The 144,179-nt window shown below is 42.9% G+C and overlaps 2 protein-coding genes across 3 annotated transcripts; both read left to right on the top strand.

The window, feature by feature from the left end:
• The first annotated feature begins 58,716 nt into the window (after window positions 1-58,716).
• LOC147606285 (putative WD repeat-containing protein C2A9.03) lies at window positions 58,717-99,381 on the top strand. Of its 2 annotated transcripts, none has more exons than XM_086792977.1 (10): window positions 58,717-58,853; window positions 58,980-59,132; window positions 59,301-59,468; window positions 59,550-59,636; window positions 67,215-67,352; window positions 67,447-67,563; window positions 67,665-67,756; window positions 67,840-67,945; window positions 68,098-68,184; window positions 98,406-99,381. In XM_086792977.1, the coding sequence occupies exons 2-10, from the start codon at window positions 58,995-58,997 to the stop codon at window positions 98,817-98,819; spliced, it is 1,347 nt and encodes a 448-aa protein (XP_086649103.1). In that variant the 5' UTR covers window positions 58,717-58,853; window positions 58,980-58,994; the 3' UTR covers window positions 98,820-99,381. The 2 variants fall into 2 exon arrangements, with proteins under 2 accessions (XP_086649103.1, XP_086649102.1); XM_086792976.1 differs by having other exon boundaries at window positions 58,721-58,886.
• An 8,921-nt stretch (window positions 99,382-108,302) lies between these two features.
• On the top strand, window positions 108,303-110,962 carry LOC147606284 (protein NRT1/ PTR FAMILY 8.2-like). Its single transcript, XM_086792657.1, has 4 exons — window positions 108,303-108,785; window positions 108,942-109,159; window positions 109,269-109,768; window positions 109,842-110,962. The coding sequence occupies exons 1-4, from the start codon at window positions 108,623-108,625 to the stop codon at window positions 110,665-110,667; spliced, it is 1,707 nt and encodes a 568-aa protein (XP_086648783.1). The 5' UTR covers window positions 108,303-108,622; the 3' UTR covers window positions 110,668-110,962.
• The last annotated feature ends 33,217 nt before the right edge of the window (window positions 110,963-144,179 follow it).

The raw sequence follows: 144,179 nt of genomic DNA, 5'->3' as shown, positions 1-144,179 counted from the left end.
AGTAGCGGGTCGTCGGGCTAGTACCAGGTAATCATGCATTTTGTGGTCTCTAACCCCCCCTCCGGAAGTAAGGCAATAATTGATCATCAGTCAACCTCTCCCATAGTTTGCACCTTGAATTTAAGTGCTTAAGACGAGACGCATAGCCTCTCATCGACTCAACTTCCTTTTGTTTGATATTATGTAACTGTGCCACAGGGCTTCATCTGTCACCACTTCGGGCAAAGCTGGGCACAAAAACATTCTTGAGTCTTATGAAGTTAACCTTATCCTCGAGCTTGAGGGTTCGGAACCACTGATGAGCTTTTCCTTTCAGGGTCAGTGAGAGAAGACATGAATCATTGTCACATCACTGATAGGTCCGCAGGTTTCACGTGGATTCAAAAATCTCTACATGTTGGATAGGATCTCCGTCCCCCAAAGAATTTTTGGATGAGTTTGGAAATGATATGTGGCTTCATCTAGGAGGGTCGAGATTCTAGAGCAGTGCCAAGTTCTCTGACTATTCCTTGGCCCATCTCCACTGCCATATTTAGTAGCTCTACCCTTGTGGCTGAATTAAGTTCCATGGTTGGATCCATCCTTGGCCTTTGAGGAATTTCTCCCCCCCTTCCTAGACCTCATCCCCTTCTTGTATTGGCTCTTCTAGGTATTTATGGTCCATGGGATGGTCCTGCTGTCTCTGGAGTCCTCATTTATGGGTTCCAAGTTTGGAAATGCTCTCTCACCTCTTCCCACATAACTAATTCTGGTTCCTTACCCCGTGATTGGAGTGGTTTTAAACTTCCCGTTTCCTTTTGCTCAGCTCTCACCCTTTGAGTATCGAGCTCTTGTTTCCTTAAGCTCAACTCTCGTAGCTCTCGTTCCACCTTGCTTCGTTTGAGATCTAACTCTACTTCCTCCAAGGTGGGGCAGAATATTTGACCCATCTTGGCCGCACATTCCATGTCCCATCTCATTCGGGGAGTGTGGAAAAAAAGAATTCGTTTTTGCTTTTGCAAGCCAATAACAAAGGGCTTAATTAGTCTAAAATTAGATTTTTAAGCTTAAATCTTACTTCTTAATTAATATATTAGTGATTAACTTTACATTTGCATCATTACATATGCATTTTAACTTGCATTTGCATTAGTTTTGGGTAAGATAAGATTTTCATTTTTTGGCTTCACAACGAGAGAGCTTAATCAGCCCAACATTGAGGTTTAGGGATTAAAACTAATTAATTAAATAATATACTATCAAACAGCTTTGCATTTTCAGCATATTAGATACATTAAAACTTGAATTTCATGCATTTTTTAAGAGATTGATGCATTTGCTAATTACTCTACAAAGTGATATTAGTGAGCTTAATCCATTCATAACTCAAATATTAGTCCTCCAATCTAAAATATGAGCTTAGATTTGGAATCAAGACACCAAAATTGGATTAAAACAAGTCTTAAAACATTGTTTTAATACAAGTTTTGAGAAAATTAACAAGGTGATTAAGAGATAATTAAGGTTAAATTAAATTTTAAGCATGTAAGGTGTGCTTCATTGCTTCTAATATTTATTTGCATCATTATAGATGCATTTTAACCTGCATTTGTATTAGTTTTGGGCAAGATAAGATTTTTATTTTTTGGCTTCACAACCATTTACAAAGAGCTTAATCAACCCAAATTTAAGGTTTAGGGATTAAAACTAACTAATTAAACCATATACTATCAAATAGCTTTGCATTTTCAACATATTAGATGCATTAAAACTTGAATTTCATGCATTTTTAAGGGATTAATGTATTTGTGAGCTTAATCCATTCATAACTCAAATATTAGGCCTCCAATCCAAAATATGAGCTTAGATTTGAAATCAGGATGCCAAAATTGGATTAAAATAAGTCTCAAACTATTATTTTAATACACTTTAAGTATTGAGAAAATCAACAAGGTGATTAAGAGGTAATTAAGGTTAAATTTTAAGCATGTTTGAGGCTTGGGGTAGATGAATAAGGTGTGCTTCATTACTTCTAATATTTATTTGCATAATTATAGATGCATTTTAACCTACATTTGTATTAGTTTTGGGCAAGATAAGATTTTCGTTTACATAGAGCTTAATTAGCCCAAAATTGAGATTTAGGGATTAAAACTAACTAATTAGACCATATACTATCAAATGGCTTTGCATTTTCAGTATATTAGATGCATTAAAACTTGAATTTTATGTATTTTTGAAGGAATTAATGCATTTGCTAATTACTCTACAAAGAGAGATTAATGAACTTAATGCATTCATAACTCAAATATTAGGTCTCCAATCCGAAATCTAATCTTATATTTGGAATAAGAATGCTAAAATTGGTTTAAAACAAGTCTCAAAACATTGTTTTAACGCATTTTAATTTTTGAAAAAATTAATAGGATGATTAAGAGATAATTAAGACTAAATTGATTTTTAAGTGCATGAGGCTTGGGATAGATGAATAAGGTGTGCTTAATTTCTTCTAATATCAATGCCGTTCATCTTGCTTCAAGTGGATAGGCTTTTGGGTGTTTTGTAGGTATTTGGCTTCTTTGTTATGCATACATGGAGTAGAAGGTGCTAGAAAGTGAACTGTAAAGGCGCATATCTCATCCCATCGAAAATCAATTTAGGTATTTGGAAACATATTTGGAATCAGCTCGATATTTTCCACAATGCCCTAAGTCCATTTGAGATATTTTAAACTTTCTAAAATTCACTTAATTTTATGCTATGGCTAAAATTTCTTGTGTTAAGTGATGTTGTTGGCTTGATTTTGGGCTACTTTTAGGGATAACTGGAGGGACCAATCGCATCCTTTATAAGACATACATTCAGGGATGACTGGAGGGACCAATCGCATCCTTTATAAGACATACATTCAAAAACCACTTAGGTATAAGTACCAAAGGTCATATTCTTTGGGGAGAACACATTTAGTTTGAGGGTATGCAAAACCCCTCAAACACCGCAATTCTCTTGCAAAGGGCATAAGCTTTTGGCTGTCTCACTCTTTGGGTGAGCAAGTGGTGCTATCTGGGTGTGTGTGGGTCTTTACCATAAGCAAAAAAAAGCATTAAGAGAACTTTAACCAAAGCATATTCGCAAGCATAGAGGTATAGTAAGCATTGGTATATTCTCTTAAGCCCTTCACTTATGCGCACACAATTTAGCAACATACTCTTTTGGGTAACCGTTGCATAGTCTCAAGATTCCACGTTCACATTTAGTACTGAAATACTGTCAAATTTTCTAACTTTTATCCAAGATTGCATAAGCTAGGTTGGATTGGAACCTTGCAAGGGAGGGAAACATTTGCTCTGGAGCTAGAAGATAGAGGATCACATTAGGAAGCTCCTTCACATGTTAGGATCAAGCTCTTGGAATGAAAAGAACCCTCTAAGTAAGCTTCAAACTTTAATCCATGCTTTATTTTATCCAACTCAACATTTCTAAGCTTACTTAAGGGTAGAATCATCAACTCAAATAATGAAGGAATCATTTAAATAAGGAAAAGCGCTTAAGAATAGGTCAAATAATTGTAGTTCAATGAACTATAATACTAGTAGAGGATGCAATTTTGCATAGTATTTCTAGATTTGGATTCCTTGCTTTATGTTTTGACTACTTGAACAACCCAATCGGAGTTTGGAGTCAAACGTTACGGTTCGATCAAGTTGACAATGTTTGAACTGTAAGGTCAAAAAGCTGGAGCTCCTTGAATTGTAATAACTTGTGGCAGAGGATCCAGTTTTGCAAAGTCTTTCCAGATTTGGATTCCTTGTTTTTAGTAGATAACTTTTGACTACTTGAACACCCTAATCAGAGTTCGAAGTCAGAAGTTACAGACTGATCAAGTTGACTCTGTTTGAGTGGGTGTGATTCTAAAGGGCGTTAAGAGCTTCCAAGATTGGCTCTCACAGTTACACCAGGCATCCAAACTCAGTTCTGACTTTTGCCTGGTGTTACTAACCCTAAGGAATATGGCCCTACCAAGTTTACTACCAAAAATAGAAATCTATCATTTTGGGCTTCCTAGGCCAACTGGGTAGCATAGAGCTGCTATAAATAGTAAGAGGGAATCCCAATTAGGCATTTAGGGTGCTAAGAACTCATTCCTAACCAAGAAGCAGAAACTTCCAAAAAAGGAATGTAGTAGGAACGATTCAATCCTTTTCTTGACATACCTGGTGTGCCCCCTTGGAAAACTTTGAGCACACCAATATCACGAGAATGGGCAAGAGTCCTAGACAACACGATAGTGTTGAAAAGACACTACATGGCTTCCTTGAGCAAGCATGTGTATATGGATGAAGCCCATAGGGTCTTTAATATAGAACCTTGTGAAGGATCTCATGATGTAAACCCCTTGAATCCCATAGTTTTTAGGCTTGGAAATCCAAGTTTGGGATTCTATTTTTACAAAGATGTCTAGGAAAATAGGTATCTTCCTTTGTGAAGAACTTGAAATTGAGCAAGTCATGGTAGAGCTTATAGCCAAAGCATGCGAATTCTCAGTTGTACCTGATTCTATACCAACGAAATCAGGATTTGGTGAATCATTACTAGGTACTAGTAAAGGAAAAGAAGTGCAAGAGGCACAATTCCAAGGCACCTAGGGTATAGGTGCAACTAGTGCATTTCTAAAGTTTACATATACTCGAGGACACATCAACCTTGAGTATGCATCTGCCCCACCAGTTAGTGAGATGGTAAGAGAAGAGGGGATTCACATCGAGGGAGAGAAGGGACATGTTCCATATTCTTATGTTCACACAACAGTACCTCCTTTCTCATACGATGAGTTTACATTTGACCCTACCTTTGCAACTAGCACAGGACTACCTACCACTTTTGGACGAATCCATATGGCTCAACCTATTGGGAGTGGGATTGTAGACCCATTATACGCTACCCCAAGAGTCCACACTACTCAAACGTAGATGTACCGGTTCCTAGGGGCACTACAACTCCTCCAAGCAGGGACGCTATCAACAGATGATGCTATAAGGATGGTTGAAGCTATTGCTAGGGAAGTAGCAGGCATTAGAGAACCTGCTGCCAAACTTCACTTGCACACTCCTTTACCTCAAGAACGTGAGTGAGATAGGACAACATCTAAGGTTTGGAGTGTGTCAAAGGCAATGATCAAGTTTAGTGGCAGCACGGGTGATGCTCATGGTCATATTGAAACTTTCGAGCAGGTATGTGAAGCATTGAGTGTAAAAGGCGATTCTAAAAAGATCAAAGCATTTGGCTTCACACTTGAACAAGGTGCAGCTAAATGGGTTTGTACCCTGGAACCAAAAGGCAAGGCAACATATGAGGACTTGAGACAATCTTTCCTTATAGCCTATGCAAAAATTGGAGCCAAATGGAGTTCCATTAATCAATTAAACACTCTGAAACAAAAAGATAGTGAATCTGTAAGAGAATACATCAACCAAGCAAAATACTTGTATAATCATTGTGAGCCTAAGGAGAGGCCCAGTCAGACACAATTTATCTCTCTAGAAGGTTTATAGAGTGAGAAGCTTCATGTTGGAATTAGGGTTGCAGGAATGCACACACAACTTCAAGAAGATGAGGAAGCTTGAGCACAACACAGTAGTGTATTATGAGTGCCAAAAATAAAAGATAACAAGCCCTAGAAGATAATAGGCGTATATACAATGCACGGGGGAAAAAACCTCCTAGTGAGGGAAAAAGTGCCCTGGCGGTCCTAAGTGTGTTCACACACATCACTACTATAATATGGTAACAAATCCCCCCTGGAGTGATGCGGTGAACAAGAGCTAGCACTCATGTATAGGGAAGTGTCTAGCTATGTGGACGAATCCACAAAAGGGAGTAAGCCCAAAGCTTTGCGAAAAGCTTCGAACTTCTCACGAGGCAGAGCCTTTGTGAAAAGGTCTGCAAGGTTATCCTGTGTTGGCACATAAGCCAAACTGATCTCTCCTGCAGAGAGTCTCTCCCTGACATAATGGTAGTGCACCTCAATGTGCTTCGTACGAGCATGGAACACTGGGTTCCGCGCAACTGCCAATGCGCTCTGACTGTCAGTGAAGATGGTGGTGGCAGATGGCTGCCCAACACCCAAATCAGCCATAAGGCGTCTGAGCCACACACACTCAACCGTAGCTGTGAAAGCTGCCCTGTACTCAGCTTCACAACTAGAAGTGGCCACAGTAGGCTGCTTCTTGCTCAACCATGATATGCATGAGCTTCCAAGCATGAAGCAAAAACCACTCGTGGACACGCGTGTGTCATAACAACCAGCCCAGTCAGAATCTGAAAAAGCATGTAAATCTGGCGGCAATGATCCCCCCTTGGGATAAAACAACCCAAGATGCCGAGTACCACTCAAATAGCGAAAGATACGCTTCACTGCCTGCCAATGCTTAATGCCTAGTCTATGCATAAATCTGCTCACCTGTGAGACTGCAAACTGAATGTCTGGCCTCGTAATGCATACATAAATGAGGCAACCAACAGCTGTCTGATAGAGTGTGACATCAAAGTGATCTCCAGCATCATGAAGACTCAACTTCAAACCTGTCTCCATTGGAGTAGCAATAGGCTTGCAGTCTTCAAGGCCAAATCTCCGCAACAATGTTTCAATATACTTTGTCTGACACAAAGCAATACCTCCATCACACTGCTTAAATTGTATCCCCAAATAATGATGCAAATGCCCCAAATCTGACATCTCAAAAGAGGCATTCAAATCAGCCTTAAAATCAGCAATATGACTCTCATTTGGTCCTGTGAGCAGCATGTCATCGACATAGAGAGCAATGATTAGATGTACACCATCCACACGTTTAACATACAAAGTGCTTTCTGTTGGACTATTCTGAAACCCATGTGCAGTCAAATATGTATGTATTTTTTCATACCAAGCTCGTGGAGCTTGCTTTAAACCATATAAAGCCCTTTTTAACCTGCACACTTTGTTTTCCTGCCCTCTTTGAACAAAACCACGAGGCTGCGATACATACACCTCCTCATGCAAATCTCCATTTAAGAACGCAGTCTTTATGTCCAGCTGATGTACATTCCAACCATTATGAGCTGCTAATGCACAGATGCTACGAACAGTGGTCATACGACATGTGGGAGCAAAAGTCTCATCAAAATCAATGCCCTTCTCTTGAGCATAACCTTTTGCAACAAGCCTAGCCTTATGGCGATCCACTGTGCCATCAGGCTTACGCTTCAATTTGTAAACCCACTTAGTGCCAATGGCCTTCTTGCCAGGGGGCAAGTCACATAAAGACCATGTACCATTCTTCATAATAGCATCGTATTCTGCTTGCATAGCAGCCATCCAATTTTCTGAACTTTGTGCCTCATCAAATGAAACAGGCTCACTTTCATCGCACATACTAGAAACAGCCAATGCATAACAATCTGACGCATAAGAGGCACCATGAGAGCCAGAACGAGTGCGACTAGACAAAGGGGCATCCAACTTGCTGTCACGCAAAGTCTGCACCAGCCATCTAGGCATATTCCTAGAGCCCTCAATCTCTTGTCTCTCATCCTCAAGTGCATCATGCACATCTGCATCAGATATAGGCTGATCTGTGCCATCATTTAAAACCTGCATAGGCTGAAAAACTGCCTCATGAGGTATTGCACTTGACTGTGCACCACTGAAAAGAGGCAACAATGTATCATAGACATCACGTGAGCTGATATCTGTCTCCTTAGTACATGAAACCAAGGGCTGAACTGCATCTTCCACAAATACAACATCACGGCTAACCAAAATGCGCTTTGTCTGTGGATGATACAAACGATAGCCTTTGCTCTCAGCACTATATCCAACAAAAATACATTTGACAGCTTTGTCATCCAATTTTCTGCGATGTTGCACAGGCACTAATGCATATGCCAGGCAACCAAAAACACGTAAATGGCCAACAGATGGCTTGCGGCTATGCCAAGCCTCATATGGAGTGACAACCTGTAATGCTTTGGTGGGACACCTGTTTAGTACATAAGTGGCACACATGACAGCCTCAAGCCAAAAACCATGTGGTAGACTTTGACTCTTAACCATACATCTTGCCATTTCCATGAGAGACCTGTTTTTTCTCTCAGCCACACCATTTTGATGTGGTGTATACGGCACTGTACATTGGTGTTTTATCCCACGCTCAGCCAGAAATGCATTAAATTCCGAAGACATATACTCCCCCCCTCGATCTGAACGGAGAGTGCCCATCTTACTTTCTGACACATTTTCAGCCATAACCAAAAACTGTTTGAAGCACAAAAACACTTCGGACTTTGCCTTCAAAGGATATACCCATGCATGCTTGGTAAAATCATCAATGAAAGTCACGAAGTAAAGGTAGTTTCCAAATGATGGAGTTTGCATGGGACCACAAACATCACTGTGAACAAGCTGCAATCTGCGTTCAGCTCTCACTGATCCATCTTTGGGAAAGGAAGCACGCTGCATTTTACCCAATATGCAGCCCTCACAAACATGCTTGACAGGTGCCTCAAGCTTAGGCAAAGAAGACACCATTTCAGATTTCTGCAGGCGCAGCAAACTTGCAAAATTCAGATGACCAAAACGTGCATGCCACAGATTTGCATTTGAAATAGCCTGCGTATCCATAATAGCACATGCTGAATCCTCTACACATTTGCCATCCATATTGAGCTTATACAGCCCTCGACATAGTGAGCCAGATGCTACAATGATGTCACCACAAGAGAGATCATGAACAGTACATCTGTCATCCACAAATTTTACAACCAAACCTGTTTTGGCAAATGCGGAGACTGAGAGCAGATTCTTTTTGATCCCTAGCACATACAATGCATCAAAAAGTGTAAAGGTGTTGCAATTTGCAACATTCAGCACAATCTGTCCAACTCCTTTAACGGGATAAGAGGAGTTATTGGCACAAGTGACAGTATTCCCTGTGGGAGCAGACTCAAGGAAAGTGAATAAACTGCGCTGCGAGGTGATATGCTTAGTGGCACCACTGTCAAAGTACCATACATCTGAATCTACTGCAGACATACATGTGTCATGCAAAGATGGGTCATAACTGCACTGCGCATTGAATGCCCATTCTGTATCTAGCACAACATTAGCAGATTCATTGTTAGAAGGAGAGGCATCTGCAACCGCCATACTAGCCTCTTTCTTCTTAGCCTCTTTCGCAGCCAGCTTAGGACACGCTTTGATGACATGATCATTTCCCTTACAGTACTTGCAAAATGTCTTCTGTTTGTCACCCTTCTTCTCATCTTTGTCTTCCTTCTTTGGTTGCGCAGCATTTGCAGATTTCTGCTTACTAGAAGAAAAGCCAGCTTTACCTTTCCCGCTTCTCTGACTAGCAACGAAAGCTTGATCTGCGACACGCATAATATTCCTGTTTTGCCTTGACTGGTCTTCTTGCAGCAAAACAGAAACTAACTCCTCAAATGATAAGGCATTGGGATTGCCTTTCATCATCAAGCGAAGAGTGGAAGCAAAACCCTGATAAGAATCTGGTAGACCATTCAAAACAGTCTGCACAAGTGAACTGTCTGACAGGATTTCATCTGCAGAAATGAGCTGCTCTTTGAAATCCTTGATCTTTGTCAAAAAGCTATCCATAGAATCACCTTCGTTCATATGCTCACTCTCCAACTGTTTTCGGAGATAAGCAACACGAGCCTCATTTCTTGCCTGATACAATGTGGCAAGTACATCCCAAGCATCCTTAGAAGTCCTGCAGGAGCGAATATGTGGGATAATGGTACGTTTGACAGACAGCGCAATCAAGGCATGAGCCTGCGCATCTCTACCATCCCAACGAATCTGCTCTGCTGAAAGTGGTGGTTCTCGAACAGCTGCTACAGCACTTGTGCCTGCACCATCATCAACAGTACCTGTTTCTGATGTGTTTGCAGCATTCCCAGCCACAATAGGACGTGCATCAATACCCTGCACAATGTTCCATAACCCCTTTGCTACCAATACATGTCGCATCATATATGCCCACAATGGATAGTTGGTGCCATCCAACTTATCCTCAGCAGCCAACATGCGGAATACATCATTGTTGTCAGCCATGGCCAATGACTGTACTACTAGATGTAAATGCTGTCTGTAAGAGGTAAACCTGTATAAAATCGACCTGTGCTATGTAGCACAGCCCAAAACAGACGAATGGGCACCTGTCCCGCAGATTTTAATCTTGACAGAAAATCTGCACAGTAGGACGATTTTGCCTGCGCAGTACTTGGAATGCAAAAACAGAGGGCGAAATGACTTCAGATCAAAATTCTGAAACGACCAAGCCCTACGGGCTTTCCCACGACATATACTAACCTGCAGACGCTCGTGAAACCTCGTCGCAATCGGAGGAGATGAAGCGGCAGGTGCCGGTGATGCTGCCCGGGAGGAGGAAGCCTACTCTGATACCAATTGTTGGAATTAGGGTTGCAGGAATGCACACACAACTTCAAGAAGATGAGGAAGCTTGAGCACAACACAGTAGTGTATTATGAGTGCCAAAAATGAAAGATAACAAGCCCTAGAAGATAATAGGCGTATATACAATGCACGGGGGAAAAAACCTCCTAGTGAGGGAAAAAGTGCCCCGGCGGTCCTAAGTGTGTTCACACACATCACTACTATAATATGGTAACACTTCACGATACCCTCTCTATGCACGAAGACATAGGACGTTCAATGAATGTACCTTAGATGCCATTGATTATGATGATAATCTAATGGGACCTCCAAAGGAGATTAATGGTTTTGAAACATCATTAAAAACTCCTTCTAAAAGTGGATCTCAAAAATTTGATAAAAAGAAGGAGGATACAAAGTTTGTGGGATGACTAATGAAGCAGCTCAAGGATGAGTTTAAACTAGTTTCAAAAGAGACGGGCAATCCCCATCTCTATCTGTGTAGGGATATGGTTTGGTGTGCATACTGTAAAACAAATCATATGACTACGAAATTCCCGCATTTCAAACCAAGACCTAACCTATGGTGTGGATATTGTGCTTGCTCACATGAATAACCACGACACTAACAGGCGTTACCGACTCAATCCCACTTTAAGGATGAATCAAGGAGTTGGAGCTCCTGATTTACCAGCTCCACAAAGACCATTGGCATTACTTGCACCACAAGTGCACTCCCATAGTCCACTATAGGTAGGAGGAGGTACAAACCCTTTACCACCTCCAGTCTTGCCACCACAACTAGTCCCTCCAATGCAATAAATGGTGGTAGAGCCTGAAAGTGACATGGAGAACATTACCATGGAACACATCTATGATTATCCTGTTGAAATTCTAGAAAATAAGGAATACCTAGTAATGCCTCTTGACTATACCATGGTAAACTCTAAGGAGTATACCACCTTGTTAAATATGATTGTGGCCAACAAAAGCAAGGACATAAACTCCTTGACTCGAAAAGCCCCCACACTCTCTTGCTACACTTGGGGAGGTCCAAATTTAAAAGCTAAATGCCCTAACAGAGGATATAATGATGTTCCTATGGTTGTTACTCCTACTCCTTTGGAAAGGTGGTGTCCACGGTGTGGAGTAGATCACCTACTAAAAGATTACCCTTATAAAATACAAGAGTCTGTTGGTACTAGTAATCCTTCAAGGCAAACCACATGATTGAATATAATTTGTATGCTCCAAAATTGAGACACTAAACAATTTATTCTGTCCTGTCCACACTGTGACTATGTGGGCTCGAGCCCAAAAGGCTAAAACCAGGGATATTGAAGCTTCAACCTCCAAGAGTGCCAAAGAAAAAGAAATCTATGATGGTCGAAAATGGAAAGGACAAAGTAAAAATTATGGATGGAACAAGTTCATCATCTAGTGAGTCTCTTCCTCTGATTTCAGAGGATGAGGACCTACAGTTTGTGAAAAAAACAGTAGAGAATAGCTTTGAGGCTCACCTCTCAAAGGCTTTCTAAGAATATTGAGCAGTACCCAAATCCTGTGAAGGAAAAGGAACAAATTTCTGAAGGTATTGAGTTGGGTCAAAAGACTCAACAAGATCTAGAACGTGTTTATGGACTGATTAACGCTCAACTGATTCTGCCACCTCCACTATCAGTCATTCCTGAGTCAGGAAGTGAAGTCTTGCACAAGGAGGAGGAGGACATTGATAGTTCTTGACTTTGAGGAGTTAAACCTCTTTGAATTGCCTGATGAAGATAAGGCCAAGGAAATGCTGGTGGGAAAGACACAAGGACAAGTTAAAAATTTGATAAAACCTATTCAAGATCAGCCAGAGTCTCATAATTTTTGTCTTAGAAATAGATCTCCTCTAAGATCTAGGGTTCCCTCTATCATCAATTCCACTAAACCTCTCAAAGGGATAGTAAAAGGATCCATTCCCATGCTTCCTAATTACCTAGATAGTGATTTAAACTCTGAGGATGAGTGTGGAAAAGAAAGAGGATTCCCTCCTGTAACAACGAGATCTATGAGATTCCCAAGGCTTGCTCTAGAAAAGTGAGAAACACAAAGTAGCCTAGGACATTGAATATGTTGCAATCCCTCTTATCTACACCTATCATGATGACATTGGGAAAAAATTTTACAAGACAATCCTACCTTGTGGGAATCTATAAAACAATGGGGGTTAAAAACCAAACGCCCAATTGAGTCCTTGGACATGGAGTATGAGGGAGAATTTGATATCGATAGGGATGATAATCCCGACACAACCAGAGTATTCCTAAGGTACCCCATCAACAAACTCAAGAAATATCAGTACTATGAATGGCAGGATAGTAATGGAACCATTCCTATTTTCTATAAAGAAATTTGAGTATCTGCCATCCTTGATGGTGGAGCTGGTGTTAGTATCACGACTAAAGCTTGTTGGATGCGATGGGGTGAACCTCCTTTAGAACCTATAGGTGTATCGGTCAAGATGGCTGATGGCTCTATTAGCAGGCCCCTTGGTAAGATTAGTCACATGACTATGGATACTTTACGGTATGTGCTTTTCTCATACATTCGTATAATCATGGATTTCTAGTATCCTACTAATTACAACATAATATTGGGAAAGCCATTTATGAGGCAATTACAAATGATAAATGATTGGGATACGAACCATATTTACCTCTGGAAGAATGAACAAATCATTAGAGTAGATTTGGTGAGTCATAAAGCCCATCTAGTGAGTCGAACTCCTTTGGAGCTCGATTCAGATACCACATCTCATATAGAAAATTCTACCGAAAGAAGTGTTTGTATGGTGTGCAGGCATAAGGTTGCAACCTTAGAAAGTAGGGTCTTTTGTTGAAAAGAAAAAGCTCCTTGAGGGAATAGACATTAGTATAAGAAAAGTTGAAGCGGAAGTTTTGAACAACAGAAAGAGATTGTGTCTATTCTAGACCTCACTTACTGTGAAAATTGGATGCAATTAATGGCTATGATAGACATAGTTCCAAACTCGATAGGAACAAAATTCATGAATGCTAATAAGGAGATATCTCTTTACATGTTGAATGCTTCTTTGCAAAGTGGGGATCCTACTGCTTTCTACCTTGGGAGACAAGTTTTGATGAAGAAATGTATTTGCAAAGCCAAGAAGAAACTTAGAAAAATACGAAAAAGGCCAATCACTATAAACCCTATACCCCATCCTGAGCTAGAAAATGGAAAAAATTTCCTTCAGTATGTTGGGGCAATGGCATCATTTGATGAGTTTACTGAAACCTTGGATGACGACCTTAACCATGTCATTTCAATTCATAAAATGGAGGCAGAAGCTCTAGTCTCAAAGATAGCCTTGAGTTTGAGGACCAAAATTCACAAAAATTGTCAAGGTCTGCTAGTAGAAAGAAAAGGAATAAGCTTCTCAAGAAAGCTAAAAAAGAAACAAAATGAAAGGCTTAAGAACACGAACAATGGGAAGAAGATGCTTCCAAAATTCTGGTTATTTTAAGAATTATAAATTGGATGAACGCTTTATACAATGTGAAGAAGCTAGGCAAACAAAGGGTGAGGGTTCTGAATCCTCGTTTGAAGGACTCGCTCTAAAGATAAGAAAGTGGACATCGTAGACCTTGGTGAGAATTCCAAACCAGTCTACATTGCCCCCCACTGACTTGATTGAACAAGAAGAGAAGGATCTCATTGATCTTCTTAAGGAATTCAAGGATGTTTTTGCTTGGAAATTCTCACATATGAAAGGGGTTCCCCCTAAAGTCTGCAAGCATACTATTCCAATCATGGATGATGCGTGACCCCAGTGCAACAAAGATCTCGTCTTATGAATCCGAATTATGCCAAATTGGTTGGAGAGGAGATTGATAAATTGATCAATGCAAGTTTATGAGGAAATTTTAGGAATTACAAATTGGATGAACGCTTCGTACAATGTGAAGAATCTAGGCGAACAAAGGGTGAGGGTTCTGAATCCTCATTTGAAGGCCTCACTCTGAAGTGAAGAAAGTGGACATCGCAGACCTTGGTGAGGATTCCAAACCAATCTACATTGCCACACGGACTTGACTGAACAAGAAGAGAAGGATCTCATTAATCTTCTCTTAAGGAATTCAAGGATGTTTTTGCTTGGAAATACTTAGATATGAAAGGGGTTCCCCTGAAGTCTACAAGCATACTATTCCAATCATGGATGACGCATGACCAGTGCAACAAAGATCTCGTCCTATGAATCCTAATTATGCCAAATTGGTTAGAGAGGAGATGGATAAATTGATCACTGTGGGTTTTATTTATGAGATAGAACACACTGAGTGGGTTTCACCTATTGTGGTTGTACCTAAAAAGAATGGAAAACTGATAGGAAAAAGGTCAATGCTGCAATGGTTAAGGATCATTATCCTTTACCATTTACTGAACAAGTCTTAGAACGAGTGGCGGGAAAAGAAGTCTATAGCTTCTTGGATGGTTTCTCGAGTGCAAATAGATCCTGCCGATCAGCATAAGACAACATTTATCACCCAATGGAAAACTTATGCCTATAAAGGCATGCCTTTTGGTTTGACCAATGCTCTGGCAACTTTCTTAAGACTTATGTGTACGGCTTTTAAGGACTACCTAGAGGAATTTATCGAAATCTTCATGGATGACCTTGGGGTGCACTCATATTGGAAGGGGCATTTGAATTATTTACGTAAAGTTTTCCTCAGGTGCAGACTTTATAGAATCTCTCTCTTTATAGATCTCTCTCAACCCTAAAAAGTGGCAGTTTATGGTCAAACATGGCATAATCCTAGGACATATTGTGTCCAAGAGAGGGAACTCCACTGACCTCAGCAAGGTCAAAGTAAATCTAGAATTACCTCCTTCTTCAAATGCCAAGGGAGTATAAAGGTTTATGGGTCATGTTGGCTATTACATGTATGCTGATATAGCTCAACCATTATACAAACTATTGATAAAATTTTTTTGGACCAAAGAATGCCAAGAACCCTATGAGAAATTGAAAAAGGCACTAGCTTTAGCCCCAATTCTTTGCACTCCTTATTGGGATGTGATTTTTCATGTCCACATTGATGCCTCCACCTATGCAATAGGACGTCTACTTGCCCAACCAGGTGAACACAAAATGGATTTCCCTATAAGCTTTGCAAGTAGACAATTAACCGAGGTGGTTGAATAGAACTATACGACCATAGAAAGGGGAGGCTTAGGCATTGTTTATGTTGTCAATAAGTTTAGAGACTATTTGTTGGCAAACAAATTTGTGTTCTTTGTAGACCATCAAGCCCTTATCTATTTGGTTAAACAAACCTTGTACCATAGGAAGGATCACTAGGTGGCTATTGATCTTCATGGAATTTGACTTCTCTATCACTATGAGGAAAGGATCATCACATGTGCTTCTAGATCATCTATCAAGATTAACCAATGGTTAACCTTCGATAGGCATTGATAAATGACTTGCTCAATGTTTGTCTATTTCAAATAGACATAGTTCCTAAATGGAGCTTTGACATTATGCACTTTTTAACGAATGGAATACTTATAAACCCTGAATTGTCTAAAGAACATGCACGACGATTAATTAATTTTGCGGCACCGTATCAGTGAATTGCAAGGCCAAAGTTCTTTGGAGATGCGTGCCTGAGTCGGGGACTATGTAGCTGTCCTTGAAGAAGCTCAACAGACTAGGCAGTGGACATTTTGCCATGGAAACCTCTACACAAAAAGTGCTTCAATCAGGCCTGTGGCAGCCGATACTCTTTGGTGAAGCCTCAAAATTTGTCAAGAGAAATGAAGAATGCCATAGATTCTCTATAACTCATAACAAGGATCGTATGCCCTTGTCTGTAGTCTACTCTCCCTACAAGTCCTCCAAAAGTCGAGGATGGACTTTGTTGGACCTACCAGTCATGAAATTATCTTGAGCAAGGTACATTATAGTGGCAACATGCTATTTTTCGAAATAGGTAGAGGCCCGTGCCACTGTGAAAGCTAACGCTCGAAGTACTTCCAAATTCTTATACAAAAATATCATAACTCAATATGGCTATCCACTAGAACTTGTAAGTGATAGAGGAACTCATTTCATCAATGAGGTGATCAGTTTTCTCTTGGCTGAGTTCATGGTGGTTCATAGAAAATCTTTGCCATACTATCCTCGAGCCAATGGGCAAGTAGAAAGTACTAACAAGACTTTATGCACCATATTGACCAAAATAGTAAATGAATGAAGAAATGGTTGGGAACAAAAGCTTCCTGCTGCTCTTTGGGCCTATAGAATGGCCTATAATATTGCTACTGGAATGACTCCCTTTCATGTGGTGTATGAGTTGGAGGCGGTTATGCCTATGGAATACATTGTGCCCTCTTTACGAGGGGCAATTTCAGAAAAACTTGAGGGAAATGAGATATCCAAGAGGTTTTTCCAATTAGAACGCCTTGACGAGACTAGACTTTGTGTAGCCTATGGATTATATGTTGAAAATCTTTGAAGAAAGAAATGGTTTGACAACCACTTGAGTAAAAAAGACTTCAAGGAAGGTGACTTAGTATTGATGTACGCGGTCAAATGAAAACTCAAGATGCTGGGCATGGGTCAAATGAAAACTCAAGATGCTGGGCATGGGTCCATTTAGAATTTTTGAACTCACTAATTTCGGCTCGGCTAGATTAGAAACCTTCCATGGCGTACCTTTTAACTCCTATGTAAATGGGAACAAGTTGCATAGGTTTTATGGACCACTTATGGAAACCATGCTTACAGCCATCCATGAAGCTAAACTAAGCAAACATGAGGAGAAAGAGAAACAAATCTTGCTCTGTGGAAGCTAGGGCTAATGCTGAGAAAAGAAAACAATAATCTAACAGGCTATTTATTCAAAACTGCACTGTGGCTAGCCACACCTAGGAAAATGATAATTATATCTCACCAAGATGGGTATACCTAGGATTCTGTGCCATGAACACACTGTATCATTCATTATGTTTACTTGACATAGGAGTTGATTTAAGCCTCGTGTCTTATGAAACCTGAGCTAGAATGGGTAAATCAACACTTCAAGATTTAGGCCTAGCATTGAGTTTGTTTAATGGTTATGTCTCCAAGTGCCTCCGCTTGTTAAATGTGTCTTATTATATAAACAATGATCTTGTGGAAGGTATTTTTCATGTCATGAATGCAGGGGAAATGAAAGAGGAATACTATGTAGAAATTGGATGGCCATATATGTCTTGGACATTCAATGGAAAGCTCATACATTTGTGGCTCACCTACCCTCAAGCAATCAGACTGTTTATTTGTCGAATGAGGTGCCGGATGCCAAAATTTAACATACACATGCACCCATTGAATGGGCAAGGTTTTCACATAACTACTCTTCAGATGAGGAAAAGCAACACTTGAACTTGACTGGGAAGACTTATTTCTTAAGGAAAGGAAAAATGGCCTACCCATAGCAAATATTCCTAAGTTTCAACCTTGGTGTCCTCACCTACTACTCAAAAATACAAATGGGTTGCCAAAAAAGACGTGAAATGTCTAGCCTTGGCACTCACCAAGAACTCCTTTTGGGTACCCAAGTCTAAAATCCATAAGCTCTCTACAAATGATGAGTGGAGTCCACATGTCAAACCATCTCCGTCTATAGAAGGAAGAGAAAATCCACCCCTGTACAGCAAAAAGACTTTATTGGCCAATCTACGACCACTAAGTTTGCAAAGTGGATCCAAATAGGGAACCTGTGCCCTATTACTTTGAAAGCATCGGCTATGGATTTGTAGATAGTGGAAGCACACAAGGTCAAGGATGGGTCTACGGAAGCAAGTTCCAGAGCCATCAATAGTAAAACCACTATTCAAAGATGGGAGCCAATAGGTAAGCTTTGTGCAAATATATGGAATAAAGAGGAAAATCTGTACCCAGAAAATCAGAAAGACAAGGGTAACTAGTAGTAGATCAAGGGTTATCAGCTGATGGCCTAAAGAAAATTGATGATCTTATCCGCAACATACCCTCTAGTTCCATGCCTCTTTTCGGTATAGACAATAGCACTTAGCCTCCTATTGACTTATATTCAAAGTTTTGTGGCAAACTAATGCATACCAAAGCATTCTCAGTCAGACAGATTAAGGCTCAGCAACAGTCAACAATTATAGGTTGGCCAAGACAAGGGGTATCATTAGATAACTATGACTGCAAACTCAGCAACTTCGTTTTGATTACTGATGGTCTACTTACATCCACGAGGCTTCAAACTAGTAAAAATTGTTGGTTTTAAATCACGTAAAATTGTACCAAATTAGAGTGAGCGATCGGTAAAATTTGAGCTTCCACCGACATTGAGAACAATCACATTCAGGAGAACAATACGTCGATACTTGATTTGTCCCATGATCCTAAGGAATCTCTACTTCTATCAAATTACTTTGTGGTGCTTTATCCTTTTCTCCTTGTTGCGTAGGTGGTGCAGGGAACTGAGGTAACTACTCACTAGGTCCCCTACTGATTCCACCCTTGCTAATTCCAACCCTGCGAATTCTAGCCCTGCTGATTCTAATTAGGTGATTGTTGCCAATTCTGTTGTTGTGGCCAACTCTGTTGCTAACCCCAATTTCCTCCCCATGATGGTCTGAAATTTTACCATCCGCCAAATCTTGGTCGACTTCCTTGATTGAAATTTCCTCTGAATGGTGGTCTTTCGGAGTTGAATGGTGGTCTCCAGTTTGAATATGGATGCTACTGCCTTTGCCATCCTTGGTTGTTAAATGATCTATGTTGTCCTGAAGCTTCTAGAAAAACTCCATTGGCTTGCGCCATGTTCTGCTGAATCTTCTGCTATATCCTTTCAAGGATTACTCTCCTAAAATTTGGATTATACCAACAGTCTTTTGTCTTAAGGCCATCCTTATCATAGATGTCACTGTGAGTTGTCTTACTGCTTGACTCCTTCTTGACTCCCAGTTCCTTCAATTTCTTTTCTACCATCTTTTCAACCAAACTATCCTTCACCTTCTTCGTAGAATTCTTACTAGATTTCTTTTTGTGTTTCTTCTTTCTGTTCCCATCTTCATCTAAACCTGAATTAGTGTGAATCATCCTCACTATCCAATTCTGAATCCTCTTCCAAATCCGAACTGTCTGAATCTGTGTCTAACTCCTCCTCTGAATCCTCATCACTGCTATCATCTTTTGACTTCTTCTTCTTCCCGTTTGACTTTTTCTTCTTCATATCCCTGGAGCTCTTCCGTGCTGAACTTGGATTTGATAATCCAAATCTCTTTTCTTCCCTTGTGGCAGTGTCCACTAATGCATCCAGATCGGCTACAATATCCACACCTGCTCTACTGCATTCCATAGCTCTTTGCACAACCCATTCATGAAATATCCCGCAAGCATCTCATCCGTAGGTCTCTCCGCATTCGTGAGCCTATTCAGATACTGATTAAACTTTTGTGCATAATCTTGCACAAACATCCTCTTTTGCTTAATGTCTCTAAGCTTGGAAAGCACTTCATTCCGAGTCTTCTCCTTCCGAAACCAATTCAAAAATCCATTCATCAATGCATTGTAATCCGCAAAATGTCCTGCATTAAAATTGTTGAACCACTGCATGGCTTTGCCCTCCCAATGTTGCCTCAAACTGACGCATCTTAGCTTGCGCATCATATACTCTGTCAAATCCTCTAGCTTGCCATCTTGTCTCAAATTGAGCTACGTGGCAATCAGGGTCTTCTTTAGACTTTCCCGAAAAGGTCCCGAACTTGACGCGTAAATCCGCTCTAGCCACCGCCATGTTTTGAAGCATATTTGGGGATAACTGCCCTGCCTGTGTCGATGCTTTGCTGAATGATGATGATGCTGACCTCGGAGGTGCTTCCAACACTGCTCTTCTCCCTACTATTAAAGGATCAAACTGCAATATCCTCCTGGCCAATAATGCCTGCTGTAATACTGTTGCACCTATGAATTACGGAATTATTTGTCTATTTTCCTCTAACACATCTCTTTCTGATGGTTCACCACCGTACTCCTCCGTTTCGTCAAATTCTTCTGTATCCAGCTCTGATTCTTCCTCGGAACTATCACTTTGCATCCCAATTTCTTCACCTCCTTCCTACAATACATGATTCTGGTCATCCTCCTCCTACTGTGTACTTTTCCGCCTTGCTACTGATCTTGTAAAATAAGGATGAGATGGTCTTCCCAAATCCTCCAGGTCGAAACTGAACAGCCGTCGGAATCATACAACTTCTGAAAGAATTCCAAACGTCATCCCAAACAACTGATTTGTAGCCATAGATTTTGAGGTTCCTTTGACAAGCGAAGTAGTGCAGTGGGTTTTTCAAAAGATGTCTTGACAAAATGCACCTACATTTGTAATGGCCATTCTTCATGGAGACATTAGTCTACAAAGCCCTAGTGATCTTTTCTATGCTGCCCTATTGCATCCTATAGTAATCAATTTTCGGGTGTGGGTTAAGGTGCTTCTCAATTCTCAAGATTTTTATGAGGAAGGGGAACTTATGGAAGTGGGTCTACTAGAGGACTTAACCTTTGAAGCCCAAACATCTGTAGACTACATAGACCAAAGCCTTACTTGGATGAAACTTTTTCGACCTTATGACTCTAGGGACTTCTCCTTATATTTAAGGGCTAGGCAAAGCAATCTTTATCACCCCTTGGACATATGGAAGCTATTTAGAATCATTACATTGCATTTGGAAAGCCTAAAATAGGAAAATAATTTATAATCCCTCCATTGATGACACTGAAATCATTCAATGGGAAGCTGATTTTAAATAACACTTCAATGGCAAGCCACGTAACCCAAAGGAAGAAGACGAGCCGGGCAAAGCTTTAGACAAATTGACATGTGCTTAGATTTTTTTTAGCCTTTGCTAAGGCTGCTTTTCTTGTGGAGTGAGAGAGTATTTTTTGAAAATCATGAGGGTTTAGCTCTCTCTACGACCATTAACTTGATCAAAAAATTGTAAATATTGAGCTCCTTCTACCATTGATGGAAAAAGTCTACATGGGAGTCTATGGCCTGAAGGAGATATAAGTATTCTCTCTTTTTGATCGTTTAGGCCCCAAGCTACCACCTCCTAGTTATGCAGATATCACCTTCAAATTCTGGTGTATGTTGCATTTCTACAATTCTTAACATATCAAAGCAAATTTTTGCCATCTACTATGGCATATCTCATGCAAGTTCTACTTGGTAGGATTTCCATGTTTGCAAGGAAGTGCATCCAGTTCTTAGAGTCTTCCTACTCTGGACGTGAGGAAAACTTGGTAGGATTTCCATGTTTGCAAGGAAGTGCATCCAGTTCTTAGAGTCTTCCTATTCTGGACGTGAGGAAAACTCTAGCTCTCACATTCCTTGTCTAGTGTTTTATGATAGGTGAGGTAAACTCTAAGCTCTCACATTCCTTGTCTAGTGTTTTACGATAGATGAGGCACATGTTTAGTTCAGTGGTGTTATTTGTGCTTATTGAGTCTTCAACAATGGGATGTGTTTTCCATGATTGTAGGTTTACCTTGAGGGTTTCATTCCTTTTTCAAATGTAGATGTGGTCTGTGTCCTAATCATGAATCATTTTGGTTTCTCCCACACAGGAAGGGTCTACCAAGGATGCAATCATAGAAATTGGGCTATTGAGAAAAGTTCATCTTTCACCACAAAAGAGTGGCAAAAACTTAGGCCAAAGATCTTGATTTTGAGATCTTGTAAATGCTCCATGGGTTTCACTATCACTCCATTAGCAAGCTTGACTATTAGGTTGGTAGTGAAGGTTGCCCCCACTTCTCCCAACACAGCTTGGTAATGATGTGGACTCCAGCCACTCCATCTAGGATGGTTGTTACTTGACTATCCATGTATTTTACACAAAGGATGATATTAATGTCATCACTCTCAAAGTAGCTTTCTCAAAGTAGCTTATTCATCAGTACTTTCAAAAAAGCTTGGTGAACTGCATCTTCCCTAATAGGTTCATCATTATCTGACTCATTCTTGAAGTGATTGTTCTTCCATGCTTGCTTTGTCTTCTGTCCATCCAATCCTTTAGGTCCTTTTGTTCTTCTATGCTTGATTTGTCTTCTGTGCATCCAATTACAATTGATGGATTTTGCACTCTAACCGGGCCATGTCAATGCTCCAAATGCAAAGTATAGCAAGGGAGTCCTAAGCTAAGGTTCTTCCCTGACAATGTCACCAAATATGCTCACTAATTCGAGAACACTTGAGCCTTGTAGGTGATAGAAAGAAGAAGAGAAAGGATGCAAGGGTCTTACCGGCTTGCACCTCTAGCCACTCTTAGTAGAGTAACCCTCTCTTGTGGAGAGCTAGGGTCCTCAACCTTGTCTCCCTTATTAATAAAGGGATTACGTGTGTTATCATTAGTCAAAATGTCTTATATACAAGACTTGTATGTATAATTCCCGGCCCCTGGTGCCCAAGTAATGTTTGGGGGCCCAAAAGCTAGTCTAGGCTAATTTCCTAGTATACACTACTAAAATTGCACAAGTTGTAAGCTCAATTTTGACTATCTTTCACCATTACATAAGTTGTAAGCTTGGATATTTATAAAAATCATTTATATGAAGCGCATTGCGCATGGTACAGAAAATATGGCTCAAAAATGTTATCGGGCTTTCAGAGAGTAATGTTAGTTTAGCCAATGTGGTTAACATATTCCCTACATCCTTAGGTGTTGTTTGCATCCTGTATATGACCAATTATTTCATCCAACATGCTAACAGACAACTAATACATCGCTTTGCTAGCTCTCTCATGCCATGATTTCAAATCCTACACCTGTTTGAGGAGTGACTTTTTCTTCCAAAAGCTCTGACTCCTTCTCATCACTTGAAATAAACTCCTAGTATCCTTTTTCCATGAGGAAGTTTCTCATCCTAAACTTCCGTGCTTGGAATTTGTTCTTATCTAGCTTCTCACACTCACAATCTGGGATAGACTATTAGACATGATTACTTGCATAATAACTTATGAAGTAGTACTTGTAAAAACTTTTACACTTACAATAAACGTGTAATCTTCAACATAATCACCTTCTTTGATGCTGTATACCTGTTATATTATAACTGTATATGGAATAGTCACACAAATATACATCAATTAACAACCTACATATCTCATATTCTCTGCATAAACTATCTGCAAACAACTAAATTTCTACTATAACTTTGCACCAAATATGAAATTGGGCATATATAGTCAAAATCAACACTTTCACAAAGTGCCTATGTGGAAACTTGTAGAGCTAAAAAGGGATCTATGGTTGGAAGAGGCATCGCAATCAGGATTTCATCAACACCGTTGGATTCCCAAGTGAACTACGCGTGAACTGTGGGTAAACTTGGGGGTAAACTAGGGGTGAACTAGGGGTGAACTCGAGAGGTGAACTAGGGGTGAACTAAAGGAGACCTTTTCCGACAGCAAGAAAGCGAAGTAAGGAAACATTTTTTGGTAAGAAAGTGAACTAGGGACCAAAATATCAAAGATTTAAATTTAAAAACACTCTCCACAACCTGCTGGAAAGTATAGCATAGTGGTTAGATGTTGAAAGCTTGAGCGGATGGTTCCAAGTTTGAATCTTCTTTTGCATAGAGCTCAACCCCTCCAAAAATTTTTAAGTCCCAAGAATCCCCATGGTATACCGTGAAGTTCACCCCTAGTTCACTTGGCCTACGGAAATCCGACGGTTTAGATTAAGCGAGATCGCAAAGCCTTAGATCCCTCGTGATACATGATGTGTCATTTCGTCTCATGACCACAAGCCAGAGGTCGAATGTTGCACGTGTAGGCGCTACATCTGGGAGGGCCGCCTGCATAAATCGGCTACAACGATATGCGAGTAGTGTATGCGGAAAACTAGGCAGCTGAGTATCCGCGCGTTTGTAAGGAGGGCGGTGCTCTCAGAGGCTGCCAGGCAGCAGCCGCGTTAGAGCATACATGCGGTGTTCAATCGGCGTTTTTGGGCATACATACGGTGTTCTTGCTATTCAATCGGCGTTTTTGGGTGTCATAAGCGGCTCTCCCGGTTTCTCTCCTGGCCATAGACAGGCGGATCAGCTAGAAGCGGCAATTAGATAATCCGGCGTTGTGACGGGTGGCAAGGGGCCTAGAAGATGCAGATCAAGGGCTTCGCGGACGATTTCCGGCATAGGCGGCACTGATGAGAATTTCTAAGCAACGCATGCGGGCTAATACGGCATCTCCAATAGCAAAGAGATCAACGTTGCTGGGCACGGCGCAGTAGAGGCGGTGTTAGGCGGTTCCATTGGGCGGTAAAGGGTCTCCGGGTAAGATCAAAGCAAAAGAAGAGAGAGTATGGAGAAACGCAAGATCGGTCACAATCTAGTGCACATCCCGCAAGCACACCTCCAAGCAAGACCGGTCTCCACTCTTATTGGAGTCCGGAAAAATCCTAGCCAAAACCTACTAGCAAGAAAATCAGAGCCGCAAGATTTCACACCCCACCATCCACATTAATTCAAGGAATATATCCCCTCCACTTTCCCAAGAGATTGATAGTTTGAGAGTGAGGGGCGTGCCAGAGATTGATAGTTTGAGTGGTCGCTCCCAAGAGATTGATAGTTTGACTGTGTGCACCAAGTCAATGTAATGTCACTATAACAATATGCCAAATTTTCATCTTTGGAATACATTGTGACCTCATGTAAATGTGTGACAATATATAATAGTGCTCATTATACTTAGTATTCTCATTTAATAGCGTAAGGTATGTTAAGTACCATCATTACAATTCTTATATTTTAAATAGTGTCGTTCAAAAAAGGGACTAGGCAAAAATATCATCAATCCATGGCAAAAAGGGACCACACAAAAAATGACACAATAAAAAAATTAAAACATGATCCACCAACACATTACTTTCTTTCGAGTAGAAGCACCAATCCATAGCCTCATCCACATATGGCAAGTCGACGATATACTAGATAAAAAATAATGTAACGATGCAAACAGCATGAGGTTCACATCATCGTCTCCTCACTATCAAGGCATGCCAAACTAAATTGTCTCAAAAAACCAAATGAAAGTACTAAACCAAAGCATGTCATTATGACTTATTAGCCCTATCATCAATGTTGTGCAAATGCTACCTCTCAGTTCTCAACAACATCATAGTCAAAGAGACTAGATTGTCGCTCCATGAAAGAAGCCATGTCGTGGGCATAAAACTGTAACCACCATGATTATTAATTGAATGACACTTTCCAAATAACACAAACAAGAGATCCACAACCTCTTGCTAGTATGAGTATAACACAACAACAACTCAGAAAAGAGGGAAAAGTAGTAACTCACTAGTCAAGCGACACCGACGTGTTGATCAAACCCTCATCATCATCAAGATCAAGCACGCTACGATGAGTGGAGGGATCCTCATCCAAATAAGCACCATCCACCACTCCCTTAAGGTGGGAGTTACATATCTCCTTCTCAGCCTCCACTACCAACAAGCAAGGGCGTCTAGAGTGCAATGCCGCCCTCAAACACAGCCACGTTCCTACCAACTCCAAGATAGAACCATGTGTTAGACAAAATAATTCCATAAACATGAGCATAAATGATGCACTCTTCTCCCACAGGCCCACGTCAAGATCCACCTCCCCCCTCGTGTTTGGAGTGAGAGGAAGCTGGCAAATGTGTGATCAAGTAGTTTGTCAAGCTGTATCTTGAGAGAAGATGCCACACCTTTTACTGCATTCAAATAGTGAGGTCTAATCTCTACTTGTCTCTATATAGCAAGGATATGAAAGGCACAAACCTATGACAAAACAATAGTTTTGAAGTGGACTTGCATAAAGCATAGCATAAGTGTAACAGGAAGACGCACCCTCACACGAACTGAAAGGGGCCCACTATATCCAATCGTATATGTGGTCTTTGCAATCCACCTAATAAGCCATGGTGAGAGCCATCATGAATGTTTTTGGAAGCGAACAAAGTAGTTTGAAATCTCCTCCTAGTTGGGTACAAGGAAAAAAGCATGTATAATCTCAATAAAGAAAAAGAAAATTAAACATACCTGCACACCACCTCCAACCTAGTGCGAGTAGCAATGTGCTCAACCAAGCCAACCTGGAGAGGGGAATATAGAACTAAGGTCCACCCGGCATCATCCATGATGGCAGAGGCGATGGACAATGAGATGGTGACATGATCATCATGAATGAGATTCCAAGAGGCAATACTAGAACCACCCACACAAGCACTCGTAGGAAGGTCTACCACACAAAAGTCAACACTCCATTCCACAACCTTCCCATTACGTCATTTGCTTGCATACTTGAGGTTAGAGGAATACTCCCGTAGCTCCTTGAATCCTTCCCCAAGCTTGCTTGACATTATTTCTCTCCCCAAAGCAATGTAATCATACACCCAAACACACACATGGTCTCACAATGGTGGTCCCTTCTTGCATTGGCTCATGGATGCAAAGGGAGACCAAGCAAAGGTGATTGTCTATATCTTGGAGGTCTCCAATGTAGTCACAAAATCATCTAATCACACAAGTCAAAATCAACCCACATGCGAACAAAAAGTTCAACGAACAAAAATAGTAGAGATGTGACATGGGCACATACCCAAATCATTGATTTGCTGATTCTTTGGCCTGCCTACGGCGCGGAGGGATCAGGTTTTCCAATGGCCACTGCATGCTCGTCAGTTAGCTTCTTTTGTTCTTGCTCCAATTTTTTTCTTTTCTCCTCATTAAGCACCATGGTCACTTCTGTCTTTCCCACTCTGAAAGTACTATGGTGCCTTTTGCCGCATTTCCCTCACAAAAAATAAAGCATGTGTACACAAACATCTATATATGCAAAAAAAGGAAAAGAACTTCAAATCTCACCCTATGCACTTTTCGATGATAAGTACTTGTAACACTCTTTTTTATTGCACTGACTTCCACATCACTCTCAGCTTTATCTAGGCCTGGTGGTTTGCATGCATAATCGAAATTGCCTTCCTGTTAACCACATATTGGTTAACGCATTCTTACGACAAGTATGTCTGCACACTTATGTAATGGGCGCCCACATTATATTGTAAATCCTGTCATTTGATGAGGGAAACACCCTAAAGATGCTCCCACAGGTATTGAGCTTCAAAGGACAGATAAGAGGATCTTGGTCAGTTGACCAAACTATAGAGAAAAGCCTTGTAACTATGTTTTGGGTGCCCTGAGTCACTTAACGAGCGGCCTAGTGGGAAAAGGCTTGGAACTATAAAAGCCAATTTCTCCCATTTGTGCAATAGAAGTGGAGTGTTCTCTCTCACTATCTCTTGTAACTCTAATCTAGCATGTGGTGTGCTTAGGGTTAGGATTTGGGAGTGATTAATGCTAATCACTTGTTGTCTCTTGCTTCCCTCTTTGCTTCCTCTTGCTTGAGTGATTAGACTATCATCGCGATCATCTTTCGTAGAGATCCCACATGATCTTTGTGAGAGAGGTTGCATCACCCATTGGATTAGAGCAACCGCCTTTTAAGGTGACAACGAGTGTCAGAGGACGATGGCAACGATGGAGCTCTTAAGCCTTACTCGAGCTCGACGGATAGGCAACTTCCCCAAGACATGTTAGGGTAGGGTTTCCTTAACATCTTTGGTGCCGCTGTCGAGGAGCGCCAATCCGCTACTTGTCAAAGCCATCTTTGATTCGAATTTGACGGAGTCTCCATAGCCTAGTGCTAGAGGTAAGCTCTTTGGTATGTAGTTTTTTATTTTTTGATATGTTTTTATGTTTTGTATGGTTGTTTTTTATATTTTCGTTGTGATACATGCATAGCTTTGTGTTTAGAGTAGGATTACTACTAGTTTGAGTGAAAAAACTTGAGATTTAGGTGATTAGAGAGCCTAATCAAGATGGTTTTTACTTAAACCTAGACTATTTTTCTTAATTTTTAGCTTAATCTTATTTATTTTGCTTAATTACTTAGCACAGGTAGGTTAGCATTGTTAAATAGAATCCTAATCCATAAAAAAATCTTAAAAAAATTACTCTCTCTTAATTTTTACTAATTATCACTAATCTATTGATTAGTGCAATTAGTGAACTTAAAGAGAATAAAAAAAATAAAAAACTTGAGCCTAATTGCTTGTAATTAGACTAATTGGAGTGGCATTAATGTTCTAAAGACTTGGATTGACCTAAATCCATGTTTCGTCCACTCCCATTAGGCCTTAATTAGCAAGAATTAGCACTAATTAGGTCTCATGTGTAATTTTTTCTCTTTTGAGTGGGTTAATTAGAGAAATTAACTAGGGGTGATCACATCATTGGATTAGCCTAAACATTGCTAATCCACCTATCAAATCCCTATCCCTAAACTCCTCATCATTTGGGCGTAATTAGAGGGCAAAGAAGAGGATTAAAAGGTGATTAATAGTGAGATTAAGAAGATTAATTAGTAGTTAAGTTAGAGTGCCTCTAAATTAGTCGGAATCCACTAATTTAGAGGTGACCTCTAACTTTAGCCTTTTCCCACCTACCTTGCATTAAATTTGAAATTCAAATTCAAATTTTAAACTTGCCACCCACGGCCATAAGACCACGAGTGTACGCTTCTAAGCGTACAGCCATACGAACTTGATTTGTTTTAAAAAATTACCACGGTTGTACTTCCTAAGCCACGGTTGTACTTCCTAAGCCACGGTCGTACCAACCAAGTGTACGGCCGTACCTTCCTCGAAATGTTTTTAATTAAAATTTGCTACAACCATACCTTCCTTAGCCATGGTTGTACCGACCTTCGCCCACGGTCGTACCAATCTAAGTGTATGGACGTGCCTTCCAAAAAAAAATTTATAAATTGCCACGACCATACCTTCCTTAGTTACACAACTGTACCAACCTTAACCGTAGCCGTACCAACCTAAGCATACGGTCGTACCAATCTAAGTGTATGGATGTATCTTTTCCGAGAAAAAGTTAAAAAAATTTACCACAGTCGTACCAACCTTAGCCATGGGTATACCAACTTAAGCGTACGGTCATACCTTCCTCGGAATTTTTTTTAAATAAAAAAACCAAAATATTTAAAGTTTTCAAATTTTTAGTGGAGCTTATGGTCTACCTCCCTGACTCACTAGGGTTGTTTTTACACACATAAAATGCCTCAAAAGACCATTTTTAACCTTAAGGGTGCGTGCTATAAGACTACACGATCACATGTTGGTCAAGGACCCCTCCACCTTTGATTAGGCTTGTAAATGGGCGATCTTTCTCGATGACAACATGCGAGAAAGCTATTCCATGCAATTGGCCATCACGTGCTAATGACCACCCAAAGCTCATTTGTAACATTACCTTCCTCTCCTCTCGAGCCCCAAGCCTTACTGGTGGCACCACCCCAAACTAACTACTCACAAATATCACCACACGACCTTCTCCCGTGCCCATCTTTCCATTCCAACCGTTGCATCTCCAAGAAAACCCCATTGCTCATGGAAAGATTCAAAATAGGTCCATTGCTAAACCTCGAGAGCCCCTATGCTTCACCACCCCTACCACATCATCTCCGTTTGCTGGTGCCTCCCGTGGAACCTCACCTAATTGTGCGCACTATAGGTACACCCCCAGGGAAAGCACCTCTTCTATGTTTCCTCTTCCCACGGACCCTATAGAGTGGATGAATTCTCTCAAAAGGAACGCCTGCTACTAGTGACACCACAATATCATAGCTGTGGAATTGAGCATTCCTGGACTCTCCCAGAGTTAGGATATGATCGCCTTTGCCTTTGAAAATCTCATCAACTTCGCTACAATCCAAGAAAGCAGAGTGAGACTCGCTCGTCACTTTGAGGATCTATACTTTCCTGATCCAGTAGAGCGACGTCAGCATATGTGGTTCTCTGGAGGGCAAAGTATTAATGTCAATACAGACAAAATATCTTGCTGGCCATGATCTTGATAAGGCTAGGAGTTATTCATTATGTACAACTCTATAATCATTCACCCTGGAATTTTAAAATTTCTTTCCGTATTTTTAGACTTCTTAGCCGCTTTATTCCTAGGAGAAGAATTACAGCACCATTATCAGTGTGATAAATCTGTTAAAAATTTTTGCATGCATCTCAAGTGAGGTCGGCCAAGTCCATTTGTGGATATATAAGCACCCTAGATCCATTGTAAAAATTCATCTAATTCATTGCTGTTGTGTTGGTTCGAATACTCTCTCTCTCTCTCTCTCTCTCTCTCTCTCTCTCTCTCTCTCTCTCTCTCTCTCTCTCTCTCTCTCTCTCTCTCTCTCTCTCTCTAGCGTTTGTGTACCCTCTCTCTCCCTTTCTCTGCCAACGTTTTCTCTCATCCTCTCTCCCTTAGCGTTTTCTCACTAACGCAATATTGCTTCCGCATTGTCAACTTTGACATGGTATCAGAGCCAAGGCGGCACGTCAACGCCTAGGGGACCGGAGCGCGAGGAGAAGGCAGATCTCGGCTGTGTTTTTCAACCGGCAGGAGAGCGATTGATTTGCTGCATTTTCATCGCGAGAAGCACCCTTGGACCAGCGTTTTTGCTATAAGAGGGGGGCTGATCAGATCTAGCAGCGTTTTCATCGTTGCAAAGAACCCCTTCAAATCTGCGTTTTTCAGCCAGAGGAGTGCTGCTGATTTTCAGCGTGAAGTTGGACGAGATTTGGGCTGCGTTTTTTTTTTTGGAGAGATGGATCGGATTGACGAAGGAGATGGGTCTCCCGTGTTCGAGCAAGGACGACAAACTGAATGGCGACAATTATGCGCATTGGAACTTGGTCATGAGGCTATGGTTTAGCAGAAAAGGCTTATGGGACATTGTTGATGGCTCGGAGGAACGTCCCCGAAGGGATAGCAATCGGTTCACACGTCTTCAGAAGGAGGAGTTTCTCAAATCTCTTGTGGATTGGGATGCTCACAATGCGAAGGCAATGTCAGCGATTGCAGAATCTCTCACCAAGGGAATTTTCCCTGCCATACAGACTTTGAATTCTGCCAAGGAAATGTGGTCAAAGCTTGAAGGAATGTTTGATCGAGACTCAACAATGCGAGCAGTAACCCTTCTCGGCCAGTTGTTTTCCATCAAGTTTGAAGCCCGGACCTCTATGCAATCATTTCTAATGAAGGCAAAGGTTATCCATGATCAGGCTATGAATAGTGCGTTAACTAGTACCCAGTTAGCTGCCTTGGTTCTTATGAAGTTGCCTGAGGAGTACGAGATGATCTCTCGAGGGCATTACGCTTACAAGTCACGAAGGAAAAGCTGGAATTTGATGATCTCAGCTCTTTTCTCATTGAGGAGGAAGCAATGCTCATTTCCCAAGGCAAGATTCGAGTTCCAAAAAGGATGTAGAATCGGCACATGCTGCATCGGAATCCAATAAGAAGTCTAGGAGCCGTTGTTATAAGTGCGAAAAGCGAGGGCATTTGGCTTGGGATTGCAAATCCAAAGCTAAAGCTCAAGGCTCAACGTGAATGACAAAGGCAAAGGCAAAGCTGACGAGGATGACAGTGACAGTGATACTACCAGGGATGATACGGCTTCTGCCAGTGTGGCGAGGACTACACTGGCACATGCTCCAGCATTCTAGCTTGGTAGATGGATGCTACCATGTGCTTCAGCCAGAGAGAGGCATGTAAGTGGCAGAGAGGGGCAGTCTGTGCTCTCGTTTTGACGACTTGGACCCATGTGTGTCGGAGTTCAATTTTTGGGAGTTTGGATCCGTGTGTCGGAATTCAAAGCACTAGGCATCTAGCAAGGAACCAAAGTGGCATATAAAACACTATGGATGTGCTGCAATCATTCATTGTTGTTTTCGGGATTATGGATAGGGTGTGTACCAATGTTCATTATCTTGTGGAGTGTTTTGGAGTGATGTGTTCACAGTTCATGAATGGGGATTCTTGGACGTAGTGTGGTCTATAGTTCAATGTTCTTTGAGGCAGTTGGTGCTCAAGATGGCATTTTTGGTGGTGACAAGCTGGTGGTTGCAAATCCGAGGTGTACCTACTAGTGGTTGGCCACTGCTGGGGTGTCCATGGTAGCTTCTTCATCGACTTGGTATTCCTACTTATAACCACTATGAGCTGCAGAGAGGGTGTTAAAATTTTTTGCATACATCTCAAGTGAGGTCGGCCAAGTCCATTTGTGGATATATAAGCACCCTAGCTCCATTGTAAAAATTCATCTAATTCATTGCTGTTGTGTTGGTTCTCTCTCTCTCTCTCTCTCTCTCTCTCTCTCTCTCTCTCTCCCTCTCTCTCTCTCTCTCTCTCTCTCTCTCTCTCTCTCTCTCTCTCTCTCGCTCTAGCGTTTGTGTACCCTCTCTCTCCCTTTCTCTGCCAGCGTTTTCTCTCATCCTCTCTCCCTCAGCGTTTTCTCACTAACGCAATACTACTTCTACATTGTCAACTTTGACAATCGTGTATATCATAGCATGTCTCCATCGCAGTATCGCCTTTTTATGCGTACACGATTGAGGCGGTGACTTTTGGAGCCAAGACGCTCTATGTATATATCAAAAACTTTTGGTAATAAATGATGTTTTGCAAAAGATTCCAAATTGTTTTTGTGGTTGTGAATATTGGTTAATAAAATTATCAGAGTGAATCTTGTTTTCAAGAATTATAATGGAATATTTATTTGTTTAAGAAATAATCTCAAAAATTAAATAGTCATAAATCTGATGACAAAGCTAAATTGACAAAAATATCGTTTTGTTAGAATCCTGAGGCGCGCGGCCCGTGCTAGGCAGCTAGATCCTCTTACCAATGATGAAGAGTTAGATCCAGACGTTCGTAAAGCCCTGCACCGATCCCAAGCTGGTCCCTTCAAGGGTGAAGGGGAACAGTTAGGAGAAGTAGTGGAAAAATGGATCGAGGCAATGGAAGAGTATTTTGATGTAACCGGTTATAACGAGAGGAGCAAGATGGCTCTCGCCAAATTGAAAATTGTGGAAACGGCCAGGGTCACATGGAGGAACCATTGCGAGACAAATCATCTCAACCGAAATACCCAGAACTGGTCAGATCTTAAAGCTTACCTCAAGAAGAGGTTCTGTCCTCTGGGCTACCTGGAAACCAAAATAAATGAGTAAGTACGTGGAATTGAAGCAAGATAGCCGGACGATTAAAGAATACCATCAGACATTTGCCCTTCTCCTTAAATATTCTCCACTTTTGGATGAAGAGCAGCTAATGGCCAGATTCATTCAAGGGATGAATGAGCCATTGGACACCTTAGTGAAAAATGCCAAACCAGTCTCAATGGCAGAAGCTGTCAAGATGGCAAAGGGCTTTGCCAAAGCATTTGTTGTTAAGGTCCCGCGCCGAAGCCTGCACCCTCAAACTTTAAAAGGTTCCAAACCCCGGGAAGTGCTTCAAACTTTCCACCCCCAAAGAGGCAGCAAGGCCCTAATCAGAATCAAGATGCTAGGAGATTCAGAAGTGAAGGAAGACCCTTCCCTCAGAACACATTCTCTGGAGCCCCACCTCTTTCAAGGATTTAGAGGGATGAGCTTAGAAGTGAGAACAGGTTTTTTGGGTGTCAAGGTTTTGGTCACCAGCTTAAATACTGCCCGACTCCTACCATGTCAAGAGGACAGGGAAGTCAAGGACCCAGAGTGCAGAGACCAGCCCCTTCATAGTATCAGTCAACTGGCTCGCCAAAATCAGGGCAATCCCAGGAGGACTCCAGCTCAACCATCTACATCTGTAGAGTAGTCTCAGAACTCCCTCCCAGAACTGGGGTAACCAAAGAGAAAGAGTTCCGCCCCAATCTGCAGCAACCAGAGCAGTTACGATAGCAGAAGTAGTGGAAGAGGAAAGAGGTCAGATTTATGCTGCAATTGAAAACCAAGGGCCGAATTGTCAATTATTTGTCATCCATACTCTAGCTGAGTATAAGGGTAAGCCATTCAAGCTTCTGATTGATTTAGGCAGTACTCATTCATTTATTTCCCCAGGATGCTTACGTAAGCTAGTCGTAGAACAGAAATCAAGCAAACCTATGCAAGTTGAAGTGGGAAGATTCTTTTCACTCACCATGAGACAGATTGTATTCAGTTTAATCTAGATGGGAATGTAACTGACTGCCAGTTTAGAGTTTTACCTTTGGGAGTTTTTGACGAAATCCTTGGAATGGATTGGCTCCACAAAAATCAAGCTGACATTCACTGTCACAATGGAACCATTTCCTTCCGTGACCTTCACGGGAACAAAGTTCAAGGAACTGGAATTTCTGGATCCCTAGATCTGCAATTAGTAAAAGCTTCTAGGTTACTGAAAGGACTTAGAAAGACACAGCTCATTTATGTTGTCAAAATGAATCCAGTAGACACAAAGTTAAAGGCTAAAGAACCAAAATGGTTAAGTGAGAATGATGATTTATTCCCAGCAGAGCTAACTGAGATGCCTCCGATTCGGGAAGTAGATCAGATAGAATTGACCCCCAGAGCTTAGCCAGTAGCCAAGCGCACATACAAAATGCCAGTCCCTGAAGCCATTGAACTCAAGGAACAGCTTAGGCAGCTGTTAGAACAAGGGTTTGTAAGACCCAGTGTTTCACCTTGGGGAGCGCCAGTTCTCTTTCACAAAAAGAGGGATGGAACGTTAAGACTCTGTGTGGATTACAGAGGTCTCAATCACTGACAGTTAAGAATAAGTATCCTATCCCCAAAATTGATGAGCTTTTGGACAGGCTAAATGGAGCCCAGATCTTCACAAAGATAAATCTCAAATCAGGGTATTACCAGATCGGGATTAATGATCAAGATATCCCTAAGACAGCCTTCAATACTCGCTATGGGCACTATGAATTTACTGTCATGCCATTTGGATTGACAAATGCCCTAGCTACATTCAATCGCCTAATGCAGGACATTCTCAGAGAATACTTGGATGATTTTGTTCTTGTTTTCTTTGATGATATTTTGATTTACTCAAAGAATGCAGCTGACCATGAAGCTCACGTCCGTAAAGTTCTTGAGATTCTAAGGAAGCACCGACTCTTTGCAAAAAAGAGAAAATGCACTTTCTCTGTCGACCATGTTAAATACTTGGGCTTTCTGGTATCCAAAGATGGAATTTCTCTAGATTCCGCAAAAGTCCATGCAGTCATAGATTAGCCTGAACCAAAGATAGTGAAACAAGTCAAGGGATTCTTGGGATTAACTGGTTGGTATAGAATTTTTATACCTAAGTATGCTCTCATAGCTTCCCCCTGACTAATCTGAAAAGATACAGGGGAGAAGAGAGCTTGAGCTCTTGCAAACACACACACACTCACAAAACCCTAAAAGAGAACACACGAGGTGAGAGGCTAAAAATCTTCTTCTTCACACAACACTCAACACACCATATACAAAGATAAGAGTACACACATATGAAAAGGTACTCAACCAAATACATACTAGGGTTCTCTATAGTATGAACCCAACTAAATGAGCTAGCGCTATAACTATGCCAGTCTCTAGAATGGTTGTCACACAGCCTGTCATCCCACTGGCCGCATATCACCCATGATCTCACCAACCATGCCAGTGGTGTAAGTGTGGGGCCTATCCCCCAGGTGGGTCATCAGTGTCCACCGCCTCACTAGATGAGCTCGATATCTTAATAGTCCTCCTCAAGCTCAACTCCATCTCATGTACACCAAGCAAAGCCCTGAATCTGTGGAGCTTCTCTGTACCCAAAATGGTAGTGGACCTCTATATGCTTCGTGTGAGCATGAAAAACTGAGTTCCTTGCCAACTGTATACTGCTAATGTTGTCACAAAAAATGACAGCTTGTCTATCCACCCACTGATAGACCCAAATCTGCAAAGTAGCTTTTTCAACCAAGCTACCTCACATGCTGCCATAGCAGCACCTCTGTACTCGGCCTCTATACTGGATAGAGCAACCGTAGGCTACTTCTTGTTGCTCCAAGTCATAGCAGCACTCCCCCAAAGAAAACATGAAGCCACTAGTAGATCTTCTATTGAGATACTACAAGCCCAATCAGTATCTGTGTACTCATGTACACATATCTCAATCCCAGTTTCATAAAATAGTCCACAATGCAAAGTAGACCTCACATACCTCAGTATGCGTCTCAATGCATCCAAATGCGGCTTCCGAGGAACCTGCATAAACTGACTCACCAACCCAACAGCATAGCTCAAATCTAGCCTGGTGATCGTCATGTAGATCAAGCTTCCTATTATGCGCCTATACATAGTAGGATCCTCCAAAATCTCTCCTGAATCTGCACTCAACCTCTGCACAGGATTCTTCACTCTCCCAGATCTTTACAGCTTTGCATTCATGGCTTCCATAGCTTTCTTTTTACACCAGGTGTTCTCATAGTAGCTGGTATCCCAAGATCCTCATCAAGGCTCATCTCTGAGCCACTAGACTCTCCATCAACATGAGAATGCCCTACAGAAATGTCAGGCATACTAAGGGGCTCAATCACTTTCTCTTTACCTTTATGTGATGTACTAATCACATTTGTAGGACTGGTATTATGATGCAGCCTGCCACTCCATGGTCTATCAACTAAACCACTAGATGAGGACTCTCCTGGTCCACTCAAAGATTGTGATTGCTGACTTGCATTCTCTGCAACCACATTTCCACTCACATCAGTCCCAACAGCTTCTTTTTCAGCAGCATACCAGCTGCTCATCTCATCAAAAACAACATCGTTGTTGCACGCTAATCCCATCTGCACTGATGACATATCCAAGATAGCGGATTTCCACTACTCCAAATTCGCTCTTCTTTGCATTGATAAAGAGCTCACTATCTCGCAATAGTTGCAAGACCTTTTCAAGTTTCAACATCCCACTCATGCTACTCTACAGTGGCAAAAACGATGAGTAGATCGTGCTCCCAGTTTTCAAGACAGTATTAACTACCTGTTATAATATTATATGCACAACCATGGCACATTCACATTGGGTTCCAAACCAAGCTCATGTCACATCTATGCAGGATCATGGCATGCTATTTTGGCTCACTCCACATATGAATTTTGCGGGAAAGTGGGATCACATGAGCGATCAAAGAGCTATGGAATCACATGAGTGACCAAAGAATTGTTCATGTGGTTGTATCCCACCATCTCAACACTCGAGTATTTCTATGTGCACCGCACATTGCAAGGTTATCTTAGTGACTAGGAAAGGTCCTAAGCCTCTGATTTTAAGTTTATTTTTGTGGTTTTTAGTGCTGTAGAGGAGGACCATATCACCCTCACTCATTTCTTTGTCTTTGAGTTGGCTGTCAAACCACTTTTTATGCAAGGCAAAAGCCCTAGAAATTACCCTTGAGTTTCTCTTGTACTGCAATTCTTAAGTTGGGTATGAAGAACTCCATATGCACAACCGCTTTAGTACCATAGGTTAAAACTGAAGGTCGTTGCATTTGTGGTTGTCTTATAGGATGTACGATACGCCCAAAGGGCTACATGCAACTTCTATTCCCAATCATTTTGTCTAGCCTCTACTCTTTTGGTTAGGATGGCACAAAGGACTTTATTGGTGCTTTCAGGCCATTGGCTTGCGGCGGATAGTAGGGGGAGGATTTCCTGTGGGCGACTAGGTATTCTTGTGTAACAAGAATTGTACCACTTGATTGATGAAGTCTGTGCTGTTGTCACTCCCTAGCTTAAGAGGGCACCCAAAAGCAAGTGACCACTGATTCATAAAGGAATTTAGCTATGGATCTCGCACATCAGCCTTGCGGGTAGCCCTATGCATGGACTATAGGGCACTCGATAATCTCACAATTAAAAACAAGGTGAGCGACTCAATGGTGCTAAGTTCTTTTCAAAGATAGATCTCAAAAGTGGCTATCGTTAGGTTTGAATCTTTACAATTGACATTCCAAAAACGGCCTTTAGGATTGATTGCGGCACTACGCGTTTGTGGTGATGCCATTCGGACGCATCAATGCACTGGTGACGTTTAACAAGATGATGTCTCGGGTCTTTGTGGAGCTCGTAAGAAAGCGTGTTTTCAGCAAACTAAAATGCTATTATGGCCCACTCACACTCAAACCACACTAAGGGCCATTCATACCAAAAAACAACAAAAGAAATAGCACAAATCAATGAAAGAAAAGGCCCAACGTGAAGCAAAAGAATGGCAAGCAAAACTTTAGGGCAAACACATTGTGGTCAACATGACCCAAGTAGTGGAACTCAAAGACGAGGATTGGGAAGTGAAACCGGCTCGATTGTGGTTAGGAATGACCACCCCGATGAGTTTCATCCAAAAAGTGACTCTTGTTGATACAGGTGCTAATCAAAATCTAATGTCCTATGACACATGGCTCGCCTCAAAAGGCCACCATTAATGAACACCCTAGCCCCATGGTCAAATAGTTGCTTCACAATCGGTTCAATGTCTAGGCAAAATCACAACTTTGTTCCACATTGGCAATAACCCCTTAGAAGGGAAATTTTATGTGATGCCTGCACGAACCATGAGTGAAGAAATTCTTCTAGGGCATGGATGGATAGGACACAATTGGTTTCAAATTGATTGGGATGCAAGGACGGCCACCCTGCCAACTGGCCTCCAACCAAGTTATAGTCTTAATGACATCAAATGAAGAATCCTTGTCCTCCAATCACCCGCCCCAAATTGATCACTCTGCTCCACTAACCACCATCACTCTGCTCTATGACCTACATAGAACCATGCTACTCAAAAAGAGGCCTCTCCCCATAGCGCATACCCAATTGCCTCACGAAACCTCATCAACAGTACACTCTCAGCTACCCAAACCCACATCAAAGAAGCCACCACCGCTACTACCCCGACTAATAAGACTAACCCACTAACCCAAGTACAACTTTGACTCGAGGCACACAATGCAAGAACCCTCACACCTGGGTGCCCAAAAATCTCCTTGCAAAGCCTTATTATATTATGAAGGTGCTATAACTATGTGGAGTCCCCAAAGATCCAGTTCCCAAACTCATGTCCCAAAAAAACCAGCTTCTCATACCTCCCGACGGTCCCTAATTCGACAACCACAAGTCCACTAGGTACAGGAGAACCTCCGACAAAAACTTTCCACAAGGCCGACCATCATCGCCAAAAACCTCGGCCTCGCCCTGTGGCTACTTACATGTGGATCCCTAAGCCTCTCCTCCAAGCTCAACACTTCTATGAAGGCAATTGACAAATTTGGATCCTACAACAACTAAGGTACACCATCCCTACTACTTCTATGATTCCAGAACCATAAAAATTTCAATGGAAGCCCAAGATAGCCTCCATCTCTACCACCACCACTACTGTGCGAGACAAGGGGAAAGCAAAACTTTGGGAGTACGCCTTGCCCATCCAACCCCAGTCCACTGTCCCTAACAGTGACATACCTTTGAATTTGGCTACTCCACCACCCTGTACCATCTCAATGCACCCCCACTCAACCCCTTCCTTCTCCAACCACAGCTGCTCCCTCCATCGGAAGCATGGAGGCTTCCGATGGAGCTACCAACCTCACCAAAACCTAGTTGAAGCTGCCTTCTCACTCTAGCAAACTAGGCAAGGAGTCAGTACAAAACCCATAATGGGGTGCTAGCTACATAGCCTTAGGGTACAAAACTTGTTTACAGGGTGCCCAAAAAAAAAGAGAAAAGAGAAGTTATGAAGACACGGCCATACCCTCACAGACACTACCATACCCTCACAAAGCCACGGTGGCCGTACCTTCTTTCTCTATTAAGACAATGTCGTTCTCTTGTCAAAAATCTAAGACACACCCGTACTCTCACCAAGCCACGGCCGTTCCCTTGTCAATGGCTTATGCTCTCAAGCCACGCCCGTTCACTCCCTCAAGCCACGCCCGTTCACTCCCTTAAGCCACGGTCGTACCTTCCTCCCTGTGCTTACCACGGCCATATCATCCTCAAGACCACGATTGTACCTTCCTCCCTGTGCTTAGCCACAACCGTACCTTCCTCAAGCCACGGCCATACCTTCCTTCTTGTACTTAGCCACGGCTGTACCTTCCTCAAGCCACGACCGTACCTTCCTCAAGCCACGACCATACCTTTCCTAGAAATCGATAATAAAAGGGCCAACCACTTCCATTTCGCTCACTTTTTTCTCTATCCCCTAGCCAAACTATTGCACTTTTTTCTCTCGAGCCTTTACCCTTGCCTACTAGCCTTCTACTCTCAATGGCATGGCTGCCCCTGCACACTCCGACTCATCCTATGTGGTTCTCCCTCATACACCCCTTAAGAAGAAGCACCTTGCTGGTGGCCATTTCGAGGAGTACGGAAAGCACCCGACCTAGCTATCCCACCTAGGCGAGAACCTCATGCACCAAGTCAGTGGCCATACCATACACAACCTCATGAAGAACAACCACAAGGTGGAGCACAAGCTCCTGTACTAAATAGAACCTTGCTACAGGGCGATCACCTTTATAGTGGTCCACCTCGAGCAGATAGGGCTTGGTGGTCTGCCCACTTTGGAACCCTAGGGCTCAGACCTCCTCAACTGATTATACTTCACCAAGACATATGATGCTAATGAGGCTACAGGACAAGTACTCTACAACGAGGGCCCTGAGACATTCCACCTTAGTCTGGACCTTGTTCTTGAGGCACTTCATCTCCTGTACATGGAACAACCATATGTTCGATTGGCCAACATCATCGGCCATGTTCGCGGTACCTACGAGGGGTCCACCACTAAGGATGGGGTGGAGTGGTAGAACGTATCCCAGTAGGAGCTCGTCATGCTAGCTCGTGCCCTCTCCTTCCTCCTCACCACCTGGCTGGACCAATCACTTCAATCGGTGCCACTTGTCCACCCTCACCCACATCCATTAAGGGGTATAGGTGAACTGGGCAAAATATCTACATAAAGAACTCCATGCGGTTTGCGCAAACCCACAGGGAAAACTCGTGGCAACCTCTCTTCTCATGAAGGTCTTATACCCCCGCCGAGTTCAACTCGAGGGTGCCACCTCTATCCCCACACCCATGCTAGCACCCCACCCCTCTCCAAGTCTTCACCCCCCAAATGCTATCACCCTGACCCCCAGCCACCACAGGAGCAAGCCACTGTTGGGAGAGACAAGGAGGCCCAGGAAACTGAAGCCCACAGAAGAGCCCAAGAAGAGGAGGAGCTACGGCACACCGCCCAGTTTTTTGTGCAGAATCTTAGTTGAAACCCACCCTCCTCATGTCTCCTCTCCTCCCCCTCCCTTCTCGAAAGCAGGAACCTCCTCCCCCGCTTCCTCCAAGTGGAATACAATAAGTGGAATACAATGGACACCCTAACGCATGCCACTTCCGCTCCCAAGAAACCTACTCCGAAGGTATTCGCTCCACCCATGACGCGGGCCTAGATTTTTCGCAAGGGTTTTCCAGCCTCGCTAGGGAGCTGATAGGCTCAATGACAGGTTATATGCACCACTAACAGGAGCAAGTCACATCCACACAATAACAGATACTGATTGCTAAAACCAACCAGTGAGGAGACCCAGAAGATGCTCCATGAGGCCACACTGGCTACACCTCTAGCAATTCTGATGTAGCCTACTGCATGCATTGTCACACCATCGTGTTGCACTATGTGCACTTGTCCCCCATCTAACCTCACTTCACTCACACACACTCACTAGCATGTATTAGAAAGAGATTATCAAGAGGATTAGCAAGAGCCACACTCAATTTCACAATGGGAGAGTTCTTTGTATTATGAGAGATTTTCACTTATATACATGGTCATAAGTGTTCACACTCACTTAAATTATGGCGGGCCAAGCAGTTTAGGCTCATAAGAGGCCTAATGCTATTACAATGACTACTCTCATAATATATCCATGAAGTACATCACTTGGGACTTCATCCTAAGTTTTTACCACACACTCTTAAAGCGGAAATCACCATAAGTATTCTGTCGGACCATTGCAAGCGCCCATCCAAGTTGTAGATTTGGACATTGTTGCTTCATTTCTTGAATGTATGACCTTTTGGTGTATCTACCTTAACTCCTCGATGTAAGATAATAGCAGTAGCTCTTGTTAACCCTAGAAATGGGTTAACATTCTCCCCTTCTTGATGTCGATCGCATCCTCGTGATCGCGTTGAAGACCTTTGTGTGGGGAGAATTGACAAGCTTTGATGATGGCTTTTGATATTGAGTGACATTCAATGGTCTTTATTCCTCCGGAAGAAATGAGAAAGGCTAGTTATTAAATGAGAAGGCTAGTGATTAGTATAGGCATTTCTAATTGTGGTGTGGATTTTTATTTAGTGATTGTATTTTTATATATTTGTGAGTTTTCTTTTGTGGGTATATTTTTTGCTCACTTTGTTTTAACAATCATAAGTAAAGTTACATGTTATTTGTGTTAGTTGGAAAACTAACAGATGTTAATAATGGGTCACAAGAAAAGGATGCGGAGGAACATAGACAAAATCATCAGAACAAGATTGTGATTCTCAGACTTTCCTCGTCTGATTTATTGAAGCAACATTCATCACTTGAAGAATTTGGCCTTCGATGGTGTCCCTTTTTGGTATGATTCTTGTCAATTGTTGTTGAGTAGGATCTGTTCCTAGTGTTGGAATCAGGGTTAGGGTTGCAACAATGCACACACACACAAGATAGAGAAGCTTGAGAGCACACAAACTCACTAGATTAGAATGAACAAATGTGTGCCAGATACAAAAGATAAGTACACACCCCAAAATGAGTAGATAAGAGGGTGTACATACACACGGGGGAAAAAACCTCCTAGTGAGGAAAAAAGTGGCCCGGCAGTCCTAAGTGTGTTCACACACATCACGACCATATAATGTTACAAATTGTTGGAATTAGGGTTATTGTTGCAAACAATGCACACACACACAAGATAGAGAAGCTTGAGAGCACACGAACTCACTAGATTAGAATGAACAAATGTGTGCTAGATACAAAAGAGCACACACCCCAAAATGAGTAGATAAGTGGGTGTACATATGCACAGGGGGAAAAACCTCCTAGTGAGGGAAAAAGTGCCCAGTGGTCCTAAGTGTGTTCACACACATCACTACCATATAATGCTACAAATCCCCCCTGGAGTGATGATGTGAACATGTACAGGGTATGGCTGATCAATCCTGAAAAGGCAATAAGCCCAAAGCTTTACGAAAAGCTTCAAACTTTTCACGAGGAAGAGCCTTCGTGAATAAATCTACCATGTTGTCGTGTGTAGGCACATAAACCAAGCTGATCTCTACTGCAAAGAGTCTTTCCCTGACATAGTGGTAATGCACCTCAATGTGCTTAGTGCGAGCATGAAACACTCGGTTCCTCGCAACTGCTAATGCGCTCTGGCTATCAATGAATATTGTAGTGCTAGACGACTCAACACCCAAATCAGCCATACGACATCTAAGCCACACACACTCAACTGTAGCTGTAAAAGCTGCCCTATACTTAGCTTCACAGTTGGAAGTGGCCACTGTAGGCTGCTTCTTTGCTGAGCCATGATATACATGAATCACCAAGGTGAAAGCAAAACCCACTAGTGGACACTCGTGTGTCATAACATCCAGCCTAATCTGAATCACTGAAAGCATGCAGCTGTGACTCACCCCCTTTTGGATAAAATAATCCAAAAAACTAAGTGTCCTATAAATAGCGAAAAACCCACTTAATAGCCCATCAATTCTTTGTACCTGGGCTATGCATAAATCTGCTCAACTGTGAGACCGCATATTGTATATCTGGTCTTGTGTTGTACACACAAAGAAGGGATCCAATAGCCTGCTCATACAAACTAGCATCAAAAGAGTCTCATGTATCTTGAAGACTAAGTCGAGTACCTATCTCCATAGGTGTAGCCACATGTTTTTAGTCTTCAAGATTAAACCTCTTCAATAGCTTCTATATATATTTAAACTACAACATAACAATACCATCATTGTGCTGCATAAACTAAATCCCCAAATAGTAATGCAAGGGCTCCAAATCTAACATCTGAAATGATGACTGCAAATCACTCTTAAAGGCTAAAATCTTATCTATATCGGGTCCCGTGAGCAACATGTCATCAACGAATAGAATGATGACCAAAAATGTGTCCTTACTCCTCTTCACATAGAGGATACTCTCTGTTGGACTATCGCAAAAAACATTTGCAACCAAGTATGCATGAATCTTCTCATACCATGCTCTAGGAGCCTGCTTAAGGCCACAAAGAGCCTTTTTCAACCTGCATACTTTAGACTCTTCTCCTTTCACATCAAAACCAAGAGGCTGCGATACATACACTTTCTCATGTAAATCACCATTCAAGAATGTAGTCTTAATGTCCAACTGATGTACATTCCACCCATGATGTGTGCTGCCAAAGCAATGAGACACCTAATGGTAGTCATACGAGATGTGGGTACAAAGGTCTCATCATAATCAATTCCCTTTTGCTGGGCATACCACTTTGCAACAAGTTTGGTCTTGTATGGCAATCAATGCTACCATTTGCTTTTCGTTTTAACTTGTAAACCCACTTAGTACCAATGGCCTTCTTGCCATGAGGTAGATCTGTCAAATACTAGGTGTCATTCTTGAGTATAGAGTTATACTCATCTTGCATAGCATGCATCCAATGATCATCATCCTGTGCTTCCTCAAAGGAAACAGGTTCCTCCTCATTACATAAAGTAGAAATGAGAACATGATCCACATGATCCACATGAGAATAATCTGCATGATGAGAACCTGCACAAGTTCTACTAGGTAAAGGAGTTGCCAACTTGCTATCCCTCAATGTCTGCACAAGCCATTTTGGCATACGCCTAGATTCTCTCCTCATCCACTACATCCTCAATAATTCCCTCATCAAAAGACTGATTTGCAAGCTGATTTTGCACTTGTAAAGATTGAATCTCAACACCACTTGATGAGCATTCAATTGCTCTACATATGGCTGCCCTCCATTATACAAAGGTAGGAGTGAATCAAACATGTCTTGTGAGCATACATTCTACTATTTTTTGCATGAAAGCATGGGCTAAACTGAGTTTTCAACAAAAACAACATCTCTACTTACCAAAATCTGCTTTAAGGCGGCCGGTAGAGTCTATATCCCTTGCTTTCTGAATTTGCTTTCTGAATTGTACCCCACAAATATGCATTTAACTGCCTTATCATCAAGCTTACTGCTTGGCACAAAAGCATATCAAACAACATCATAGATCAGCCTATTTCTGATGCAGATTTAAAGGATGTAATTTCTGAGGATAGGGCTGAAAATGAGCAGGCTAGAGGTATGCCTAAATGGCTAGTGCAAACCTTGCGTGATAGTAAAATTGATGCACCTATATCTAGTCATACTCGTTCAGGTTTTCAGCATGCCTCTTATGCATCAGATTGTTATGCTTTGGCTGTGTCTAGTATGTGTGAAGAGGAAGAACCTCTTTCATTTGATCAGGCACAAAAATCAGAAAATTGGTTGGCTGCAATGCAAAGTGAATATGATGCTATAATCAAGAATGGTACATGGTCTTTGTGTGATTTGCCTATTGGTAAAAAGGCCATTGGATGTAAGTGGGTTTTTAAATTGAAACGAAAGCCAGATGGCAGTGTTGATCGCTGTAAGGCTAGACTTGTTGCAAAGGGTTATGCTCAAGAAAAGGGCATTGATTTTGATGAGACCTTTGCTCCCACTTGTCGTATAACTACCATTCGTAGCATTTGTGCATTGGCAGCTCATAATGGTTGGAATGTACATCAGTTGGACATAAAGACTGCGTTCTTGAATGGAGATTTGCATGAGGAGGTGTATGTATCGCAGCCTCGTGGTTTTGTTCAAAGAGGGCAGGAAAACAAAGTGTGCAGGTTGAAAAAGGCTTTATATGGTTTAAAGCAAGCTCCACGAGCTTGGTATGAAAAGATACATGCATATTTGACTGCACATGGTTTTCAGAATAGTCCAACAGAAAGCACTTTGTATGTTAAACATGTGGATGATGTACATCTAATCATTGCTCTCTATGTCGATGACATGCTGCTCACAGGACCAAATGAGAGTCATATTGCTGATTTTAAGGCTGATTTGAATGCCTCTTTTGAGATGTCAGATTTGGGGCATTTGCATCATTATTTGGGGATACAATTTAAGCAGTTTGATGGAGGTATTGCTTTGTGTCAGACAAAGTATATTGAGACATTGTTGCGGAGATTTGGCCTTGAAGACTACAAGCCTATTGCTACTCCAATGGAGACAGGTTTGAAGTTGAGTCTTCATGATGCTGGAGATCACTTTGATGTCACACTCTATCAGACAACTGTTGGTTGCCTCATTTATTATGCATTACGAGGCCAGACATTCAGTTTGCAGTCTCACAGGTGAGCAGGTTTATGCATAGCCCAGGGTCTCAGCATTGGAAGGCAGTTAAACTCATCTTTCGCTACTTGAGTGGCACCATACATCTTGGGTTGTTTTATCCCAAGGGGGGATCATTGCCGCCAGATTTACATGCTTTTTCGGACTCAGATTGGGCTGGTTGCTATGACACAAGAGTGTCCACAAGTGGTTTTTGTTTCATGCTCGGTAGCTCATGCATATCTTGGTTGAGCAAGAAGCAACCTACTGTGGCCACTTCTAGTTGTGAAGCTGAGTACAGGGCAGCTTTCACAGCTACGGTTGAGTGTGTGTGGCTCAGACGGCTTATGGCTGACTTGGGTGTTGGACAGGAGTCTGCTACCTCTATCTTCACTGACAGTCAGAGCGCATTAGCAGTTGCGAGAAACCCAGTTTTTCATGCTCGCACAAAGCACATTGAGGTGCATTATCACTATATCAGGGAGAGACTCTCAGCAGGAGAGATCAGCTGGAGAGATCAGCTTGACCTATGTGCCAACACAGGACAACCTCGGCGATCTTTTCACAAAGGCGCTTCCTTGTGAGAAGTTCGAAGCTTTCCGCAAAGCTTTGGACTTGCTCCCCTTTGTGGATTAATCTACTTCGGGCATGGCACTCCCCTATACATGAGTGCCAGCTCTCGTTCACACCATCACTCCCAGGGGGGATTTGTTGCCATATATATAGGCAGTGATGTGTGTGAACACACTTAGGACCACCGGGGCACTTTTTCCCTCTTTAGGAGGTTTTTTTTCCCTGGCTTGTATATACGCCCATCATTCTAGGGCTAACTCATCTTTTGTACATTGACACAATCTAATACACTTTGTGTTGTGTGCATTCTTGCTTCTTCTTCTCCAAGCTTTGTGTGCTTTTCTGCAACCCTAATTCCAACATGCGTGGGGGACTCTAGGTCTTGCTCTAAGGTAGGTGGTATGTCCATGCATTGGGCCACCAATCCTCCTGCCTCTAAGTCAGGGGTAGTGCGTCCGTGCTATGATGCTCCTAGCTTTCACTGGTGTTGTCAAAGACTAATAGAGTCTGGCTCCAAGCTGTGTTGATCGAAGGGTTTGATCTTACAAACGAGGGAGCGTCAGAAGGGTCAAAGTCATCAAACAGAGGGTTGTTCGCACCAATTTCCCCAAGCGTAAGTGCATGAATGTGGTAAGTGGTAGTGCTAGATCCTCCTCTAAATAGTTTTTAATTTTTTGAATTTTTTTGTGAGGGTACGACTATACGCTGGTTAAGGAACATGCGTTCTCTTGACAAGGTATGGACGTATGCTCATGGAAGGTACGGCTGTGCACTTATCAGCTGGCGTGAGCATGGCTGAATCAAGGTATAGACATATGCTTATAGAAGGTACGGTCATGGCTGGGAAGAAGGTACGGGCGTACACTTGTTGGAAAGAAGGTACGGGCGTACACTTGTTGGAAAGAAGGTATGGGTGTACACTTGTCAAGGAACGGGTGTACGCTTGCTGGCTCAGGTAGATCTCCTAAATGCGTTGGGATAACCTATCTTTTGACAACCACCCCCTAATATCCTCCTGACTGTAGAATTGTACCCTTTGTGTACCCCTCTTCAATTCTCTGTATACCCTTGTAAATGTAATTTATTCTCCTTGAATACACATTGCTCATATTTATGGAGCAGATTTGGAAAGATCTGGAGAGCCAAAAAATGTGCCAAACCTCCTCCTAAGATTTCTGAGGTTTTGGGTTATTTCTTGATGATTTTTTGCGTTTTTTTTAATGAGTGGTTTGAGCTAACCTTAAGCTACCCAATGGTACCTAGAATGCTTAACTAAACCTATTTGCCTAAGACTAATTAAGCTACTTATGAAAGTTTGAATAAATGTTGAAGAAAACAAAAATTAATGAACTTCAAGAGCAAAATTAGTCACTTACTTGTGTCTCCCACTTCCGATGAAGACTCCCAAGCTCCTCATGCTCCATTGAACTCTATTGTTGAGGAAGACAAGATCAAACAAACAAACAATCATATCAAACATACAACTACCAATGGATTTACATTCTAACTGAGCTATGAAATGACTCTAGTAAATGCCTATCCCCAACAGCGACACCAAAGATGTTAACCAAATCAACATGCTACCTTGCACAAGAAGAAGAGAAAGAAGACCATGCAAGGGTCGGTTTGGAGACTAGCAATTAGCCAACCCTAATGAAGGTTAACTCCCCGATGTGAGGCCGCTAGAGGCTCACTCCACCTCCACTCGTGTCACTCAAATGGAGATTCCACAAGCTAGGTAGAGAGCAAAGAGGAAGGGAGCTATGGAGAGCTTTACCTCTACTTAATGCCATTATGTGTGCAAGAGTGATCTCAAGAAGAAGACAAGAAGAGGGAGAGGAGATGGCAGGACAAGAATCACACCTACATGCACACACCACAATCAAGCAAGCATGCATTCATAAACACAAGCCTACCATCATAGCCACAAGAGAGAGAGAGAGAGAGAGAGAGAGAGAGCAGGCAAAACTCAATTGTGATAATGGGATTGTCTCTTTTCATATTTCATAAGGCACTTATATACATGAGCTCACTTTTTACAATGGCCGGCTGCCCATTTATAATTAAGGGCCCAAAAATGATTTCCTAGCTCTATGTACACCTAGGCTCATTCCTGTGTGACTGGCATCACACAAGTCATAAACTCGGTCATCCCATATATCTTTTACATGAAGCGCTTAGCGCGGTTACATAATAATGAGTTACAAGAAGCATAACCACGCTTGAAAATGATGTTAACCAGTGTGGTTGACACCATCATAAGTCCTGGAAGAATGTGAAATCCATTAACCCCTTGTCGGAGAGTAGCAACATTAGATACACCCCCCTGATATTGATAAAGCCATCGATTAATATTGAAAAAGCCCTTCTTGGACCAATGGCAATGCCCTAACCCTACCCCAACACGAATATGATCATTGATCGCCTTGATCTATGAATTATCGAGCTTTATTTAAAATAGAAGTTCGATTAGTGGTCCAAATCTCATCGCAAGAGGGACCATGGGGGATACAAATGACCACGGGCCAAGGCAATAGCACATGACCTCATGCCTATGTGGCGGTTGTACCTTCTCCAGGCTAAGTGTTAAAAAGAGTAATGCTACTCCAAGTTATCTCAGGATCAGCCCTGTTAAGTAGGAGCTAGAGAAGAGCCCGAAGTTGCAGTTCAATTTCCCATGGATACCTCGACCTCGGCCAACCCTACTCCTACATGAAGAATGGATTCTTTGCACAATGCAAAAGTTCATCCAAGATTACGATGTAGTGCCAATTCCTGATATGTCATCACCATCTGCTTTTTCAGGCTCATTCATCGTCCTTTGGGTGACTTGCATTTGATGAAGGTGAACAAGGCATGGCCTTTGACATCAATAAGGGCCCAACTCTTTACCAAATACTCAGCTACTATAAGCGAGTAATGGATATAAGACTGGTGCATGCTTACTTTCGAAGAAATGTTCAAAACAACCTTTTAGACATCCTACAAAGCCTTTCATTGAACCACCCAATACATGAAGTCCTACTTTAACTTCTATTGTAACTTAAGCAGCTCCTGCCACTAGCTTCCCACCATGGAGCTTCACTACCGATTCTAAGGACTGAACCGTGATTAGGGAGGGGGCTATGCTAACCACATTAGCTAACATTACTCCAAAATTCGGTAACATCTTCAAGCTATAATTTGTACCATGCAATGTGCTTTATGTAAAATGATTATGGGTGGCATTGAAGTAGAGGTTAAGCCTTCCATAACTCTCTCTCTTTGCTCCCCACCCATTTGCAAAGCTTCTCTGTGGTGACAAGGAAGGAGGTAAGCTTGAGGACCCTAGCTCTCCACAAGAGAGAGTTACTCTACCAAAAGAGTGGCTTGAGGTGCAAATTGGTAAGACCCTTGCATTCTCCTCCCCTTCTCTCTATCTTGCAAGGCTTAAGTGTTCTCATTCAGTGAACAAACACCTTAGCCATACAATGAATTAGCGTTCATATTAAGGTGTTTTTAAGAATGTCCTTAAGGATATTCTTGAAAACATGTATGATGTTTCCAAGTTGTATAGAAAACTACACTTGCTATGAGAAAGGGTAAGGTGTGGCATGATTAAAATGGGGCACCTAAAGAGAGATCCCCACCCTAGAAAAGCTAAAATAATTAAGGGCTGCTTTGATGAGCTAGGTTGGTGATGGTCAAGATCTCATTCATTCTTTTCTTCTTTTTCCACTGTCAAGAAGCTATTGTTGATGCCAATATACATTGAAAAAAAGAAAGAAATCATATGTGCCATGATAGAGTGTGATGTGTTTATCATCTACATGGCATCACATTTATGGTCACAAGGTTATTGCATACATAGCATACACCTTGTGCATAGTTTATCACATACATGGCATCACATTTATGGCCACAATGTTATTGTATACATAGCATACATCTTGCACATAGTTTAAGCAAACTAGCTTGTAAATGGTGTTGTTTGTTAAAAAAAGGGGGCTTTCCTTTAGAATACTTATCACATTGTTTTGACTTGTGCCTTAGCCATAAAGTGAACTAGCATTCTCATTAAGATGGAGATAGGATAGAGAAGATAGTTTTAGAATTCCACATTTAGCATATTGGATTGAGCTTTAAAGCTGAAGAAACCAATGTTGACATATTACATATCGGATATATGATCATGATGGAAATTACAAGAAACTAATTCTTTATAAAATTCCAACTTCCCTTTAAAATTGCATTTTTAATTAGGTTTTTAAGGTTAGTATATGTGGTGAAATCAGAGCATATACACTCTTAAACCCTTTGCTTATTTGAAGCATCGAATCTTTGAGTAGTTGGGGATGGTTTCTTTAATGATGAGTATGATAGGAGTCTTGGTTGAATAAAGAGAAAAAACACCTAGTTGCACCATAACAAAAAACAAGTGCTCTCTCACATGCCTTTGAAATGACCCTTCCTCTTATTGGTGATTTTACCAAAACACCTAGTTGCACCATAAACAAAAAACAAGTGCTCTCCCACATGCCTTTGAAATGACCCTTCCTCTTATTGGTGATTTTACCAAAACAATCCCATGATGCATTAGGGCATGAGCCTCATCTAAAGAGCTTTGAGATAGCGAGAGGTATCAAAGAGTTGACCACTCAACAAACATGCCATTAAGAACATAATATGTGAGATAGCGAGAGGTAAACTTGGAAAGTTGACATATTTGTTGACCACTCAACAAACATGCTACTAAGAACTTAATATGTGAGATAGCTAGAGGTAACCTTGAAAAGTTGACATATTTGTTGACCACTCAACAAACATGTCACTAAGAATTTAATATGTGTGGTCCATGTCCAACTAACTAGCGTCATGTATGCCATTGTTGGGTGGGTATGATATGCATAATCCACTAAACTTTCAATTGATGAACTTCTTTTCCATGTTTTCAAATTACTTATTCACCCAAATGCATATTCAAGAGTTTAGTAAGTTATGAATTCCTAAAAAGAAATTGCCATAAGAAACTTACCTTCAATATGGTAGCAAAAATCAATATATGTAAAGTACATTTTAGATTTTGGAGACCTTGTTACATCGTGGATCTGGATCGAGAATGAGCCATGGGTGCATACCTCTCTTTGAGAATTAGATGGACAAGCCTACTCTCCTAGATAGGCATGTTGTGTCGTGTCTCTTCCCTTAAAAAGTTGTATAAGTACGACACTAGAAGAAAAGTGTATAGGTAAACCCCTAAATGACAATACATCCTTTTTCTTAGGAGACTCTAATTAGTTGGGTATTCAATTAAATAATGAAGAATACTCTGTCTTCGTCTCTGTCTCTCTCTAAAAAACTGGCTGCTTATATTAAGAGGTTAGAAAGAGACAGGTTATATTAAGAGGTTAGAAAGAGACAGGCTACAACATGTTGATGAGAACTCTAATGAGACCACTGTCCATGCACATGACATACAGTTCCGTAGGCCCTGAGCTTGCCTTTGACTTTATTGAGAAGTTTCTCAAGCTGTGATACCAGCTTTTCCCTCTTTTCGTGAGTGTGACTTTCAAAAGGCATAGAGTGCTTTGATGAGCAACACATCCTTGGAGATGATGGCCTCTCTCATCCTGAATTTGCTGTGTTATCTGATCCACTTGCTTTCCACTTGCTGTGTTATTTGATCCACTTGCTTTCCATTTGCTGTGTTATTTGATCCACTTGTTGTTGTGTTATCTGATCCACTTGCTTTCCTTTAGCTTTTTCCTGCAGAGCTGATGAAGCTTGGTGTCCAGGTCTTTCAACTGTCTTTGTATGCATCTTTCACCTACATGAATCAAGTTCTCTTTCGACCTGAAAGTGTTAGTATGCATACTATTAAAAATGGAATCAAGTCTATTTAACCACAAGCCCCATAACATTTCGGTTCTCAGGACAGCCCATAGTTCCAAGGTGCACCCGATGCCTTCTCCAAGTAACAAGTTTTTCCAGCCAAGGGTGTAACCATTCCATAGCTGAATGCACTTGGCCAATGACTCGAAACATTTCTTTGCAATAGGGCAGTGCATGAAAATGTGCAGGTCATCCTCCACCTCTTTGCATCTGTGGCACTTCCCATCCCCTATGTTAAGTCTGAAGGCTTTAAGCTGGGTCCAAATAGCTTTGAGCATGACCAACCATGCTAGGAATGCTTTCTTTGGTTCCATATACTTATTCCATAGCTTATCAAACAGAAAATACCATTGCGATCTGTCCATCCAGAAGGATTCCCCATCTCTTGTTTAGACTGCAATGTATAGGATCAGTCCTCTGTTTGGGGGGAATAGGGAGAAGTCCTTTTTGATTCTTCCATTGGACAGCTTTGTGTGCTGGCATATCTTTAATCGAAAGCAGCCAGGTGTCCGATTGGTGCCATAAACTGATTCTTACCCCAATAAGGTCTAATTCTGCATATGAGACATTATGATCTCTGATCAGATCAGCTCTGGACATCCAAGAATTGATGTCTCTGTCCCAAATATCCCACCAACACAGCAGATTCCTTTCCTGTGCATTCTCAAAGCCGCTTCCGCTTGGGCATTATCAATTGGGGGGAGGGGAATGCTTGGCCACCAGATAGAGTCTCTCCCATGTACACCCCATGTGTAACTAGGCTTCTTAGATAGGATAAGGTCAATCTTGATAGCATTCCAAGCGGACCAAAGCGAATGGACCAATTGGCTGCCAACCGGTTTCACCAAGTATTTGCTAGCCATAATTGTGAGCGGGAGGAGCCTCTTCCACTTGGGGAATTGTTTGAGCTGGAATTGTTCCAGATTTCTAGTGATCAACCAGGCCTAGTCAGCTTCTCAGCACCCACTTGGCAGCCATTCTATTAGCCAGATTGGACACATCTTTGATTCCAAGGCCCCCTTTACCTGTTTCCAAGCAGCCCCATTCCCACCTGACTTTAGGGATTTTCCTAATCTAGGGGTCCCCTCCCCATAGATAGTTCCTGCATAACCTTATGAACTGCAATAGATAAGAGTCTGGCGGTCTCAAGCAGCTAAGAAAGTAGATGATAGAAGGGATAATGAAGTGGTGATTACCATCTTTCTACCCCCCAGGTTTAGATGCATTTTCTGCCATCTGGTAAGTTTCTCTTCCACCTTGTTTAGCACCCACATCCATCTTTGCTTAAGGGTGACCTTGAATCCCATGGGAATGCCCAATAATCTGAAAATTACTCCCTCTTCCATGACTTTACAGCCAGCTTGAATCAGCCAGTCAGGAGGCTTGTCAATAAGGGTCCTGATACCTATTTTTTTATGGTTAATGATGACTGAGCTAAAAGCCCTGCAGTAAATGTCCAAGCACTCCCAAAAGCACTTAATGCTTAGCTCAGTATTGGCAACCATGGCATTAGTATCATCAGCAAACATTAGGGTGCATAGCTGTTTATTGTTGGGATCATTTCCCCTTTGTCAATCCTATCTTTAATCAGCAAGTTCAGACCATCTGCAGCAATAGCGTAGAGGAGCGGTGCTAGAGGGCAGCCTTGTCTGCTGATAGATTTGGTCAGGGAGAAAGCGTTAGAGAGCACACCATCGACATTCACCCTAGCCGTGGCATTCCCAAAAAGAGTACTCACCATCTGGATGAAGTGCTGATCTACACCCATGTGTTTAAGGGATTCTAGAACATAATGCCAATCGAGCCTATCATAGGCTTTATCAAGTCAATTTTGAAGAAGATGTAGTCCTGTTTCTGCATACTCCATACCCTCTCACAATGTGATAATGGCATCCAAAATGTACCTTCCTTTGATGAAGCCCTTTTGCTCCTGTCTGATCCAATTCTTTAGATGACTAGACAGTCTCAGCGCTAGGGCCTTGGCAAATATTTTGTAGGCACAGTTTAACATGGTAATCGGTCTCCAATTGCTCAAGTCATTCTTCTCCCCTTTCTTATGGGGATAAGTTTTATCCACCCTTCATTGATCGGGCGAGGCAACGCCCCAAAAGAGATAGCCTCCTGCCACACCGCCAATAAGGGAGACAGCAAGAGATCCTTGAACGTCTTGTAGAATTCAGCGGGCATGCCATCTATCCCTGGGCTTTTCCTCACCTTTAGGTAGTCAATGGCCTTGCCAATCTCTTCTTTGGAGATATTGTTTTCTAGCTCTTTAGCAAGTGTGTCAGGTATGGTTGGCTTCCTGACCTGTCTAATGAGAGCAATGCAATTGAGTTGGTCATTGGTCACCCCTCCCCCTTTACTAAATATGTTGTTAAAGTACTGGAAGACTCTTGATCTATTCCCTTCCTCTCAGAGGGGATATCCAAATAGTTAGGATCATGCATTGCATCCTTACATTGTTTGACTTTTAGCATTTTGAACATCTCAGGAGTGGGAAGGTCAGCTTTCCTAGCCCACCAATCTCTAAAGAAAAGAAGGGCCTGCTTCTGGGTTACCTCCTCTTCTCTCCTAATTTCAGCCCTAGTACCAAGAACAGCTTCTTGAATAGCCGCATCTTCCTTATTGGCTGCCCTTTCTAGTTCTTTTAGTTTCAGATATAGTAGATCTCTTCTGTTTTTCCTGATTCTAGTTACCTCTTTCCTAATGCAAATCAAAAGAGCCTGGGTAGATTCGATGGCCAGACTCCAAGCCCTCGCCGGGGTAATGCCACAGCTGAAGAATTCAGTCCAGATTTTTTTGACTTCCTCCTGAATAATAGGCATTTTGAACAGGGCAGGATCCATGTGGAACCATTGATTAGAGACCTTTCTATCATGGTTGTCCAACACTAATATCACGGGGTAATTATCTGAGAGGCAAGTAGAGATGTCAGTTCTACATTCACATCGATGTAGGAGTTACCGAGGGTTTTGCTAATGTATCCTTTGTCCAATCTTGCTTTCCTGGTCAATTCCCCATGGGCATAGTTCTGCCACGTGAAGTCTCCCATATTCCCTACGTCACATAGCTCAAAGTGATCAGCAGTGCGCTGCCATGCTAGTAGCTCTGCCCCTTTAATGACTTGTCCCAGCACTCTTAATCTGTCATTTTTGGATTCCACCATATTGAAGTCTCCCATTAGAATGATAGGATTAGGGACGCTTCTCAGGGTACCCCAGGTTCTGATTCTGACCGCCTGAGGACCTCCAGCATAAATCCCAATGAAGGAGAAGGTTGTCATTTCAAATGCAGCCCATTGATCAAACGTATCAATCCTCACGTCTTTCAGTTCATTCTGATGGTCCACATGCATACCCACAGCCACTCCTCCAGACCCCTTACAGTGGGCTGTGCAGATCCAGATGTGCTCTTTAGAGATGTTGAGCAACCTTTTTTCAAGCTCATCCCCGCTAATTTTGACTTTAGTTAGAGCTATAAAGTCAAATCTTCCTTGTTTCCTTAGCCATTGTTTCACTAGTTGGACTTTTGAAAGGTTAGTCAACCCCTTGACATTCAAAGTGGTGCATCTCATTTGCCCTTTTTATGGGAGTTGACCTTTTTAGGTCCCACTTTGGATGCAGCTTGAGGTGTGGTGGATCCAACTTGAGCATGCATTCTTTTCAAATCCTTGACTATCTCCATTTCTTTGGGCAAGCCATTTTCTGTATCAGACAGAGACTGCTCAACCCTATCTTGCTCATCTCCCAATGGGCCAGCCATCATTGCGAGGAGCAGGAGCACTTGGTCATGGTCCATTTGATTAGTTTCGGCCAAAATTCTAGATCTATCCAACGGCGTCGTGGATTGACTGATCTCTTGGGAGTCAACTGAATCATCAAGGTCAGAGATGCTATCTAATAAGGCGAAGGAGTTGGCAAATGCCCTATTCTGTCTAAAGGTCTTCTTCCTGTTGGGTACTGTAAACTTTTCTCCTTTTTCTTTTGACATAGAGGGAACAAGGGGAGAAGGCACAGTCATATTCTTATTCACTCCAGTAGGCTGAGCTTGGTTGATGGCTAGGGGAAGATTAGGGGCACTATTGGCACTCAAATTGGGGTATTTTGAGTGACACTCTCTGATAACATACCCTTGCTTTCCACAATGGAAGCATGCGTTGGGTAGGTGTTTGTATATAATGCTTTGCTGGATGTTATACTCACCGCAATTGATTTCAATCTCATCAATAATAAGGGGCCTATCTAGATCCACTTCCACACAAGGACCTGAGGATGCCAAGCCAGGTTGTAGTCATTCTTGGGTCTCATGCCTAGCACTTTCCCTATAGGGGAGACAATTTTTTTTTAGCCAAGGGTACAAGTAAAAGGGCAGGTTAGGAAGCTCAACCCACATCGGGCAAGCTGAGGGTTTTGGACCTTGAGGGTTAAAGTTCTTGGACCAACTGAAGAAACAGAATGGGATGTTCCTGTACATCCATTGCCCTGAGCCTAGGACCTTAAGGGCCATATTTGGGTCCTTGAATAGAAAGAGGTAGTACCCATTTGGGAGGGCTTGGATGATTTCAACCTCGATACCTATGGAAATCCAGTTGTCTTTGACCCACCCCCTAAGGAAATCTACTGGTGGTCTTGGCCCAAACATTAACCCAACTAAACAACAGGTTGTGTAATCAATTTCCAACGAATGAACCAGCTCAGGTGGAAGACAAACCACAGGATTAATGGAAGAGGGTTTACCTGATGTGTCCATTACCTTAGCTGTAGCTTGCTTGTTGATTTGAGTCTCTTCTTCGACTTGTTTTTGCACCTGCTCATACTTCAGCATGGTTTCTCTGTTGCCATCCATGGCCGAGGGCCATTGTAGGAACTGCTGAAAGGCAGCTTGTGTGTTCAGGCTGAGATGATTTATTCCCAGAGCAGGTTCCCTGTTCTCTGAGTAGAGTAGGGGTTCCCCTCCACTTGGTGCCCCTGCACCTGGGGGGGGTGCTGTGGAAAGTAAAGTACACAGAGGGCTTCAAGCCTCTGGGCAGGGCAGCAGCGTAGAGGAGAGAGAGAGAGGCACTCAGGCGCAGCACTCCATCGCCAGCAGCATCCTCTCTTCAACGATCAGAATGAGACTTGGTTAATTTCATTGAACGACGCTTGTTTTCGTCTCTGTCTCTCTGTCTCTCTCTCTCTCTCTTTTCTATCTCTTAAAAGCGAAGGCCTCAAGCGCTGTAAGTAGATTTAGCTCGAACTGAAAAGATCGAGCTCCTTACTAACTCAAAAGATCCCCCCGCTCTCTCAACCCTCTCTTTCGTAGCATATTCCCCGCGTCCCTTCCTCCCTCTCTCTAGACATGTCTATGCTCTCTACCTCTTTCCTTTGTCAACATGCATTTTCATAATGAATATATTCCATATATATATATATATATATATATATATATATTCAGTGTGACATAATTATACTTAATTACATTAGAGTACATTATTCCATTTCATCCGCTATAAGGTCAGAAAGGCGTCTCTCTCTCTCTCTGTGTCGGCACACCCCAATCAACAGCTTTGGGGGCTTTCTTTACAGTTCAGGGTTTCCTTACGCAGGCTAGCATCTGCGCACACAGGCTCAGGGTTTCTGTGAGTTGACTTCTGTGAGTTCCTCAAACATAGTTTTCTTACACTGGCTTAGGTTGTCTTCAGAGTTTTTCTTTTTCCTTTTCCTGCTAACAGAGAGAAGCTGCGGCTATGGCGCATCCTGTTGCTTACGATCACGCCATGGCCGAGTACGTCGACTTTGTGGATTTCGACGATGATGCAGATGAATTCCCAGAGGACATGCGAGAAGATCAATTTGGCTCCGATTTCGACGATGAGTTCGATGTGGTCAGTCTGCACTCACCCTCTCCGCTTCAAGTTGATTGAACACGCAATGGTCTGTCGCGGTGTCCCCCATAATGAATAGGGTGTTTTTGATCCATTCGCCGTGATAGAAGAAAAACAGTCTGTTTTTGGCCTTCTTAGCTTACACCCTTCATTTCATGAACATAACAGGCCAGGAGGTTAACGGATACTACTGCAGCGCAGGCGAGGCGAGGGAAAGACATCCAGGGAATCCCTTGGGATCGATTACAGTTCACAAGGGAAAAGTACAGGGAAAGCAGATTGCAGCAGTACAAAAACTACGAGAACTTGAACTTGCCACATCAAGAGCTAGAAAACGTGAGCTTCTGGATTTCCGTTTTGCTGAAGCAATACTGTATCCAAACTCGTGGAAGTATTTATGGTTATTTTGTTTGATAGGAATGCTTGCAAGTAAGGAAAGAAGGCAAATTCTATGCATTTAGGCACAACACGAGATCTGTGAAATCCACGGTTGTACACTTTCAGGTATGTCTGTTCGAGTTTTGTACATTGTGTTAGGCATTTAGTTTTCCATATTTACAATTTATGTCCTTCGAGCATTCTCAAAACTATGATGCTAAGTGTCAGAAGAGCTGTAGTATGTGATGGTATTATTGCCAATGCATTATTCCAAAGGTCCATGAGGCTCACATTGGTATTCAAGAAAAGTTAACTGTTCTTTTGCAGATTCTAGCAATTACTAGAAAACTTTTATCAAAAAATATGTACAATTTATGAGGAGGGGAAGAGATTGGGGAGAGGAGAGAGGAAGAGAAGAAGGGGAGAGGATAGGGTGTAGAAGAAGGGAAGGAGGAAGAGGAGAGAAGCCGTGGAGAGGAGGAAGAGGGGAGAATGCAAGGAAAGTTGGAGAGAGACAAGAGAAAGAGGAGATGAATGTAGCAAGTGGGCTCAATTGGACGAATTAGATAATCCAAGGCGAAATGAGGAGCTCTTTGTTCGAAATTGAAGAGAGACAAGTCAATGATTTCACAATTCTACTCCTAATTATACTTGGTGCTTAAAGGATTACAGTGAGTGATAACACAAGAATAGACAAAAAGTACTTTTCTATTATTGAATGCAAGAGGTTACATCATTTTATAGACCTTAGAAAGGCCACCTTTACCTCATCTTTCTCACCTTTACAAGCACGACTCCTTGCATTCTACTAACTTTGGACATTATATCTATTTTTGTCTAGCTCTCACCTTGTCCTAATACCCATTCATATACTAAGGTCTAAAAATCTTTTCAAGGAACTATATTCATGGTGAGGATTGACCTAAACATACCAACCTACCCTCTCGGTCCAAAGCATGACATGACTAAATACTAGATACAAAGTAGAGTGGATTTAGCTGCAATAACCATGCCACAACATAGGCATCTCGATCACTAAAGGAAGTAGCCTCACTAGCTATACCACCACATGGGTAATGTGTTCCACTCCTCATCCCACACATATCGTAGGTTGAACCAAACAAGATAGCTACGTAAACACGAGTTGTTGAGAGTGATTATGTTATGGAGTAAACAAATATCACGGAGATAAGAGCCCTCCCTTGATCAGAACTTGCAAAGGTGGGGTAGGGATGGTGATTAATGTAGAGGCTCCTGTGAAGTGCATGGAGTGTAGTGTGCATGATATGATAGCTGTATAAGTGCCAAAGTGTGAAGCGTGCATGTGATCTTTTATAACATGAAGGCTTGTTACAATAAATTATAGGTGTATGAAAAGCTCTTGCTACAATAAATTATAGGCCCATCCAGAGTCCATGCAACAGCCACTGGTTGCAGTAGCAATCCGTTTACATTGCTCCGAGCATGCTACTTTGGGCGGTGCCACCACCTCTAGGAGTAGCAAGATTTTTTGGGGCTTTTAGCACAAATTTTGGCCATCTTTTTGGGGCATAAAGACTCTGTATGTGACACGGAGAGTGTGGGTAAATATTTGTCAGAGTCACGCAGCAGCAACACGCACACCACCCCAAGGCACTGAGCGCAACGTCGATGGCTAGGCTTCCACCTCCCAGCCATTGCTCTGTTAGCATTATTCATCTCTTGGTAGTGTGCCCAAGTTGTGTATCAGGGGTGCCCAGATTTTTCCCGGGCAACACCTTATTTTTTCCTCATGTTCAGGTCCTTGGTTGTAGGGTTGGCCACCCATTATCACATGTTTGTTTTCGTCTAGTCGTGGGTCTTTTTCTAGAGCCAGTCGGCCAGCTCCACAAGGAGCTATATAAGGCCATGCTCTTATTCACTTGGTGATACCTTGATAGGGGCTTCCAAGCCCGGGTCCTCCCTTACGGGAGTTGCTCATCATACCCTCACTTATGGGGACCACCCCTTGCACAAGGCTGTTTGTATCATTGCTTCTTCATCATTATGCAGATTCGTTTTCTTTCTCTCTGTGCCTATGTCTCACGCTTGCGCACTTTTGACATGGTATCAAAGCACCGGGTTGAGGCTCTTCTATAGAAGGTGTTCTGGCATTTTTTTTGAGAGAAGGATTTCTGCGTTTTTCTCTATTGCTGGTTGCAGAGGAGGAGGGACTGTTTTGGCCTTGTCTAGGCGGCTGAAGGAGATACCTTTGGCTGCGTTTTCTGCAGAGATGGGGCAGCAAGCAGGGGAGATACCTTTGGTTGCATTTTCTGCAGAGATGGGGCAGCAAGCAGGGGAGATACCTATGGCTGCGTTTTCCCCCCGGAGGAGGTGCTGAAGGTGCTGTGCTTTCCTCTTCCCTCTCTTCTTCTTGGTACACGTGCTACCGGCTGTTTATAGCAACGTTTTTTGCATTCTCTCATATGCCTTTTTGGAGGCAGTGGAGGTAGGTGTTCTTTTCGGGAATGGTGCCTTCCCACATGGCCTTGAGCCCTTGCTCGGCCAATCTTTGCTTTGGCAGAGTTTTCAGACTCATGGGTGCACACTTGGATTCACATCCTCGGGGTGTGTGTGGAAGACAGTTAGTCCTTTCTCGACAGCAGAGGGGTCTATGAGTTTGTGCCAGTTCAGCATAGTTTTGCTGGTGTACAGGTGTTTCCTTTAGGTTCTCAGGGTGTTCACCTTGAGAGGGGGATGTGGTTACTTGAGCCACTCCTATTCCCCAGGCAGATGGCCTTCTGGATTACAGGGTACAGGCACAGGAGTCTGAGCATTGATTTGGGAGCTTGGTGTACAGGTTGATATCGGCATTCATGCAGAGGCAGGCTAGGTCACTTGGTGACGAGAGGTGTTGTCGAGGTTCAGAGGTACCTGCTCAGTTGCAGGATGGGAACAGGATGCATGGCAGGTTTACAGGTTCATTGGGTACATATGTATACATATATATATATATGTACATTTATATATATATATAGTGGAGCAGCAGTTTGGAACAGATGATTGACATCAGATTGTGCTTTGGGATGATGAGTTGTGGATGTTTGGTTCCACATGAACACGTGACTAGTTGGTTGGGAGCTTGCCAACTGTGGGTGTCAGGTTTTGGCAGGAGAGCTTGTTAGAAGTCATCTCCTGTCTATATTTATACACCAGGGCCTCTGTTGTGGGTGTGCCCGCCCTGGATAAGGTGTTTTATCATTTTTCCACACTCCCCGTATTTTTCCCTATTTTTTTCCATTTTTTCTAGTGATGGGGAGGGTTGCCAGAGGGTGGCAGGAGCACTCCAGAGCTGGCCGACTGTCCCAACAGCAGTCTTGTGGCTGGCCGACTGCACACAGGTGATGCGTGGGCTTCAGGGCTGCTGGCTGACTGCACACAGATGAGTCGTGGGCATTTTTCTGCTGGCCGACTGCATTTATGCAGTCGTGGGCACCTTTTATGCTGGCCGACTGCTCTCCCAGGGGCATATATATAGGCCCCTTGCCCCCACCACTTATTCATTCATTTTTCTCGGGATCTTGTGTATAGAGAAGAGTTTACACACCTATCTCTCTGTGTTTCTTGTGCTGTTTATTGTCTGCAGTCTACTTGCTCTTGTCTACCCAAGTTTGGTTATCATTTCCGCTGCATATTCTGACATGGTATCAGAGCCCTAGGCTCGAGATAGATCTTGGGAGTTTTTCTGAGCTAGAGGGGGAGCGTTAGGCTGCTGATTGGTGGACTGTTTTGGGCTGTACGGGAAGAGAAGGTGCAAGAGGAAGGCGGGCTTAGGTGCTGGACAGCCACTTGCAGGTTTACAGTTTTTTTTTTTCCCCACCCACCCACCCTTTCAGGTTACTCTCCGCGATGGCAGATTTACTAGAGATGGCTGAGAAGCACGTGAAGATTCCGACTCTCCCCACGTTCCCAGTGGATCGTCAGTTGGACGAGTCCAATTACGGCATCTGGAAGGTCATGATGGAGTCGGTGCTGGAGTCATATGACCTTGTTGATTTTATCATCATTGGAGTTCCACGGCCGGAAGCAGAGGAAGGGGAGTTACTGTCGACGAGGAAGGACCGCGAGGCACAGGCACACAGGTGGGATTGTGTCAACGCCAGGTTTCGGTCATTTATTTTCCTCAACTGCACACCACAAGTGATCAATCATGTGAAGCACATGACGCTGGCGAGAGGCATATGGGAGCACTTGGCTTCTTTGTATAACAGGGTATCACCCATGAAACGGATCTCCTTGGAAGTGCAGATGCGGGTTATGAACCCTGCAAAGTCTTCGACGATGCGGGAACACATTAACAAGCTGCAGGCGCTTCAGCAGGAAGTCCTACAAGCTGGGAAAGAGATATCATCTGAAGACATGGCCATCAATTTGCTGTCCCACTTGCCTGGTCAGTATTCTGCTTTCTATTCCTCGTTGATTACGAGTGGCAGGCTCAGCACCATAACCTGGGAGGAGCTTGTGCCAATGGTCTTGGACCAAGAGGAACGTTTCACGAACCCTCCTCACAGCGGAGGTTCGGAGGCCTTAACTGGCCAACGGTCGAAAGGCCGGAATAACAACAAGGGCAAAGGGAAGGCTTCACCGGAGAAGTCTTCTGAGAAGCAGTTGGATTCAGAACGAGAGAAGCTGAAGGCCGAAAGATCTTGTAATGATTGTGATGAGAAAGGCCACTACTGGAGGAAGTGCCCTAAGCGGACAGGGAAGAGTGCTGATTCCTCAGCCTCAGCTGCAAAGACTCCGGCATTTGTGCACTTAGAGATGGTGGACTCCGATGCTTCATCATCTTCGAGCGAGGAGGCAGTTGGCTTCACCGCGAAGGATACCCGGGAATGGATTCTCGACAGTGGTGCTTCCAGGCACATGACTCCATCCCGTGACTTCTTTCTGGATCTGAAACGGCAGTCAGGTCGCATCTTTATTGGCGATAACTCCACTATTCCGATACATAGTGAGGGCCGGATGGAGATTATTCCCGACGGAATGAGGGGCAAGCATGCTTCCCGTGTTCTTTATGTCCCTGCTCTGGGTTTTCATCTTCTGTCAGTGCATGAGGTATGCAAGACTGGCTTTCGGGTGGAATTTGAGGAGCATTCAGTTGCTCTAAGGTACCGTGAGATTGGCCAAGTTGTTTGGGAAGGCGGTGTGGAGAATGGCATCTACAAGCTCTCTGCACTCTCCTCATTGACAGGTTCTCACTCAGGTCGGAGATTTGTGGCACTTTCGTTTTGGCCACTTAAATGTGGATGCTTTGAGGCGAGCTTTCCGGGACGAGATGGTGGTTGGCTTGCCAGATGTTGGTAGTAGGCAAGGACGTTGCAGTTCTTGCATACGTGGTAAGCAGCACAGGGAATCCTTTTCGAAGCAGGCTTCCAGGCGGGCTTCGAAACCATTGGAGTTGATTCACACTGATCTGTGTGGACCTCAGTAGATACCATCTTTGGGAGGATCTCTCTATTTTATGCTGCTTGTTGATGATTGTACCAGATTCACGTGGGTCTACTTTCTTTCCCAGAAGGACCAGGCTTTTGCTCGGTTCAAGGATTTGTTAGAAGTCATCTCCTGTCTAGATTTATACACCAGGGCCTTTGTTGTGGGTGTGCCCGCCCTTATCAGGTGTTTTATCATTTTTCCTCACTCCCCGCATTTTTCCCCTATTTTTTTCCATTTTTCTGTGGCTTGGGAGGCAGCCCGGAGGCGGCTGGAGGATTAGTAGCTGGCCGACTGCCTAGACATCAGTCGTGGACCTCTGTGATGCTGGCCGACTGGATGTATGCAATCGTGGGCCTCATCTGCTGCTGGCCGACTGTTGATGCAGTCGTGGAGGCCTTTTTCAGCAGACCGACCCCCTATTTGGGGGCATATAAATAGGCCCCCAGCCCCATACCACTCTTTGTATCATATTCGGGATCTTCTTGTGTATATCAGAGCAGAGTTACACGCCTACATCTCTCTCTCTCTTGTGCTGTTTTTTCTGCCTGCGTTTTTTGCTCTTGTGTTCCCAGATCTCATCATCTCCACTGCGTATTCTGACATGGTATCAGAGCCCTAGGCTCTAGATAGGTCTTGGGATTTGTGTGAGCTACAGGGGGGACTGTTTTGTGGCTGATTGGTAGACTGTTTTGGACTGTTTGGGAAGAGGAGAAGCAAGAGGAAGGCGGGCTGATTTGCTGGACAGCCACTTGCAGGTTTTAGTTCTTCTTTGTTCCCACCCACCCACCCTTTTCAGAGGACATCCCCACAATGGCAGATCTGTTTGAGATGGCCGAGAGGCATGTGAAGATCCCGACACTCCCCACGTTCCCGGTGGACCGTCAGTTGGACGGGAGCAACTACGGCATATGGAAGGTTATGATGGAATCTGTTCTGGAGTCTTACGACCTCGCTGATTTCGTCGTTGTTGGTGTTCCACGGCCGGAAGTCGAGGAAGGGGAGTTACCGTCAACCCGAAAGGACCGGGAGGCTCAGACACAGATGTGGGATCGTGTCAACGCCAGGGTCCGTTCGTTTATTTTCCTCAACTGCACACCGCAGGTAATCAATCATGTAAAGCATATGACGCTGGCCAGAGGTATATGGCAGCATTTGGCCTCACTTTACAACAGGGTATCGCCCATGAAGAGGATTTCCTTGGAAGTACAGATGCGGGTTATGAGCCCTGCAAAGTCGTCGACGATGCGGGAGCACATTAACAAGCTGCAGGCTCTTCAGCAGGAAGTTCTTTAGGCTAGGAAGGAGATATCGTCAGAGGACATGGCCATAACGTTGCTGTCACATTTGCCCTCTTCGTACTCAGCATTTTACTCGTCTTTGATTACCAGTGGCAGGCTCAGCACCATCACGTGGGAGGAGCTTGTGCCCATGGTCCTGGACTAGGAGGAACGATTCACGAACCCTCCTCAGGGTGGAGGTTGGAGGCCTTAACTGGCCAACGGTCGAAAGGCCATAACTCGGGCAAAGGGAAGGCTTCATCGGAGAAGTCTTCTGAGAAGAAGTCCGACGTTGACCGCGAGAAACTGAAGGCAGAGAGGACCTGTAATGAATCATGACTATGAGGCACCAGATTAAGGTGTACACGTGACATGGAGAGCTATTCTACATGGCCAGTTGGCATGGGACACATGGTCAGATGTGGAAGGGAGATAGTGTTGGACATGGGGAACATCTTAGGCACATGAAGGGATGTGAGTGGGCATCTTGCAGCTCATCAAAAGATGGTCACTATATGTCTGTTTTACCTGCTCATCCTCACATGAGACACTTTTCCATTTTACCTGCATGTAACGAAAGCCCAAGACGATGTTGGACTTTATAAAGCGATCTTACCTTGAGCTTAATGCCTAATGGGGAAGTGACAAACCTTGTGTGTATGCTTACTTAAGGCTAGAACTAGTGGTATGTGACCATAAGTTATGGTTGGCCAAGTTTTGTATATAAAGACAATTTTAACATTAAGCAATACAGATGCATTCCCTTGTAATAGAATACTTCGACCTTAACCAAAAGTATGCTTAACTATCAATTATCTAGGTTTTTGGGTGTCGTATATGTTGTTGGTTGTTGCTGTATGGGAGAATAGTTGTTAAAGAGCATGCTCGCATAACAACTTAATGTCACCAAGTAGCATATCTAACCTGCAAAATATTGTTTTAACACTAATACATGGCTTTAACAAATGTTTTACAGCTTAGAAATCTCGTTTGGGCTACTTCAAAACACGACATTTATGTGATGCACAACTCTTCAGTTCTGCACTGGTCTTCTTTGAACCGAAGAAGGACACAAGTTCTAAATGCTGCAAGGCCTATTGTTCCAGTTTGCGAGGTCCATTTCCAAGTTTATTGGTGGGAGACTCTTAAGTTCCAGTTTTGGTGTGCTCTTTTTCTTGAATGAAATTTGCCTATTTTTCTACGTGCAGGCACACAGAAGTCCATGGGCTTTACAGTCTGTTGTAAGACACATGCAAATCAGTACTATGTGTGTCAAAAACAATCTTCTAGTGGCTGGTGGGTTTCAAGGGGAGATGGTGTGCAAAGTAAGTTTACTTCCAGTCAGTCTTCAAGAGAACTTTGTGGCGCTCTTACCCTTACTGGACTGCACATTTTCACTTATAATCATGCATAATTCTGAGTGTAGTTCTTGGACCGTTCTGGAGTCTCTTTCTGTACCAAGATCACCTTCGATGAAAACGCCATCACCAATGCTGTTGAGATATATGAGAACTGTAGGTGAGATACTTGCAAAGAATTTCAAGTTCCAATTTTCTTGTATTTAATGGCAAGAATTCATCTTTTTAGATCTGGTACTGTAGTGGCGCAACACGCGTGATGACCTCAAACAATGATTCCATTGTTCGAGTATTTGACATCGAGAAGTTTGAAGTGCTTCAGAAGTTCAATTTCCCGTGGCCTGTTAACGTATGTAATTCATTTCCTACTCCTTTTTTGGAGTTGTTGGTTTGCATGAATTTTAGGTTTGAAACCTCCTTGAACTGTGATGTTCAATGTTTGCCAAAATTGTTTGTAGTATTATTACAACTAAAACTGTACTTGTTTGTAAATTTTGACAGCACACTTCAGTTAGCACAGACAACAGGTTCGTTGTGGTTGTTGGTGACAGTGCAGATGGGTTTGTTGCTGACAGTCAAACTGGCAAGGTATATGAAGCCCAATGGCTCAATGCACTTATAGAGACGAGGGATTATGCTTAAAATATGTCGAATGTGAGCTTGATTAATATCAAATGACAAAAGAGATGAATTCGTGTTAAATCAGAAATAAAGGTTTGCAGGCTCAGCTGTCCTGGTGTCTTTTGGGGAATGTATGACATTCCTAATTGAACAATCCATTCTGTGGGATGGTGCCTTTCGGGACTTGGTTGACTCAACTATGAAGGGGTAGCTTTGTAGGGCCGCAAAATGACCGATCAAACCAAACAGCCTTGCAGTATTGGATCACCCTTTAGCTTGAGGAGTTATTGAAGTTCTGTTTGGTCTGTTGTACTACCACATGCTTTGGCACTAGTACCCCTCCCATCATCTGTAGCTCGGGCTTATCTTCCTCCGATGGAAAAACTATCGTGGCCCATGGCACTCCACAAGAATGAATTTCAACTGAAAATTTACATTCTGAGTTGCTTGATGATCTTGAAAGGACTCTTTTTCTTTTAAGCAAGTTTTGAAGAAACTTCTCTGAACCCCTTTAGCCCTCGTTTTTGAACCTTTAAATAACCCAATCTCCTTCCTTAAAGTGGCGATTGTGCCATTGTTTGTTGGCATCATGGACATGTTTTGTTTGAGGTTTCTGGTCCCTTCCCTAATTTGTTGCTGGTCGAGATCATGTACCACCTGATCTGCGCACTCTTTTTTTCGGGGCTTGTTAAACCCTGATCATATTTTGTAGGACAACCTTAGAGTACAACAAGATTGTAAATTGCAGGTGCACCCGGAGGTTGTCTTAGTTAGTAAGAGTGTAACACCTTAGAAATAGAGATATCAAAGAGGTATTAATAAAGTGGTATCTATACGCTGTTGAAGATGCCACATGGGAGGATTTAGATAGCTTAGTTTCTAAGTTTCCCTCTTTTGGCTGAGGATGGAGCCCCCTGAGGGAGGGATGGATATAATTCTCTAATTTTTGGACTTGAATTATTTTTTAGAATCTTCATGACTTTCGAGTTTAGAATTTATATATGAGTCTCTGCGACTATCGACATTGCCGAGAAAGAAAGAAAGTTATACTCAAAAGCCCAATGGGTCTGTGAGACCAAAAGTGATACAATAGTGTCCATGTAATCTCATCATGGTACAAAAGAAAACAAAGACGAGAGCTATGAGTTGGGACTATCAAATCCGAGCCATATGATACAAAATGGGACCATCATCATCATACAACCTATGGAGCCAACCCCATGGTAGGAGGGGGTCATCAAGGATATCAGGCAATGGTCATTGGATGTACCTGTGGTTTCCTAGATAGAGCATCTGCAACCACATTCTTCTTTCCAAGTGTATGGATAACTAGAAATGAAACTGTCACCATTTAGTCTATCTCCATTTCCGAAGCCACTTCTATGGGATTGTCACTCCATAGAGCGGCCAGATTTGTGCCATGTTCACATGGGGCCAGGCCAGTGTCCCATGTGAAAGGGCCAGTTTTACGGTGTCACATGGACGGGAGCTAGATCAGTGCCACCCGTGTGCGACCAGTGCTGTGTCACATGGACGGGAACCAGTTTTGTGGCACCCGTGTGTGATTTGCTTCGTGCTGTATGGACGGGAGCCTGTTGGTGCCACCCGTGTATAGCCAGGATGGTGTCTTACCTATAAGAAGACCAGGACATATTTATTTATATTTGTCGCGCCAGTTTTGTGCCCGACAGGAACCTCTTGTACAAGTTTCATGAAAGGGAGATTTCGTCCACTATTTGTGCACCTGCATTTAGGCCTGCATGCATAAATTTGTTTTTGCATAACTTGTTTGCGTGTGTCTGCCTGTTATGCCGTGCCAGTACACTAGACGGGTACGCTCCCAGTGTACCGTGGAATGCTGTTTGCTGACTTGGTGGTGTGGCGTGTGAACAGGTGGTAAGTATATTCATTTTTCTCTTTTTAAAAGGTGAAATCCATAAACTAGAGTAAACCTTAATGTTTATAAGCTAATGTGTTCACACACATTTAAAAGAAGGGTTGGACGTTTCCTTTTGATGGTGCCCATAGTATTAAAATTGAATCTAAGGTTTTATAACCTTTGATAAGGCTTTTGCATGGAACATTTATTGAAAATTCCCCACGTGGTGGGTTGGTGGTTTCTTCCTCTCCATCGCCTGCAGCCTACTCCTTATCTGCTGTATATGCCTGTACCTGCTGCATAAGCCTGTACCTGCTGTGTTGTACCTGCTGTCCACGTCTGTATCTGCTGTATACCAGAGTCACACGGGGACGTGGGGACGGCCCTTAGGGACGCGGGACGCGGGACGCGGGGACGGGGACGGCCGGGGATGGGGGGGGGGACGCGCAGGGGACGCCGTGCAGAATGGGGACGCAGACAGTCGTCCCGGGGACGCGTTCCCGAAACGCGGGACGGGCAGGGGACGCAGACAGGGGTCATAAACGGTCAGAAAACGGCCAGAAACGGCCAGAAACGGGCAAATTTCCAGCTATAAAAGAAGGCACACTTTAGGACTTTTCTCCACACTCAAGTTTGAAGCTTCAAGCCTCATTGCTCAAGCCTCAAGCTTCCAAAGTTCCAAGTTCCATTGTCCAAGCCTCGAGGCCCAAGTGGCAAGTTAGCCCTCTCTCTCTCTCTATACTGTCTACATTGTGCCAACTTCCAAGCCATCTCTCTCTCGCTCTCTCTCTCTCCAAGTTCCATGATCCATCCCTTTTGAGACTTGCAAGCCTCAAGAGTCAAGCGGCAACTTGCAACTCTCTATTGCACCCTTCTTCCCTCTCTCTCACACTATCATCATTCATGGCATCTCAAGGTGAAGGCGGCGCCGCCACATCTTCCGTTGCGGGCTCTTCACGAAGGAGGCCGGCGGTGCACACATGGTCATGGTGGGATGAGGTCCACTACACTAGTCGTGGAGTGGGCGGTGGTTCAAGGGCATGGAATTGCATGATCTATTGTGATCTATCATCTATGATCTATCTAGTATCTCTATTTTGTACCCACTCTTTTTTGTAACCCTCACTGCCCATGAGGCATGTACTTATATCTATCAGACTATCAATCACATAATCAGTGTGCCATCGATGTTTTATTAGCGCATTTTGCTCAAAATGACTCTTGTTTTTTTGTCTATTCGGTGTAAAATTTTGTTCAAAGTGTGTCTCTATATGTATGTCATGCATACAACTCCTAAATTGCTTTTAAAAAAGAGGTTTTTTTTTGCCGTTCCCGACCCCGTCCCCGTCCTCGTCCCCGTCCCCGTCCCCGTCCCCGTCCCCGTCCCCCGTCCCCATGTGACTCTGCTGTATATGCCTGTACCAGCTCTGGTATACCTGCTGTCCACGGCTGTACCAGCCCTTGTGTACTTGCTGTCCACGCCTGTTGGCTGCTGAACCTGCAGTACTTGTTGTACCCGCCTGTACCAGCCCGTGGTGTACCTACTGTACCTGCTGGCTGCCCTTGTGTACCTATTGTAGCTGTTGCAATCACAGGTACCTGCATAGTACCTGGCTGGTTGTACTTGCACACTTGTGAAGTACCTAAAGTGCTTGATTGTACCTGCTACAAATAGTACCGGTTGTGAATCTTTTTTTCTAATGATCCCAAGGAAGGGTGGTTATTGGGGTGGGCTTATCTGGATTGTACTCACCGTACCAGGTGCTCTCATATTCTTTTTTTCATTTGTATAAATTTGAAATCTGCTAATTTAAATTCAGAAAATGCTTTAAGTTGTGTAGTGCAGGAGCATGGCATGTATATGCTGACCATGTTCAGGAAATGCTTCCTGGTGTGGTTAGTATATTTCCCTGTGTGGTGTTGTTAACCGCGCTCTCAGAGCTTCTGGGAGCCAGTGAAGACTACCAGGGAATTTGGGAGCAAAGCTCATTGGGGAGAAGTAGGCCACGTTCCCTCCGCGGTGTACTCCTTGGTCTGCGTGAGTACGGGCGTGCCTGTTGGTGCACGGTCTCGGAAGACCAGTGAAAGGCAGGTGTCCACCCAGTGAAGGTGGGAATGAGCCTGTGATTTGGGGCTACTCTACCCAACACCTCTTCATCGACTTGAACCAGTTCTTTTTGGTTGTTTTCACTCCCTTTTGGAGAAATCTAGCCTGTTAAGCCCGTGACACTTGTACAAATATAAATACTCCTAGAAATACAAAAAGTATTGAGGGGGAAGCCGGTCCTTTTCGGCCCCAGTGCCGGTGTCATTTGTATTTTCAGTATTTCCAGTATTTGTGTTGCTGATGTTGTTTCCATTGTGTAATAACAGTTAAATCAAGTGTTCTAAATATGTGTATATTGTCTTCCGATCTGTAGGCCTCCTGTAGGGAGCGGTCACATTGGTATCAGGGCCAAGTTGTCTCTCTTTCTGAAACTCGCAGGCGGTGGGCGGTGCCCGGGGGACTAGGGCCTTTGACACACTTGTTTTTTTTTTTCGGAGAAAAGATCCTTTCATTAGTTATAGAAAAAACACCCATTGGGCTACAAAACCCTCTCCTGCTCATAAGAAGGCAGAGCAGAGAGCCAATCAAGGCAGCTAGGGAGACTCTCCCTAGGTGCAAAAAAGTACAAATAACAGTACAAATAACTGAGAGGCTATAGCATAATAGGAGGGGGGAAAATCAAAACAGGTGGCCTGTAGTGCCAGCGGTTGTCACCACCACCCTCCTAGCCAAGGATAGCCGAGTTGTACTCCAATATAAAAGCTTCTTTCGAATGCTCAGAAGAAGCGGGGCGATCTGCTGCACAGGTGACAAATCAAGTCCAATCTGGCATCCCAAATACCGCACTGCTGTGCCAAGAGGAATCCATCTAAAACCCAGGTCTGGGCTCCATGCTTGAGCGGGAGCGCTACTGATCCAAAAAGCCACTGTCTTGCGCCAATTGATCAATGCTCCCGAAGCCACTCCAAAAACCTGTAGCGATTGCTCTGCCCTCTGTAGATTGGCCTCCTGGCCATGCAGAAACAATCCCGTGTCATCAGCAAACTCAGAATCGAGCAGGTCCTCACCCCGGACTGGGAGCTGGAGTCCTCTCAAACCAACCTCCTCTGCTGTAAGATACATGCTCATAGCCTCTGCAAAGAAGAGAAAAAGGAACGGGGCGAGAGGGCATCCCTGACGGACTGACGTGGTCAACTCAAAACTCGGTCCCCGTCCTCCTGCCATTAACACCTGGCTACGAGCTGTGGAATATAGAGCCGCCACTCCTCGAATCCAGTCTGGCTCAAAACCCAGGCGAAGCATAGTGCCCTCTAGGAAACCCCAATCGACTCTATCGTATGCCTTCTCAAAATCGAGAAGCATCACGACCAAGTCCTCACCGAGAAATCTAGCTCGGGCCGTCGCCTCCGAGAAGGTGAAAATGTTGTCAAGGATATTGCGCTCCTTGACAAATCCTGTCTGGGTAGCATGAATCAACTCCCCAAGGAAGGGCTGGATCCTCAAACTCAAGGCCTTTGCTAGGACCTTGTAGACAGTATTGAGTGTTGGGGTAAAGGCATTATGCCCACCCTTGTAGTGTGTACAAGCCCATAAGTTATATTACATAGTACACTTAGTACTTTTAATGTACTAAGTGCACTATGTGTACTAGTGCAATATACATGTGTGATAGGGGAGTCACACACTCATCACGATGAGTTGACTTATCCCCACATATGTCTCTCTCTCTCTTCCTTCTTCTCTGTGTATGTCTCCCACATGAAACCTAACTCTTAGTTCTCTCCCATTCAACTGGTATCAGAGCCAGGTTGCCAAGCTTCTCTCGCGTCGCCGCTTGCTCTCTGCCAGCAAGCTCGTCCCTTGTGCAGGTGACTTGATCTCACATTCTGGTGACATCAGAGCTCCATCAGTTCCGATCAAAGCATTTGAGTCGTCTCGTCCACAACGCAGTCATACATTACCTTAACACGGTATTTCAGTTCAAGGTGCAGCGGTTCCATCAAGTCCTTTGCAAGACTTCAACCTTCGTCGAAGTTCATGGCGTAGCTCAGCGCATCGTAGCGGAATGCAGGCGGAGCAGGCTTCCTCACGAATAGCTTCCAGCGCGGAGGCTTGCAGTAGAAATCGTCGCACGGCATGGCCTCCTCCACACAGGCTCACGTGTCGTTGCTAAATCGGGCGCCGGTACACCTTCCGTGAGGCAAACGCGGCAGTTATCAGCGGAGCTGCGCGTAGATTGTTTGCCGGACTGCGCGCTGGATTGCAGTGACGGGCAGATTCACCCGCGAGCTGGTTTGTGCTGGTTCTCCTGTGCTGGGGTGACGGGCAGATTCACCCGCGAGCTGGTTCTCGTGTGCTGGGCGCAAACTGTGCGCCTAGTGGCCATCGCTACAACCCGCCACCACTAGGCGAAGGCAGCGGCACAAACGCTGCACGTGGGCGAACAAGGGGAACAGAGCACATTTAAGGTGCTGTCCTAAATCTGCAGCAACCAGATTTTGGTGATTTCATCACATACAGTGGGAGTAGAGTTGCATTTGTGCTTCCGCAGTGGGAGATAAACTTTGGGAGATAAACTGTGAGCACTTTGTGTGCTTTTGGTGCAGTGTTTGCACATTTTGCAGGGAGTCAGGCATTGACAGGTTGCATATTGCTATGGCAACCATAGGTGAGAGCTCTTCATTGCTTTACATCAAGAAGCTTGAAGGCTCACATAACTATGATATTTGGCAAACCCAGTGCTATAATGTGTTGCTCCAGAAGAAGCAGCACAAGCCTATCAAGGGGTGTAATGCCCGCTTCTCTTACTGCTGAAGAGTGGGAAGATATGGATGAGCTAGCAAGATCCACCACCATCATGTTGTTTGTGTCAGACACTTCACTTTTCAGCATTCGTGAAGAGAAGACAGCTTGGGGAATGTGGCAGAGATTGCAGGACTTGTATGCCCAGCAAAGTGCCTCAAGCAAAGTGTATTGGTTGAAGAAACTCATAGGTCTTCAAATGAAGGAAGGGGCGTCTATGGCAACCCATCTAAATGAGTTTAATGGTATTGTCAGCCAAGTTATGAATCAAAAGTTGGCAATGGACGATGAGTTCAAAGCCACCTTTCTCTTATGCACTTTGCCAGAGAGTCGGGACACATTCAAGACAGCCACTAGCAATTCGAATGCTATGCTGTTATATGCAGATGTTGAGGGTGCTCTTCTTCAAGAGGAGATGAACAGGAAAAACAACTCTGTTGGAAAGTCCAATGCAATGAATGCACGTGGGAGATCCCAGCAAAGGGGTAAAAGCCAAGAACGGGGAAGGAGCAAGTCTCGCTCCAAAAAGGACTTGGAATGCCATTATTGTGGCAAGAAGGGACACATCAAAAAGCAATGCTACAAATGGAAAAATGATCAAAAGGAAAAGGGAAAAGGCAAAGACAAAGACAAAGATGAAGCCAAAGATGTAAAGCCAAAGGGCAAAAGTGGAGTCAAGATTGAAGAAGTCAATGTGTCACATGCAGGTGATAGTGAGGATGAAGTCCTATTCACGTCTTCACTTGATGCCCATTCACTTCTTACAGGAGATGGTCATGGTATGCACTCATGGATCATTGATTCAGGTGCCTCCTTTCATGTCGCAGGTTGCAGAGACTTGTTTGTCAGGTATACTGCTGGCAATGAAGGAGTGGTTTATTTGGGTGACAACCATGCATGCAAGATTCTTGGCAGAGGTGATGTGAGGCTTGTGTTTTCAGATGGCTCACAGCTTATGCTCCATGATGTCAGGCATGTGCCTGAGATCAAGAAGAACGTGCTTTCTACTGGACAGCTTGATGATGTTGATTATGTTACCACATTTGGTCGTGGAAAGTGGAAGATTAGTAAGGGCTCACTGGTTGTTGCCAGAGGCTCTAAGGTGGACACTCTTTACTTCATGCATGCAGGTGTTTGTCACCATGCTAATGTAAATGCAACCGAGCTGCCGGAAATCTCTATGTGGCATAGCCCGTTGGGACACATGAGTGTCAAAGGAATGGAGCAATTGTCTCGTTTTGGTTACTTGCCTTCTCTAAAGTTTTCAAGTTTTCAGTTTTGTGAGCATTGTATATATGACAGGCAACTCCAGTGCCCCCACAAGAAAGCTCTTGGACAGAAAGATGCTCAGTTAGAGCTTGTGCATACAGATGTATGTGAGATGCCTCAGCTTTCTTTGGGAGGGGCAAAATACTTTGTGTCTTTTATTGATGATGCCACACGCAAGGTGTGGGTTTATCCTCTTCGTTTGAAGAGTGATACATTCTCAGTGTTTGAGAAGTTTGTTGCTCTTGTTGAGAATCAAACTGGCAAAACACTGAAGGCTTTGCGTTCTGACAATGGTGGAGAGTATATGTCCAAACAGTTTCAGGACTTTTGTGATGCTTGATCCTCATTTTGTATGTTGATGATATGTTGATTGCCGGTAAATCTTGTAAAGAGATGGATGCCTTGAAGAAGAGGCTGCATCAAACCTTTGATATGAAGGATTTGGGTGATGCAAATCACATCTTGGGTATGCGGATACTTCGGGACAGAAATCAGCATGTGTTGTATTTGTCTCAGAAGGAATACATTGGCAAAGTTTTGCAGAGGTTCAATATGGACGGGGGGAAGAAGACTAGTACTCCTTTGCCTCCATATGTGAAACTCAGTGCTATGGACAGCCCACAATCGGATAGTGACAGGGCTGACATGGCCAAGATTCCGTATGCTTCAGCTTGTGGCAGTCTCATGTATGCCATGGTTGCTACTAGGCCGGAAATTGCATTTGCAGTGGGAGTGGTTAGTAGATACATGGCCAACCCTGGCAAGAAGCATTGGGAAGCAGTGAAAGGTGTCATGAGATACCTGAAGGGCACACAGGATATGTGCATTTGCTTTGGCAAACAGGATGCATTAGTTCATGGTTACACGTACTCGGATTATGCCGGTCATCCAGATACCCGGAAGTCTACTATCGGTTATGTATTTACATTCACAGGAGGTGCTGTGTCATGGATATCCAGGATGCAGAAGTGCACTGCCTTATCTACTACAGAGGCCGAGTATATTGCAGCCACAGAGGCTTGCAAGGAGGCATTATGGCTATCTCGGTTAGTGGTTGATTTGGGTTATACAGGGGATATTCCATTGTTGCATTGTGACAGTCAGAGTGCCATCCAGTTGGCAAAAAACCCTGTCTTTCATGCAAAGACGAAGCATGTGGATGTGAAGTATCACTTCATCAGAGAGGTGATAGAGAACAAGCAAATTCAGCTTGTTAAGATTCATACGGATGACAACCCGGCTGATCTGTTGACAAAGAGTTTGCCTCCGGAGCGGTTTGCTCATTGCAGACACTTGATGGGCATTGGATGAGGCCAGTTTCAGCCTTGATATGGCCTTGTATATTATCACGTACATGCTGATTTTTCTTTTCCTTCATTTAAGGGCACTTTGCCTTTAAGTGGGAGGTTGTTGGGGTAAAGGCATTATGCCCACCCTTGTAGTGTGTACAAGCCCATAACATAGTACATACTACACTTAGTACTTTTAATGTACTAAGTGCACTATGTGTACTAGTGCAATATACATGTGTGATAGGGGAGTCACACACTCATCACTATGAGTTGACTTATCCCCACATATGTCTCTCTCTCTCTCTCTCCCTTCTTCTCTGTGTATGTCTCCCACATGTAGTTCTCTCCCATTCATTGAGGATCGTAATAGGCCTCCAATGCCGAATATCATCTGACACTCCCTCCCCCTTGGGGATAAGAAAGATCAAGCCCTCTGAAAAGCTCTGTGGCATCACCCCCGTGTCCAAAACATACTGAAAGCCCCTGCAGAGGCCTGGCCCCAAAAGGTCCCAATAGCGCATAAAAAAGGCAGGCGTCAATCCGTGCTCCCCAGGGCAACTATGATGCGGAAGGACCCTCAAAGCCTCAACAAGCTCATCCTATGAAAGGGGCTCACCCAAAACTGTGCGCATACGATCTGTGACCCTCCTCTGCACATGGGCCCACACAGTCTGTCTGCAAGCATCACGTGCCTCCGTGGCTGGCTCCGCTGAAAGCAGGTTTCTATAGAACTCAGTGGCAATGGCTCTAATCTCCCCGGGCTCAGTGGCTAACGATCCGTCCTGCCTCTTGAGCTGGCGTACTCCTGCACGAGCATGGCGGGGTCCGGTGATCTCAAAAAATTCCCCAGTCACTCTATCACCAAGCTGCGTCCACTGAGAGGCCTGGCGATGACAGTAGAACCCATGTCTCTGCTCCTCTGCCTCTCTAACCTCATGGCGTGCCTGGCTTAGCTGGGACGCCATCCACTCACATGTAGGCAGCTGCTCCTGAAGACGCTGGAGCGAAGGCTACGTCTCAAGCGACGCTCCCGCTCTCGTGTCTCTCCCAATCGTGTCAAGGCTGTAGCGTGCAAAAAAGAGCTGAGCTCGATGAGTCCCTGGGCACACTGGCCTGCTGCATCCAGGTCAGAGCTCTGGCTATCATGCCATATCCTCTCAATGTCCTTAGAAAGACTGGGATCTATAAGTATTCTCTCTGGGATCCTCAAGTGCAAGCTGGTCTCCTGTGTCCTCTCCTCAAGTGTCAAAATAACTGGCGCATGGTCTGAAAAAGAGGTGCCAGCGAGAATGCCAACGGAGCCACCACGCTTCCCGAACCTGTCGCCCACATAGAAGCGATCAATCCGTGATAGATTAGTCCCTCCCTGTCGGCGATCCTACCGAGAAAAACTAAGACTGTCCTGAGAGCGGGAGAAAGCCTCATGCTGCCATGCATCAGTGATCCGCAGTGTCATACAAAATCGCTCCCAAGCTGCAAGCTCCGTGCCGTGCGCTGTAACATGACTGCCTCCCACCCTATCGGTCGGGTCCTCAAGCATGTTGAAGTCTCCCCCGACACACCAATGTGCGGCCTCGGGCAATGCATCTGTAACAAGGGTCCAGAACTCTGCTCTGGCACTAGCATGGTTGGGCGCATAGACATTGAGCACACCAAAGTGCTCATCGTGCATCCTCAGAATAACATATTGTGCTCTACAAGGCACAATGACCCCCGATCCACAATGGCCTGCCGCCATACATCCGCAATGACCATACATACTCCTCCCTGCCCACCCAAGGGGCCAAAACTTGCAGACCAAAATGTGTCCCATTTACCAGGCATCACCGAACCATATCTCCGAATCCTGCTGTCACTCAAATGGTGCTCCTGCATCATCAGAATATCAATACTGCCCCCAACCAGGCATCTCTGAAGCTCCTGCCTCAAGCAACCACGATAACGTACATAGTGTGCGCCGCCAAGGCCCTGTACATTCCATGAGATGATCCTCATGGATGACCTGCTGAGGTGGAGGCTATCTCAGCCATATGGCGGGCCTTCGCAAGTGGCTTGAATGGAGAGTAGTCCCCATCCGAGCGGGTACGAATCTGCCCACCCGGTGTGCTGCAAGAGTCTCAGACCAGGCGCCAGTGGCTGTGTCCCATGGCGATTGCCTCCCGCTCAGAGAGAGAAACCTCATGTATGCATACATAGCCAGGGTCTCATGCTAGGTCTGCCACTATGCGAACCACCAAATGTCGAATCCCGGAGGCATCCGCACTTCTGGTATCAAAGAAATGTGCCAACTCCCAGAGTCGGCCTATCACGTCTGTCATCTCCAGATCGTTCACATGGTGAGAAAACTCAACTGCTTGAGTCTTCAAAAATACTAAGAACGAGATCCAGAGTCCACTCCCGGTCGCTAGTGCCGCAGAGAGGGAAGGAGAAGGCCACCGCTGAATCAAGTGCCTCCTCCCCTCGGGCCGGAGGTATCACCACATGAACTCTGATGGGTGCTGGCTCATGGGGGACCTCCGCTCCAAAAAGGCATGTGAAGTAGTAGTCGAAAGCCTCCGAGCGCTGTCTAGTGTCGAGACTACTCAGCCGACTGCGGATAGAGGATATGCGTGAAGCACGAATCAGCATGGTAGGTCTCCTCTGCGGTGCTCGAGCAAGGTCGGTGCTCAGTGCCCGCCGGACTGCAGGTGAGCGCCAAGGTACTGCCAGTGCCCACCGGACTGCAGGTGAGCGCCAAGGTACTGCCAGTGCCTCCTGGGGAGCTGAGGCGAGCGGAGGGGGAGGAGGGAGGGGAGAAGGGGGTGGGGAAGGAGCCGGTGAAAAAGGGGGAGCGGGAACGGGAGGAGGCGAAGGTGGAAGCGAGGCGGGAGGGGGGGACGGGGGAGGGGGGGTGGGGGCGAAGGCGGGGGTGCTGGCATCTCCTGATCCTCAGTCTGCGCTGGGGTCTCCTCCTTGAGGGGAGCAAAGCTGTTCCTCACTGGAACCCAGTGATGCTGAGACTGTGGCTGCTGCTGTGTCGGTCTCTGGGCATGCTGCTGTGGCTGTCTCCCTCTACGGCGCCCCTGTCCAGGCTGCCAATCCGAGGTCTCTGTGGGCTGAGCAGGTGTCCCGGAGGTTGCCTGCCGAGCCGCATCTGTGGGCGGGCCATCGGGGGTTTGTTGCTGCGGTGAAGGTCAGGGTCTCCTGCGAGGGCAAGCCTTGGCGAGGTGGCCGACCTGCCTGCATATAAAACACTGGTTCTTGGAGCCCCGAAAACTCCACTCTCTGATCGATCCATCCCCCCCCTATCCTAGGTAACTAAATGACCTTCGGAAGGGAGGAGATGTCAGGAACCAAAACTCTGACCAAAGGCAGGCCAGCTGCTCTAGCCACCACTGAAGCTGCTGTGGGGCCAGTCTCAAGCACCGAGCCCACCAATGATCCTATCCTAGAAAGGAGCGGAAGGTACTCGCGGCGGAGTCCAGGAAAGCAAATTGTGACATGGAATAGGCGCTCTCCCTGCTCGTCTCGCTGCTGGGTCGAAACCATGTTGCCAAGTTTGAAGAAGGCCCGAGCGCCCCTGATGTCAAGGGGACTCATGGCTAGGACCTGGGCCATGCTCTGGGCTGTCTCGAACTAAATCTGGTAGTGTCCGCGGCCCAGTAACTGAACGACCAAGACCTTGCCCACATCTGCAAGAAGGCGGGCCTGGAGAAGATCCCGGATCTCCCCTCTGTTGGGGCGAGTACCAACTATACGGCAGATGGTGGAATGTGCTTGGAGGCGTTCCACCTCTGCGGCGAGGCTCGCTTCCTCTTCTGGCGAAAGAGAAAGCCTGATGGGGGTATCCTCAGGGGCGGGCGAGGGGCTGCAGAAGAGTCCCTCTGAGGTGGGGCGGGAGGAACCTCCATCAGAGTCAGAAGCTGAGTCGAGGGCGAAGCGAAAAACGGAGGGTCCTGCAAGAACCGAGCTGCACAAAAAAGGCGGAGCGGGGAGGGGAAGAGGGGGAAGGGCGGAAGACATAGGGGGAGGGGTGGAAGACAGAGGGGGAGGGGCGGAAGACAGAGGGGGGCGGAAATAACAGAGAGGGAGGGGCGGAAGGCAGAGGCGGAGAAAATAGGGGCGGGGGGCAACGGGAAACGAAAAGGAAAGGGGGGGGCGGGGAAAGCGCGAAAGGGGGGGGAGGGCGGGGGCAGGCAGGGGGGCGGGACCCAGAGGAAGGGGGGGGGAGCGGGGGGGGCGAAGGAGACGGGGCAGGTGGGCAGGGGGCGACGGGCGTGAAAGGGAGGGTGGGGGGCGCGAGAAGCATAGGGGCGCGGAGGGGGGGGTGCGAGCAGGCGGGGAGAGGCAGTCACGAGGGCTGGGAGGGGGGGTGCGAGCAGGCGGTAGCTCGAGTAGGGGGGGGGGGGGGGGGGGGGGGGGGCAAAAGCTTCAGCGAGCACGATGAACTGCTCTTTCCGTCCGAAAGACTACCTTTTGACACACTTGTTGATACCATCAATGCATATTAAAACACTTAAACATGGCCACAACCTTAACACATATCCATCATCACTTTGCATAAAACATAAAAGCTGGACAAAACATCCACAAATGCTGAAAATGGAGCTTGCACACGTGACACCGCATAGAGGCCGGAATGGGCCGACCCCCCCCCTTGGAGTATTTTATTACCCAAGGAGAATAATATCATGTACAAGCTTTGAGGGCTTTACTCTCCCCACGGGAGATGCCGGATTATCCATATACAAATGCCATAACACAGCCCAACACGAGGCAACCAAGCCGGAACATAGGCTGTAGAAATACCGAGCCAACAACATAATCCATATACCTCCGTGTGGGTACTGATTCTTCCCCAAAAACCAAGGGTCTTCATGCAATAGAGCTGGTACAGCAAGTACAACTCTCCATACATCCGGTACAGCAGGTACAATGGTTGGTACAGCCGGTATAGTGGCTGGTACAGCCGGTACGGTGGTTGGTACAGCAAGTACAGCAAGTACAAATGCTGGTACAGCATGTACAGTGACTAGTAGAGAAGGTACAGTGGCTGGTACTGCAAGTACAGAAGCTGGTACAGCCGGTACAATGGGTGGTACAACAAGTACAACAAGTACAAGGATTGGTACAGCCAGTACAATGGCTGGTACAGCAGGTACAAAGGCTGGTACAACAAGTACAATGGTAGAAATCATAATAAATGATTAAATACCCTTGCCTTCAGTATTTCTTCGCGAAGGAAGCCTCCAAAACAGTCCCCAACAGCTGGTATTCTTCATGGGCAGCCTTCAAGAGAGAGAGAAAGAGAGTAGCCATCATTAGGGAAGCCTTCAACGGTGGTAGAGGCTAGTGTGCAGCAAGAGAGCCTCTATTAATGAAGAGAGAGGACTCCAATTTATAGATTTGGGCCTCCCATGAGCTAAAATGGCAAGAGAAGGCTACAATGACAAGTGGAGAGCCACATAATAGCTGAAGTGACAAGTGTGAGGCCACTTGTCTCACTTTGATCCACTTTATAACAAGTGTCAGGCCACTTGTCTCACTTTGGTCCACTTTCTTGCCACATGTCCCAATCTAAGAGATGGGTCCTTCCATAATCTTTACCTCTAAAAAAATCCCAACTGGTAGACATTCTGTCATAGGCACTTTGCCAACTCTTGGTATCTGCTCAATTCTAGATGTAATGACGCGAATAGAATTTCCATCAGAGTCGGGCCGAAAATAGCAACTCTCCTTAATTTTAGGAGTGTGGTCCTTTGTATTCTAGGATAATCCTCCATTCCCAAAGCTTGTACTTTCCAAATATTTAGACATCCTGGAGTCCACCAGACTCCTTTCATATTGGGAAATGTCCAGGTTGGTGACATCCTCCCTAGCTTCTTAAAAGTTGTCTGCAACTTTAAGCTTAAAGCCATATATTCAAGATATAATCATGTCCCATTGAGTGGGCGAGACGAGAGTCTCAAAAATTCAATATAACTGAAGAATCCATTTCCCAAAGAAATGGGTGAGACTAAATAAATATCAAAATCATGCCCCAAAATAAATGGGCGAGAATTCCATGGAAGATATGCTAGACACAGGCACAAGAGCCAATTGTGTCTCAATCACCAATATCAATGAGATAATCGTATGCCAATGAAAATCACCAACCAGGTGCTAAGACACTTAAATAAGTGCCATGCACAAGAAACTAGTGCCTCACACAGAAACGTGTGCTATGCACACAAACTGGTGCCATTCAGGAGCACAAACCATGGTGACAGAAAAGCTGGTTCTCCATAGTTTTAGCAATCCTTTCTCCCAATCCCAACAGATCCCATGTTTTCCCATACAATCCCAACTCTGATCAACAAGCATGGTGTGGAAACAATGAAACACTCACTCCACAATCGCAATTTGAATCCACGTGTATGGTGGAGTGTTCATTGAATTGTCCTCTCACAATCCCAACATGAATCCACATGCATGGTGAGATGAACAATGAACCTCTTGGCCTCTGTATGGGGAGATAGTGATTCCAAAAAGTCTAGATATCATAATCATGTCCCAAGTAAATGGGCGAGACAAATTAGTCCCATAAGTCCAGATATCATAATCCAAGCTCAAAGCACACAAACATGTGCCAATCCACATGACCCTTTGCGTACACATAAGTCCCTTGCCAACCAGGTATCATGTCCACTTTACCACTTGCACTCCGTGTCGGTACTCTGACCACACACCTTGGATGAGAGGTGGGCTCAAGTAACAAGATAAAACAATCACTCGCAGGCATAGATAGCCTGGTGTTCCATAAGCATTTCTGCTACACATAGTTTATAGGCATTTCGGCCACCAACTCACACTACCCTCTCAAGTGCCCATGTTCCCTCCCATTTGCTCTCTATTGTTTCACCCACACATGGTAGAATCAAGAGAGTACGTAGGACAAGAGAACACTACACATGGTATGTTGTGCTTGTCACTACCCTTTGAAAAGAGAACACTACACAGGGTATGTGAACCATGAGTTTCATAAGTCCAATGCATCCCAAATAAAGGGAGCTATAAAGAATAATCCATCCTAGTAAAAGGGAGTCATAAACATAATCCATAAACGTGAAGATGAATCCAAATCCCTAGAAAAGAAGTCGAGGAATCCATAGACCTGTATACCATAATCCTTGTATACCAGGAATCCATAGACCTGTATACCATAATCCTTGTATACCACATACTCCGTGCTAACCACACACCTTGGAGTAGAGGTGGACTTTATCCATAAAAGCATCATATCCATGAGATATCCAAAGATTTCTTCTCTATAAACTCGGACAGATTCGTCCATAGAAATTGCTTGTGAAGCCCAATATCTATATAAATCTCGTCCAAGAAAGAAATCTCCATAGATATAATCCATCCCAATAAAGGGAGCCATGAAAAGAACTCATCCCATTAAAGGGAGCCATAAACAATGTTTCCCTGAAACCATCTCAAGGCAAACAACACCTTTCTCCTTGCATAGCTATACAAGGGTTAGTGAACATCAAAAACACTTCATAGTAAATAGCAAAAGCACCAACTTTGCAAACTCAAAGTATACTTAGCTTTTCTTTGGCAGGTTGGTCATGAAGCCAAAAGAAATATCTTCTCACCATATCTTCTCACCATATCCTTAAGATATCCTGAGATATATCTCCATATAGCTTGCTTGTAAGCTTGATAATATAATCCACAATATCCATATGGAAAGAGTGCTAAACGTGTGCACATAAAGCCAACTTCACACTTCTAAGATAAATTTTGTGAATTCATAAATCCTTAAATCAACAAGCTGTCTACTGCTCACGCTCTTGCTTCATAAGCTATGAAGTGGCTGGCCATGCTTAACAGCAATGATGGTAAGTGTGGTCCCCACTTGAGATCTTTTCTCTTCCTTATTGATAGAAGGAAGCCTCCGCTTCCAATAAAACCTATGCTCTGATACCAATGTAACTCGTGATGGGTGGGCGGTGCTCGGGGGACTAGGGCGTTTGACACACTTGTTGATACCATCAATGCATATTAAAACATTTAAACATAGCCACAACCTTAACACATATCCATCATCACTTTGCATAAAACATAAAAGTTGGACAAAACATCCACAAATGCTGAAAATGGATCTTGCACATGTGACACCACATAGAGGTCGGAATGGGCCGACCCCCCCCCCCCCTCGGAGTATTTTATTACCCAAGGAGAATAATATCATGTACAAGCTTTGAGTGCCTTACTCTCCCAAAGGGAGATGCCGGATTATCCATATACAAATGCCATAACACAGCCCAACACGAGGCAACCAAGCTGGAACATAGGCTGTAGAAATGCCGAGCTAACAACATAATCCATATACCTCCGTGTGGGTATCGATTCTTCCCCAAAAACCACGGGTCTTCATGCAATAGAGCTGGTGCAGCAAGTAAAACTCTCCATACAGTCGGTACAGCAGGTACAATGGTTGGTACAGTCGGTGAAGTGGTTGGTACAGCAAGTACAATGGTTGGTACAGTCGGTACGGTGGCTGGTACAGCAGGTACATCAAGTAAAAATGCTGGTACAACATGTACAGTGACTAGTACAGTAGGTACAATGGCTGATACAACAAGTACAAAAGCTGGTACAGCCAGTACAATGGGTGGTACAATAAGTACAACAAGTACAAGGATTGGTACAGCCAGTACAATGGCTGGTATAGCAGGTACAAAGACTGGTACAACAAGTACAATGGCTAGAAATCATAATAAATGATTAAATACCCTTACCTTCAGTATTTCTTCGCGAAGGAAGCCTCCAAAATGGTCCCCAACAGCTGGTATTCTTCATGGGTAGCCTTCAAGAGAGAGAGAAAGAGAGTAGCCATCATTAGGGAAGCCTTCAACGGTGGTAGAGGCTAGTGTGCAGCAAGAGAGCCTCTATTAATGAAGAGAGAGGACTCCAATTTATAGATTTGGGCCTCCCATGAGCTAAAATGGCAAGAGAAGGCTACAATGACAAGTGGAGAGCCACACAATAGCTGAAGTGACAAGTGTGAGGCCACTTGTCTCACTTTGGTCCACTTTGTTGCCACATGTCCCAATCCAAGAGATGGGTCCTTCCATAATCTTTACCTCTAAAAAATATTCCAACTGGTAGACATTCTGTCATAGGCACTTTGCCAACTCTTGGTATCTGCTCAATTCCAGATGTAATGACGCGAACAGAATTTTCATCGGAGTCGGGCCAAAAATAGCAACTCTCCTAAATTTTAGGAGTGTGGTTCTTTGTATTCTAGGATAATCCCCCGTTCCCAAAGCTTGTACTTTCCAAATATTTAGACATCCTGGAGTCCACCTGACTCCTTTTATACTGGGAAATGTCCAGGTTGGTGACACTTTCTCAAGAGGAGACACGGAGTTTTGAGATCGGAAGCAAGCACGAACACTTAGTTTAATGGACAGTCAGGGCAATCCATTGGAAGTGCCGAATTCGAGGGTCCAATCAAGTGCTTCACGGGATTCCGATGCATTGCGTGGAAGGCATAAGCCTCTTGAGAGAGTCTATGACAATGCATACACGGGACAGCCATCACGTGGTAAAGAACCCATGCACGAGGAAGAGCCCAATGCATTGAGGACTGAGTTGGAGCACATGAAGAGGCTCTTGCAGGCGAAAGAGGAAGAGTTGAAATTCTTGCATGAGGACCCCCATGTACAAAGTGTCATAGAAGCCAAGAAAGCTGATGCTATGGTGGACATGACTTTTGAGTCTATGGCTCGAGAAGTGGGTAAGAAGCCAAGGGAGCTGGCACTCTCTTATCTTATCCGCAAGGGTGACCTTAAAGAGGGAGAGGATGGACAGCTTATGTTCAAGAATCCACCTCGTTTGCAGCATGGAAACCCAACCTCTCAAAGGTTGAGATCATATTTGCATAAAGTAGTAGTATCGATCACCTCTCGCCATGCATCCACTCCTCATGGCACAGGAGGAAACAGGTTTATGCATGCTCAAGGCCATTTGGATTCTAGGTATGTACATCATGGGGACAGTGGTCGGCATGCAAGCCAAAAGACCTTGCCTATTGAGTTGTCTCGTGGCGAGACAAGGCATCTTTCAGCGAGATCACATACAGTGGGGCCACGAGAATCAAAGACCCATGTCACTAGTGGAACACCTATCATTGCCCAGGAAGCTCATGCAGAGAGAGCTGCCCCGTTGGATAAAGGGGAAGAGAAAAAGAGAAGAACATGTACCATATCCCAAGAAGCTCAAGGAGTTCAAGGCAAGGGACAAGTACGTGAAATTTGATGCCTTTCATGGAGAGTATGATGCCTTTAAAATGCTAGCATTTGTGGCACAGTTTGATATTGCTTTTAGTAATGAGGACTTTATTGAGAAGTCCAAAATTCGTCATGCAAGCATGTTCCTGAAGGGGACAGCTGCCCATTGGTGGATCACTGAAAAGACCACCAAAGACCCCATTTGCACTTGGAAAGAGTTTAAGGACAAATTTTATGCCCAATTTTTGCCATCAAATGTGGAGCAAACTCTCACCCAAAAGTGGGATAGACTTGAGCAAAAAGATAATGAAAGTGTGCAGTAGTATGTCAATAAGTTTTGGAAAGTGTTGCTTGAGGTAACTCCCTTTATGCAAATCTCCAAGGATGAAAGAAAGAGGAAGTTTCGCTTCGGATTGCAACCAGCTTATCGTTCGGGCATTGAATTGCACCCGAAACACACTCTGCAACAGCTTATAGCCTTTGCTCTTGCTACGGAGCAATTGGTGCTCTAAATTAAGTAAGATCAAGGGGGTTCTAAGGGCAAAGAGAAGGCTGTCCCAAACCTGCAAAAAGGTGGACAGCCACCTAAAAAGAGCTTCCGGGAGGTCCAGAAGGGAGGTAAAGCTGAAAATACCTCATCTAAGGATCATGGGCCAAAGAAGAACAAATTTGGCTTGACCCCCGAGCAAAGGGAGCAATATGCCAAGGAGGGAAAATGCTTTTCTTGTGGCAACAAAGAGCATATGTTTAGACAATGCCCATGCCCTAACCGCAAACCAAAGCATGAGGACAAGCAAACCAAGGCAAATGTGCATGCAGTTCCCGATGTGCAGGGAAACACAAAGCATGACGGAAAAGAGAGGATGGTATGCAAAGCATGGGGTCAAATCAAGGATCAGCCCGCCCTATTTATGTTTGATGATTGTGTAACAGATAACTTTATCTCTATTCAGATGGCAGCCGCCTTGGGTATTGAGGTTGAGGACATGGGGCCTCAAATTGAAGCAGAAGTTGCCTTTGTTTGTAAAGAGGTGCATGTTACCCCACTTATTGGGAAGTTGCGTATACATATCCAGGGTTACCTTGATCATGAGCATTTCTTAGTTGCACCACTTAATGGATGTGATGTATTGCTTGGCAAGCCATGGCATCACAGGCTTGAGCCCCGCAAAGAGTACAAGACAAACATGATTTCCTTTATGCATAGAGGCTGCATGCATGTTATTGATGCTGGCAAGGAAGGGGATTCTATCCCACTTGTATCTCACATCCATATTAATAAAGCAATGAAAAAGAGTCTTTCTGCGTACTTGGTTTTTGTTCGTGATAGCATTGAACCAAGTCATCAAAATGTGGATGTTTTGACTCAGGATAGGCTGAATTTTCTTCATGCATATAAAGATTGTTTTGCTGATGCATTGCCAGGTGAACTACCTCCTCAAAGGCCTGAGGATCATCGCATAGATCTTGTGCTAGGCAGTTCTCCATCTAATAAACCCGCACACCGTGTGAGTGCCACACAACAAGAAGAGATCATGAAGCAAGTTAATGAGCTTTTAGAGAAAGGTTTGGTTCAGCCAAGTTCCTCACCTTATTGCTCTCCCGTGCTTCTTGTTCAAAAGAAAGATGGGTCATTCTGCATGTGTGTGGATTATAGAGCTCTAAATAAGCTCACCATTAAGAATAGATTTCGAATCCCGCGTATTGATGACATTTTGGATAAGCTTGATGGCTCGGCTTGTTTCAGCCGTATTGATTTGAAGAGTGGTTATCACCAGATATACGAGTGGTGCCACAGGATGTCCACAAAACTGCATTCAGGACAGCTTTTGGATTGTATGAATTTTTGGTGATGCCTTTTGGTCTCACCAATGTCCCAGCCACATTCAATTGTATGATGGATAGGATATTCTGACCCCGTCGAAAATTCACAGGTGTATTCTTTGATGATATCTTGGTTTTCTCTAAGAATGAGCAGGAGCATAGAACTCATTTGGCCACAGTGTTTGAAGAGTTGCGGAAGCATAAACTCTTCATTAATGCCAATAAAAGTGAGTTCTTCCTTTCAGAGATACATTATTTGGGTCACATTGTATCCAAGGATGGTGTAAGAATGGATCCTGCCAAGATAGAAACCGTTCAGAATTGGCCAGAGTTGCAAAATGTACATCAAGTACGTAGTTTTCTGGGATTATGTTCATATTATAGACGTTTCATAAGGCATTTTGCTATGATAGCCACCCCTCTACATGATCTCACGAAGAAGAAAGCCACTTTTAAATGTACTCCAAAGGAGCAGGATGCCTTCTTGCAACTCAAGAATGCTATTATATGTGGACCTGTATTGATTGTTCCCGACTTGCAAAGGTCATTTATAGTGGAATGTGATGCTTGTGGCGATTGTATAGGGGCTGTCCTAAATCAAGAAGGTCATGCAGTTGCATATGAGAGCCGTTGATTGCATGATGCCAAGCTTCATATGGATATCTATGAGAAAGAGCTCTTGGCTGTAATTCATGCCTTAAAGATATGGAAACATTATCTTCTTGGGGCTGAATTTGTAGTCAAGACAGATCATCAAAGCTTGAGATACTTTCTATCTCAAACAAAGCTTTCGGAGAAGCATATGATTTCTTTCCATGTTTCATTTTCAGATTGTACATACTCCGGGAAAGAAAAATGTGGTGGCAGATGCATTATCCAGGAGGCCTTATGTGGCTGCAGTTTCAGTGGCCTCTCATGGGGAATTATCTCCCATGCGAGATTTGTATCATTTGGATGCTGATTTTTGCCATATATGGACTGATTCGATGGCTGGTCACTCGCATGCCTCTTATGTGATCAAAGAGGGTTATCTTATGAAGGATAACTGCTTATGTGTGGTGAAAGAAATGCGTCCAAAGGTTATGGAGGAATGTCACGCTCCACCTTATGCTAGTCATAGAGGTATCATGCCTACTAGACGCATGATTGAGAGAGATTTCTTTTGGCCAAGAATGCGTAAAGACATTGAGGCATATGTACCTGGATGTCTTACTCACCAAAAGGTGAAATTTGACAGGCAAAAGCCTCCAGGTTTGCTTCAACCATTGCCTATTTCCTTGCAGCCATGGGAAAGTATTACTATGGACTTTATTATGGACTTGCCTAGATCCTAGCATGGGAATGATGCTATTTGGACCATTGTGGACAGGTTTAGCAAGCAAGCTCATTTCTTGCCCGTCAAGAAAACCATTAAAGTTGATCATATGGTGAAGCTTTTTCTTGCTAACATCTTCAAGCATCATGGTATGCCTAAGTCCATTGTTGGGGTAGAGTCCCAGGACTACGAGCCTCTTCTGGAGGGCTTTATTTGATAACATGGGCACTAAACTTGAGTTTTTATTAGCTTATCATCTCCAAGCGGATGGCCAAAGTGAAACTGCAAATTCAGCCGTGTTGGATTTGTTGAAGTGTTATGTGGCACATTGAAAGACTGCATGGGAGAAGTATCTTCCACTTATAGAGTTTGCCTATAACAACACAGTTCATGCCTCCACGGGAAAGGCCCCGTTTGAGATTATTTATGGCAGAGTGGTCTTGCCACCCATCCTTCGTACAAAGGATGAGATTTTTGCAGCTGATGAATATGTGCGTGACTTGGATGTAGCCTTTGCTCAGGTGCGGACAGCCATTGCAAGGTCACAAGATAAGCATAAAAAGGCTGCTGACAAGCATGGGAGAGACATGCAAGTCAAGGAAGGTGATTGGGTATTGTTGAAATTTGAGAAAGCTAGGCTTCGAAAGAGGCCAGGAGGAGAGGGATCATATCCAAAACTCGATATTATGGACCTTTTCAAGTGATGTTGCGTCACATGGACTCGAACCAATTTCGTGTCACCCCTGTGTGATTTGCTTCGTGCTGTATGGACGAGAGCCTGTTGGTGCCACCCGTGTATAGCGAGGATGGTGTCTTACCTATGGGACTGTCACTCCATAGGAAGACCAGGACATATTTATTTATATTTGTCGCGCGAGTTTTGTGCCTGACAGGAACCTTTGTACAAGTTTCATGAAAGAGAGATTTCGTCCACTATTTGTGCACATGCATTTATGCATGCATGTATAAATTTGTTTTTGCATGACTTGTTTATTTGTGTCTGCATGTTATGCCTTGCCAATACACTGGACGGGGACACCCCCAGTGTACCGTGGAATGTTAATTGCTGACTTGGTGGTGTGGCGCGTGAACAGGTGGTAAGTATATTCCTTTTCCCCTTTTTAAAAGGTGAAATCCATAAACTAGAGTAAACCTTAATGTTTATAAACTAATGTGTTCACACATTTAAAAGAAGGGCTGGACATTTCCTTTTGATGGTGCCCATAGTATTAAAATTGTATCCAAGGTTTTATAACCTTTGATAAGGCTTTTGCATGGAACATTTATTGAAAATTCCCCACGTGGTGGGTTGGTGGTTTCTTCCTCTCCATCGCCTGCAGCCTACTCCCTATCTGCTGTATACGCTTGTACCTGCTGTGGTGTACCTGCTGTATATGCATGTACCTGCTGTGGTGTACCTGCTGTCCACGCCTGTACTAGCTCTGGTATACCTGCTGTCCACGGCTGTACCAGCCCTTGTGTACTTGCTGTCCACGCCTGTTGGCTGCTGAACCTGCAGTACCTGTTGTACCCGCCTGTTCCAGCCCGTGGTGTACCTACTGTACCTGCTGGCTGCCCCTGGAGTACCTACTGTACCTGCTGGCTGCCCTTGTGTACCTGTTGCAAGTATAGGTACTTGCATAGTACTTGGCTGGTTGTACTTGCACACTTGTGAAGTACCTAAAGTGCTTGATTGTACCTGCTACAAATAGTACCTGGCTGGTTGTACTTGCACACTTGTGAAGTACCTAAAGTGCTTGATTGTACCTGCTACAAATAGTACCAGTTGTATCTGGATTGTACTCACCGTACCAGGTGCTTTTATATTCTTTTTCTCATTTGAATAAATCTGAAATTTGCTAATTTAAATTCAGAAAATGCTTTAAGTTGTGTAGTGCAGGAGCATGGCATGTATATGCTGACCATGTTCAGGAAATTTTTCCTGGTGTGGTTAGTATATTTCCCTGTGTGGTGTTGTTAACCGCGCTCTCAGAGCTTCTGGGAGCCAGTGAAGGTTAGACTCACTAGGGAATTTGGGAGCAAAGCTCATTGGGGAGAACCAGGCCACGTTCCCTTCGCGGTGTACTCCTTGGCCTGCGTCAGTACGGGCGTGCCTGTTGGTTTTCGGTCTCGGAAGACCAGTGAAAGGCAGGTGTCCACCCAGTGAAGGTGGGAATGAGCCTGTGATTTGGGGCTACTCTGCCCAACACCTCTTCATCGACTTAAACCAGTTCTTTTTGGTTGTTTTCACTCCCTTGTGGAGAAATTTGGCCTGTCAGGCCCGTGACACTTGTACAAATATAAATACTCCAAGAAATACAAAAAGTATTGAGGGGGGGGGGGGAGCCTTTCCGGTCCCAGTGCTGGTGTCATTTGTATTTCCAGTATTTGTGTTGCTGATGTTGTTTCCATTGTTTAATAACAGTAAAATCAAGTGTTCTAAATATGTGTATATTGTCTTCCGATCTGTAGGCCTCCTGTAGGGAGTGGTTACAGAAACATGGACAAAAAGTTTACCCACCTCATATGCTTCTCGGAAAGCTTAGTTTGGATTAGAAAATGTCTCAAACTTTGATGATCCTTCTTCACCATGAAATCAAACCCAAGCAAATAATGCTTCCATGAAGTAAGAGCATGAATCACGACTAGAAGTTCTTTCTCGTAAACCTGCAAGTGTTTCTTGGCATGTCACAACCTCATATGCTTCTCGGAAAGCTTAGTTTGGGTTAGAAAATGTCTCAAACTTTGATGATCCTTCTTCACCATGAAATCAGACCCAAGTAAATAATGCTTCCATGAAGAGCGAGCATGAATCACGACTAGAAGTTCTTTCTCGTAAACTTGCAAGTGTTTCTTGGCATGTCGCAACCTTCAGCTCTCAAAGGCAACCACATGTCCTTCTTGTTGCAAATTTGCCTCCACTTGCATCACATCCCACCACAAATGGTTTCAATAGGTCTGGAATGACCAATACCGGTCCAGTAGTAAGCTCCTCCTTCGATATTTTGAAGGCATGTCTCTGATGCTCACCCTATTTGAACACTACTTGCTTCTTGGTTAGATCATGCAATGGAGTGGAGATGGTGGCAAAGTGCCTAATGAACCTCCTGTAATCGGTACAAAACCCCAAGAAACTGTGCACCTCATGTGTGGATTTCAATTCTGGCCAATTCATGATGACCTCAAGCTTTGCTGGTCCATCCGCACTCCTTTCTTAGACACTATATGTCCAAGGTAATGTATCTCTTCTAAGAAAAATTCACTCTTCTTTCCATTGATGAACAACGTGTGTTCTTGCAACTCCTAGAATATCTTAGCTAAATTCTTTTTGTGTTCCTCTTTGGTCTTGGAGAACACAATGATATCATCAAAGAAAGTGCTTGCATAATTCCCATGTGGTCTAAAGACCCGATCCATCATGCGGTTGAAGGTAGCCGGAGCATTTGTGAGTCCAAAAGACATCACCAAATACTCATACAATCCAAAAGTGGTACGGAAGGTAGTCTTGTAAATATCATGTGGCTGGATCTGAATCTGATGATAGGCAGTCTTTAGGTCAATTTGACTAAAGAAGGCCGTGTCTTCCAGCCGATCCAATATATCATCAACCCTTGGTATAGGAATGCGATTCTTGATTGTAATCTTGTTCAAGGTTTTGTAATACACGCACATGCAGAATGAGCCATTTTTCTTTTGCACTAGAAGCACTGGAGAACAAAAGGTGAAGAACTAGGCTGCATCATCCCCTTTGATAGCAAGTGTCATGACTTGTGTCATAATCTCTTCTTGTTGTACCGCACTCACACAGTAAGGTGGTCAATTCAGGGGTGAACTCCCCGGAATCAACTCTTATCACATGATCCTTTGGTCGTTCAAGAGGCAACTCTCTTGGGTGAAGCAATCCTTGTATCCCTCTAGAAATTGTAGTCTCGCCCTCTCAAGAGAGTTCAAATCTTTCACTGAGTCTTCACTCTTATTCTTTACAAAGATCATATACGCAAACTTTATTGCTTTGGAAATAGATACATGGGGTAAATAGGGATGGTATCTCCCTTCTTCTTTGCTACAATAGTGATATCCTTATTCTTATGTGTGTGTGGGAGCATATATTGATACCAAGTTCTACACAAAGCTTTGTGTGAATGTATGCTCTTATGTGTGTGCGTGTGTGGGGGGGGTGAGCATATATTGATACCGACACCTACTATTGGGCTCTGATGATGTTAGTGGGGATGTCATAGTATCTAGTCGATACTATGCATGACGGAGTTGATGGTTTATTGGGTATAAATTGCACTTTCTTATAAGGTGAATTTGGGCATGTTCTTGGATTCATCTAGGTATATCTTTATGTTGTATTAGTGGACATGCAAATTTCACATTGTGAAGTTTTCGTCCAAGTTGCAGTGTTAATTTTTTCTATCTTTAGTGGTGCATATGTCCTATCAACTACCTTTTTGGTGTAATAATTCTTTCTATTTGTTATGATCCTTAGTGCTATGCTTCATTATGGTTGAGTCTGCCTTGTATCTCCGGAGCTCTAATAGAAACTTAGTACACAGACCTTTGTATGGGTGTGTGTGTGTGTGGGAGCATATATTGATACCAAGTTCTACACCCACTATTGGGCACTGATGACGTTATTGGGGATGTCATAGTATGTAGTCCATACTATACATGATGGAATTGATGGTTTATTGGTTTATAAATTGCACTTTCTTATAAGATAAATTTGGACATGTTTTTGGATTTATCTAGGTATATCCTTATTCTTATGCTTAAAAGAAATGGTCCTCTTGGGAATTTGGATAATAGCACTCTTTCTATGGAATCATGGCATCCCCAAGATGACATCCAAGTGCTTCAAAGTCCACATAACCTTGGACAAGAATCCTCAACTTACCAATGATAGGCATTATTGACATTGCATCACCATGAAACACTTGTTCCGCATGCAAAGCCGGTTAGAGCATTCTTGTCCCGCATTTTGTCCCAAGAGGGGCATAGCTCTCTAGCCTCTGGTTCTGAAGTGTTTCCCAATACATCGGAAATCCCACCAACCATTGGCTTAGACTTTTCCTTGGACTCTACTTGCTCTCTAGGTCCCTTGGGACGATCTGCACATTGGGCCAACATGTGCTCCTCTTTGCCACATCTAAAGCATTTCCCTTCCTTGTGGTAGACCGCTATTTGCGAAGTTGTGCTTTCCTTTGTAGGAGTTTGGAATACCCCTCGGCTTCATTGGCTGAAACCTATTCTTGGAGTTCCACGCTTCTCAAGTACGTAAGACTTTCGATCTCCAATACTAGTCCCTTTTTTTTTTTTTGGGTTTGTCTACCATGTAGACCCTGGCAGCAAAACTGAAACTGAATGCATCAAATCTTGGATGGTATCATTCGGGCATACATTCACAAAATCTCGAATGTTGTCATGCAAACCGGCCCGATATTTTCTTAACTTCACAGAAATCTCCTTAAAAGGAGTAATCTTGAGATATGCATCCCCAAATTTCTTGTTGTAGTGATCAACTGTCTCACCTGTTTCCATTTTGAATCTTTCCCCTGTAAGGTGCACATCATCTTCAAACTTCTTAGGTAAAAAGTGATCATAGAATTGCTTCTTGAAGTCTTTCCATTTCTTGGGAGATGTTCTCTCAACACCCCTCCATGCATTGGCTATCTCCATAAGATGTTAACTAGCCATGTGAATCTTGGATGACCCAAATAGATTTCGGAACCAAAAACGATATCAAATTGGTGGATAAAAGTGAGGGCTTTGTCTGTGTAACCATAAGCTCCATCATATGGTGTAAACCGCACCGTCCTTCCTCCTCCTTTGAACCTTTAGCTTTGTGCTTATCTTTCTTCCCTTTCTTTCCATGCTGTAGAGAGGGTGATCTAGAAGAAGAAGAAGAAGAAGAAGAAGAAGAAGAAGAAGAAGAAGAAGATGAGGAAGATAGAAGGCTTGATGAAGAAGATGGGCTCCTGGACCTTTTCGACTATGTCAGCTTTTCCCACGATGAGAGAAGGCTGATTTGGAATGGCTCCTCTTCATTCCACGAGAAAAAGCTTGTAAGGTGGCCTTACGCTACGATCCTGCCACGTGGCAATGCCATGTCATCAACGCCATGTCACTTTTTTTTTCATTTTTTTTTGGTTGTGTTGCATTTTTGCACATCAGCAACTTGTATTTTGATGCTTTTGGTCTGAGGTAACTACTTTCGGGCGAGGTGGAGTAGCCCGAGTTGGGTCCACGGGATCTAGCGGATGGGTGTCCTCCGCATCTTGGGTCCGGAAGAAGCTGGCAATGGTTGGTTGGCGAGGGTGGGCTTAGAAGCTCTCGCAAGAAAGTGTTCATATGTGTGCGGAGCTCAAGCAAGAAGAGCCCTGGGCAGTGCTGGTCCGAGAAGTCAATGATCTTGGAGTGTGGACAAATCCCTCATGGAACAAACGGTGAAACCTTCCGTGGATCTCATAGTATACTGGGGAGCGACATATGTAATGCTCCTCTGTCTCAACCTCTGTGTCGCATAATCGGCAGATCCTCTCCTCCTTGGGTCTCCGTATGAGCTCCTTGGCTCTGAAGACGCACTTAGCTCTACATGTCTCCACTCTGAGGCAGTAGGATGAAACCCGTATCTAGCCAATCGCAATCCGCATGGCATGGGGGAAGCATGGCTGCATGTGAGAGCTTTGGAAGAAGGCCAATGGGACATCCCGTTAAAGATGGCTAAGCCATGCGTGGTCTGCAGCATGAGGAACTCTCTCCCTGATGCTGTAATACCCCCTTTGTCATTTGATGCCTGTTAAATGCCAATCTCCTCCTAGTCTATGGTCGGCTCCTCCTGGTCATATACAGAGCTCGCTCTGTGTCCTGGCGTTGAAGTCCCCTAAAACCCCAAGCGTGAGAACTCAATGATGAATGCATGGAGGGGATAAAACTGCTCTTCCTCTTCCAGAATAGCCTATGAGGACTTTATAGGTGGGATATACTTCTCTCCGCTGTGACCTGTAACCTCGCCCACATAAAGCATGCCTCTGTGTCCCTGCAGATTATGGTGATCGAGGGCTGTAGAGGTGTGTCCTGAATAGTATTGCCACTCCGCCAGACTCCCATAGCCCACCGCATGTGCGTCTCCTCTCGATAGGCGGATACCCACGCATAGCCAGAAATGCGTGTTAGCCCTCTCACTGGGGCTGTGGTGGGTCTGAGAGAGAGAGAGAGAGAGAGAGAGAGAGAGAGAGAGAGTTATTCGAAAGACCCAATGGGTGTATGAGAGCGAAAGTGGTACAAGAGTTCCATGTCATACTGGGCCATGGAAAAGACTAACAAATGTGAAATGAAAATTCATACAAAAAGATAGATTAGCTGTATGTCTATCTTATCATCATCATTAGCATTTGGTGGTGAAATCATGTGTAGGATATATCTCCAAAAAAAGGGGAGAGCATTACTTTTGATGTTTCAAAGAGCTAAATCATTAGTTTTGATGTTACAGGTTTTAAAAACATTGACAGGACATCTAGACTTCTGTTTTGCATCGGCGTGGCACCCAAATGGTCATATCTTTGCGACTGGCAATCAGGATACTTCTTGTAGGTTATGGGATGTTAGAAACTTGAGTTCCTCTTTTGCAGTTCTAAAGGGACGGATTGGAGCGATACGCTCCCTTCGTTTTACATCAGATGGACGATTTCTTGCAATGGCAGAACCAGCAGACTTTGTGCATGTTTTTGATGTTCATCAAGATTTCAAAAAGTCTCAAGAAATTGATATCTTTGGTGAGATTGCAGGCATATCATTCAGCCCAGACACAGAGGCACTATTCATTGGTGTTGCTGATAGAACCTACGGTAGCCTGCTTGAATATAATCGGTGCCATGTTAATACTTATATGGATTCTCTCTGCTAGACTTAACTTGCCTGGAAGCTGCAGTTCATGGATACCCTTCTTCCACTAGAAGCAAAGACTGAGTAAACAAGTAATATTACAAGGGCTTCCTTCAAAAGATAGAAAAGCTTGTGGATTGACTTACAAGAAACTGTTCAGAGACAGGTTTCAAGCGTTTCTCCATGTAAATTTTCCCTTCGGAGATTGTCTCGACAGGATCTTGCAAAGTTTTCAGTGTGCTTGTGATCACTTGTTGCTAGTTGCAAGTTGGTTCTACCTACTACTTCAGTACTCTTTTACTCGAGCTTGCAAGCTTCTGTCCCATAGAGTTTGTAGGGACATGTAATTTAAATTTGGTTTGGATGCGCTAGAATGCTCAATGCAGTGTTCACTGGCTGGCATGTATATGTATATCTGATAATATTTAGGCTGTTTGGCTGAATAGCCCTATTTACCATCCTTGAAGACAACTGTTGTCGTGGGAGTACCTTGCTTACAGGTTGGTAAGAGGGAAGGATAATATAATATGGTCCTTTTTAGCAGCATTGGTATTTTGTAACAATATTATCTAAGTTTGTTTTTCTACCTGTCTTATCTATTTTCTCTAGCCAGTTGTATGGTCCGGTTTTTTGGAGAGGTAGCTAGGTTATGCTTGTGGATATTGAGCTTTGTTAGATGTATATACTTGTTAAGTTGGATTCATCATTTAGCATGCCCTTTATCATTTGGCTCTTCCAGTTTCAATGTGTCACCATGGATACGGGCAAGTTTGTCCATGCATATCGTGAGGTTTTGGGAAGTCAAATGTAGTGAGACTGTGAGTCTAGGTCTCTCTCTTTCACTTATGAGAGAAAGAAAGAAAGAAAGTTGTATTAATGTCTTCAAAAGGCCAAAATGACCTATGAGACCAAAAGGTTACATCATATCCATGAGGTGCATCATTCTGGGTACAAAATAGTAATAAAGAAAGATAACAAAAAATCTAGAACTTTAAAATCTGATCTAGGTACATGAGGAGAGAGCTCTCATATCACCCTAATGGGCCGCTGTGACATGGTGGTAAATCTGAGCTGGCACGAGAAGGACATATCCTGTCCTCTGGTGTGGTTGCCCTAGGCCCATATCTGGCAGTCTCCACTCTCAGTTGGTGGCATGAGGTGCGGATCTGGCCGATCGCACATCTCACCCCAAAGGATAGGTGTATGTCCATGTAGCGTGGACGGATGATGAACCCATCCTCTGTCAGGCATAGGAGGTGAAGGCCATCTTCGTCCCTAGTGGATGACTAGGTGAACTCCACGTCCTTTGAGTATCCAGTCTGACAATGTCCTTCCTGATAACCAATGTCCTTCCTGATAACCCTATTCCGCTCTGTGTGGTTGAGAGAGAGAGAGAGAGAGAGAGAGAGAGAGAGAGAGAGAGAGAGAGCAAAAAAGTACATATCTTTGCCGAAATGTAGGCATTTTGTGCCTAAAGCATCCCCTAGCGAAGCTTGCAAGCTCTGTTTAAAGCGTCTCAACTTAAGGAGACTCATATGGTGAACCTTGCATGTGCCCACGGAATATATTGGTGATCAGCATTTGTTTGCCTTGGTTGACACTGTGATTTGTGTTTACTATGGGCTCTTTGTGATCTCCTATGGGTTATAGATGTAGCTCGTAGGTCTATGGGATGCTTCCAAGTTTTTGAGATGTCATGAGACGAGAACTGTGCGGGTGGGCCTCGATCTGAAATGTTTTGATGTGGGATAGGGGGCTTATCGTGGGTAGGGCATGAAATAATATTCGTTTGTAGTCTATATTTGATTGCACTCTAGTTGAGGGGGATGTCCACAACCTAAAATGTTATACCATAGAAATAAAAAAGAAATGATTTTGGTTTGTTGCTTGCCTGTAGGGGATTGCGGACATCCGTGTTTGACCTCAATACTCCTTTGAGAGTATCAATTGTGCAAACTTTATGAGTGACTTGCTCATAAAGCGTAATATCACTAACTAGAGGTGGTGTTATAGTGCCTCATATCACTAGCTCTTCCACCTTTAGCTACCTTGGTTTAGACATCAATCTAGCTTAACGGATCATGCCAAAAACTTGTATATAATTTGTGCCCTTTGTTCTTGGCTGTTGTGATGAGTGTAAAAATATGCCACGCTCATGGGATTGTTCTGAAAGCTTTACCAAAGCAACGATATATTTTTTGCCCTAGTGCTTGGCTTCTTCGATGATGGCATTGAGAATAATTGTGTTCCAAAGTGGAGTGGTCCCATCTAAAACCTGCTTGCCCAATGGTGCTCATTCCTTTGCATTTGGACCAGGCATTCAATTATGCCTATAGTGTAGCTCTATAGATTTTTGCCATTAAGTCTCCAACCATTAGATTTTTCGGGCGGGTAGAAGAAAAACGAGCGAAGGGGGTGGGTGTGGGGGGGTGATGGAGGAAGTGGAGTGCTCTCAAGGAGGCCTGAATGATGTATCTAACTATGTGGATTTGACATTAGGGAAACTTAGAGTGGCCGTGGAGGAGTTTTATGTTAAAATTCACTAGTAAGAGCTATCCACTTGGTTTCAACTTCACATGGTCTGTTAAAAATTAATGGGAACACCTATTATGGACACTGAAAAAATGCATGCATCCTTTTAAGGGCCTTTACACATCATTGGAAATACTTGAAAATCTTATGCCTTGAGTGATCATTAGCTTGTGATCGTTAAATCCACCTTCTTGACCATCTGATCATGAACTTTACACATTACGAGAGAGTAGGAATGAGCATAGTCCTACATAGTAGCCACCTGGTGGATATAAAATTGAGTGGCTATGTTGCCAACCTCCTAAGATTGCTAATGGTTAAGAGATGGAGGAGATTCCATCAATCAAGTGTGTAGGAAAACTTTTTCATATTTTCTTCACTTTTTTGTCAAATTAAGGGACACCCACAGACTTTAAGCTTTAAATAGAAATGATAAAGGTGTAAAAGTTGTAATATGTTGACCCTTTGCATAAACTATTTAGTGAACTTCTTATGTTAATTTGTTTAAATATATTTATTATAAATACTTTAATGGGCCTCATGGGGGACAGCCTAAAGCCTAATGGTAGAGGCCATACCTCCCAAAATGGAGGTACTCCGTTTGAATCTACCAATTTTAGTACCTACTCACAATTTTAAAACACCTTCAATAATAAAACTATTGTTCATGAACTCACATGATACACGTTAGTGATCTACCTTTACCCATCACACTCATATAAAAGGTAAACTCTTGTTTCTGATGGTTGTGCAAAGCATCTAACTTGTTAAGGGGTGCATAAACGGGCCAACGAGATTTGAACATGAGCGTGGTTGTAAAGATAAACATTAAATCCTATCTTAATATGTGCCCACAATGATGGAAATAATTCATGATATATATATATATTGAGAAGACGTGTCGATAACATAAACATTGAAATTCCCTTATGCCACACAGAATTCCAACCACACCAAAGATTCTTTGACCTTAATATATTAGGTCTTAGTGTCAAAAATAAACCTTTTTTCTAAAAAGGATGACCAATTTTTTATTATAAAAATACATAGGTTACTTTTTATTATAAAAAAAGATCACCTTCAAAATTTTATTATAAAAATATATAAGTTATCTACCGGATTTATAACTAAAATTTTAAAATTTTGAACCATTAAATCCTAGGCTATGCAAAATTACAACCGATTTTCTCAATTTGAGCTTGTAGATTACACTAAAAGATGGTTTTTTCTAACACTATACCGATTAGGTTAACTCAATGGGTACTTCAACCATTCAACATGGATTGTTACATATCAGGTCAACTTATAAGTTCCAAGGCTGAAATTTGAAGGCCTAACCTACCCTTCAATTTGAAGGCCACAAACTAAGTTGACCTTCAAAATATATATGTTAATTTCTAAATGTTTAAAATAGTGACTTTTTTGTGAAGGGTTTTTTTTTGCAACCCTATTTTCTAAGAGGCCTTCTCTAGAAGGTTTGTGACTTCTGAATGCTTCAAATTTCAGCACTGTGTTACAACTACACATGCCTCATGAAGGTCATGTGCCATGAATGGATACATGATAATCTTTTCTACACAAAACAAGATAGGGACTACTGACTACGGACATGGTGACTGGATGGGTTTGATTTTTGGCCTGCTGAAGGGAAGGGCATAACATTGGGGCAAATTTTTTTCTCTTATGAAAAGTTTAATGATGGGAGGGTAAGGGTTATCATACAGTGTACACGTGGCATTTAATAATTCATTGGCAAGATTTAGGGTTCTTTATAAAAGAAGGGAAAGCCACTCATTTCCTTGGGCTACGGCCCGCTTCTCTATCTTGCATACCCTGTGATGATCTGCCTCTTTCACGCCCTGTGATGCTAAGCTGCCTAAGCTGTGAGCTGAGGGTGTTCGAAGAGAGAGCCGTGATGATGCTCCACCCTGTGATGATCTGCCTCTTTCACGCCCTGTGATGCTAAGCTGCCTAAGCTGTGAGCTGAGGGTGTTCGAAGAGAGAGCCGTGATGATGCTCCCTTGGCCTTTTCATGATGCTAAGGATGCCTCATTCACTGCTATGATTATGAGGGTTTGTCTTTTGTTATTTGTGATTAATGGCAAACGTTTCATGGTGTTGAAAGCATGCACTAATCAATTATTGAAATCGCTGGTTCCAAAGCGCACATTTTTTCTTTTTTTTACAGAGTGCAGAGTGCAGGAAACGATTAGTTTTTGCATGCAAGCTGTTAGTGCTGCCAAAGAAATGGGCGAAATGATGGCTTAGATCCGATTCCTGTTTTAATAGATAGCGCACGTTGTTAATTTTTAGGCGTGTTAATTAATGAAAATGGACTTTGATATTAGACCCTATTATTTCAATAATTTTGATTTTAACATATTTCCACGCCCACCCTAACCATGCTTTCTCTCTCCCTCTCTCACACACACACAGAATTCATGTGTATTGTATGATTTTTAGCCCCTAGGACGCCCACCCTAAGCATGCTTTCTCTCTCTCTCTCTCTCTCTCACACACACACACACACACACACACACACACACACACACACACACACACACACACACTCACTCACTCACTCCCAAGGCTGGTCCAAATTTGTAGCTCTCGTGTAATTTCTTGGAATATCTGATAGAGTATGCTTGATTGCGTTAGATTTCTATCATCTCGTACAACGCTAGGATAATTTCATGTATAGGGATATTGAATGTTACATTGTTATTTATTTATTTTCTCTTGTATGGGATTTTCGGCTGCTTTCTTTTGCTATTTCTTTCTGTGTATTTCCTTTATTGTTTTTTTATTTTGTTAAAGTTTGGTTTAATTATTTGTTGCTCTATCTCATGATGTTGCTCTGAAGTGTAGAGGTGAATATCTTTTCATCTGTTTAGGCGCAAGCTTCTAGGCTTTGAATGGCTTCCAATGCTTCAAGAAATTCAAACAAGACAAATAAGAAACATCATGAAAAAACAACAGCAAGTTTTCTAGGCTTTTTGATTAATGGCTTTCAGATCTGCGATTTATGTGGCAAATATTTTCTGATTTCTTTAAGCATAGTTTTTTGATTTCTGATCTTATTTTCTTGTTTGAATTTCTTTAAGCATAGTTTCCTGCGCTTTTTAATTAATGGCTTTCAGTATTGCAATTTCTTTGCCAAATATTTTCTGATTTTCTTTTTGCCTTGTTGCTTTCTTTCCCTAATGTTTCTTTCTTTTTTTTCCCTTAAGAAATATTTTTTTTCTTTAAGAGGTATTTTTTTCCTCTTATATCCTTCTATGATTTTGATTTTTCTTTCTGGTTTTTTTTCCCAGAATGATGCTCGTTTAATATTTTGTGTTGTTTTCTGTTTTTTGTGGTCTATTTTTTTGAATGAATATGTGGCTTCTATCGCTCTCATTATTTTATTTATTTTCATGATTTTGTTTCTTGTTTTATTTCCAAAATGCTTTGGTATTTAACTCTTTGATTATAGACTTAAGAGGTTTATATTTTTTATTTGATAATTGATTTTTGAATAGTTTATAACAAGTATCGCTTTTTATTATTATAATACATATTTTTTGATTCTTTTTTTTAAAAATCCTTTGATTATTTTATTATTTTTTAATATAAATTCTTCGTTATATTGAAATTATTTTTTGAGTATATTTTTTTATTTTTTTTTCCAGAATGCTTAATATAGTATGGTTTTTTTCCAATTTCCAGAATGCTTTGTTATTATATGTATGGCGCTTCTTTTTTTTCCTAGATATGTTTGATTTGTTTAGTCATCTCTTGAACGTTTGTTTTATTTTTTATTTCACCTTTTACTTTTTCCCCTGGTGAAAATAGTCTATCTTATAAGATGGGAATAACTGCAAAAAAAAACCTTTTTATTTTCAATTATAGTAAATAAAAAACCATATAATTTTATGCTTAGTTGTAAAGTTGAATAAAACTATATAAGGTATAAGAGGGTTAAAAACATCATGCATTCTTGAGTGTTGCTTTTAGATAGTCCTCTGCAAAACTAGACAACGTAGTTTTTTCCCTGCTCTATAGATTTCTGGCTTTGCAAATCTACTAGTTCCCTAGCTCTGTTGTTTTTCCCTAGCTCTGCAGATTTCTCCTTTTGCAAACCCACTTATTTCCTGCACAGCTGAGAACTTGTCTTCTCGTCAAGTGGTATAGTTTAACTATGGCCTCATGAATGGAACATGACCAAGGTAATTGTCTTCTCTTGAGCTGAAAAGAAATCTATGACCAAAATCTTATATCTTATACCTTACTCTTATAATCTTTATGAATAGATAATGTTGCTGATGAAGGATCATCCAGCTTTGATAATTGTGAGTTGTTAAAGTCTCCACAAGAACTTTTTCCTAGTGGCTCCTTTCAAGTTGGGGCATCGGCTTCTGCACTACTTGGGCCATCTGATCTTCGTGGCTTTGAAGATCCTGCCCTTGTCACCCCCCTTGCTATTGAGACACCAACTGATATGGGTTTTCCTTCCCATTTATGTGGTCAAAAGCAAAGTGGTGATGAGGGAAAAGTGTTTGTAGCCAGAAATCTCTTTCTAGATAACAAAAAGAGAGGTGCTGTTCTTATTCGTTTTCTTTTAAGATTGTTTGTGTCATATGTTTTAAGTGGTGTTTTAAATCAAAATCTTGTTTGTGCTAGCTTTGTCGACGCTTGAATCACCTACAAAAAAGCAAGCTGTCATTGAATTTAGGGGAAATCTCTCGCCTTTGATCAATTGACGGTAGTGGATGGACTTGCCTTGACTGATTGTGCCACGGTATGATGCTTGTTTTAAAAGGAATGCATGTGGTTGTATTTTTTACCTTTTAACTCATTCCTTATTGCAATTAAGCTTCATAAATGGTCGTAAGGCACTTGTCGGTGAATTTGAGGCTGGAAATGTTGTTATGTACGTTGCACGGACGCAATGTGGGCATATGGAAAGAGAAGTCAAATACAATATCAGTATTAGATATCACTATTCTCACTCCTTTTTTGGTGAGCGACAAAAGCTTGCTCTTTAGAATGCATTTCAAGCCCAAATACACGAAATGGGCTATGGTCAAGAGGTAAAGAGAATGCATGGTTCTTTAATGTATGGTCGTTTTGCTCTCTCTCAAACCAAGTGTTTTGTAGGTGGTTGGAATTTTTCTATTACCAACTTCAATGATGCTTTGGTGTGGCAAAGAAGTGTTCTCTTTGCAAACATACGAAAATTAACCAAATCCTAGAAGGAGGTACTTGTTTTGCTTATGGGAAAGCGGTTGACATTTTGATGGTCCCATGTATTGAAGGCTTGATTACTCAAGAGCATAGTGGAGTTCTCACAGCTTCCAAGTTAGTTTCCGTGATTGTTGACCAAGTGCTACAATTTGAGGATACTTTTCTCAACCTCTACAATCAGAATCCTATTCTTCTAAGAGTGGCTCTTTTAGTTAGAAGTTGAAGTTTTTGGGAAATTTTTTATAGATAGCAAGGCACAGGTTGTGTCTTTTGTTCGTGTTCAAAGTGGTTAACTTTTGTGTAGAAAAAACAGTTTTTTGTGCTCTTGTGGCTCTAGCTCTACCCTATTGCAGTCATATAAATGCTCCAAGAAACCTTGTCCATACTTTTGGCCCAAAACTTTTGCTTATTTAGCCAATCTTAATCGATAAGCTATTTGAAAAAGCTTTTCTTGATTTTCAGCCAAATGTAATTTTGTTGATAATGGATGCTTTAATTGAAAATGATGTGTTTCTTCATAAATTGTCTCTTGATAATACCTTCCATTCATTGCATCCTTGGAACTTAGATGTTGTTATTGCTATTCATCACTACATGGTGAAATCATCTTTGAGTCTTGATCAATGTAGAAAATTGTTGCTTGGAATTTTTTGCCAAGCTATTTTCACGAATCAACATGATGTCTTGCTGCCATGTAAGTCCATTATCGATAGTCTTAGGCAAAATGTAAGCTTTTGTGATATTGAGGCACTCATTGAAACCTCCTCCACTTCAATCGCAATTACAATGACTCTAATTGACATGTGCGCTCGTGAGGTTGATGTTTGTATTGAGGTGTCTCTTTACATGTCTTAAAATGATAAACCCAAAGTAATTATCTTTGGTTCAAAAAGGGACAATTCCTCTCATAATTTAAGCATGCTTGACATGGGTGGCTCTATTCACGTGCTCGTGGGAAGGGCAAAACGCAAGAGATCGATATGGAGCGAAAGTGAAATAAATATGCTTGATGAAATTGTTCAAGAAATGGTTGCACTCAAAGTTGTTGACATCGCCAAACAATTCATGTTATTGTGTCCATTGCATCCATTGCATTCTATTGTGCAAAAAATATATAAAGTCAAGGCGAAACACTTGGAAACTGCACCATTGCAAACAAGTATAAAAGTAAAAAGCAAAAAGACTCCCTTAGAAAAGTACATTTCAACCATTAGTGATACACCAAAGCATCCATGTGCATCATGTCGTCATAGACTCATGTTCTCAATGCAACTTGTCAAGCCACCAAAGGATTGTGAGTATTTATGTGAATCGCCAACTTTGAAAGTGTGCAACACGTGCATGGTCGCTCTACGAAAGCGGGTGCCTCCTGACCTTGCGAGATTAGCAGCTCAAGGTTTTAATGTCCCGATTCCTACTGTTCAAAGCATAAATTCAATTGAGGCATGCTTGGTCTCCATTTATATAGCATTTGCTCACCTCATATTAGAAGCAAACTTCTTGCGCTTTGTTGCATCCTTTTCTTCTTTCGCTTTCGCTTCAAATTTTGCCTTTCTTCTTCCGTCCTTTTGCCATTCTCTTCATGGCAAAAGGCAGGCCATCTTGGATTTTTAACTAGTTCAATTAGCTTTGTGCTTTCCAAAGTCCCAGACACTTTTCAAGAGCGATTATATTATAGACATAGAATTAACATAAAATTACGTAAAGCGGTGTCCTTTTTTATATTAATAAAATGCAAAGCACTTTGCTCATCTCTTCACAAAGTTCCTCCTCCTCAAAGTTCCTCCTCTTCACAAAAGTTCTACCCTCCTATCCTCCTGAGAGTCCTCTTCTTGTTGCGATATTTTCTTGTTGCACTGCTTCGTTTCCAGCAGTAGCAATGCGTGGTCCCAGCGTCACAAGCTGTGCACACATTTGGTGTGTGGTTACTAGTTTCACAGGTTGTGAGGATGATCCTTCAACAACTAGCTGCTGGGTCTTCTTTCAAAACCCCAGTTAACGCTGAGGCATTGTTGGATCGGGTCTCTGTTTAAGTGATCTGCGTTCTGTGTGGCTGCACGCAGCAAAATGGGCGGTGAGGATTCCCCCCACAACCTCCTTCTTCTAAGGGATAACCATCTTGAGCGTCAACCGGAAGAGCAGGCCTCGATTTTGGAGACCTTCGATTGGCTGGGCAGGCCAGCAGCACAGAAGAAATTGGGCGGCAAGAAGACCTTATTCTTCAGTCTAGGTAGGATCAAAGGTTTTCCTCTTCCCCCAATTGTGCAAGAATGCGAGTTTTTTTCCGTCCTGATGCTGTTCTGTTGGGACCGTGGCGATTTTTTTTTTTTTGGGTGAAGATCTGCAAACTGATCTTTATGCTCGCTGCTCGATCCTGTGTGTTAAGGTAACATATGCCTGTGGTACACCGCCTACTTTGGCGTCTACTTCAACATGGTGCTCTTCTTCAGAAACGTGCTGGGAGAAGGCAGCGGTGCTGCGGCCAACGACACCAACAATTGGCTGGGCTCCATGTTTCTGTCCTCCTTGCTGGGAGCCTTTGTAGCAGAATCGTACTTGGGCCGTCTGTGGGCTTGTGCTCTGTTCCAAACGGCAGCGTTGGTGGTGAGCTTCCTGTAGTAAATTTCCCCTTTCTTGTCCTTGCCATGGTAGAGATGGTACTCTTGGAATCCCAAGAGTTATCCTGATTCTTGTCCCTTTTGGGCTTTGAAAGGGCATGATATTGATGACACTGGCAACCACTCTGCTGGTATCTGGAGACTCATCAAAGGGGATTCAGGTCTTCTTTTACCTCTCGATCTACCTCATATCCATTGGGTGCGGTGGATTTCAGCCCACTCTGCAGTCTCTAGGAGCAGATCAATTCGATGCAGAGGGGGACAAGGCTGCCTTCTTCACGCGCTACCTGGTTCTCAACAATCTCGGGATAGCCTTGGGGGACACCATAATTGTGTATGTAGTGACGGCTAAGGGGTGGGTGTTTGGGTTCTGCATTTGCACAGTGGTGGGGGCAGTAGGGTTGGCCTTGTTTCTCTCGGGCTTTCCCCTGTACAGGCAGTACAAGCACAAAGGTAATCCATACACGAGGGCTCTGCAGGTGGTGGTGGCAGCGGCCAGGAAGTGGAGGGTGAGGGCGGCCACAGACTGCAATGCACTGTACGAGGAAGGGCAGGTTGAGGGCAGGCCTCTCTTAAAGCACAGCGATAGCATAAGGTACATAACTTCCGAGTTCCAATCCAACCAGTATTTCGGTTGGTTTATTGACTTTCGAAGTGATATGTTACAGGTGGCTCGACAAGGCTGCAACGCTGATTTCACCCGCCGATGGCAATGACGGCGCTGGTGGTAGAGACGGGTGGAGGCTGAGCACTGTGACGGAAGTGGAAGAAATGAAGACTGTTTTGAGATTGCTGCCCGTCTGGGCCAGCAGCATCTTTTTCAACACAGTCTACTCTCAGGCCGGCACCCTGCTTGTAGAGGAAGGCGAGACCATGGACACCAGCATAGCCGGCCGCCTCACCATGGAGCCTGCCACCATGAACATGTTCAACATTCTGGCCGTCGTGCTGCTCCCTCCCCTTTACAACGCCGCCGTCGTGCCAGTGGCGCGCCGAATCACAGGCCTGCCCCGCGGCCTCTCGCCGCTGCATCGTACCGGTCTCGGCTACGTTCTCTGCATCGTCTCCCTCTCTCTGGCAGCCACGCTGGAGGCCGTCCGGCTGCGCCGCCACGACGCCGGCGTGTCGCCTCTCTCCATCTTCTGGCAGGTGCCGGAGTTCGTCCTGCTGGGCACCGCCCAGTTCTTGGCGGGCATAGGGCAGCTGGAATTCTTCTACACGTATTCACCGCCCACGCTGCGCAGCCTAGGCAGCTCCTTTTGTCTGACGTGCATCGCGTTGGGCGACTACCTGAGCTCCGTGCTGGTGTCCGTGGTGGTGCTGGCCAGCACGCGAGGCGGGCGGGCGGGCTGGATCCCGAGGGACCTGAACGACGGCCATTTGGACTACTTCTTCTGGCTGCTGGCCGCCCTTGCCTTCCTCAACCTGCTGTTCTTCATAGCCTGTGCCAGGTCCTTCACGCGCCAGCGCTCTCGCATGATGTTCTTCTCCTAGTCACTCGGTCACACATTTGTGCCCCTCCCCAATTCTATAGCAGCAGTAAGCAAGGTAAGGTTGCTTTTGAGGGGCGACCGATAATTCTTATTTCTCCTTAACCCTTCATCAATTTGAAGGGTGACGTCAAAAATCATCTTAGTGTAGTAGCATCGACTCACGTGGGAACCATGCAACTTGACTATTTGGCCTTGCATTCATTAAGCTCCAGTCTGATCACTGGTCAGTCGATGGTAACGTCTTATTCATGTCAGATTCACTCGAAAAAGTCTGTTAATAAATTGTGCCTTACTAATCATTCACGAAGTGAAAGTTTTTCAATAGGCTTGCCTTTTCACTTTTAATAGGGGATTGGCTTGATTTCTTTCATGTGATACTAGGGAATGTGTGTGTGTGAGTGAGAGAGAGAGTAAAACAAGTATGTGCAAGTTTGCGGGGCGGCCAGGCCATACAACAAAAAATAATTTCCCAAGCGTGACCCAAGCATGAAAAATTATACCTTCATTTCAAAAATCCAAAAGGGCTCCTTTCTCCTTGGTCCTTTTTCTCTCATTTTGCCACGTGGAGAGGGAGTAAGTTGTGTTTATAACAAAGAGTAGATAGTAACCTTTTTCAAATAATACATTGCTTTGAAAAATACACATGGTCAATGCATTGATGCTACGGTCGTATAACAAAGAATACTTTCTCACGTGTGAAGATTTACATCTTCATTTTAAATTTTAGAAATCCAAAATTCCTCCTTTCTCCTTGGTCCCTTTTCTCCCTCTCGTTTGGCCACATGAAGAGTAAATAAGTTGTGTTTAATAAAGATGCATTAGCTTCCTTGGCCCCTTTTCTCCCTCTCCTTTGCCATGTGGAGAGGGAGTAAGTTGTGTTTAATAAAGATGGGTTAGTTTACTTTCTTGTTATGCACTCATAAATTTTCAACATTGAAAGAAAATTTCACATCTTTCACTTTGGAAGAAATAATGTTTTAAAGATTCATTCAATAGTAAATAAGACCAAATGTTGTTGGATTAGACCAATTAACATTTTAGTAAACTTCTCATTTTTTAGATTACTATCACTAACTATAAACTTGAATGCCACCAAGGCTTTTCTTCTTTTCAACACTCCTTCAAGGACTCCATGAAAGAGACCAATTATTTAATCACTAAAGAAATGCTTATCCAAATACATCACCAAAATATTTTAGTGCCTCATTAAATAATTTCATGGTTACATAAAAATAGAACTTAGCTAAACCTTTGTAGGCGATAAGTGTTAAGATATCAAGCTTAACTAGTGTTGCGGACATTGATGACTCGCTTGGGTGATAGCTTCCAGACTTATGTCACTAGCATGATTGGTGGGATTATGGTTGAGATGTCGCTAGTGGATGACATGCTATATTTGCATACAGATTCTCGAGAGAAGTACTCTAAGTGTGCCAAGTAACAAGCACGAGTGCTAACCAAGACTCGAGCATAAGTTTTTCTATGACGTACGACGAGAGATCGTCTACTACAGGAACCTACATAGCTAAGAAGATGTTCAAGTCTAACATCCACATTTTGATGAACAAGTTTGTGTAGAAGAGTCTGGATTGATGGGGAGTATTTCAAAAGGTGGTTAGAGACTACATTTTAAGGTTGGCAAATGATTGTTGATTTTGACATACCCTATGGCATATCTAACACTATCACACCGAGTCTCGCCTCTCTTGAGTGGTTGTAATCCATGAGTCAAGACTTATTGCATGACATATGATGTGTGGTTCTAGTGTCAAAAAATATGACACATCATCATTGGGCTGACCATTCCCAACATTGGTTACAAATAAGTGAAGTGGAGCTTGATCTTTGTTCTGCACTTGTTCTTCATTCACATTATTGTACTCTGCTTAGAACCAAGTTCTTCTTACTTGGCCTTACTCCCTTTGCTTAGTTATGTTAAAATACTAGCTTGGCATGTGAACAAGGGTGTAGATAAGTTGGGTGTGTGTGTGAAGTCACCTTGGGGATACAAACCCCAACCCTAGGTGACCACACATATATAAAGGCACATTGTGCTCCATCCCCAGGTATGAGTGAGAGACCCAATTGTATCGTAAGCAACTAATACGCAAGAGTATCCTCTTGTACATGTTCTGGCCTCTCACTCTTTTTATTTTGTATGCATATGTTTTGGTCATGTCATTAATGGTTAAGCTCATTATATTGTGTGTCAAACACCTTATCCTCTTCTCCTCCACACACAAGTAGACTCTTGATCACCATTGTGACTTTTATCACATGGCATCAGAGTAGGTCTGATCCCCCCACACATTGCATTCAACTCCGATCACAGTGGTTGGTCAAGATTAGTGGTCGTTTTTGCTCGAGCTTCAAACTGGCGACATCAAAGGCAACTCAGGGACTGTCACCTCAATTGAGAGGTTAATGGATAGGGTATCGTGAAAGAGCCAAAACTTAGAGATTGGGCGCAATTTCTCTGTCTCTCTAGTCATACGCCACAATTGCGCCATCCAAGTTGCAGCCCCTCGAATTTCTTTGGGGATTTTGTTGCCCCCCTAAAGGCACTCCTCCTTCCTAAAATCTAGCCCCCTGGGAAGCAGTCTAGTGTGCGTGATGGGCAGCTTTGCAGATTTGCTATGGCTTCTCATCATTTGAGACTAATCACTTAAGTGCTCTTGTTAAAAGCTTCTTTCCAGGTCCAAGCTTGAGCACAAGTGGTGGACCTCATCGTTAAGGTCCAGCTTATTAAGCCATCAAGGTTTTTTACAAAACTCCTCATCAACATCAAGCGTGGGTGCAAGCTCCCCAGGGTTCCTTTAAGCACTAAGAGTGTTGTTAAACACTATTGGTGGCCATCAACGTTAGAGCAAGTGTCTTTTGACACTGAGGAGGAACTTCTTCATTAGTGTTAAGAGGCGTGGCACAAGCCATAAGTGTAACTTCTCAAGCCTTCTTTCTCCTATTCTCTCATTCATGATCTTGGCAAATTTCTAAGGAGCAATGGTATTCCTATAAGCCATTGTCTTCACCCCATAAGTCAAGGAGGTTGAGATTTGTTGGTTTTTCATCAGAGATCAGCGTGTTTCTTACTCATTTCCATTGAGCCTTGTTGTACCCCTCCCACCTTCACCATACTCGACACATCATAAGGTGTGTCTCATAGCCACCCTATTGTAAGGAGACTAGACACTGCCTTTGTGCACACACAAGTGGTAAGAACTTCTCCATATCTCTAATGTCAAAAGCGGACACCAAGGTGAAAATCAAGAAGTTCAATGGTGAGGGCTTCCATATGTGGGCAGTCTTGGTCAAATACATGATGATGTCGAAGGGCTTTTGGCAATGTATCATGGGCACATGGCAAATTAGCCTCGCCAAGGCCGAGGATGTAGAAGATGATGAGAGAGCACAATCCATCATCATGCTTCATCTTGATGAGGCACTTATCCACCATGTGGACCAGCTTCCAACTGCCAAAACAAAATGGAATGAGTTGGAGAAGCTCTATGGAGATAAAGACAAGAACTCTAAAATCTTATTAAAGATAAAGTTTTTTAGCCTTCAACACAAGAAAGGGGAGGACATTGAGGCATTAATTTCTTGCATGAAGAAAGGGGAGGACATTGAGGCATTAATTTCTTGCATGAAGGGTCTCCTGGCCCAACTTGCTTGAAGGGTCTCCTGGCCCAACTTGCTTGAAGGGTCTAAAATCTTATTAAAGATAAAGTTTTTTAGCCTTAAAGGGGAGGACATTGAGGCATTAATTTCTTGCATGAAGGGTCTCCTGGCCCAACTTGCTTCCGTTAAGGTACCAATTGATGATGAAGATGCAATAATCGTGCTCCTTAAGGCCGTCAAGCATGTGTATCCTACATTGATGACCACATCAAGGAATATACCCAACCCCACTCTTGAAGGAGTCACACTGTCTTGCCTTGATGAAGATAATCAACCCAAGGGAGATACCAAGTTTGGTGACTCCCCCTCTACCTCTACACATCAAGCACTTGTAGCCAATCAAGTGTTGAGGTGCTCTCATTGCAAGAAAAAAGGGCACCATGCAAATAATTGTTGGATCAAGTACCCCAACGAGATGAAATACAACAAATGTAAGAAAACTAGGCACATCACTTCTAAGTGTCCAAATGCTACTTCATCTAAGGGCCCAAAAGCCAACTATGCCTCTAAGCCTCCAATAGGGAATCTCTTGTAAACACACATCACCAAAAATATCCTTGTAAGCCTATGTTATAAAGTCATTTCACTCATAGATTAAGGGGGTAATATCTTGCCATGTAAGCCAATGCCATGAGCATTGACATGGCTAGCATTGAGGGGGGGGGGTGTTAGAATATTAGCCTGACATGTGAACAAGGGTGTAGATATGGTGGGTGTCTGTGTAAAGTCACCTTGGGGATGCAAACCCTAACCCTAGGTGACTATGCCTATTTAAGGGTACATTGTGCTCCATTCCCATGTATGAGGGAGAGCCCTAGTTGTATCTTAAGCAACTAATAAGTAAGAGTATCCTCTTGTACATGTTCTGGCCTCTCGCTCTTTTATTATGTATGCATCTGTTTTGGTTATGTCATTAATGGCTAAGTGTAGTTAAGCACATCCCATTATCTTGTCTGTGTTAAAGGCACATTGTGCTCCATTCCCATGTATGAGGGAGAGCCCTAGTTGTATCTTAAGCAACTAATAAGTAAGAGTATCCTCTTGTACATGTTCTGGCCTCTCGCTCTTTTATTATGTATGCATCTGTTTTGGTTATGTCATTAATGGCTAAGTGTAGTTAAGCACATCCCATTATCTTGTCTGTTAATGGCTAAGTGTAGTTAAGCACATCCCATTATCTTGTTGTTTAAGCACCATATCCTCTTCTCCTCCACATACGACTCGACTCTTGATAACTATTGTGACTCTTATCACATGTTATGCATTTCTTTTCGATGTCGCGTACAATGATAGTAATAACATTGCACATGTCTGCTATATAAGTACCATTTGATGACCCTATTTTGATATTACTTTGCCCTTGTTTGGTATGTTTGAACTAACTATTTAATGTTCTATTGGGAGCATTGTTAGATCAAAATGCCTTATTCGGCCAAGATACCTCCTTTGTGGTAAGAAAACCAAGTGTTCATTGTAACTACTATGGATGAGGGACCATGAGAGGTCCGTAGAACATTTAATTTTTCCCACTAATTGAGGTTAGGTTTGATTGACCGAGCCTGGTTGATTGGCCTACAAAGGGTCTCCAACAACTTGATAGAAGAGTTGTTAACAAGACAATCACTTGAAGGTTTTCAAGAATGTTCAAGCTAGCAATTACTATATAATCAAGCAAGGTTTGCCACTCATCAAGAAATCCACAGACTAATTGATTGTTTGTCATCTCCAAGTTAATCAACTTATACACCAGAGCCACTTGAGAAGATAGATCTATGATTTCATACTAGGTCTTCAGAATATACTGGGTCTCAAAACATAATGCTATGGTTAGTTGTTTAAGAAATTGAATTTGTTTTATCCCCTATGTGCATGATCAATTCAATTCGAGCACCAAGGCAAGGCCTGTTAACCCTACTTTGAGGTTAACTCAGCATCTCTCTGATACATATGAGAGATAGCATAATAAGTGTAATGAAATGACACCATATAGGTTATAATTATGAGAACGAATGGCCATGCCAAGCGTAAGTAGCTCTTGTAATCGTTTTGTTCATCTCTTTTAATTTTAGGTGTACAAGTGTGAATAAGGATTAGTTGTATATATACCTAATTCTCATAACACAAAGACACAATCCCTCTCCTCTTTATGCTAATTGAGTCTTGTGCTATGTCCTTGCTCTCTTATGTGTCTATGGTGTGAGATAGGGAGGAGAGAGAGTTGAGAGGAGAGAGTACTCCATTCTTGGTGCATGTTCCTCTTGTGCTTATGTTTATGAGTGCAAGAAGAGTAGAGATGAGTGAGAGTCCTTGTAGGGAGAAAGGTAACCTCTTGATGAAAGCTTGAGGAAGGAAGCAAAGGAGTGGAGCTAGAAACCACTAGTGCATCTTAGAGTCTTCAAGAGATACAATCTTAGAGCCAATGAGTTTTCCCCACGACATGTTAAGGTAAGCATTATCCATTGCATTTAAGGAGGTATCTTTCTACTCTGTACTTTCGTCATCTTCTTATAAGTCCCTTTTCCCTAGATATGGTGAAGCTATGTACATGGTTGAGAAAAGAATAAGTTGTGAGAAAGAAAAAATAAAAAGAAAAAGAAGAGTTGTTTTTTTATTTATTTTTACATTTTGAATGGTTGTTTACATTGATAAAGAGTTAGAAAAGCTTAAAAAAACAAGTCATTTACGTCTGTACTTACTTGGTGGAAGCTCATTAGTCATATCATGCTTATGTAATAATGAATAACTTTTTTTCATTTTTCTTAATCTTAAAAAATAAAAAAAATTAAGGAGTCATTGGTACTTTTGCTAGTTATCACATAAACATCGAAGTGATTCTACATATTGTAAAATCACGCTTACAATTCTCAATCATGGGTCATGAGTTTCTAACATTCTAGCTGTCCCATTGACCCCAAGATTGTGCATTAATTATTCATTAAATTTCAACCAATCAGATTTCATCTTATCTTACCTTATCCAACCATGATCACGGTTCAAGGTTCATGGTTGTGGACTATTAATCACCTTCGTGATTGCTGACATGATAACACATCATCAATAATCACAATGGCCCAACTTGGTAAATTGATTGGATTATCAACTAAAATATGCACTAAGGATCTCAGGGAGCTTATATATGACTTATTTTGCATCCATTGCATTAAATAATGGAATAGAATGTAATTTCTAGTGAATTTCAGCTCTCTTAAGAGTTAAACATAGAGTTAGAATCATTAATTTTACTTGATTTGTATGTTTTTTTTTCCGATTTGTATGCATTACAGTATTAGCAAGTATTAGGAGTAGCTTAATGATTAAAAACATTTCTCAAAACCATAAAAAAACTCTTGAAATTGACTAATCTCTCTTAATTGACTGGTTTTTTAATCATTAAGGGTGATTAATCTTGTTCAAGAGATAAAAATTTAGAAAATGTATTTTTTGGAGTCAAAATTACTCATGCAAGAGATAGAAATTAGTGTTCTTAGGTGTTTTGGGAGCATCTAAATGCATCAAAACATCTAATTACATTAATTGGAAAAAATTGGCTCTCTTTTGCTTAATTTTGCATAAAGAAAAGAGACATTAATTAAGAATTTAATTTATCTCTAATTATACATTAATTTACACATTAGTTGATATAGATAGCTTAGCAATTCCATGCTCTATCCAATGATGTGCTCAATGTTGTGATTTAATTAGTGATTATGTAAGGGGGTGTCATAAAAGGGTTGACTTTTTTGATTTCCACTTGCCTTTTTTAGAAAAATGCCAATATCTCCCTAATTTAAAATTCAAAAAATATCCCTCCAAATAAGGAAATTCGAATTTCCCTCGATTTCAAAAAAAAAGAAAAAGAAAAAAAAGAAAACGGCTCACGCCTTAAGGTCTTATGAAAAAAAATGGCTCACGCCTTAAGGGTCTCAAGCATTAAGGGTCTCACGTCTTAAGGTCTCACGTGAAAAAAATAATAATAAAATTTAATAAATTTCGTGAAGTCTGTCTCACACCTTAAGGGTTCACGGCGTGAAACCCTTAAGCGTCTCATGGGGGACCTTGATTGGATTGATATGAAGGAGTCTTGTCTTTGAATTCTGGGACCCTGGCTTCCTTGGCCCACAGAAGGAGATGGAAAATGCGTAAAGTCCGTTTCACGCGTGACGCCATGAACTGCACTCTACTAGGTCACGTCGTGAAAGGGGTTGGTCGGCCAAAAAAAAGAAGAAGAAGCCATGCTTCAAGGCCTATATCTCCTAAATCGTGAATCCAATGAAGGTGCTCTAGTGCTCATTGGAAAGCCGATAGCTAGCTCTTCAAAATTGGTCTTTATCGTTTGAGGTCAAAATCGATCGTTTTGGTCTCCAACTAGTAGCCTCAAAATTCGACATGAAAATCGAGGTAAAAAACGCTCCTTATAGCACAAAATCGCTCAAAACAGCGCGAAAACGATTGCGAACCATATTCGGAGTACTTTTTGAGGGTCTAAACGACAAGATCACGAAAGACTCAGAGAGACAAAGTTGTAGTACTCCAAAAATACTACAACTCTCTCATATAGAGTTTTTCCAAATTCCTTTTTAAGCACCTTCAAAAATAGGCTGCGAAACATTCTCGAATTTTTTTTCATCGAGATAATGATGGAAAATAGGTTTTAGGACCTTCTCTTCCATCTAGGAAGCTACTAGCATGCACATGCATATTGCTTTGGTGCACATGTCCTATATTTTTCCATAGGATACAACATTGAGATTTATTGTATATCTTTTTGTGGACTCATCTATCCTCACCATGTGGTGGCACTTATGCATATGGGATGGCTCTACATTTTACCATTTATAGAGCGAACTCACTTTCCCTCTAGCACCCATGTGTGCTTATCATTTACTCGAGCTTAGGCTTGTAAGTGAGGGTTCGGTATGGAGTGAGAGTGTAGTATTAGTGTGATGGTGTGATAGTGTTGAGCTACTTTCCATTTGCATAGTTTGGTTCATTCCCTCTTGTTACCCTCTTCCCTTAGATTAAGTTGTTCATTATCGATTTATCTAGATTACAATGGATATTAGCACATTCTTTATTCTTGAGCGCCCATGGGTATTCCATCGACCCGCATGAACGCTCGGATCAAAGAGCACTGGTGGCTTCACAAGGGTTCTGTTTACTGGGAGAGTCATCAAACATCTTGGCTACATCAACAAGGATAAATCACTTATGCCCGAGCCCTTAATGTAAGATGAAGTTTTATATTGTCACTTCCTTAATATCGTTTCCATAGTCTCTTAAACAAGAGAAACAAATGCGGGAGGGCTAAGCACACCCCCAAAGTCAACGAAGAGAGTGTGAGAGGGTAGAACTATGTATGGTGCCTCCCCTAAGTATAAACACAAGACATGGCATAACTGCCAATACACACTAGGGCAAGAAGCTGGTCATCATGGCAAGCAAACAATGGCCCATTGTCGTAGCTCACCAAGGAGGAGGTGTGACGAGTGTGGTGAAAAACCAAGCAAAGAAGGCGACTAGATGTGTTATTGTAGTAGCTCACAGCATATTCATAAGCTTAGCACGAAAGGAGGTGGGTGCAAGCACTAAGAGTGGTGGTGGCGAGTGAAGGAGCACCAACAGATCGAGGAGCTCTCCACTCAACTCTCGTAAATTAAGCATGGAGGGAAGTGGCACTCAGCAGCTCTGAGATGTGGACGTATAGCAGCTAGTGGTGGGTGCAGCTGGAGATAGTTTGCAAGAACCTTGCTTTGTCGCAATATGCATAGGACATGGAGAGGTGGTGTGCCCCACAACTCTGCGCCTCCTGCAAAACAGGAGGTGAAAGTGAAACGATGATGGAGTGGAGCCCACAAGCCGAACTAATTTTCGAGCCAAGCGGTAAGCGGTGGCCAAGCCCACTCACCCTCGTTAGCCTTGTCTGCTTTATAGAGCATGACCCTTGTGCCTCTATTCATTGTGCTATTATCCCTAACCTTGAGATTTTTGCAGAGTTGCACCTCTGTTCATTATGCTATTATCCCTAACCTTGAGATTTTTTGAGTGTGCCATCGTTGGAAAACTTCCATGTAAGGTTAGAATGGAGTCCTCCTGCAAGCATTTTTAGTGAGCGGCTCAGGCAAACGTCGCCGCCATGGCAGTGCCATGCAATCGCATTTACGATCGATACATTGATTGGCTCATCCATAACCTAGTTGGAGCATGTTGTGCATACTTTTGGTATCATGATATGCTGAAGGATGCAGGTTTAAAGAGAAACTTCAACATTTTGGATGTGGTCATGAACTCGATAGAGCATGCGAAAGCCATTGCAGACGAGGATGTGATTTTTCTAAATGATATGCATACACATGCAAAAGCGAGGAGTCTATCTAGAACAAACCAATGGTATAAAGTCCAAAATGAAGACTTTGAGTGGGCTTGTTGCTTGCGAATGGGCAATGAAAGGTAGCATGTGTAAGCACCAAATCAAGGTGTTAATAGTCAATGGATTACATGTACATAGCATTGTTTAAAAAACAATGAGCATGTACAATAACAACTGTGGACACAATAAAGGTTAGTTACATTTGGACATTTGGACATAATGAGCATTCTATATATTTATTCACGGACTTCAATCAAGTATTTACAAGTAAAATTTGTGTGTGTGCGTTTTTTTTTAAAATTTTCTGTAGATCCTGGAAGGTTAGATAATAGAAACCTCTAAGGATTTTCTACCTGAAGCACATATTGATGAAGCAGTTGTTGAAAGTAAGTGGTGTTTAATCATGATGGGTTGTTTATTAATAACTTTCCAATTATTCTCTTTATGACACGTGCAAAAAATGGCAAACCAAATGCTCACTTCAGTTCAACAAATGAAGGCGTCCATCTCCAACCTAGACTCCGATCCATGTGTGCTGAGTTTTGCAACCAATTAAGGATGGGTTTGGGAACTCGCTAAAGCATACAAATCCATTCATTGAGGGGGAAGTAACTAAAAGAAAAAGAAAAAGTATCAATGAATGTGATTTGGAATCTTTTCCAAAAGCGACACACAAATGGAGGGTGACGATGTAAGCAAAGTTGGACATTCAAGCCACACTTGACCCCACACATGATGGTTCAGATTAGTCAAGTTATGGTAGTGGGCTTTGCACCATGCAACAATGTATTCATGGGGTGTCTAATTCCAAAGTAGCAATATCTTCCTAGAGTAGTCTTCTCTCACATTCTGTGTTTGGGGCATATATGCAAACCAAGCCCAGGTGAGTGTTGTCAACAATAATTTGGTACTTGATCAATCTTCTTGAGGCATTCTTGTATATGTCATGAGCCTTGAATTTGTTTTTGATCAGTAGCATGCAGCCACTAGTACCCCTAGTGGTAATGCTAGTAATGCAGTCATAACCTCTAATATTAAATGGTTCTTCCCCATCTTGGTCTCCTAGAGCATTAAGATGTCTAATCCTTCCTTCCTAACAAAACTCCTTACATAGCTGTGCCTGCTATGAGAGCATAGTCCTCTTATATTCTATGAGAGCATAGTCCTCTTATATTCTATGAGGCCATCTTGATGACCTATGAGAAGGCATCAATTGTTCCCATCCAAAATATTGATAATCTCATGGCTTCCTCCAACAGGACAACAAATTCCTTAGCCCTATTTCTAGCATCCCTTTTAATGTTTCTCCTTGTTCCCTGCTTGATGGTGATTTCCTGCAGAGCGTTCCTTTGGAGCAGGCTCTTACCTTTCTCATTCTTCTTTGTCCTTATGTTTAGTAGCCTTGCTTGTACCCTCTCCAGCTCTATCAGCCTTAGCTTTCTTTGCATGATCATTAGAAGCCTTTTGTGATATGTTATCCTTACCAGGGTTTTACTCAATGTTTTGACTAGGGGTCTGGATGTTGGAGTTAGGGTCTCCTCTGTGGATTTCTTAGTCTATTGCTGCTTAGTCTCAGAACAGTCTACATGACATTATTTTGCAAATTTCCCAAGAGCCCTACACTTGTAGCATGTGTCAGGGAAATGGACCTCAATGACCATCGGGGTAGCCATGCAAATCAAACTCCAGGAACTCTAGAATTTCTTGTCTCCCATCCCAGAGGATGTGTGCTTTCTTGGAGGCTCTACCTTCATGTATGCTATATTTAGGCACATGGAGTACCCTCCCCAGAGCTCCTGTAGTGTCCCTGGTTTGATCCCACAAGAAGTATGGCAAGCCTCAGAAATCCACCCAAAATGGACATTGGAATTGTAGTACCTCCTTTGGCTTAAAGGCTGGGTTCCAAGGGAGGGCAAAGACCACATTTCCTTTGAAGGCAACCATCATGTTGAGAATTTAGTCCCTTTGCTGCTCTAAGTCAACCATGGCTTGGAAGAAACCTTTGCCTACAAAGTGATACCTAGCTAGTTTGGCCTTGGCTCCATACACCTCTTGGAACCATTTGAGGAAGGTCTCTTCATATGGAGGTTTCCCCATGAAGTAAAAGAAGAGCCACAGGTGAGGGCTTTGTGCATGTCAAAGAGAGTTTTCCCCAAAGAGGGTTCTTTGCTAGTTTTGAAGACCTTTTTGCCTTTTGTGATTTTTGAGGCCATCCTGCCCACCTCTTGGTAAACCTCCTTTTGAACCAGGGCCTTGACATGCTCTGGTATGCCTCCCTGGGCTGCAATGTCAGCATAAGACAACTTGTTCCCGCCTTCCATGTTAACTGTGAGGGGACAATCAGCAACATCAGTTGCAGCCGCACGTCATTTCAGGGGCCTCGCCCCGCCATCATTATTCGTGTTATCCTCCACTGCAAGAGGGTACCTGCTAACCCTAATGTCTGTAGCATGTTTTCCTGCCCAGCTAACTTTAAAAAAGTTCACCTCTTGGAACCATTTGAGGAAGGTCTCTTCAGATGGAGGTTTCCCCATGAAGTAAAAGAAGAGCCACAGGTGAGGGCTTTGTGCATGTCAAAGAGAGTTTTCCCTAGAGAGAGTTCTTTGCTAGTTTTGAAGACCTTTTTGCCTTTTGTGATTTTCGAGGCCATCCTGCCCACCTCTTGGTAAACCTCCTTTTGAACCAGGGCCTTGACATGCTCTGGTATGCCTCCCTAGGTTGCAGTGTCAGCATAAGACAACTTGTTCCTGCCTTCCATGTCAACTATGAGGGGACAATCAGCATTAGTTGTTGCAGCATGTATTTTCAGGGGCCTCTCCCTACCATCATTATTCGTTTTGTCCTCCACTAGAAGAGGGTACCTACTAACCCTAATGTCTAGCATGTTTTCCTACCCAGCTAACTTTAAAAAAGTTCATCTCCTTGTGCTCCTCCTCCGTGTTCCCTCAAAATCTCCCACATGAAGCCTTTAAGTAGGAAATAAAGCTTTTTTGAAATTACAAATACAAGAAGAAAAGATAACATAATTGCTCTTCCCCAAAAAATTATGGAAAGATGCGTTTATTATTGTGCACTAGAAAATGAGAAAAGTTGCCTTTATTATTGTCATTAACAAAGATGAAAGATGCTTTTTTTGTTGTAAAATTACAAGGAATATACACCTCTCCCACTCCTATAAATATAGAGACAAGCTCCATAGCACTTTATCAATTACCATTTAGCTAAGCATATTAGTAGAGTACACCACCCATAATCCTCCTACATATTTCTTATGATGGCCTCATCAAATGTTAGCATTAAAGTTGTTGTTGGGCATATCACATGAGAGGCCACCAATGTGGAGGTTAAGCAAAAGACCGTAGATGGTGCACAAGCATGGAAAGGTCTCACATCCTTATCACTTCCTGGTAGTATTGATGATGATACTTCTCAAGTGAAGACCAAAGTGGTGGGCGTCTTACTTGCAATATGGCGAGCCCATGATTCTATTGATGATGGGACTGAGCATTTCTTGCTTGAGGAAGTGCAAAAGGGAACGAACACCATTCGTTTACTTTGTGTATTCACCTCAGAGGACAAATGAAGCCCATGGAAATAAATAAGATTGTGTACTTCTTATTGGTATCTTGCCCAAGGGGATTGAACAAAAGTTTCTGACTGAAGAGTTGTATTTGGAAGTTGTATGTGAATGAACTTGTTTTTATTCACACTTGGTAACAACAACCTCAATTTAGAGGATGTAATGTCTCTCTCTCTCTCTCTCTCTCTCTCTCTCTCTCTCTCTCTCTCTCTCAATCCCTCTCCCTCTCCCTCTCACTTAACGTTGACATGTCTCTCTCTCCCTCTCTCTCAAAATCCTCCTCCCTCTCTCTTGATGGAGGAAGGGAATTTTTTTGGAATCCGATTACTCGATTCAAAAAAAGAACTTGCTAGAAATTGCTCACTATAAAAAATTCCCCACAATTATGCATCCAAGATCCCCGGGTGTAGATACTTTATCCTCACCATCAACTTTTGAGGGGGTTCCCACCTCCACCCTTTTTACATCTATCAAGGGCAAGCCTCTTCAACCCTTCCACTCCATGATACATTTGGAGGCCTTAGCTCCATCTTTTCCATCAAGTTACATAGGCCCTACTTTGTTTGGCTACCATTATTCATTAGCCTTTTCTTGGGCACCTACCTTTGAGGCACTTTGTGTGGGATCATGGAGTTTGCATTAACTTTCCTTGGGCTAACAACACCATGTGCATCGAAATACCTTTCCTTGGCATTTGTGTTTGCTAGACTCTAGCTTCTTACATTTGAAATCTCAAGTATCCACCTTTAGGAGCACTGACTCTAGCTTCTTACATTTGAAATCTCAAGTATCCACCTTTAGGAGCCTCTCAAGTTCCACACTTACATTGGGATCCCAGTGGATGGGATGAGTGGGGGTACACCCCTCACTTCCATGGTTTACACTCTTGAGGTAAGGGAGTTTTCCTTGCTTCACTTTTTTTGGTGCATGGAGGATCCTCTTCATCGACACGTCTTAGGATCCTTAGGCTTGCATCATGCTCTACATCGATGCACCTTTGGCATAATCCTTCCTTCTTTTTGGGCATCATCGACGTTGAGCCTACCTCTTTTTTTTTCCCTTCCCCCGTCTTTTTTTGTACTCATTGCCATCTCATCCGACCACATGCATGGGACAAGATGTATATCAGGAGGTGGGGGGAAATTTTTTCACACAATTTGATGTTCTGCACATCGAGTTGATGCAAAACATCAACTTTTTCATACAACTTCGATGTTTTGCATCAAAGTTGATGCAAAACATCAAATTTTCCACACAACTCAATGTTTTGCATCAAAGTTGATGCAAAACATCAACTCTACCACAAAACATATCACTAAACCCTTTGAAGTGCCAGTTCTGGGTCAAGCATGGTGTGATACTAGGACACACAGTCTCAAAAAATGGCATATCCACTGATGATAGCAAGGTCAAGTTGTTCTTAGAACTACCACCGTGTGCAAAGGTTTATGGGTCATGTGGGTTATTATCGACGCTTTATTATATTTTATGCAGAGATAGCTAGACCCTTGCATAAATTGCTCATTGTCTTTGAGTGGACCAAGGAGTGTCAAGAGGCTTATGATCATCTGAAGTAAGCCTTGGTAAGCGCACCTATTTTGCGACCCCCCAATTGGGATCTTATATTCCACGTACACATCGATGCATCAAATTTTACAATTGGTTGTGTGCTAGCCCCAACTTGGTGAATTCAAGTTGGACTATCCAGTTTGCTTTGCTAGTGTCGTCAATTGAATGATGCAGAGGTGAACTACACCACTACCGAAAGAGAAGGATTGGCCATGGTCTACGCAGTCAAGAAATACCGACATTATCTCTTGGCTAACAAATTCATATTTTTTGTGGACCATCAAGCTTTGCTATATCTCGTGAATAAACCTTGCACCACGGGAAGAATCACACATTGGCTACTATTGTTGTTGGAATTTGACTTTACTATCATGGTAAGGAAGGGAAAACAACATGTGTTGGTTGACCACCTATCCAAAGTTTGAAATGGAGAACCAGCCAACTGGTGTCGGAGCGACGATGACCTCCCTGATGCTTGTCTATCCAAATTGGATATGATACCGAAGTGGAGCGAAGAGATTTCAGAGTATTTGGCTTATGGCTTCCCTCAAAATGTACCCTTAAATAAGGATAAGATGCGAAGGCCTATCAAGCTTGCAGCACCATATCAATTGATTGCCAGTCAGTTGTATAGAGTGGGCAAAGACAATGTGCTCAGATGATGCATAAGGGAGGATGAATTTGTGACCATACTGGAAGAGTCTCATTCCGAGATAGCAGGCGGGCATTTTGCCGGAGAAATTATAGCCCAAAAGGTGCTCCAAGCTGGACTCTGGTGGCCCATTTTATTCGGGGAAGCCAATGAGTTCGCCAAAAGATGCGAGGAATGCCAACGTTTTGCGATCCCGCAAAAAAGAGACAAGATGCCACTAACGCCCATCATTGTCAGGCAACCATTTGAGAAATGGGGAATAGATTTTGTGGGGCCTATAAGTCCGACGGCTCATCCATCACAAGCCCGCTACATAATCATAGCCACTGATTATTTCACTAAGTGGGCGGAGGCCAAAACTTCAAAGAAAGCGGATGCACGAACAACTGCGAAATTTGTATATGAGAAAATCATATCACGATTCGGATGCCCATTGGAATTGGTCAGTGACCGTGGCTCACATTTCATTAATGAGGTGATTAATCAATTGCTTGCAGGATTCTTGGTAATCCATCATAAATCGTCACCATACTATTCTCAAGAAAATGGTTAGGTAGAAAGTACCAATAAGATTTTATGTACCATCCTAATGAAAACTGTCGAAGCAAGTCGAATAGATTGGGACCATAAGCTTACAGCTCTTTGGGCCTACCACACATCCTATAAGGTGGCAATAGGATATACTGCTTTTCGTCTAGCTTATGGTGTTGAAGCAGTTATGCCCATGGAATACTTAGTCCCTAGCTTAAGAATTGCTATATACAAGAAGGCCTAACTGAAAATGCATTAGCTGAAAGGCTAATTGGCTTGGAAAAATCGGATGAAACCTGGTTGATAGCATCACACGGACTCATGGTTGAAAAGTTGCACAGAAAGGTTAGATAGAAACCTCGAGCAAAGAGAGTTAAAAACAGGGGACCTTGGCCTCATGTATGGTGTGGAAAGTGCTAGGAAAAAGAAACCGAAATACCAAGGGTCTATCCGAATAGAGACAATTGACGGCATCCAAATGGAGGGCTATGTCAATGGGAGTAAACTAAAAAAATACTTTGGACCATTAACCCAGGAGATGCTCTTCCAAGAACACCTCTTAAAAAAACAGAAGCAATTAGCAAAAGAAAAGATTCAGCAAGCACAAGATGAGGCTAAAGCTAGGCAAGCAAAAGCTAAAATGTAGAAGGACCTGATTCATGTCAATATGGCGTCCATAACTCCATAACCCTGGTGGACGAAGAGGATCTAAACATTGAACCAGCAAGACTCGTGTTGGGACTCACAACAAATAAGGGCATTGCAACAAGTGTTGCATTGATAGATATGGGATCGAGCCACAACTTAATCTCATATGATACTTGGATAACCTTAGGCAAACCAAACCTGGAACACACGGATGCAAAAGTTTGTAGTGTGCACTTACCAACTATAAAGACGGTTGGGTATTTAAATGTTAACATTTCCATCAGTAATAATCCCTTGGTTGGAAAGGTGTTTGTAATGCCTGTAGGTACAATGGGAAGGAAATGATCTTAGGACGATCTTGGATATGTGCCTACAAGTGCAATATCTAACGGGAAGACATAACAACATCGTTAACCATCGGTACAAAAGTATTGTCCATACCATTATGGACCTCGACAAATCAGGCAAACAAATCGCTACAGAAGCGGTACTTTAGAAACCAGAATCTACACCCACCGTGTTCAAATCGCCTACACAAAGCCCAACATACAAGAGTACATACAAATGGGTATCCAAGATTCACCCAAAGGGTCAACCTAAGAGGAAGGAACCAATGAATGATGAACGTTCTCATAAGAGAACCCAGTTCAAAAGTTAACCATTGACACCACCTACAAAGTGGCAGAAGGTCAAGAACTTGCAGAAGCCTCATGATACTACTATCAACAGTGGATCCGAAAGGACCTACTACTGGCGAGAGCACAAGGCTACTATCAAGGCAATACAACAATATGGTTACCTAAAAGAAAATCGATGACAGAAGCCACAACAGGTTTGGATCAATATACAAAAGAAGGTAAGAGCTTTCACCATCAACTCCCTAAAAGGACAAACCCCCCACCTGCACGTGTGGAGAAGGAAGCAAATTCAGCAAACTGAGTTGAGCAAACTGAGTTGAGAATGACTCAAGCAACAACAACACCCACAGTAGATAAAGAATTGAACAATATGTGTGAAGGAAAAAACAAGGGTGTCCCCAGTATAAGCAATACACAACCAGACACCGAAGCAAAAATATTTAATTGGGTGGAAGGAACACTAAAAATCTCCCAATTAGAATTTAAAAAATTTCATCAAACAATGCCTAAAAATACCAGAGAAAACCTTTGGTTTCCATGGTAAAATTAAAAGAAAAGGAAAATCAATGCATCATCATGTGCATGCGGGTGTGTTTGAGCACAAAAATTTGATTTTATAAACTTCACGTGAAACAGCAGAAAAATACTTCACATCGTGAAGTACCCAAAATGTTTCACGACGTGAACTAATTTTGATGTTTCACACTGTGAAGAACCCCAAACTGTTTCACGACGTGAACCATTTTAGCGTTTCACGCCGTGAAAAAGTACAAGAAGTTCACGTCGTGAAATGGTAAAAATGCAGAACCAATCACAAAATGACACGTGGATTGATCATTTAACGTAGCTGCCCTGTTCGACAGCTACGCTATAAAAGCAATTGTTTTCTTGATTTTGTCACTTTCACTTGTGATTACGCGTTCTCTTTCATCGATTCCTTGCGTGCTTTCGACTCCTTGCTCCGGACATCGCCTTCTCGACCTCTCAAGGTGGGAACTATACCCTTCCTTTCCTTCTTTTTTGATATTTATTTTTGTTGTTGTTTCTTTTGAATGAATAAAGTTTTTTGGGATGGGTGTTTAAATTATATCTCTTTTGATTGCCAATTCATGGACTGATAAACAAATGAAAAAGTAAAATGCAAATGTAAAAACGTAAGATATCCACCTTCCATGAAAAAACTGCATGAAAACATAACGTATAGAAAACAAATAAAAACTAGCTTCATTGTCACGCAAAATATGTTAAAGTCTACAACTTCACGTCCCCAGGTCTGTAACTTCACTGGAAAACTTCACGTCGTCCCAGACCTTCACGAGAGAGCTTCACGTCCCCAGGTCTGCAACTTCACGTCCCAAAACTTCACGGGAGACCTTCCCATGGGAGAACTTCACGTCCCCAGGTCTGCAACTTCACGGGAGAACTTCACGTCCCAGACCTTCACGGCGGGAGAACTTCACATCCCAGACCTTCACGAGAGAACTTCACGTCCCCAAGTATGCAACTTCATGGAAACCTTTCACACCTTCAAATTCACACATGGAAAGGCCCTCAGGAATCTTTCACTAACATACTAACACTAATTAACAAAAAAAAGGGGTGGCTTCCACCAGTTATTCGACTGACAATATATACTTGTACAGATGTCTATGTGTTAGAATCCGAGTCCTAGGAGTAACCACCTCCAACACAAGCCACCAGTGTCACAAGGTCCCAGAGTGCCAGCAAGCTGAGGAGCAACTTCTTGGGCCCTTACACCCAGCCCTTCCAGGGAACGCTCATCAGAAGACATGTCATACACCACATGGGAAAATTACTCTGCAGTGCCATAGTAAGGAATGCCTCCATCTATTGGAAGATGCACAAGTAAAGGATAAGCTGGAAAAAGTCAACCTCGGTAGAATGGCTACAGTGTTACCCAGAGGGATAAACACAGATCTCTGCACAAAATATCTCCGTACATATTGACAAGTAGACAAAGAGAGGAAAAATTACAAAGGCAGATGGTACCACAAAAGAACTGCTCATAATAGAAGACCTTATCAGAGACGCCTTACAGGGCCCTGCGCAGTCAGGGCCCATAGACACACAATAGATACAATGCCCATGAAGGAGATGCTAAAGAGAGATTCTTATAACTCCAATGGGGCAGAGTACGAGAACATCAAGGATGAAGCCACGGAGAAAGCTTGCAAGGCAATGTCTTTGATGATGCAAATCAAACCAGTTAATAGGTATAACAGGGTTAGCCTTAACAGAATTGCCAAAGCACATGAAGAAAAGGAGGACGATTGGGCCTTTTTTATGCACAAAGAAATGGAAAATTATCTCAAGGCACATCAGTCCAAGGTCAGCAACCCATAACTGTTAACACAAATACTTAACCATGTGGCACAACGGCCAGTAAAAAAGATGAACCAAAGGAAAACCTGTCGCTAGCCCTAATCCTCAGTCAACCTACCAAAGCTACTGGAAGGGTGGATGAAGGACAAGCAGTGTTAATGGATGAAGGACAAGCAGTGTTAATGGAGATAGAACAGCTCATAAAGTCAATCAAGAAAGATCGAAAGAAGAAGACTGACAAAAGGATGAGAGGACTACTAGTGGATGTCACCACAGAATCTCAACAATTGGAAGCGACCGTGGCATCAGAGATCGACATACTGAGAGGCTCTCCAAGAAAAACTACAAAGCCCTACTATATGCAGGAACAACACCAACAGCTCTCCCCTCCAACAAGCCCTGCACAAGAAATATTCAAAGAGCTCTCCCCGCTAAAGGATTCACAACTAGCGGAGATGCACACAAAGGAAGCTGGAGAACAAACACTGAAAGATCACACTTTGGAAGGACCAGTACACGAGGAGGCATCAGTTGCACAACAAGATTTAAAGAATCCAGCAGAATCTAGTAAGATGCCACACTCCCCAGAGATGTCCATGCCAAGCAAATAAAGAAGATTGGATGAAGATGAGCCACTTCCGCATCTTGGTTCTTTCAAGGAGATGGATTCCTCCAGGATACCTTGGAAGGCCTCGACTATCTCCTCAATGATCCTCATACAAAAATAAGTGCGACCACTAGTACCAACAACTGGGAATAGGAACAGAAGGTATGGCGTTGTCATTTGTTGACAACACACATGCTGCACGACAGGAATGCTAGCCTATGGAATTAGCTACAAGAGGCCAATGCCCAAACACAAAGTGTGAAAGATACCTTGGCGGCAGCGGAGGAAACTCATAAAGAAGTAATCATAAGGAGTTTACAAGCTGTAGAACAACAGGAAACAAGATACAATGCATTGGAGAGCAACAACTTGGTTTTGAGTCAAACCATTGTACAAAAAATAAATGAGAATACTGACTTCAATGCAAGGCTAGAGCAAGCAAAGGAGCAGATACAAAAGGAGATAGCTCACACAAAGGGCCTAACAACTAGGCATGCCAAGGAAATGGAGGAGTACCAAGAGAGTGCAAAGCATATTGAGGATATGCTTCGACAACAAATAGAGCTCCTCATAACCAACCTCAAAGAAGAACAAGAAAGAGTACAAGGATTGCAACAGGAACAAGAGCAAGTTAACAAAGCCTAACAACTAGGCATGCCAAGGAAACGGAGGAGTACCAAGAGAGTGCAAAGCATATTGAGGATATGCTTTGACAACAAATTGAGCTCCTCATAACCAACCTCAAAGAAGAATATCCTTGCTTGATGACGCTCCACCATAAAGCTGCGCTATCCACCATGTGATTAGTCGTATATTTGATCTTGTCCTTCTCGAAAAATTTCTCCCTCAAAAAAGTAGTCATCCAATTGACTAAGCCATGCCAAAAGGACTCGAGCATCTTTCTTGCCATCATAATTCTGAAATGAAAAAGCTTTACGACTGATTTTAGAATCTTTTCTTGAATTTTGTGCTTGAAGTGTAGCATTGATAGCTCTTTGGATGGTGTCGTCTTCGTCATTATAAGATGGCAAAGAGTCACGCTTACGCCTTCGACTCGTGAGCTGTTGCTCCAATTCAATTCGCATCTCTCTCTCTTCTACAATTTGTTGTTGTAGAGATTGGAGTTGCTCTTGAATTGAAGGTAAAATAAGAAAATTTGCCATAGTGCTCATGCAAACAATGTAAATAAGTAAAATTTATATTATTTGATGTATGTAAATAAAGCAAATGATTATACTTATCTCAATTCTCTTGCAATTTTATTTGTGTTGAAACTGAACAAAGACTTTGGTTCAATGGTTGGGTCGAATTCCCTTCGTTCACACAAGTCCCGAGCAATTCCGAGTGATTTAGGAGACTTGAGCTAGTCGAAATGCTGAAGAAATAATTTTTTGCACCTTGAACACTGCTCAAACAATTCTAAAAACTTTGCCAAACCTCTGTAATAATTTTTGAGAATTTTTAGAATTTTTCAGAAATTATTTTGGAATTTTTGGCATTTATTTGGCCTTTTTAAGCCTCTTTGAGCCTTGAAAAATCAAATTTCTGCACCCAAAAATCTGAAAATTGCAATTCTTTGGAATTTCCCTTGAAATAAGAAAATAGGTGGTGTGAAAGCTCCCAAAGTTGATGTGACATGCATTGGGCTTGGGAAAAGTAGAATTGGGTTAAGATGAAGATTTGGGCTTAATTGAGATTAATTAGTAGCTTAATTGATTTTTTTGGTCTTCTTCTTCTTACGTTTTTTGCCCGTGAGGCTGCAAATCGGCGCCTCAATTCTTGCTTGATTTTGTTTATTTTTTTATGGCTAAGCTCACACAGCATGCAGTCCGTCCATTATAGGTTGCTTCTACCTTGAACCTTTGCAAAAACTGAGCAAATCACATGAGGTTTTTGGCTATGGGAAATACATCTATACGGTTGGATTTGAAATTCATGAAGCTTTGAGCAAAACCACTTTTTGATGAAGAAGAATGGTTTTAGAAAGAGGTAAGTGGGTTTGAGAAGTAGAGCTAGTTTGAGAATTTGAATTTTTGGTTAAAGACCACAAACCCTTCTTATGCCCACCGGTTAAAAGCCTGCAACTTTCTTGAGAGTTGTGTTGATGAAGACCTTTCCCACCTTTCCACAAATCTCCTAGCCCAAGCTCTGATACCACTGAAAACGGAATCGTTCTCTAGAATAGCTTGTGGAACACTTGAGAAATTTAACCATGAAAACACATGCTTTGCAGGTTTCAACAAAATCAAATTAAATTGAACAAAAGCATAGCAAACATAATACTTAGCTCCAAGACAAACATGCTGGGTGCAATCTTCCCTCCCCCCCCCCTTGTGCGTGGCCTTCCCCACACGAGTATTTTTATTAGCTTTCCACCAAAAATAGGCCATAGCCCCCAAAAATATACAAAGTGTGCTTTTAGAGAGTATGACACTCTTCCACAACAAAAATAGAGTGTCCCAAAAATTGGGGCTAGGGTAAAGCCTTTAGGCTTTAATAAATTCAACATTATAAATGTATTTTTTCCAATGTATCAAAATGAAAAAATCAACTACTAAGGTTACAAGCTATGCTTGTAAAAATAAATATGATGCGCATAAGAAACATTTTCCTCGACATTATTCATCAATCCTCGTAATCTTCATCACTTGAAAATATAAGCCCAATTAATAATTAAATTAATCCCACAAATATTAAACAGGCACAAACCATCACCAACTCATGACTACTAGGCGTAAGTATCCGAGGAATCACCCTGCCATACAAACCTAACTGAAATAATCATAGATGGCCCCAAGCATACATCATATACCGTACGTATTAATATTTATAGTGGTGTCACCCACGATATTAACCTAGCCGGCATGACACAAGAGTAACCTAGGCGTCCCAAATTACTCAAGAGGGGAAAATAATATTTTTAAAGAGGACTTAAAATATATTCTCATGACATCGACGCCTTGATGGAGACTGCCACCGAGTTTCCTAGCCTCTCCACCCCACCCCACCCCACCCCACCCCAAAACCTTACCCAGCTTCTTGAACTCCACTACCATGCTCTCTAGCTCAACCTTCTTCAACACAACCTTTACACACATGCCCAAATGATTGGGTGCCACTTTTTGGAGGGTATGAAGAATTGCCCACATGTCTAAAATGCGGCCTCTCATAGATATAGGCAAGATTATCAAGGTGGAGCCATTCCTTGTTGCTAGATTTTAAGGCATTTTCTAATAATCCCAAGGATAAAACATAGCACATCCATAGCAGATCTAATAACATGGCATGCTAAAAATTAATTCACATATCTTAAGGATTTTTGTTGATTGTGCTGTACGGAGACACATTGAGAAGACATGGCCTAAATTGGAGAAGCCTTTATAAACATCTTAATCTAGAAATGGGTGGTGTTAATCCATTTGGTTTGTGTTCCACATCATGGAGTACATGGCCAATGGTATTACTAAATTATAAGATCCTGTCATGGTTGACCATTCAGAAGGGGCATCTCTTGCTTGGTCTACTAGTACTTGGAATTATAAAGTGAAAAGCATGGATATGTATTTAGCACCGTTAATAGATGAGATCCAAAGATTATGGGTACACACTTTTATATGTTGAAATATGTGAGCTCGAGTGTTGAGATAAAGTTTGTGTGTATGAATGCACCTTAAGTGTGCAAGATATTATCTTGTGAGTTAGGTGGATAAGAGTACCAAAAGTTTCCACATGGAGTGTAAGGTAGTCAAGAGATAAAGATGCCACATGGTTGGACACGTAAAGCAAGTGGGGGTAGAGGCTATTTATATCAAACTACAGTGAGAAGGAGAGGTAATGGAAGCTTTCAGTGGCAAAGAAAAGCAGCAGTAAGAGAGAGCAAGAATCAACACGTGTTGGTATTTGAGCACAACAACATCTTTACGATGGTAACACATCTGTAATAGTAGCTTCCATGACATAATAAGTTGTGTGGAAACTCTATATATAGCTCTGGTAACACAACTATGTCCTAAGGCACAAGCCATAGTTGTAATAATGTCATCTCATTGTTGTTGGCATTAGATGTGGTAGGAGAGTAGAAAAACGAGCATCGGTGGTGGCCTCAGAGGCAAGCTCAATGTAAGTGTATCATGTGTGTGGTGTAAGGTAAAATAAAATGCAAAAGCGATAAGGGTTTGGACCTTAGTGGGATAAAAGAACTTGGTGTAAGAGGTTATTCACATGCCATTGGTGTGATAATCATGAGAACCATGTAAAGGATTCTCAAGAAGGCCGTGTCAGCATCATTGACATTTGAATTTGATAGACCGAGTCGAGCCCGAGATTTAGTGCCCGTGATATGGCATGTGATGGCCGAGTGAGCCATAGTTTAGTGTGTGTGCCCTAGTTTAGCGACTATTATATCATATGAGGGTGCCCTAACCAAGCCATCATGAAGAGCCTTAAGATGGATTTAATCTCTCACCCCATTTATTAGGGTCCTCTGCTCGAGGGAACTCAAAATGAATGTATTTGTGGTGTGCATTGATTGTAAGCACATAAAGGGTGTTGTGCATGTTGTGTTTCCTACCCAAATGATTGGTATTCAAAAATGGTTGGATGGGTGCTCAGCCCAAGATAATTTTATGCTCAAAAGGAATTGAGTGTCTAGGTGGCTAGACATGCACATGCACATGCACATGCACACGTGTGAAATTAGAGTTGGCCTAGTTCCTATGAACACTTCAATTTAGCATTAAGGGGGAGTGTTGAAAGCTGAATTTGGCATAATATTGGGGTGTTTGGTTAATTGATTCAGTGGTCAAGTGTGAGTGGAGACATAACACCTTTCACTTAAGAGGGGGTTTTGAAATATGTAAGCTCGAGTGTTGAGAAAGTTTGCATGTATGAATACACCTTAAGCGTGCAAGATATTATCTTGTGTGAGGTGGATGGAGGAGAGTACCACAAGTTGCCACATGGATTGTAAGGTGGTCAAGAGATAAAGATGCCAAATGGGCGGACACATGTAACACAAGTGGGCTAGAGGCTATCGGGATATAATGGGCAAAAGATGCATGGGATGAACTCAATAAATTATTTGGCACTCAAGCAAAAAATTCAAAGATAAATCTGTTAATGCAATTCTACAAACTGGATGGAGGAGAGTACCACAAGTTGCCACATGGATTGTAAGGTGGTCAAGAGATAAAGATGCCAAATGGGCAGACACATGTAACACAAGTGAGCTAGAGGCTATCAGGATATAATGGGCAAAAGATGCATGGGATGAACTCAATAAATTATTTGGCACTCAAGCAAAAAATTCAAAGATAAATCTGTTAATGCAATTCTACAAACTGGATATGAAGGAAAGTGAACCTTTAATCACACACTTGAACAAATACAAAAGCATTAAGCAACAACTAGCAGCCATTGGCAAGAAAGTAGAAGATGATGAGGCACTAGCAGTGCTTCTGAATAGTGTGGACAAAGGTGAATATGAAAACATTGTAGCAACCTTAAAGAATGTACCTGAATTGAAGCTGCACAAGATAGAAGGAGCTCTACTAGAGCAATATGAAAACATTGTAGCAACCTTAAAGAATGTACCTGAATTGAAGCTGCACAAGATAGAAGGAGCTCTACTAGAGCAAGAGACCAAGGTTAAAGAGAAGAAATTGCTGGACTCAATAGCTGGAGAGGAAAAAGCATTCTTCACCCGAGGAGAATTCTCATGAGGACGAGGACGAGGAAGAGGCAGAGTAGGAGGAAGGACCTTCACTTGCCACAACTGTGGGAAGCCAGGATGTTGAGATATCGAGCTCGTCTAGTGAGGCGGTGGCCACTGATGACCCGCCTGGGGGATAGGCCCCACACTTACACCACTGGCATGGTTGGTGAGATCATGGGAGATATGCGGCCAGTGGGATGACAGGCTGTGTGACAGCCATTCTAGAGACTGGCATAGTTATAGTGCCAGCTCATTTAGTCGGGTTCACACTATAGAGAACCCGTGTATGTATTGGTTGAGTACCTTTCATATTGTGTGTACTCTTATCTTGTATATGGTGTGTTGAGTGTTGAGTAGAGAAGAAGAAGATTTTCAGCCTCTCACCTTGTGTGTTCTCTATTAGGGTTTTGTGAGTGTGTATGTGTGCTTGCAAGAGCTCAAGCTCTCTTCCCCCCTGCATCTTTTCATGGTATCAGAGCTTGGTTCGTGCTAAGGGCTGAGCTGCAAGCAAGAGAACTACAGGAAGCGGTATGAGGGTAAGAGCTTCAACTACTCTTCCCTATTTGTGTTGGTGACTACACCCTTATCGGGAGCTCTACGGGAGGCACCGGCAAACGATCTCTGATTGAGGAGCTTTCTTCGCGGGAGTAAAGCTATAGGGAACCTATATAGAAATTTTCGGACTGAAATTTTCGGGCCGAAAACGCGTTTCGGGTGCGTCTGGACCTCCGTTTTTCAGAAAGCAGGCGATTTCGAGCACTGCGGGTAAGTCATCGATTCTCTGCAGAACTCTGTTTTAAGAACTGCAGGAAGACAGATTGACTGTGCAGACACTGTGGGTGCTGCAAAGAGATATACAGTTGCCATTGGATGTATGTATGCACATTGAAGTCACTGGTTGTGACATTTGAGAGTACTACAGTACCACTGTGCATAAAATACAGCAGTTTGTGCAGAAAAACCAGAGTGCAGTTTCTGGTAAAATTGTGTGTTTGACAAGATGTCTAATGATGGCATAACATAGATTGTGGCTGAGAAGCTAGATAAGAATAACTTCCATGCTTGGAGGTTCAGGTTAACGAATTTCCTGATGGGAAAAGGCTATTGGGACTACATAGAAGGTGAGCATGACCGGAGATACCGGATATAAATCCGACTGCTGCAGATGTGAAAGAGTTTAAAGACTGGAACCAAGGAGCCAGGAAAGTAATGTATTGGCTACAGGACACCATGATTGGGCACATTCAGGATGCCAAGTCCCCAAGGAGGCGTGGGACACCTTGGTAAAGCTTTATGAAACAAATACCAAGGCACGTAAGATACAGTTGAAGAATGAACTTCATACTGTGGAGAAAAAGAGCATGTCTGTGAATGACTATGCGTTGAAGATAAAGGGTATTGTGGAATCCCTTGCATCTATTGGTGTGTCAGTAGATGATGATGACAAGGTGGAAGTCTGTCTACGTGGTCTCGGGCCACAATACAAGGCGTTTAAGACGTCTATTCAGACTCGGGAAAACATTCCCAACTTTACAGATTTGGTGTCTATGCTGATTATCGAAGAGAAGAACTTGGGTGAAGACCAACAGTCTTCACAAAGCAAAAACAGTTCAGAGCAACAGGCCTTCTACACGAGTTCAGGAAGAGGACGAGGTAGAGGAGGCCGTGGATGCGATCAAGGAGGTGGCCGAACAGGTAATCAGAATTATGGCCAGCAGCAACAACAACAGTCCCAGAATCAACAACAACAACAACACGCAGGTGGAAGAGGCAAATTCAGAGGCAGGGGGAGTCAAAGAGGCCGTGGAAATTGGCAAAGGCAATATAATGATGCACGTGAATGCTATTATTGTGGTAAGCCTGGACATGTGCAGTCAGAATGTTATAAGAAGCAGGCTGACATGCAAAATGGGAAAGTGCAGCAAAACAACTATGCATCCTCAAGCAGAAATAATGAGGATAATGAAAGGTTGTTTATTATGTAGCATGTTGTGAATGCCATGTCTGAAAATGTTGATGCAGCACAAAAAGATAATGTATGGTATGTGGATTCAGACGCTTCGAACCACATGACAAGTCATGGGGAGTGGTTCAAGGAGATAAAAAACCCGGAAAGACTAGGTTTTGTGGAAACTGGGGATGACACTGCTCATCCAATTGCCCATGTTGGAGATGTGCCATTGTCTATGCAGGATGGCAAAGTGAAGTACCTTGCAGATGTACTTCATGTACCAAACATAACAAAGAATCTGGTTTCAGTTGGCCAGATGATTGAGCAGGGTTTGCAGGTTCGGTTTAACCCTGATGGATGTTATGTTGAAGATTTTAAAGACAAGTGCAGGTTGGTTGCAAAAGGCAACAGAGTGGGCAGAATGTTTACGTTGGATGTAGACATGCCTGAGATGAGTGCTGCGATGTTTGCAAATGGTTCAGGAATTATTGCAGACACAGACATATGGCATAAAAGAATTGGACATGTAAATGTGCAGAGATTGAAGTCTATGCAGACAAAAGGAATTGTGACAGGGCTACCAAAATTTAAAGTGAAAGGTATGCAGACAAAAGGAATTGTGACAGGGCTGCCAAAATTTAAAGTGAAAGGTATGCAGAAAATATGTGAAGCATGCCAATTTGGGAAGCAAACAAAGCATGTGTTTCCACGTAACAGATATGTGAGCAGAAATGCACTAGATGTTGTGCATTCAGATGTATGGGGTCCTATGAAGACCATATCTATGGGAGGCTGCAGGTATTATGTGACTTTCATTGATGACCACACAAGGAAAGTGTGGGTATATTTCATGAAGGAGAAGAGTGAGGTGTTCACTCACTTTCAGAATTTCAGAGTTTTGGTTGAAAAGCAAACAGGGAAATATGTAAAGTGCCTAAGGTCAGATGGAGGGGGAGAATACTTCTCCAATGAGTTCTCTGAATTTTTGAAGAAGAATGGTATTCGGAGACAGTTTACATGCAGATACACTCTGCAGCAAAATGGAGTTGCTGAGCGGAAAAACAGGCACATTGCTGAGATTGCGTGAGCATTGATGGAAGAGAAGAATATGCCGCATTGCTATTGGGCTGAGGCTGTTTCTACAGCAGTATACATCATGAACAGGACTCCAATTGCAGCCATACATGATGTAACTCCAGAGGAGAGGTTTACTGGCAGAAAACCAGATTTGGCTCATCTGAAAGTCTTTGGATGCATTGCATATGTGCATGTGCCAGATGAGCTGAGAACTAAGCTGGATCCGAAAGCTGAAAAATGTGTGTTTATGGGATATTCCCTTGAGCAAAAGGGATACAGGTGTTATAACCCTGCTACACGTGAGTTGAGGGTAAGCAGGGATGTTGTCTTTGATGAGATGAGCAGCTGGTATGCTGCTAAAAAAGAAGCTGTTGGGGCTGATTTGAGTGGAAGTGTGGTTGCACAGAATGCAGGTCAGCAATCACAGTCTTTGAGTGGACCAGGAGAGTCCTCATCTAGTGGGTCTGTTGATAGACCATGGAGTGGCAGGCTGTGTCATAATACCAGCCCTGCAAATGTGATTACTACATCACGTAAAGGAAAAGAGAAAGTGGTTGAGCCCCTTGGTATGCCTGACATTTCTGCAGGGCATTCTCATGTTGATGGAGAATCTAGTGGCTCAGATATGAGCCTTGATGAGGAGCTTGGGATCCCAGCTATGAGAACACCTGGTGTAAAGAAGGCTATGGAAGCCATGAATGAAAAGCTGCAAAGATTAGGGAGAGTGAAGAACCCTGTGTAGAGATTTACATATGATGGTTATGTGGCACATCACTATGCACATATGGCAAAGGTTGTGCAGGTTGTAGAGCCCACATACATTGATGAGGCTGTTGGAAATGTGTGTTGGGAGAAAGCTATGGATGAGATGGATGCACTATATGGAAATGAGACTTGGGATTTAGTGCAATTACCTAAAGGCAAGAAAGCCATTGGATGCAAGTGGGTGTACAAAGTTAAACGTAACAGTGATGGAAGCATAAATAGGTACAAGGCTAGATTGGTAGCCAAAGGATATGCGCAAACATATGGCATTGATTATGAGGAAACTTTCAGCCCAGTTGCCAAGATGGCAACGGTGAGAGTTGTGATAGCAGTGGCTGCATCAAAGCAATGGTCTTTACATCAGATGGATGTAAAGAATGCATTCTTGCATGGAGATTTGCAAGAAGAGGTGTATATGTTGCAGCCACCTGGTTATGAGGATGTTTGCTTTAAGCCTTGTATGGCTTAAAGCAAGCACCAAGAGCATGGTCTGACAAGATTTCTGAATATCTTGTCACTATTGGCTTTCATGTAGCCAATGCAGATTTCTCGCTGTATGTGAGACATGGTGATAGAGGAGTTGTGCTTGTTGTCATCTATGTAGATGACTTGATCATTACGGGGGACCATGATGCAGAGATCTTTGATGTAAAGATCTTGCTTAGACAAAAGTTCGAGATGAAGGATCTGGGGGAGCTTATATATTTCTTGGGCATTGAGGTGATTAGGTCACCACATGGTATTGGATTACTGCAGAGACAGTATGGCTTGGACATGTTGTCCAAGTATGGTATGACAGGCTGTAAGCCTATTTCTATGCCATTGGATCAGAATGGCAAGTTGAGTGCAGATTCAGGAGAGATCTTGGAGGATCCTACTATGTACAGGAGCATAGTAGGAAGTTTGATCTACATGACAATCACCAGACCAGATTTGAGCTATGCTGTTGGGTTGGTGAGTCAGTTTATGCAGGTTCCACGGAAACCGCATTTGGATGCAGTGAGACGCATACTGAGGTATGTGAAGTCTACTTTGCATTGTGGACTATTCTATGAGACTGGGACAGAGATATGTGTACATGGGTACAGAGATGCTGATTTGGCTGGTAGTATCTCAGATAGAAGATCTACCAGTGGATTCATGTTTTCTTTGAGGAGTGCTGCTGTGACTTGGAGCAGCAAGAAGCAGCCTACGGTTGCTCTATCCAGTACAGAGGCCGAGTACAGAGGAGCTGCTATGGCAGCATGTGAGGTAGCTTGGTTGAGAAAGCTACTTGCAGATTTGGGTCTATCAGTGGATAGACAAGTTGTCATTTTCTGTGACAACATTAGCAGTATACAGTTGGCCAGGAACCCAGTCTTTCATGCTCGTACGAAGCACATAGAGGTCCACTACCACTTTGTCAGAGAGAAGGTCTTGGCAGGAGATCTTGACCTTGTTTATGTCAGCACAGAGGATCAGGTAGCTGACATCTTCACCAAAGCATTGGGTACAGAGAAGCTCCGCAGATTCAGGGCTTTGCTTGGTGTACATGAGATGGAGTTGAGCTCGAGGAGGAGTGTTGAGATATCGAGCTCGTCTAGTGAGGCGGTGGCCACTGATGACCCGCCTGGGGGATAGGCCCCACACTTACACCACTGGCATGGTTGGTGAGATCATGGGAGATATGCGGCCAGTGGGATGACAGGCTGTGTGACAGCCATTCTAGAGACTGGCATAGTTATAGCGCCAGCTCATTTAGTCGGGTTCACACTATAGAGAACCCGTGTATGTATTGGTTGAGTACCTTTCATATTGTGTGTACTCTTATCTTGTATATGGTGTGTTGAGTGTTGAGTAGAGAAGAAGAAGATTTTCAGCCTCTCACCTTGTGTGTTCTCTATTAGGGTTTTGTGAGTGTGTGTGTGTGCTTGCAAGAGCTCAAGCTCTCTTCCCCCTGCATCTTTTCACAGGACACATGGCAAGACAGCAAACCCAATGGAGAAGGAACAACATCGGCAAACTTCATCATGGAGGCTCCTAAGGAAGTGGAGTCAGATCATCTTTTCTGAGAGAGAGAGAGAAACCCCACAACCCAATGTAACCTGTCCCAACAGAGTAAAACCACCTCTGAGAGCCACCGATGATATAGGCCATGTGGTAGATGTATGTGTGAGCACTTTAGTCAAGGTCACGGGCACTTGTAGTAGCCTTGGACACACATAGAGAGAGAGAGAGAGTGTCAAAAGGACTATGAGTTTAGGGACTTGAGGCACTAGTCGTAGACTACCAAGTAAGAGGGAAACTTGGTATAGGGTCCAGGTGTGCACTAGGAGTATTCACTTGAGGGGAGGTGTTGAAATATACAAGTGAATAGGGTGTGTGCGGGAACAAGCCCTTAGTAAGAGTCTATAAAAGAGAATCTGTAAATGAGAGAGAAGCTATGAAAAGGTGAGAAGTATCTACTGGGCGAGAATAAAGAGTAGCATGAGAAGATTTAGGATGTGTGGAGATATTCTGGGAAGAGGTGGAGAGAATCAAGGAGAGATCAGTGGGATTAGATGCTTGGATGTAAACTCTATAAATTGAGGCATTGGCCTAATGAGAATTTGCTGGTTTTTGATTATCCATGCCTACATTAAGCTATCAGTTAATTGCTCTCACTAGTCACATCTTCATTATCGTTTGATCTCTTTGCTAATGATGTTGATTCTTGCATTTGATCCACCATAGCTCATCACAATATTGCTATAAATTTAACAATAAGCCTAAGAAGAAAGGAAAATACAACTATTATCGAAAGCTTGGCCATTATATAAATGAATGCAAAAAAAGGCTAGAGGAGAAGAAGAAAGAGTTAGGAATGGTTGTTAGCTGATGCATTAACGCCAGGTGCTAAAAATAAGGAGTCAACAAACGATGCCCATGATGATTAGGTATTCATTGTGCACTATAGTTATGACCCCTCTGTCCATGATGTATGCATGTCAGTGATAGATCATTATGTCTTCTAGTATTTTGACAGTGGTACTAGCAAGGACATTACTTCTTAGTATGGTTTATTTTCCTCTCTTTAGTTTTCTCCTCAAGGAGGCATAGTCACATGTGCAAACAACTCCTCATATCTCTAGTGAAAGGAGTTGGTAAGGTTGTGCGCTCACTGCTACGGCAAATGGTGGGACAATCACTCTCTTAGAAGTCTTATTTATCCTAAGCATTAAAAAAACTTGTTGTTAGTATATATCATTGCTAGGGTACCCTAGTGGTCACATTCATTCATGACATGTGTATTGTTCATGATTAGAGCAACAGAGATATTACTATGGTATATATGGTACTCTAACAAAGAACTTGTTAAATAAGTCTTTGCCCTTGCTAGGGTACCCTAGGGGTCACATTCATTCATGACATTGTA

Source organism: Cibotium barometz, chromosome 58 (genome assembly GCF_041138505.1).
Source record: "Cibotium barometz isolate CiBa-2024 chromosome 58, ASM4113850v1, whole genome shotgun sequence".
NCBI classification, from domain to species: domain Eukaryota; kingdom Viridiplantae; phylum Streptophyta; class Polypodiopsida; order Cyatheales; family Cibotiaceae; genus Cibotium; species Cibotium barometz.
The sequence above is the reverse complement of the archived record's forward strand: the minus strand, read 5'-3'. Positions and strand labels throughout refer to the sequence as shown.

Bases quoted from the DNA above. Each gene is read 5' to 3' on its own strand.
- LOC147606285 (XM_086792977.1), top strand. From the start codon at position 58,995: ATGGCGCATCCTGTTGCTTACGATCACGCCATGGCCGAGTACGTCGAC. The intron at 59,133-59,300 runs GTCAGTCTGCAC...TGAACATAACAG, and splicing joins TCGACGATGAGTTCGATGTG to GCCAGGAGGTTAACGGATAC. The intron at 68,185-98,405 runs GTATATGAAGCC...TTGATGTTACAG, and splicing joins CTGACAGTCAAACTGGCAAG to GTTTTAAAAACATTGACAGG.
- LOC147606284 (XM_086792657.1), top strand. From the start codon at position 108,623: ATGGGCGGTGAGGATTCCCCCCACAACCTCCTTCTTCTAAGGGATAAC. The intron at 108,786-108,941 runs GTAGGATCAAAG...CTGTGTGTTAAG, and splicing joins GACCTTATTCTTCAGTCTAG to GTAACATATGCCTGTGGTAC. The intron at 109,160-109,268 runs GTGAGCTTCCTG...GGGCTTTGAAAG, and splicing joins TCCAAACGGCAGCGTTGGTG to GGCATGATATTGATGACACT.